Source organism: Battus philenor, unplaced genomic scaffold (assembly GCF_028537555.1).
Source record: "Battus philenor isolate CCGP_79_NKW_IND1 unplaced genomic scaffold, ilBatPhil1.0.hap1 SCAF_26, whole genome shotgun sequence".
Classification (NCBI taxonomy): domain Eukaryota; kingdom Metazoa; phylum Arthropoda; class Insecta; order Lepidoptera; family Papilionidae; genus Battus; species Battus philenor.
In genome coordinates, this window is record NW_027181689.1 from 7969442 (window position 1) to 8088139 (window position 118698).

General features: G+C 34.1%; 1 protein-coding gene across 3 annotated transcripts; it reads right to left on the reverse strand.

Annotated features, from left to right (window-relative positions):
* Nucleotides 1-519: 519 nt before the first annotated feature.
* On the reverse strand, nucleotides 520-71416 carry LOC137925300 (solute carrier family 41 member 1-like). 3 transcript variants are annotated; one of them, XM_068768740.1, is made up of 12 exons: nucleotides 71130-71416; nucleotides 37149-37235; nucleotides 23385-23515; nucleotides 18114-18215; nucleotides 17019-17085; nucleotides 9130-9242; nucleotides 8459-8603; nucleotides 7670-7816; nucleotides 7126-7273; nucleotides 4544-4749; nucleotides 3655-3803; nucleotides 520-3059 (listed from the first exon to the last, which is right to left on the reverse strand). In XM_068768740.1, the coding sequence occupies exons 2-12, from the start codon at nucleotides 37231-37233 to the stop codon at nucleotides 2868-2870; spliced, it is 1485 nt and encodes a 494-aa protein (XP_068624841.1). In that variant the 5' UTR covers nucleotides 37234-37235; nucleotides 71130-71416; the 3' UTR covers nucleotides 520-2867. The 3 variants fall into 3 exon arrangements, with proteins under 3 accessions (XP_068624841.1, XP_068624839.1, XP_068624840.1); XM_068768738.1 differs by having other exon boundaries at nucleotides 1617-3059; nucleotides 18114-18218; XM_068768739.1 differs by lacking the exons at nucleotides 37149-37235; nucleotides 71130-71416 and adding an exon at nucleotides 30848-31213 and having other exon boundaries at nucleotides 1617-3059; nucleotides 18114-18218.
* Between the last annotated feature and the right edge of the window lie 47282 nt (nucleotides 71417-118698).

The window sequence follows — 118698 nt, forward strand, 5'->3', positions numbered from 1 at the left end:
GAGAAAGTCTATAATTAGAAGAGACAGGTGCAATAAAAACATTCCAGAAAGAATTTTGTTCAAGCATTTCATTTTAATTAGAAAAATAAAGATTATAACACTTTTATTTCATAAATTCTATGCACATTGAACACGAAATTAAATGAAAATATAATCCAAGTACATCACACAAATCATTTATTTTTCATATTTACAGAAAATTAAAAAAAATATTTGTATTTACGTAAAAAATTATCATGATGATTGTACACGACAAGAATTTTTTTTTATTTAAATCATAATAATAAGTCATTATAATTTTCGAATTCACAATATATTTATGTCATATTTGTAAAATGTTTAATTGATTGTAAAACTAAACTTAAAACAGATAAGACTTTTTAATTTCAAAACGTGCATAAAGGATAGAAAAAATAAATCTTGTCTGCGTTTAGAACGTGTCACATATTAACTTTGACATGTACATATACAACACAAATTAATCATAATGTCTTTGTACACTTTTTTTTTAAAAAAAAAAACTAGTTTTTATAACCAGTATTAAGCTTTGGCTCGAGGATATTTGTATGGAATTATTGAGAAAATTTACATCATTTTCTCATATAGTTTGGTATAATGTTTAAACTTTGTGCAATTCATATACTTAGAGATTAAAGATATCATTTATTGTTATAAGGTTAATGTACTAACCAATTAGATCAAATATTTCATGAATTTAAATATTTTGAGATTAATCCTGAGGTCTTTTTATAAATTGCTGCATATCACATACTCTATAACAGTAAACAGGCATTAGTGTTAAAATAATCACAGACGCCGTAGGAATATAAACAATTGACATTAAGTATGAACGATATTACAGCTAAATTGACACTATTTTAACTAATCAACTAGTCAATAATACACACCTTCATATCACCTAAGATAAATATTTAACTGTTGTACGTTATGTCTGTCGAATTCAAGTAGAATTTCTCTTCGTAACAAAGTGTATGACCATAAAATCGAGCCGCAGCTTAAATTTGGCGATTTAAGCAAAAACCCACACAACGAATCAGTAATTGCCTACAAACTACATAACAATATATACATAAAAATCTCATTTATATCACATCATTCATTCAAAAATATTCCTTATATCTATTAATAATTAGTCACATTACAGGATATTTCAAATAACGCTTTAGTTTGTCGATTGATATACTTTATATTTTGGGGGAAATTTACTCAAATCTTCAGGAAGCATGCGAGTAACTTTTCTTTATTTAAATTTTATTTCTTTTTTTATTTAAAAATAGAATAGTTAATGTTGGCTGCCATTTTGTTAACCCCACTACTATACCCGCATTTTTATATTTTATATACTAAATTAATAGCGAGGAAACTTGATAAATTTGCAACGAATACGGATCTCTAATAATGTTATATAAATAATAAAACCGTTTTTTATTACATTATTATGTAATCTCCTTTTTTAAATGATGTAATTAAAAAAACTGCAGAGGAAATAATTTAATTAAAAAAAGTTTATTTAGGTTATCCTCAAACTTTGTTTTAGAAATCTTAATAATTTAAAAACTGTTAACTAATTACACAATTTGATTATTTATACAATATTTTTTATCTTTTTTTTTTCCGAAATTGATCGCATTTGAATTTAAAAAAAGACAATAACCGTGTAAGGCAAAAGCTTTTCTATATTTAATACAATTAAAACTTAATATTCAATAGTTTCATTACTTTCCATTCATGAATCATTCTTCTAAAATGGCTACATTTTTTTCTTCATATCATGTAACTAAAATTAATATTATAATAAATTATTTTAGGCCACTTAATACTAAACTGTTTTATTGTACTCTTCGCTAAACTATTCGCTATAAACTGAGCTTTCAGCAACAAAGCCTATATGAGCTTAGAACCGGTTTTCCAAGTATCGCACCAAAACCGGATCTTTATTATTAATTTGTAAACACCGATATCAATGTTTCAATGTACATTATTTTCGATTTCGACAAAATATTCTACACCGAAAATTCAATTGAATAGTCTATTTTTAATTATATACTTCAAAATGATATCGTCTTAAAACACCGCAAGCAACAATGCGATCGTTTCAACAATAATAATAAATATAGATATACAGATAATATTTACACAAGTGTCTACAAATTCTACGACAATTGGAGGTTTGCACATGGATATGCTTTCTGGCACGGACATAAGAGCATATCGTCTTTTTGCTTTCAGTCATTTCGAATGCGTGGAACGGAATGTTTTTGTCATTTAGAAAAAAAATTGCCTATGGACTGGTTAAGAAATTGAAAGAAAAGTGCAATTAAAAATTCACCGCCTCCATTCTTAATTCATCCAGTCGGCAAGAATCAGAGTCACGTTTAATCAACCATCCATTTATTGTCTACAAAAGACATACAAATGTCATAGATTAAAAAGTAATTTTCGTTAAATCACATTTTTTTTTGGAATATATATCACAGTTGGAACTGCACCCGTAGACGCAGCCCGTGGCTTTCGTAAAACTTATAAACAATTAAAACTAGGAATGCATCGAACTTCAGACCAAAATAGATCGTGTACTTGGCACTGAATAATTACAATTATCAATCGTATTTCTATACAATACTGCATGGGTAACAATTATTGATAAGCCATTTGAAAAATATTTCTTCCTTTATTAAACTTATACGAACTAAATATACAAAAATAAAGTTCATTCGTTGACATCGTTTACACATTGGTATGATCCAATTTTCATCCAGCGTATGCCGTTAATTTTAAAACGTTAAATAGAAGCTTAAAAGATTTAAGACTTTGAAATTCACATGCGATGCATTTTCCTTCAGTTTTTAAGTACCAGAAACATTATTACCGTATTCCAAACCGAACATAGAGAGAATGACGAAAGCAAGACCCAGGAACACTGAACCTAAGAGATCGCCTAACGCTGTCAAATATGGAATTGCAGCATTGTCTGGATCCTTCTGCTTCTTCCACATGAAGTGTATCAGCATGTAAGCCAGGTAGAGAAGCATCATCACCTGGAACATTAAATATTTAGTTGAAAATTTCAATTTTTACATGTTCTAATTAAATCTTTAGTTGAGAATTTCAATTTTTACATGTTCTATAAATATATGTATATATTGGCGCCAAATAGCTGATCATTGCAGCCTTAAAGTTCTGGAATGGAGACTGTATCGTCAAGACAGATCGTCAAGACATATGACCTTCTTAAGGTCGTCAGAAAAGGTCCCTATTGAAAATCTACGAAAGAGGCCATTACAACATTCATCTGATGATAATTTATCATTTCAGCTGTACAAAGTCAACTGACACATAGGCCGGTTGAAAACGTCTTGCAATAAACGTCTTTCGACCTTGTGTGTGGATGTTCTACTCTTGCGCATGCCCATCCGTGGTCTTCTCTCTAGAACCTTAAGACCACAGCGGCCAGCTTGCTAATCTGCTGGTCTACGTTGGTGACTTCCGTTTGTCTTCGGATCTCCTCAGTCTTGATTCAATCTCGAAGAGAAATTCCGTGCATATCTCCATAGCTCGTTGAGTGACTAGTCATCTGTAAATTTTGTGTCATAAAAGATAAGTAAAGAATAAAATAAAAGAACATTTTAATACCTGTAGCATAGAGCACATGACGTATGTGAGTCCAAAAGCAAACTGGATGCTGACGAAGCCTTGATAGATGAAATCGGCGACGATCATAAATATGACCTGCCCACACATTGCCAGGACTAACAGCATTCGCGCCACTTTAGCAGCGGTTGCTGAAATTAAATTATTAATTAATAAAGAAAACGTTAAATCATTACGTAAATGTATATTTGTACAATCCGTGTATAGAATAATCGATTTCTGAAGCAATAAATCAAGCATGTAATGACTTAGAAATTATATTGAATGATTAATAGATGATACATGCAACGACAGGTCTAAAGATCATGTTGAAAAAAGTACATTACGTCGAATGCTATACGGGATGATTGGTTATAGGTTAAAAGCTTTGAAAGGATTATTATATAGCACACTTGCTGACGAGCAATGTCAAATAATCCATGGTTTCGGAAATAGCATTTAAACATATTGAAATTAATTATTTACTATCTGTCTATGCAGACTTTGTACAGCCAGAAGTTATTGGCCTTTAGCTTTCCAATAGATAAAATAAACAGTGTAACATTACTGAGCTGATTAATTTGTTTAGGAGGTTTCGAAATAAGTACAAAACCTTAAAAGATTTTTGCTGACTAATGGACTATGTAAAGCCTTTTCAAGATTTTACAGCAATAAACTGACCTGTAATTTTTTACCTATTTGAAATTCTAATTATTATGAGTACATAACTTTATTAACTATACTTACATGTAATGTAAACAAATGTGCTTGTTTGTTTTAATGTTTTCTAAACATGGACGAAAATTCTAGCTCTTCTCTTTCCTGATAGTTCTTGTCTGTTTTACAAATCAAATTAGGAACTTTATAGTTGACTAGAAAATTAAATACTCACTTCCGAAGAACAGTGTCTTCCACGGCCATTCCACAATCCTGGTGTTCTCGGGCAAAATTCCAAGGATCGCCGTCTGATGCAGATGCGTGGTAAGACGAGATGACTGCACGCAAACAAGATTGCCACCAATGCCGTTCACAATTGGTTGGAACACTTCGTACCCTTGATACTTCTCCACCGCCTGATCCAGAACAATGCCACCAATACTGGAAAGAAAAGATAAACGATATTAAACTACTGCGTTTATATTGGAGCCAGCTTAATTGTTATTATAATGTCCAAAATTACAGTTGGAAGCGATCTGCATCCAACGTCTTCCGATGATAACAAAGTCTTCCATTCACCTTTTGAGAAAGACGTACTACTGACTTTGCTGATCCTTGGTCTACACTCCAAAAGTTCAAGGCCCACGCGGCCATCTGCTATGTAGCATGCTTATTGCCTCATACTAATACACTGGACTATGATCATTAATTTCGTTCATCTAGTGATCTTTTCACTAATGAGTCAATTTCGTAGAGAAATCTTGAGCGTAGCCTTCATGGGTTGTTGAGGAACTGTGGACTTGACTGAGTGAATAAGACTCATAGAGGAAGACCACGTTTCAGCGCCGTGGGTAATACACATCGATCGTGGACTTTCAACTTTAGGCACCGAGATACTGTAAGAGATGTTTCGTAGTTTAAAAGAACGGATATTCGAATGCACATTTATTTAGATAAACATCTCTCGTAATTATGGAATGGGATTGCGTGAATTACTTATTGATAAAAAAACAAATGGAAATTTAAATCTCTACTCGCTTACATCCGGTGTGTTTATTTATTTATCTATTTACTCTTTTCTCTCTTGATGGATTTGTAACGGCTGACTTAATGTCTTACAGGTACTTTCTACCAAAAACCTAAAGCGGTACAGACATCAGAATAAGGTCTAATCGGTGTAAAAATGTGGTGTAAAAATTGTACATAAAATACTATAAGCACTTATACTAAATATACCATGTGTGACATACATCTCACTCGGCCGTTAAAATCCAGTATTTTTTTGACACAAAAATGCTTTTCACAATTTGCTAACACTATTATTTTATTAAATAATATATTATGTACACTATGACATATTATATTCTACTAAAATAAAGGTAAGAAAAGGAAAGCAAGATATTGCGAAGAGAAAAAAAGAAATAAATGGGAGATATTAAGAAGGATAAGAGAGAAGACAACAATATTTAGTGAAAAATTATTAATTGTATAAACAGTTCCTGTCATAGTAGGTGAGAAAGAGAGGTCCCCAAAACGTGATATTCTTTATTCAAATTTAAAAATCAAATTTACGAATTTAATTTTATTTACTTTAGATTTATATGGAAAGCTAGCCATAAACCGATTAAATTTATATCCAACAATAGCGATATATCTTTGCTTATCGTATGCGTTGGAAAAATTCCAGATGTGTAAACCTGTCGATGTAATTCGTACAGTATTAGCAGTAATAAATTATTTAATAACTAGATTAAATAGTTTAAATTACTCATACTTAATCTACGATTACAATATGATATTACGCTTTAGAAAAATTCGACAAGGTGGGAATCAAGGAAAAAAGGGACCGCCGCAAGCCTAACCGGCGGACTGAGGGAACGGAGCAGCCAATACTTGCCCCGTCTCGCCTCGCGCATAACCACGGCGCGGTACAGCTGTTACAGTAGCATTTTAGTAACTCGTTATCCTTTCAGCCGTTGAACGTCCACTACTAGACATAGATTTCTCTTTTAGATTTACGATAGGACCGGCTGCAAGCGGCTTGCATTCAGCGTCTTTTGACGACCTTAAAGAAGTCTGTCCAATTTTTGGATGGACGTCATACCCTGTGATCCGTGGACTCTAACCCCAGCCAACTACGCCAGCTACCATCAGTTCTGCGTGCTATGTAGCCTGTCCATTGATACTTCAACGTGTCAACCGGTTAGATTTTTTCGTTAATTTTTTTTGTCTCCGAATCTCCTCATTTTTGTTTCGATCTCGTAAAGAAATTTGGAGAACAGCCCTCCCTATGGGTTATTGAGCGATTGTGAATTTCCCAATGTGCCGGAAACCACTTTATAGCGAAAATAATTATATTAAAAATATTTATTCCAACTGAGGGCGTCTTACTGCTGAAATTATGATAATAATGACTAAGTGGTCTATTACACGTAGTAGGGGACGTGGGTAAAACACTTGAGTCTACAGACATGCGCACGCGCAGATAACCGACACGCGACCGATACGATGTCGGCATTAACAGGTCGGAACTCACTGACTCAGTGTCATTGTCAATGCCCGCTTGTTAGTTCACGTGGCGTATCTGGTTGTTTAAACTTCTTCATAACGCTGGCATAGAAAACGAATTGAATCGATCAAAACAAAACATTAAATTGCACTCGTATAACGGGCATAATTCCTAAGAGATTTATTCCAACTCCTCTCCCAAAAAATAGTAAATATACATTTACAAAGATAACATAATTACAAAGTGACAGAAGTTGAGCAAAGCTGTCTATAATAATTAATATATAATAAAATATGAATTGTACATACCCGCTGATAAAGAGAGCAGAAATAACAGGCGTCCAGCCCGTGGTAAGAACCTTCTTTGTGTACTTGTTTCTCCACACAATGAACACCCAGAGAGGAAGAAGGCTGTAGTACACGCACATAAGCGCTATGGGTTGCCAGAGGGATATTTCTAGAAAGATGTCAAATAATTATTGGTATAGTAAGACATGACTATAATTTAACGAAAGAATTTATTTATTCAATAATGTATATCAAAAGGACATAAAAATAAATTTAAAGCATCATCCATAATCCAATTAGGTAGACTGATAGACTTTACCCGATTTTATTCTAAATATAAATTTAAACTACAAACAAATAAAATTTAATTTTAAGAAATTACATAGAAAATTTTAGTGTATAATTCTTGAACGTTTAAGTTATGGTAGCGTATTTTCGTTATTATTTATGTTATTATTGTTTTAAAATAAAATGAAAATGTACAAATAAATAATGGTTTAATGACCTATAAAATCTCTCAACCTGTCCCGATCACTGGTTTTATAGTGTTTTATTGATAACTTACTTATCTGATCGTACATATATTGGGCCGTCACAGCGAGCACGGAGTTGCTGACAATGTCGCCAATTGACGCCGCCAAAGGTGTCGCCACGTTGTCCGGATTCACTTTGAACTTCTGGGACCCGAAGATGACCAGAACCATCACGAAATCTAAGAACAAAATATCTCTTTATTACACCCCGCTAGATCCACATTTTAAGATATAGACTAGAAATTATAAAGTATCAAGAACCAACAAAATATTAAATCGGTTCTCAGAAGACTACACATTTTTATTGACAGCATTTATTTGAATTAGGTAAAAGTTTAGAACATTTCGTTTTCCCTAATACTGGTACAAGAGGAATATAAATGTATCTCTTAATATGGAGGAATATAAATATTAAATTTATCTAGGTGGGTCCATCGTATGGGTAGTAATCCTAGGCTGCCTTTGTAAATCTGGTTTCTCCACTCCAGAACCTAAAGCCCTTGCGGTCATCTATTTTGTGTTATGTGGGTTGATCACTCCCACAACGTGCCAATCCACTGGGCTATATCTACTATCTTAGTTGTTCTATGGACCTCTGCTCATTCCAGATTCGATAGCTTTCTCCGTGAGACTTGTGCGACTACGAGTAATAAATAATACAGATATGCCCAGCTGTGGACATCGTTCGTTTGAATTCATGTTGATGTATAACGATATTTCAACTATATCCTTCTACTACATAGTTATTCACGAAGAGGTCTCTAATATTTCTATTAATTCATCACCAACGAAGACGGTGAAGATTTGTTGGATAAACTCACCGAGCACGAAGCAAGTGGTGGTGGCAGTGAAGACGGCAGAGGCAATGAGCAGCAAAACAAAGCTGCCGTTAAACGCTCTGTCCGTGATGGCGTTCACTGTTATTGCGAACATCGAAACGACCGTCGCCGCCACAATCGCTTGCACCTGCAAACATAGTTTAATGTACCCTATGCTTTTTAGGCCTCCCTTTTATCATGTAATAAGATGAACTATATTATTAATTATTTCACACTTCATATCATAAGTGAACATAAGTGTCTAGTTGAGTTCTTTGTTACGTGCTACAATCATTTACTTTACTGTATATTGGTTTACATTTTTTATTATTGGACACATAATGTTGTAAATTGTATAGGAAAAAACTCTTAATGTATATTTTTCTTAGTTTAGGAGACAGAATTGTAAAAACAAAGACTTGTTCCTAATTTTTTGTCTGATAAAGTTGATTATTATTATTAAAATAATACAATGCTAACAAGTATGCTTCTAAAATCACAAATTTATGCCTCTATTGACTTTTGTAATATAAAGTACTATATAATTGCATACGACATCTTAACAGGCGACATGCTTCATTAGTCGTGTGATTAGACCAGATATTTTTCACAAGGAAAGGTATTGCCTATTGTTCATGAAACGAGATGTAGAAAATTGAAAACATATTATATACCTGAACCAGTGATATATTTCCGACGACCATGGATATGACCTCCCTAGGCGATTCCATGTTACCGAGGTTAGCTTGCGTTGATAAACGTGAGGCCAGACACATGTCTAAATTACCTGTAGACAAGGAAAATATCATTTCATAAAGTATTTTTAATAAATTTACAAAAGTAATGTACAATATAACAACAAAATAAATAAAATAGTTATCCTTAGTCATGTTTGTACGAGGGTCAAACTGAAAGTTCTTAGAAAATCAAAAACTAAGCATTCTAGCAAGTTATTAGTTTTATTATAACTTTTCAAAATAGCGTCCATTTACATCAATACATCGCTGCATTCGATGGAACCATTGAGAAAAGCACCTTGCCCACTCGGCCTTATGGGTCTCTTCGACGGCGTTTTGAAACGCAGCCACTGCTTCTTCGGCGTCCATAAAATGTTTTCCTCGAAGTTTTTCTTTTATTTTCGGGAATAAATAAAAATCGCAGGATGCGAGGTCGGGGCTATACGGCGGGTGACCCAGTAATTCCACGTCTGAGGTCGCCAAATAGTCGATCGTTTGCCTGGCGGTATGCGACGAGGCATTGTCGTGATGAAGGAGGATCCTGCTGCGAGGTCGTTTCTCTCGAACTTTTTCCAAGACAAGTGGCAAACAGTTGTTAGTGTACCACTCTGCATTAACCGTTTTCTGATCCTCTAAGACAACTGTCGCGTAATGACCTGTCTTTCCGAAGAACGAGGCCACCATCTTTTTTCCAACACTTCGACCTCTCTTCACTTTAGTTGGCAACTCTTCGGAAGGAAACACCCACTGAGCAGACTGTCTTTTAGTTTCCGGATCATAACAGTAAATCCAGCTTTCGTCACCCGTTAGTATGTCGAACACAGCATTTGAGTCACCTCCGTTAAATTCGCAAAACACTGGTATTGTCTTCAGTCGTCGCTGTAGAAGGCCGTCCCTCACGCAAATCATCGGTGAGATTAGTTCGACCACGTTTGAATTCATTAAACCAGTTGTAAACTGTGGCACGAGATGGGGCTTCATCGTGAAAAGCCAATCGAAGTCTATCATAACTTTCTTGTTGACAGTTTGGCCCTCGTACGATGATTGAAATTCATTTGATGTGGGCACAACTTGCTTACTTGATAGCTTCTACAAAAGGAACTCAAAAAAATTAGACAGGCTTATAGTTATTGGCAATGTACAAGATGAAAGGTCTAGAGTACGGACACCTACTTGCCACATTATTGCAGTTACAAAAGCATGAAACACAACCATGCATAGTTCCATAAATCTTTCTGAGAACAGAAAAGCTTGGAGAAAACTGATAGCGGAGACTGACATAATTGGCCACAACCCTCAGTCATGTATTATTAAGAAAAAGAAGAAGGAGGTAACTAAATATTACAAAATAAAAAATTAACTAACACTAAACATAAAGAGAAGTTAGCTTTTATTCACTCTAATGAGTGACTGCACATGGTCCCCGAGCAAAAACTTCGGCTTGGGCTGTAACTCTAGAAGCGCTAAGCATTCCCATTCAAGAATATCCTATGAACTATAATTTGTTTGATTCATCATTTCAACCATAGAACGTCCACCGACAGATATCCAATTAGACTGGTAGAAAGCGGCTCGCATACAACGTTTTCCGGCGACCTTAACAAGATCATCTGTCCACCTGTCCGTTATTTGTGGACACCCTACGCTAAGCTAACTGGTCGCTGGTCTCTATACCAGAACCATTCGGTTATTATCGAGTTAAGTACCAAGTGCATTCGATGCACCGATCCTAAAAGAGTTCAAGTGCCGCTTCCCAAGAGCAGTGGTATCATCATTATGAGTCACTACACGGACTGGGCATGCTCATGCAAAAGAGCCATCGGAAAGAAGAAACCTAAGAAAGAAGGAAACTTCAATAGCGTGAGCTAAAAGTAAGGCAACAGCTAAGGAACGGGGACTTTCCCTCGCTCTTCCCTCCCCATCACTTCACGGAGAGACAAAGCAACATTGTACCATAGACGAGTCACGCCACATAACATCCAAGCGATGCTTGATAACGAGCAAGACCAATAGTAGTAGGTAAAAATTAAATTTTAGCTCTCGGATCTCGCGTCTATAAGCATTGTGACCGTTGAAACGGCAACAAACCCATAAAGCTGAGAGCGCCGACATCTAACAAAAACTAGAGAGAGTATCGAGTGCGTATATGGTATAATGAAGCTATGAAACTTAAATTTTCCTAAAGTACATATACGCCGGCATATGTAACAAAAGCGTTTATCGGCTTTTATCGTTATATAAATGTTACTGTAATATATACCGTGGTGAGTTGGAATAGTGACGGAATTGCCTTAACACTTTCGCGGGCACGTGGAAAATATCGATGTCAAAACCATAATAAACGTGGATCGCATTGCACGTTTGTTTGAATGGTTATCATTTAGTCACGTGTTCAATCGTCAGGTACTAATGAACTTATTTCTATAACAAATCTTTGTCGACTGTTAAATAAAATAATTATTAATTGTCGAGTGATTATAGGATTAGGTGATGTCTGTTACCAATGATGATTTAGGACCCTGAAACGAGGACTTTAACTTTGGTCCTCTTTGGCATGGTTTCAGAGTTCAAAGAGCTTCGAAGAGCTATACCAGGGATCTCGAGTTCAAATCAGGGGTTAGAAAAAGAATGAAAATCACCGACATAGTCCAGTGGATTGGCAAGTTGAGGCGGCATCGGACTGGCCATACAGTGCAAAAGTAGCTAATGCCTTAATGTTCTGGAGTATTAAGACAAACGTAGCAAAGGATGTCCATCCACAAGAGACCGAGGGCAGGGAGGAGTCAATAGCTTCCCTGATAAGCGGAAAGGATACCAGGGAAGAATTCCTCTCTTATTGCAAAAGAATCACACAATATGCAATAGAAAGAAATAAAAGTTAGGCATAGACAACAAATAAAAACTAACAAGAAAAATTAAAAAATAAAATAATATAAAACTGTGATACAGAATAGATAAAAATGTGATACAATAAAAATAGAAATTAAGAAAATGTAAAATGAAAAGAGGATGAAACAAAGGTAAACAGAGCAAAAGGGAAAGAAAGCAGAATTGTGCCCGTAAAGTCCTTGTCCCACCAAAGGTAGGGGTACGAGAGGCCCCCAATAGCTGGAACCATAAAAAAAAAGAGAGACCGGTGGATGCAGACTACTTTCAACTGGACCTATTGATAATCTATGGAGAGGACTATGTCCAGCACTGGACATCTTACGACTGAAACAATGTTTATGGCGACACAGCATTCGTTAATAATAAAAAATAAATAAAATTGATAAAGAAGCATCGTGACCTTTTCTTGCAGCTCCTCCTAGAATCATGCATGATATACGTTAACTTAAGTACAATAAATGAGAAAAAAAAACGATACGATACAATATCTACTTTGTTGACGTAAAAAGTTTTGACTTCAACGCAAGTTTTGTAGGCAAAATAGGCTACGCTATCTCAAGATAATTGAAACGGAATAAGGAACACAATGGTGCAAAATATAACAGTAATGCTCTGCAATAACATGTATTGTTTACTTTCACACGAGTCGTGTATGATTCTGATTAGTTTAAACAACGAACATGGTTTACGTAATAAATAATAGGTTAGTTGACTTTTGATGCGTGTGCGCATCTCGGAAGATGATTTTACGTATATCAGAGGCGTATTCTCTTCGTCGTTACGACGGACGACGGACGTGTGACTAGGGTTAATTAAAAACAAAATTCGACCGCGGGCACACAAAATTATATCACCTTTAAAAAGCTATTTCTTTTGGTTAAACGTAAGCCAAAAAATATTCAGGTTAAGTTTTGCACCTATAAGAGCTAAAGTTAGAAAAAATATGCAATTATTTGTAATGAACACCGTCTTTACGGGTGGAATTTCTTAAATGATGATATTTGTTTATAGTTAATATCTATCGTTTCATAGGTATCGTGATGAGTTAGTATATGGGTGGAAATCTATTATATACGTAAAAAAACCGTTTTGATATCTCAAATATTAACTGATAAAAAAAATTAAATCCTTCGGGAGGATATACGCAATTACCTTATCTTTAATTGTATATGTGGTTTTTAAATCCATCGAGTATAGACAGAGACAGGAATATATATTTACATACATTATATATTTGCACATGTGATTATAATTTACTTAGTTTATTTTTAAATTTAACTATCAAGGTGACTCATATATAGTTGGTTTTCGATAAAGGTTTTTCTGAAAATAAATTAACGAAATAATGATGTCGAATTCAATTAACTTAAAGGTTTTAAATATTAATTAAAAGTCTAGTTGCGATAAGTTTCAGTACCGTGGTGTTAATGGTACAGACACATGCAGTTGATAGCCGTGACGTGAGTAATGACAAGAAAATAATTTTATCTACAAACTGGGACGTGTTGAATATTAACAACGAAGGCTTCTGTAGTGTAGTTAAGTGGATGTTAGTCCAATTCTCTCCTCAATTGGATTTTCCTTAGCCTAGTATATTGTGTGATTAGTATTTTAGGGAATTGCATAAAGGAGATACGTAAACAAATGAAAGTATAGCTAAGTATAGAAAGTAAAGCATAGCTTCATGGTTTGGCAGTAAGAAGGCCACATAGCGTTCCGAATACATTGCCTTAAGATTCTAGAGTGGAGAACATAAACCGGCGACTGGAGAGAGGAGGCCACTATCGCCTCCATTTTGATAGAGAAAGATAGCAGAAAAACCTTTCTCAACTTCTGCAGAACAATATCCAAAACAGTAATAAATAGGAATAAATGATAAAATAAATAGTGCAATACAAAACGTATATTAGAGCTAATTATAATAGAAATAAATTAAATAAGTAAATACTAGTATTGAAAATAAGAGAAATAAACAATGTGGTATATAGGTATAAGATGCAATATTAACTAAAAAAGCTGAGATATATAAATTGTATAAATTAACTAAGCTGCAGTAATTGAGGATAGATGAAAGGATGCTAGAGCGGAGGAAAAACAGACGGAATTATGCAATGAAGAACAGAATGATAGAGATTGTGTAGAATAGAAGAAGAGTATGAAAATAATAAATAGGAAGGGAAAATTGTAATAAAAAAAAGCAAATCTCTGTTCCCAACAAACTAGGGTGTGGAACTAATAAGAAAAAACCGGCAACTGGAGTAAGACATCCATAAGGTGAAATGATGAAATTGTTAAGGCCGTCTCTACTGTTGTAAATATATGGGAGGGGCCTATCTCCTGTAGACGTCTCTGTGGACAATGCTGGCTTGCCCACTATCACTTAAACTTGGCAATCCAATGGGCTATATAGGTTACTTTCTTTCATTTACGGATATCTGCTTAATAAGTTCTTTTTACTGTGTTATACAAAAATAAAAAATAAATGAAGAAACACCGCTTTGAATTAAATTTCCTTTATTTATATTTGCTAATGACTATGCCAATAACTTTTAACAGTGTTTAAAACAAAAGAAAGTTCTATATCTAGTAAATATCATGACGTTTTAAGCGGCTGATTAAAATCGAACCTTATTTACTTCAATAAGGTACTTGAGGAATATAAGTATGGTTAATAATCCTTTATCAATAAATATTGTTGCGTTAGCCAATACTCTTACAAGACTAAACAAATAAATATCGATTTAAACAGAATCAACACTCAATTCTAATGTTATTGGAATGTATTTTGCTGTACAATGATATCGATTTAAGTGCTTACTATCGGCCAAACATTTAGCAAACTTGGGATTTCTTACGCTGGTAATTTCCCGGCAAGAGTCATATTCGGATTTATACTTCACCAGTAACTTTTATCGCATGCAATAACTGACTTTAATTTCATACAATAGAAATGATTTTAAGTTAATACTAGTGATTTTCTTCACTTTGTTGCACCACTTGGGTGGTATTAACACAATGCATGATAATTTTTATTTAGATTAGTGTAAGAATAATAATCCAGTCTGTAAGCGTTAAAAGCAATGGATGTTTTTATTTCCGGGCACATAATACGACATGTTCAGGAAATAAAAAAAAATGTTCAAGTGTCCAATTACCACATACATTACATACATTATTTTACACTACAGTCCATAGATGGCGCTATACACAAAACTTCTTTTGACTAAAACAGATTTTCAAAACATAATAAAAATTATAATTTCGATCAATAAGTTAATACGCATACAGGTATTAATTCAAGATTCAAAAAATAAAGCCAGCAGTACTCGAGGTCGTGTATATTACATATATATAGAAACTATTTACAATAGTGTGATATTTACAATTTTAACTCAAACACAATGGCGACTATCTCATTAATGGCATCTAAAATCAAATCGGCGTTCCAATTTAAATTCGAATACGCAAGAATAATTTAACGTTAAAAAGTATTGCGGTCTTATTAGCCAATAATACGAAATGTTTTTACGTGAACACTGCAAGATTAATGTCATTCATTGTATATTTTGTATTTGACCCTTTTGGTTGATTATGTACTCTTGTGAATATTAAGTCAAGTAAGTTAAGAACAACACTGCTTACTAGAGCAAATGACCTTATTACAAGCAATGAAAACTCCTGCACACACATCTTGACAATGTGACATTAAAATCAATGTTTTCTTCAATGATTGCAAATCGTCATATGTACAACCGACAATAATGCTAAATAATTAAATAATTGTCTTTTTGTAAGAATTTGGTTTTAGAAAGATATAACGAAATATGGTTCAAATCTAAACTGTTATACAGCCACCAAGAAAATAAAATTGATTGCAAACTAAATCCCACGGCAAATATTTTAAAGAAATTCATCTGTGTTGGCCTCACTGATGATATCTCACAACACTGAAAAACTGTTTGGCTATATTAAAGACACTATATATGATTATGCATATAATTAATTGATTTTCAACTCAAAATATGTAATGCGTTTTATCATTGTTTTAAATACCAGTATCGTTTTGCACTTATACAGGATTATAAATATAAAGCCATTGAAAGGTTTGATAGGTGAAAGGTGAAATTAATAAACATGCTACTATGAAATAAATATGAATAAATAATGTAAGGATAATATAGTAACAAATAAGCGATTTAGAAATTCGGATTATTACATATATTATATATTAATTATTGATCCTAATTCCAACAGAAGAAGTCAATCAATGTAACATATTTGTGCGGTGATTGTAAATACGCGTAAAAGAGATTTACAGACTAATGAGCTACACCTACATATTTAAAACTTTAACAACTTTAAGCAATCATCTTGTGTAGACCAATGACAAATATCTCAAAAAAAATTGAAATAAGAATTCAATTTCTAACAAAATCAGAGTTTGTATCCATTAAATTCTTGTTTGAGAGAAAAGGATTCCATAGCGGTAAAATAGCAGCTCCGACAACAAGTTGAAACTCACTCGAACACCTGGTGTTTTGTAGAAAAATTGCAAACGCAAAAAGAGACAGACAAGAGCGGTTGTGCATACATCTGTATCTCTGTGAGCAAATTTTGAACGTTAAATTACGTTATTTTAATTTATATAGATCTTGTGTTATATTTTAAAATGTCGTAAGCCGTTTGATAGTTCAATATCAAGTTTATCTAAGTTGATATGTTATGATATGTTGTTATATATGTTGATGATAGAGGAAAATTATTTAGACTTATCAAGAGTTAAAAAACAGCAATATTTTTTTTTCTTAAAAACTAAACTTCTTCACTACAATCAAAATTGTCCTTATATCGAGTATAATTTTAATGTATGAAACAAATGCTGTAATTGAAATTTATAGCAATACTATATATGATTACTAATAATATATTAAACTCACCCTTTAAACCAGACAGAGAAGGTACTAGAACAAAGATGGCGGACACGTTCTGAAAAACTTCCCAGTTCTGAAATTAAAACAGTGATATTTACGTTTACAATACTAAAATATTAATACAAAAGTTTTACTTATTTTTCGATATTATTTTTTTAACTTAAACATACATCACTTGTAATTATTATGTGAAATTTTACACGAGTAGAATTTGTCAAAAAAAATCCACTTCTCAATTAATTTAAAAAATAATAAAGGCATGACCACACTTCTATATACAGCGTTTCCCCCCTATAACGAGGGCATATCCCTTACTATATACCTGTACTCTAAAATTTACTGTGGTTTGTGCATTTGTGATCTTATATTAAATAACCCAGCCGTACCACGCTCGCTTCGTTAACTTAATGAAGATATCCCCCCAAATCTCAAAAGAATTCAGGAAAATCCCTTCTTTACTGAGCCCTACTTGGCAAAAGGAACTATTCCTTCTAGATATCTATATGTAATGGGTCCTGAAATATTGTGAAGAGTCAGCACTTAGAAGGAAATCTATTATAAACAGAGTAAGGTCTCTTTTATATATAATATACATATATATAAGAGAAATATTTCTCATATATATATATATATATATATATATATATATATATATATATATATATATATATATATATATATATATATATATATAAAAGTCTCATATCTTTTACAGGTTCTACACATTTTACTGACCATCCCGTATAAAGTGACCACTGTGAAATGTGCTATTTTATTTTTTTTCTATGGAAATGCGATGGGTCAGTAACTTCCGGCAACATAAATTCTCAAGGGACAGATAGTATACAATAAATAATTCTAATATATAGTAGCCCGAATTTTTCTTACCATAATATCATTTCGTTGTTTATGAATGATTTTAAGTTACAGTGCGAAATAAATTAATTCACAGCACATGAGTTATACATTTATCCCTTTAAAACTTTTACATCTATAATTAATCATCCTGTATAAGCACCAAGCCTTTAATAAATGCATAAAGTTCTAGCTCCAATAAGCAATAAGGCTCTCCAACATTATTAAGTATCATTGTGTACTTACCCTTACGGTTCCAAGGACCAAGCCAGCGCCGATGGTACCGCAACCGGCAATGAAGAATGGGACAGCCACTTGCATCAACGTGTTCCACCATCTTTCTTCCTTCTTCTAGAAATAAATAATATTGCATATAGATGGATTATTTTTAAAATACCTCTTCGATAATAGAAAACGATTTATCTGCAGTTCTGTTTCCTCTGGCTCGAATAGTATAATGCTACCGAAATAATATACTGCGCCGTAGGATAGAGCGGCGAGGCTGGGAGAGACAGAGACGGTGATATTAAGTTTAGTAACAGTAAAGCAATCTAGCCCAATGGTATATGGTCTGAGACTTGCTATCGTATGTCCCTGGTTTGATACCCGATATACAATCTCATATAATACACTCTTTGTACATCAATTATTTAGGATTTCCACTGCTCATAAACAAGTTCCCGGAGGATAAGCAGCAGTGTCCGCTTCGCACCATAATACCACACAGCGATCGCCGGCCCACCTGCCAAGTGTGGCGATTGTGGTCCCCCCTCCCCCCTCTGGATGTCTTTGCGAGAGGCTTATGCCTTAGAGTCAGCGTTTAAAAAAAAGCGCTAAGCGCAAAAGCGCTGCGACGGACTGCCATCCAAAAGATCAGATCACATTGTTAAAAGTCGATCGAAAATCTGGCCACAGGCTCCTTAAGGCTGGTTAGCCTTATTGTAAATCTATGGGCTTAATAATATCATCTTTATACCTTGGAGGTGGACGTACGTACAATCTTAATGCACTTGGCTACCGTAACTTCATCTTGGCAATTTTGCTACGCGATGTCGACTCCTTTTTTTTACCTACGGATCTCTTAATTTTTCAAAGCCCACTTCATAGCTCATTGAGCGAATGTAAGTGGTTACTTATGTTAGAATTTCAAAAAAGGAAACCTTTGCATCTAAAAAGAGTACTATGGTCTAAATAGTAAAAACAGTTTATATGTCATGTGTTAAATATAGCATTTATTGCATGCTATACTTAACACAGCTCCCCCATACATATAATATAACTTGTTAATTCTAAATTAAATGTTGTTTTTTCCAACCTAAACTTGGTAAGCTATAACGATGGGACATTTGCTAAACAAAAAACACGTTTTATTATAAATTTTATATGTTATTATATCACCGCATGATTAGTTCACTTTGCATATTAAAACGTTCCTATTAAAAAGTCGTTACAAGAATTCTACAGGGTAATTAATTATAATATTATAAAATTAGCTTTAAAACAATAAAGCTCATTCAACATGAAGCTTTACAACCAGCCTGTATAAAGTTATCACCCCAAAAATGTTACAGTAATTTATTTTTTCTATTGGAATGAAACAGGAAAATAACTCTTGACAGCACAATGTCTGAAGGGGCAAAAAGTAAACAATTATTAATATCATCATCGTGGCGGACTTTGAGGAAGGCGTATTCATTGCAGTGGGCTTTTATCAGCTGATATGATGATGACAATGATGAACGCAAATTAAAAAAAAACGCTTTTTATGACTACATTATCATTACGTTACTTGATATTTTCGAAATCATTTATTTTTGGACAGAGTGTACCAAAATAATTGAGAGTAAATGGTCTATACTTTCACTTCAATAAAGTAACAAGTAAACGTTACGTTATTCGTTAGACAACTTAAAAAGTACTACGAATTGTTTTTAAATTTAGATCGAAAAAAAAAAACACATTGAACCGGTTTATAAAATGAAGATTATTTTGACGGCAATAATAATAAATTATGTAACGACTTTTTAACCACCTCTTAAGAGGCTATTCGGTATTTAAAATTGCTCATACATAAATTAGCTAATCTTTCCAGAATTAACCAAGGCCGTGTCCGTATATATACAGGTTTTAGTGATATTTTCTAGAAAACATAATGCCAGTTCGTTTACTCAACTGCCACTAACGAAATTTTCAAATATTTTACGCATTATTTCTTGTTGTACAAGTAAAAATATTTTTAAAGAAATTGTTTATATATTCATATATTAGCATATGCATTATTTAATCAACCATATCATGCGAATAGGTAAAAAGATACAAATGTATGTATGTAAGTACATACTTTTACCTGGTATATGCTCAGTGTTCATACATATGAACACTGAGCATATACCAGGAGTACATAAGTTTTATCCGGATTCTTTCGTAAAATAACCACGTAATTTTGAAGAAAAATTAGTCTATTTATTCACAATACTGTCCGTCTGCTTCTAGAATCTTCATCCATATTTCAGACAATTCATGAATACAATTCTAGAAAGTCTTTTGCAGCATGATGGACCATTTTCCAACTTTCTCTAATTTATTTATGTTAATAGGTGAAGCGACATGTTACATTCGAACGAACATGATTGTATTTATTTGTCGTATATTGTTCAACGAACTGAATGACGTCTGTGTCAAATTAAAAGGCTGCGTATTTTCTGCTCTCTTAGTTAAGCCGAAAATACCTATACACACACTTTATCCTTATACATAACATAAGACATACTTGTTACAGTACACGACTGTATTTATTATATAACCTCCTCCTGTATATATATTATGCACATATGTAAATATGTATACATTTTTTTATCCGGTGACCAGACGATCTCGAAGACTTCTACCACAACGCAAAAACTACATATTTGTTTTTGTCTTCACTCTCATTATAAATTACATTGAGAAAAAGCTTCCGTAAATTTAAATTTTTAACAAAGAAAAAAAAACTACAATGGAATCTCTGGTCGAAATAATTATCAGTTTCAAATTTATCTTACTACGTGATCTTTAAAACTATAAAAATAACATTTTAAGATGTTAAAATTATTTAACAAAAAATCTGCAGTGGTTGAGGCTAAATAAATAAGCATAACTTATCTCATTTATAAGTATTAACTAGTTAAAGGTGCGTTTAAGCAAGGTTTAAATTTCTGTCTACTTCTAACGTTGTGAAATTATTCTCATTTGATTACATTTTAATATTCCTGTTTAACCTTCAACGTGACGTAATATCTTATTAAATATCTTGTGGACGTCGTAGAACCAAATTTTACATTCATGGTCACTAACGCGGTAATACAGTAGAATGAAGCGACCCGAGTCGCGACTTAAATGAAAACCTCGTAATTTCTCCATCTGCAACCGGCTCTCATAAACTCGCGGAAATTACAAATGTCACTAAAGGAGAAGTGTAATATCTATCCAAAAAAATCACGGACCGTGACCAGGAAAACACGACTGAAAATTTTATAATTTATGTCCGGAACCCAAAAATGTCCCGAGAATAAAAAAAAATGTTGAGTTCCTAAACATATTAAAACAATTTGTGCGCCTTTAAAAAAATAGTTATATATAAATTTCTCTACAATTTCTGACGCCGACTACAATCATTTTGAAAAATTATTGTACTAATCAGAAGTATTACGCTGTTTCAAATTGAGTTTCACATTTATTATAGATAGATATGATCAATAAGTTTTAGAGAAAAAAAAACTGATGACCAATTTCTTGTGTTGCTAATACGCTACTCTCTTCTTTGCGTAGTCCTCTCTACTGAGGATCATGACCCTATTAAGAAAGTGCAGTTTGCCATCTATGCTGGTCTTCAGCTGTGTATGTTGCTTCGATAACTATCTTATTAAACGTCGTTCTGATCTGATCGAACCAGTGCGTAACAGCAGCCTCGTGGTCGGCGTTTCTGTATTCTGTATTCTGTATTCTTGTATATTATATGAAGGTTGTTACCTATTTATTCTCGATTAATGATCATGTTGTTAGCCCGGGTGCTGTTACAGCTCCATCGGAACTAAGTTAACAGAGCCGAAGGGTCCGTGAACTTAATAATAAAACAAAAGCTGGACAGACGAAATCCAGTTGCACGAAGTAGTTCGCACGTCCCGTGTGGAGTTGCCAGACTTTCCATCGGGCGCGTCCCCCGGGTGGCGGATAGGGGAACGCCACCCAGATATGGGTGGTATCGGACATGTTCCGGCGTAGTAAACCGCTCTACCCGAGTAGAGCAGTGTAGTGTTGATGTTGTGTAAATGCTTGAGACGATAGCGCGGACTACAGGCGAGCTAAGGCGCTGTTGGCGGTTAAGGAGCGGGCGGCCGCCACCTAAAAACGGGTGTTGTGGTGTGGTGTGGTGAGTAACGTTTTGTTCTGTTATGAATTACGCAACGTCCTGTGCAAAGTGTCGCAGGTGCAGTGATGTAGGTTGTTATGCTTTTTAATAAATGCAATGTAAATTAAAATACGTAATCAACAAGTAAACGTGAAATGAAACGTGCACGTAGTTTAACAAGTGTTCTTATAACTATTCCATTGGTATTGGTCCATTGTGCATTATCCATGTATAGACAATAGGAGTCACGAAGTTCTTTCGTGTTAACACGTTATAACTTTAAACGATGTTACTTCAATAGTTTTTATTACATTTTCTGTTGACGTCACTGATGTAAATGCTATTGATTGTGTAATAACTTACATATTTACAGATAAACGATTAAACTCAGTCACTTGTTTTCTTATTATCTTGTATTCGAAGAATGAAACTATTTCTAAAAACTCAACGTAAAATTATACAAAACCTATTACAAAATTCCGAAAAAAGTTTAATATTTCACATTAACATAATTGTTTACAGGGGACATAATCACCACGGATTATATATATACCTAATTCAAATGATAACTCATTAATCGGAAATTTGGAAATTATCGATGACGTAGCACGTCAATTTAAAATGCATGTCAAAATAACTCATTATCTCAATGAGGAAAAAACAATGGAAATATCCATGGATTTGTAAACATTTTATATCGTTTCTATTATTAACGATAAACTGCACGTATTATTATATAATTCTATTTAGGGTTGGAAAAAACAACATTCGAATCGTGATAAAATAATACAATGATCATATTTTGTCATAAGGATGTATCAATATAAGTATAAATAATTTTTATAGTAGTCTTTTAATGACCGGTCTTGCACTACCCACATACAGTAATTTTTCGTGATCTTGACTATAACGTCAGTCCACCTAAGGGGGGCCTAGCCACCCCGCGTCCACCGACTCGTATATGGCCTTTCTGGTATCTTGGGTCACAACGGCCATCGGTAGCACAAGCAATGTGACCTGCCCGCTGAAACCACTTCAGACAACCTATTTTTAGAGCTATATCGGCGAGCTTGGTTATTGGTGCTTCCATAGATAACACTTGAGTTGAAATTAAGTTGAAATATACTTACCCCGGAAAGCGGTTGTTTCTCGGCGTCGGATTCTGCAACCTTCTTGTCCGGGGGATCCCCCGGACTTTTCAAATCGCCGTTTGTGTTTATCGACGCCATGTTGAAAGCGGTGTCGGGACAACCAATCTCATCTGTAACAAAGCATTTGCTATTAAAACACATTTCATATTGTTTTTCTGGAAAGAAAATATGAAATCTAACTCTTTAGATAGACCATAATTTAATTAAACCTGAGTTAAGAATTGAATTGTTTTTTAATAAAATGTTAAATGTAATAATAAATATTATATTGTATTAAGAATTTAATGTAAAAAATATTGTTAATTTTTTTTTGTTTAAATCTATCACAGCCTTATTGGCATTTACAGATCCCATGGGCTTGAAGGGGCATAAAGCGGAAGGCGTTTACCCTAAACTTTTTTTAGGTAACTTTACCCAATGGTTCCCGTAGTTCTGAAACGTTCAGTTAGACTCTTAGACTCGACAGGAGACCACGGCTTGGACTGAGTGTCAAGGGCGCTCAAAAGGACAGAACCTCGATTAGGCCCGTTGCTATTATTACAAGCACTCTGGAAAGCGTTAATGCTGAGTGAAAAAGTGACGAAAGAAACTCCACCAAAGATTATCTGGGATGATCGGGGCTGCGCCTCCCTTATGTTCTCAACTGACCTCGCCGTTCAGAATGGCTTGTTTTAGGCACTGAGTATATTACGACAGTGTACCACAAACTTTTTTTTAAAGAAATTTGAGATTTCTCTAATATAAAATATCGAAAATGTTTATAATTGTGAATGAAGATGACTACAACGATAATACGATACACATATATATTCATATAGCCGAAAATTGTTACTTAAGACGGAGCCGATAGATGGCGCTCGTAGTGGATTGTCTTAAACTATGGTTTATAATGAGTAGTCGCATCTATAGGCATCAATCGTTTGCATCGATTAATAAAATTCAACCAAGACTCAGTATTTACGTAACGTTTTCAAACGTTTATTTCACCACCAGCTCACAATAAAAACCGTAATTTATTTTTCAATGTAACACATCCATGTATCCATCTGTGCAGTAAACTCCTTACAAACAAATTGATATTAAAAATGTATTGTTATGTATATAGTCGTATTTAATTGCATTCTTTATAGACCTTCATCGTTTAGGAAATACAGTGACGCTGTGTTCTATCTAGAAAGCCGTCAGGAAATAACCCAGTGCCATTGAGACAGACAATGAAAGATAACGTTTCTGCAATCGTACGATGCCGTGCGAAAGTGTAAGGCTTATCAATCCTTTTGACCTCATATTCCTTGCAATTTAAGAAGTATTAAGGATGTCCAAAAAGATGACAATGTCAGATTCAGTTTCTTAGCCCGGTTTCATTGAAAGATGTAGCAACTTAATTTAGTTAAAATGTTGTCATGTTGCACGCTAAGGTAACCATAATTTTATCAGTTTAACAGTAAAAAATAAATTGCCTAAAGACACTTAAGAATCTATATACAAAATTTAAAAAGACTTTTTAATGATATTTCAGTTAGGTCGGCAGATGACGCTGAATGCAGCCGATTCGATTAAGATATCCCAGGACTCTCTTAAAAAGCGACTAAAAAGGCGTAAGGTTCGCTGTGAGTGTGAAACTTCATCGTCCGAGAAGGTCAACAACGAGAAGTGGTCTCGGGTTGCTTCGGCACAGCGAAAATGGGAAGTTCCGCTTGCCCCGGGATGTGTTTGTCCACGGTACTGAGAGACATCTACGTGTTCTGTAGGGGATCCAGCAGTCTCACCAAAGGTTTAGAGAATGATCACTGTGGGAGAAGCGCTTTTAACTGGTCTAATTGAAAATCTACGAGAAAGGCTAGTGTCATTGGACACCTTACGATTGAAATTATAATCATGGTGATGAATGGAGATTACCCGGCTAGGTGTTCATGATATTGTATTTACAAAAACTGCATTAAATAATCTCTAATCACATACGTCTGTGTGGGTGTATAATCGAAACACAGTAATCAATTTTTGCGCCTCGAATTTGAACCAAAGAAATTGCAACAGTTTTCAATGAAAGCGTGTTGATAAATAAGACGTTTTACGAAATCAAACATTTAACTGTTTATTAAAATACAGTTTTAATGCGTATAACATAAAGTATAAAGTCCAAACGCATTAAATCAAGACGATAAGAAAGTGCAAGATCAAAGCCGAGGTTACATATTAAATTACAATTAATTAATTCAAATGACATGTGGGACTGTAAACTATTCTCCTTTTGTTTATACGCGTGTATGTTCGACTTAGATATTGACCGACCTAAATACGCAATGACCTTCTGTGATGTTTTTGTTATTGGAGAAAAGGTATTTTATAATTATCCTGGTGATACCGTTCTTCTTGAATAACGAAAAGTGAAATTATTTGTTATCGATCTAGGGTCATGTGCTGTTTATTCCTGACTTTCATCATATTAACCTGTACATTACTAAAAAGCGTAATCTCTTGGGTAGACCTATGTTCAGTATTGGACCTTCTATGGTTGAAATAATGTTAATAATGATGATATATTGAAAAACTGAAGTCAACGTTCATAGAAGAGAAGTGAAAATATTTAAAGTGGGCTTAGCGCGATATACCTCTCCTGTAGTCATCAATATAACCCTGATTGATTTTAATATTAAAATAAAAGTTGACGTAAAACAATAAATTTAAGAGATACTAATGCAACTAAAAACGTCATATCTGTGCGGAAGAAACTATATTTTGGAATATATACGTATATATATTCTAAATATGATATTTTTGTAAGATAAGCAAAACTCACGGAATTTGTTAATGCACTATTGCCTTATTAGGACAAGGATACATACCTTTTTTTTCACCCTATCTCCTTCTCATCTCACAATTTCTCTCTTTCTTTCCTCTTTCGTCCTACATATTTTTATCATTCTAACAACAATCACCCACATTAAATTCACGCATCGCCTCCTATCCCTCGCCACAATTCTTGCTACACGGTTTTGTTACGCTTACATCACCCACCACCAACACAAAACCGCAAAGTGTGGCGGCTCTCCTCTCCCCCAAAATGGAAGCGATGCTGCCGCAATAGATGCGTCACCTTAGCGACATTTACAGAATTCGCAGTCATGGGGAGGACAGAGCGCTGGAGGCGCTTAGTTCGTTAACGTAACTGACCAGAAAAGTTGCGGCCATCTCGACACAGGCCATTACATCATTTGTTAACGGATGTGGCCGCCCTGTAAATCTCTTAGATGGACGCTGCATGGAATAACTCGGTGCCGCTGAGAATAAACTGTTACTTAACAAATGCACGTTAAGTATTCCGTCTCAAGGGCGCCCGATAAAGCTAAACCTTGACTTGGGCGGTTACGACTGTCTATCATTACTAACATTTAGTATAGCTAGCAGAAGTTAGGGAAGAAATTGCAGCTACAATACCATCCATGATAATCGGGGATTTTCACCCCTTATAATCAAGTTGTGTCAATAATAAGAACCCATGTAATTGTGTTCTACATTACAGAGACACTATAGAACTATTATCAGTGTTTTGAGCATTACAGAACGGTCCTTTTACATAGAAAAATGATATGTAGTATATTTCAATAAAACATTTCTTCTTATTAAGGAGTTTCTATTTGTTTCAACGATTATAATAAGAAAGTGAAGATAAACTAAAGATTGCTAATATAAATATTGTTAACAAGTGTCAAAGTAATAATAGAACATATAATAAATTTCACAACTTGAATATTTAAGATTGCGTTTTATCGCCTGGAAAATGCGGTAGTTAATAGCCGATGATAGACCTGCCACGATTAACAAGTTAATTGGAACCGATTAGACATGCGTAATCGATTCTAATCCAAATAAAACGATCCTAACAACCAACTGCTTGAACACAGTTGTTAAACATCAAACAGTTTTGTTGTTGTTGGTAACAGTAACTGTTTACCTTAAGGTCATTAACAATTTCGGCCCTTAAAGCACGGTCTACAGCCTACACGGACGACGATGATGTTGCTATAAGATCTACTAAAACCGCAATATCCGTTCAAGACGGCAGTAGATCATGAGAACGCAGCGGTTATGATGACTTGAAAAGAAATGCTAACAACTGCTATATAGTTATTAAAAAAAGAGACAAGCAACCTTAGCTCTACAAGAGAGAGAAGTCTGGTCGGTGAAAATGAACGCTAATGCATTTGAAGGAGGTCTTAAATATGCTACGCGTCTGACCAGCGGCGGCCGCTTTCCTTATGATCCGATGGAGTCGGCACCCACACGGTCATTCCTAAGAATACTTATAAATTACGCTTTTTTCATATTTATAACCATGCACTCCTAGGCAGGAATTTGTAATGCAAAATTTTGTACAGCACTCATATCGCTTCGGTATTCACCGATATATTATGATTTGAATATATATATATATATATATATATATATATATATATATATATATATATATATATAATACCACTTGCGCACACCTCTTTAGTAGCAGATGTTTTCAAAGTGGTTGTGGTTTAGAATTTTAGGTTAAGGTTTCGTTCATCTCTGAAATCCCATGTCGTCTAAAAGTGAAAAACACAGAGTTAATATCAATAATTTATAACATGTTATTGCCACTTGAGTTTTAATTGATAATTACATAGCTTTACATTTACACAAAACTGATATATTATCTAATCAAGAACTCCAGAATAACGCCTGATTAATCGGTGATTTTGAGTCTAAATACGCACAGCTATTCAAGGACATATGAATCAAGATAAACACTGCCAGTCGGTAAGGGTTCTGTATGATGTTTTGCTACGTTTGTAGTATATGTTGTCACCTTGATCGTAGGTATTTTTTTATTTTAATGTCGTGTCAGAAAAAATACATTGTGTAAAAACATTGTATTTATTGCACCATGCAAACTAACAATTACTTGGAAAGTCTGGCGGTGAAGACTACAAAAGGGCATCAGGTAGTTGTGCAATACATCAAGAAATGGAAGGCATCTGAAAAGTAATGGTTGAGGAAGTCAAAAAGAACCACAGTTTTCAATAGAGAGGGAACTGATCAGGGAGATTAGTAGATGTCTTTAGGTATAGACCGTCTAATAAATTATCGAAGCGTCTATATCTGCCGCGAAAGGTGTGCATTCAAATTCGCTATGAATGGATGCATCAACTTGAGCGACCATCATACTTAAGCAGTGGTAGCTCAGTGGTAGAGGACTGTGGCTTGCGATCGTTAGTCGCGGATTGGATTCCCAGAATACAATCTTATATCTTTTACACTCGTTGCATTTATAATATAGGATTGCCACTGCTCACAAACAAGTTATCAGACAAAGGGGAGCTGAGTCCTCTGCACAACATACTGCGGTCCCCACCTGCCTGCCAAGCATGGCGATTATGGTATATCCCCTTTTATCTTCGGGGAGGCCTACGTCTTCCATTGGGCGTCTATGGGCTAAAACGACGACTTCATCGATCAAAGAGCATGAAACTATTTAAATTTCTCCTAGCGTGTACAATAAATAATATTAAATAAAGATGATAAACCGGTACTATATATAATATAAAACTTCAAACAAAGAACCCTTTGAGAGTTCCCTTATGAAATTAAGTCTAATCTAAGAGTCTTCAGCGGTTAGCATCAAACTCGATGAATTTATTTATAAAATGGCAAATACACAATATAATATTAACCAATTACGCTTGAATACACAAAACAAATATCGAAGCTAACAAAACATGATATTACATATCGACAAAAGAAGGTTTAATTTTTTTAATAAAAATTAAAAGCAATAAAAACTCCTTAATAAAAAGTTAAAATTGAATCGAATATGATTTGGAATGAAAGAAACAATAATAACTGAATTGAGACATGTATGTCTGATGAAATAAATTCTTTATTACTTTAAGAAGTAAGATATCGTTGGGACCGGAAGGTTCTCGAGTGACAACCGCAAGACGGATGTACACGCAGCTTGAGTAAGTCTCCCACCGACTCCACCTGTGACATATTCATCGCCGCAGAAAGTCCCTGGATTCGGGCAGCGTTAAACCGTTCGTTATGGCGAAGTTTAGATCAGGCCTTTGCCATGAAGTAGGCGTTTATCGGTTGACATGATGATGAGAATGTGACTTCAGTACTATTGGTGATAATCCTATGTTAAATGCTTTTATAACTCTCATTATCTCCTGTGAACTGAAGTCAATATTGTTGCTATTTTTTAAACAATATTATCTTTCACGTCGACCTCCATGGTAATAGTAAAAATTTTATAACAAAATGTGAAAAGAAGGGCACGGCTATCACAAAACAGTATAGCTTCGGATTTTTTGATTAAAAATCAATCAACCATATTAGTGCCCTTTTTCATGATACAATGTTGTATGATTAAGGAGAAGTAAGATGTCTGCCCTGATATGAAGGCCTAGCCTAGCGTCTTTGTGATAACGGATAGGTGCTTTAGCTCTACCCCAAGACGTTGAGTCACTAGGCCAACGCCGTTGAAACTGGAAGTGTAAAAGACATTATAGAAGACATAGGGTTTTAGCTGCTAGTAATCCGGAATAATCCCTTCAGTGCAGAAAGAAAGATCCCTTCAGAAAGGTATCCCTTGTAAAATTTACCTACGAAACCAATAACTAGAGATAATATTTATATTTTCACCAAGCTAGAGATACACGAAGCTCTAAAAACCTCGAACCCAAATCGCTTTAACTGTTCATCCCTATAACTATTACACAGAGTTTGATTATCCGTGTAAATGCTTTCTAGGTGTGAATAAATAGCTTCTTTGTCAGCAAGACTTTCAAGGTAATACACCTAATTCCAATTACCCTGTGTAATGTGATCACTCTGAAATAAGTTACAATAAATTATTTCTTCTATTTGAATGTTACATAAGAACTTCTATCAGTACTGTGCGAAGGCACAGATAGTAAACAATAATTAATTCTAATACGTTTTATATATATATATATATATATATATATATATGTATATATATATATATATATATTTATATTTATTTATTTTATATATATATATATATATATATATATATATACAATCAAAACATTATGTACTATTCCTGAAACCATTGATTTGGGATTTTGGCTTTGCCATACATTAATTTGACAGCAAATGAGCAATAGAAGAGTACGTTACAATTAGCAGAGTAATATTATTATCTACGGCGCCATTAAACCTATATTCAAATTGTGATCCTCTTTACAGAATAGTTAGTAATCGTTAATTGCAAATAAAACGGGTTTTTATTGTTGAGTCATGGATATTTAATTTATCCAATATTGTTAACTTTAATTTATTAGCAACGCTTCAGTAAAAGATAGCAAACTATTAGCATTGTAGAAAGTGAAATTCGGCACAACCCAAGGTCGCACAATGGTGATATAAAAGAATATAGTTACCTAGAATTATGTATCCATCCATTCTCCTCCAGTATTTTTGGATAGCTAACTCGAATTGGGTGCCCATGTTCACAAGAGTCATATTTACACAACGACCAAAGAACGATCACGGCACAACAACAAAGCGCGACTACCGATCCATTGCAACGGTTCGAACGTCAATCGATTGCGGAATTAAAATTTCCTGAATAAAAACTGTGTAAAACTTCGCATTTCTGGTATCCGACAGCGCCACAGATAACTCGACCTCTAATGTCAAATTAACAGTATAAAACCTTTTCGGTAAACGAAAAAGTTTTAATCACATTTTTGGTTGGCAGTGTTAACAGTCTGCGAGTACACGCTTAAATGAATAATAAAATGCGTTCACTTCGAGGATGGAGAATGAATAATGATCTCGAGTGAGGGTCAAATGATAATAGTGAGTTAACCGCTTTACTTTTGATAAGTTTTGTTTGCATGTGCAGGCATTTGATAGGAAATCCCGCAGATATGGTAATTATTAACAAACATATTGAGCGCCGTGAGACTCTAGGGTCATTACCAACTTAGTAAGTATTTAAATTGATATCATTACAGCTTTTATATACGAACATTAAATGTAGGTGGTAGCCAATAGAGATTAAAAAGAAGACAATGTTTGCATTGTGTAGTCGAAGCACTGTTACCTTTGCCAGTATGGCTTCCCCTCAGGAACCTTCAGGCAACTGTGGCCATCTGTTCTACGAACTACAAGGCCTGACTACTACCATTTCAACTTTACTTTTATTACTTTAGTTACTAAATACTAGTTACCTAATTACAATTAATAATTTTATTTATTCTTTAAATCAGCACGTATGAACATAGATAACGTTTTGTCACGCACCATTACCTTAGTTGTTACATTATATGTTACCTAATCCGTTAATATCAAAATTATGATATTTTATTTAATTATAAAAACTTAAATATGAGAACTACTTATTAGCTTTAGCTAAAAATCTGACATTAAGTACGTTAATAAAATGTGTCTAACTAATTTGCAGATATCATCGGCTTACACCAGCTTCAACAGCTTTTAGTATTTGCCGTTATAATCATGCTATAACCAATAGCATTAATTATAACATATCAATAGCAGATTGCAGCATCACGCATTGAATAATACACGAATAGCGTTATCGTTTTCGTTGCATTACAAAACAATTGATCCACACAGTTCAAATATTTTTACACAGATTATTTACAAATTATCTTACATATATTTGAATTCTTTGTACCCATTTATTGATCAGATGCGCCGTAAGGTTCAAGAGTGGATACCGCGGACTGGTATGGCAGCGAAGGACACCCACCAACAAGACTGGCAGATAATTTTATTTAGGTCATCGGAAGATGCTGAATGCAGTTTGCTTCCAACCAGCTTTGTTCGAAATCTGTAGGCCTATGCGCAGCAATGGATGTCGTACGGCAGAAATAATGATCATTATTTATAGATCTTTCCGTAGGTATCTCAGTACGTTCATTCATAGTTTTTATCTATTCAATATAGCTTTCTTCTGTTTTTATTACTGACGCGTTATCACATAGTCGGTTGTCTAAAACACTAAGAGATTCCCTTTTTATTGTTTTTATTTAATTAATTCACCGTTATAAAAATAATATTTAATTAATTTAGTGCCATAATTAATACAAATTTCCGAACATAACCTTAATGACAACGGTTATTCACCTTAGTGTAAGTTCAGCTGTTTCTTACAAAGAACAAACATATAAAATGATCTCCAATCTTTCAGCTAGTTTAATTTTTTTATAATAACACCATTTTCCTTGCATTTAACTCATAAATACCACAATTTACTACATTTAAATGGTTCTATAATAACTCCGTAGAATCTTTTAGATCTATATCTGTAATTTCTTGCGGTTGGAAAAAAAAATACGGAAATCATTTGACTAAGCGTAGAACAATTTATATGAATACAGTTTTTTAAGGTCTTAGACATTAACAAAAAATATAAAATTTGTTTGTATCATAACTGAAGAAGAATTGTGACTTCCGGCCTAGGTGGTTTGGTGCCGTTGGCATCAATTTTTTAAAAATAAACAAAGGAGAAAAACTGTGAAAAGCGGTATAACTAAGGAACATAAACTAAAAAGATATGTACCATCAACAAATGTTATATATGAACAATAACATAATGTTAAATACTTGGTGGATCTTTTTGAAAGTTACGGAATTGCTAGCTTACAGTATTAAAGCGTAATAAAAAGAACATTGCCTTTTACCAAAAAAAAGTTACATTAGAAATAATGTAACGACAATAACAGTAAAGATCTTTATTTGGAGCGTGAAGTCGGTACATCGACGACATAGTTTAAGGTCACGGGAAGTAGCTGAACTCGAACAGCGCTGGACTAGTATTCGTGACAATGTTTGAGGGAGGCCTTGGCAGTGTGTGCCTATCGGCTGATATAATGTGATGATGAAAGTCGTTTCTGTTATACCGGAGCGTGATATATATGATGATAAGTAACGAAATAAATCAAGCGACGGAACTAGCTTTTCGCTAACCGGTGCCGTTGTAATATTAGTGTTTTATCATGATAAAATGTCCAACATCGACCTCCTTGAAAAGGGTCAGGAATATATGATTCAATATATTGACAAGAAATTCCAAAATTGAACTTGTTTGCGATGAACGCGAAAGCGAGAGGTATAATAACTGCATAATCGCTCTATAACTTGCTGAAATATTTGGACTTATCAGATACGAACGGACGTTCAAAGATGCTTTGGTAGGATCGTTTAAAATTTGATGAAGTAGGGTGAAGAGTCTGATTGATAATTGTAAATTTTTTGCAAGAAGGCTTTTTAAAAATAGCTGTTAGGATCGTCACCCTAGAGCACCGTGTCCAGCTCCTCTCCCCCGTACAGCGCGATTGACCCAGAACCCGTATGATGAATGTATGAAATGCTAAAGTTACGTATCCTGCGACTCTAGTGAAAATAGATTGATCACACGCTATATAAGGCGAATGACAATAAAATAAATCAAGCCTTGGTTTTAGTCTTTAAATAAACTGTAAATACAGCCGTCCCATGCAAACTTAGCGATCTACCATAAAAGTGGAACTCATTGGCAAAACATAAATTAAGGAGTTAAACAAAACTCATAGGAGAAGTGACTGGAAAAACATTGTTGTCACCTTTTGTACCAGGATCCATAAACAGTGACATTTACGTCAATATTTATAATATGATTGATCTTAGATGGATCTATATAATGTTTATAATTAATTGTCACTGGAAATACCAAGCGCAATGTCAACAGAAGGACAAATATTAAATGATATTTATAAATATATGGCGACATGAAATCGATAAACAATCACTCAGTCAATTGCCAGGTAATTAAGATTTTTAATCTTAATGTACATGGTACAATCGATAGATTGCTATCAACTTAGAAACTTATTGAATATTGCTTTCTGCGTCTTTGCTTGTAAATGTAAATTAGACAGTAAAATACACCGACCTTAGAAAATTGATATCATAATTTTCGATTTCAATCAGATGAGTCATCAAACATGAAATCAGAAGTATTTATATAGTTCATTAAGCACACTAATTAAAGTTTGCAAGTTGGCGAACAGCATTCGACAATAGACGAGAGCAAAATTTTAGAAACTTTAAGCTGGAGTGAATTCGACAATCTTAGTAATCTTCTTCGAATTCAAAGTAATGATGAATAATTTTATTATTTATGTTAAATATATAAATAAGCACAAAAGATATTCCTTTAAACGTATAGATAATTATTTTGAAAACAAATCAATTATATTTGGTGCGTGGTCAGATAACTATCGATTATTTGGCGAAAAATTTTCATTTTTTATTCCGAAAAATTTGCTTAACTAGGCTTAACTTAAACCTAGTTTAAGTAACAAATGTAAATATCCTTCGAGTTAATCGAAGGATCCCTCGGAATCCTCGGCACAAGTCGTTACATGACAAATATTATTATCAGATTAGAAGGCCGGATGCGGATGTCAATTTCTCTGTAATTGTATTAATCAGTAATAGTTCTGGTAGCAATAGTATTGGTTAAAACTGTATTTCTCGACCGTAATTTACGGGTAAGCGTACCGGAAGGCATGAACTATTTAACATATATGACTTATATAAAATGCTTAATTTTATGATATGTGCTAGATATAAATAAAATGGCATTTAAGATCACAGCTCACAGCCGGTAAAAGAGAATTTCACGAGGAAGGAACATTAACTGCTACTGCTTATCTGAAATATATGTTATATCGACTAATCAGAACTAGTTTTGTAGATTCAGGACTTAAAATAACGGCTTGTTTTCCCAGAGCAGAAACATTACAAGTATACCGCAAAGGACCTGGTATAGTTACGACAAAATCTTTATTACTTGTCTAAATAGCGCATACAATTTTAGAGAATTTGTGATTAAATCAAACAAATAAACAGTATCGCATTTAATCTATTTTACACCGTAATAGATACTAATAATTGATTAAGTTATAAAATTGACATTTCATTTAATTTTGTTTTTATTTTAGGAAAACATGACTTACATTAAATTTTCTAGTATCTTAATCTATGATAATGTTTACATTATTGTTGCTACAATTATAGACAATAACACATCAATAACATTGTGTCAAGATAGTAATTTATTAAAGCAAGTATTTAGACTCGTTTCAGGAAGACCGTAGCAAGACTTTGTAGCAAAGCAAATTAATGTGAAGTAAATAACACAACTGACTGAATCAGAAATGAAACAAGATAATGACAACAAATCAAAAGTTGAAACAGACAAGAAATCTCGTGAACCCGATGTAAAGGAGAAGCACCCCATTCCAAGAAGCAACTAAAGTATGATTTTTGTAATTATAAGCTCTATAGAGATTACATTAATTCAATTTGTCAATGTCAAAATAAAAGAGACGAATTTATCTATACATGCAAGAAATTTCCACCTATTTATATTATCTATTAATTTATTCTACAGAAAAATATACAACGATAAAAATAAAGTAAAAAGTAAAGATAAATAATTATACGCTAAATACTTACTCATAGCGATATCTATGGAATAAAATGGCTTTGAGACTTTAAATTTCGTAGGAATATTCGTTTCGCCGAGTAAAAATTAGTATTTACTTTATTATAGATTAATATCCTTTAATTCATTTGTTTTATTTCTCACATATATTTAGATAATAATATATTTATGTGTGTATATATATATATATATATTCATATCTATATATATATATAACTCATACCGTAATTTGTGTTTTACTTTATTTACTATATGTTATTTACACGTGTATGTATGTTTTGTACACGTTAACTACCCATTACATTACACAAATTTTCTCGTGTGATAAGACCGCCCATTGTAATTTTTGTTTATTATTATAAAACTATTTATATGTTTTCTAGTGTGTACTTAAAAGAATATTAAATTAAATTAAAATTGCATATTTTCAAGCTATATTTCTGCTAGTATAACATTTATCTAAATAACTCTGACTGCTAGTATAATATAAAAGAATAGATTTAATTAATCAAATTTATCTCACTTTAATTGAAATGGTTCCGCCTGTCTAGCAGTTCGCTATCTTCAGTTTATATTTGCTAGTTATGAAGTTGACAATACACAATGTTTACTGAAGGATAGAAAATGATAACATTTACTTTAATTTCATTGATAACTGTGCCAAAGTTGCAACGTTCGTTTGAAATGAGAATGATTTTCTAAGACGGTTTTAGATTTTAGATAATAATACCAAAAAAATTTATGATTCATGCATATAATTTCAATAATATAAGAAATTATTTTATCTGTATGTCGCATTTGAAGATTAAAATAAGAAATAATAATCAGTATGACATTTACCTATAAATCAGATTCATTCGCGTTTACCGTCGGCCTTCCACAAGGAGGATCATCATGGTTAAGGCCGTCGATATGACGTAAAAGATTGATGATCGGAATCGAGTTTCTTGAGTCTTTGAGATTCAAACCCGCTAAAGCCGTTAATGCCAATGGGTAAGCAGTGAAAATCACTACACACGACCAACAAGACTACATAGTAATAGAGGAATGTAGTATTCGAGGAAGGGTCACTGTATACACCTCCAACATCCAGGTCTCAACTTACGAAGGCATAGTTTCGTTATTCTTATATTCTAATGTTCTGAATAGTAATCCTGTAGATAATTCACTGTTTATGGAATATTATAAGGTGTACAAAAGTACTGAGGTGTGAAACTCACCGCTGATAGTAAAGACTGGGTTTCCGTTAACGTGAGGAGAGTACTCTTCGATTGACGGCTTGACGACATCGGGCGCTCCAACCATGCCTGGACAAAAATAAAAGAACCTTAACATCAAAGCCATTTAAATTAAAACAACCTTTGCCTAACCTCCAAGTTCAGGTACACTTGCACAAAAAAGTTTTAATAAATCTAAAGTAGTAAGTACACGTACGCTAACTACTGTTGATTTAATATACAAAACAGAGCCTTACTTATTGACCTACTTGCAATGGCAGTGAAATTTAAGAAAGAAGCCATACAGTGTTGATAGGCTAACCGTATTTGGGTCAAAAGTTCGTATAAGTAGTCGATTTTGTTAACATATTTTTTTCATTCTACTAGGCGTGTTTTATGGTTAAAAGAAGAAAAATATATCGTATAAATTTATTAAAAGGAGAGAATCTCGTCAATTTATTTCTAATGACGGTTTTGAGATTATTTTTACTGTTTTTTTTTTAATATTACTATCATCATCATCATCATCATTATTTAAGCCGTAAGAAGGTTACCACTTGACATGAGCCTCTCCTGTAGATGTCAAATAAGAGCAGTTGAAAGTGGCTAACATACAGCATTTTCCGATGAATGATGATGATAGGTACATTTAATACTCTGGCAAAAAAGTAATACAAACTTCTTGACATAAACTTTTTTGGTTCTGGAACCATCTATCTATGCGCATAACGTTTAATAAATAATATATATTTTTTTAATTACAACACCAAGTACTCGTCAGTTTCGTAGGAAAAGGTTCATTAAATCGTACCGTTTTGGGCCAATAAGTACAGTCCAATTCATGATTTTATTTTCAGATTCCTTCACCTTTCACAAAAGCTGAAATTTATTTGGTTATTTTTAAACTCAAGAATCTACAAGACTGTAATATTTTTTAGTTTTTTTACACCTCACACCGATGGCATTCACGCCATCAGAATGTGGTGCCCAGGTTAATGAGATATAAGTTGATTGGAAAGAAGTGTAAAACCTTGAAAATATAATGTATAGGTATATAATAAAATATGAAATAAAGCTCATTTGCAGTCAATTAATATATGGTACACCCTTTCCAAAAAAAACAACGTTTTCAGAAATTAAAAATAAGGTAATGATAACATAGTATCAGAAAGTGTTTTTAAAATTCGATTTACTATATATCAAAATTAATGATTGTTTTCTTTTCTGTCCCTGCAGACTTTGTACTGTCTATTGGCCGGTCATTTTGCAAAAGTTTTTTTTTTTTAATTATGCCTCGTATATTCCCTTGTCTTGGATGCACAGAAACATACACGCAACAGAGTTTTTATTGGACCTCTATCTTTGGGAAAAACTGGATCGTTTTGGTCTTATAAATTTTTTATTGTTGTCTTTTTATATACTTTCATTCTCTATTCCGCACATAGACTATTGTCCCATTCTTTCTTTCCACAATTCATTCTATTACTATCTCTCGTTCTAATTCTCGTTCATATATCGCTTTCTAATTTCTCTATTTTACTATTTTGTTTACATTATTTAACATTTTTATTTACAGTTTTATGCTTACTCTATTACATTGTTTTAGTTGTTTATTATTGTAACATGTTTTATTATTATTAGTATATTAAATTTCATTGCTATTACTTTACAATAATCGAGAAACGATTCCCTACTTTTGGCATCTCCTAACATAGAGGTGATGTTTCGTTCATTTATTTTTACGCCAAATCGGCATTCGGTGTCAACTCGGAGTTCCCCGAAAGCGGGACAGTCCTAATAGAGTTTGGAAGTGAATACTTTATACGCCTATATTCAATCACCTTATATTTACAATATTTTGGGCAGCACTCTAGCTACCTGAGGAAATAAACCGGTGCTGTCATTGTAAATGCAACAGCTATAAAAATTTCAAAGAATTTTAATAGCAAAAGCGCCTTTCTAACCGTTAGGGAGATCTGCGGACAACATATTTCCATTTTTTTCTTTTAATAACGTTGTAATTAAAAATTACTCTTTTAGATCCATAAGTTCGATTTTCATTCAAAATTTTATATATGGAAAACCACGCCAAAAATCCACAAGATAAGTACAGTTGTAAAATTTTGATTAAAAGGTGTTAGATAAGGTTTTAAAAATGATTGATATTACGCCTGGATTAACGTATCCGTTGCTACTTAGTGTTAATTGTATTCCTTGCGATAATTAAAACGAAAAAGTTGAAACCTTACGTTTATAATGCAGCGTACAGATGGTACTACTGCTCACTTCGCGATAAAACGCAGAGAATCTTTACTGTCCGTATGCACATTATGGCAATGTAACCATTTAAATTGTTCTTAATTTAAACCTCATGTTCACGGTGACAAGTTTAAGGCGTACCGTTGAACGTTGTGGATAACAACTCTTATCTCCCAGAGAAAACCTAAATGGTTTGTTGGCCTCTTCTTTGTGATTTGCCTTTCCTTTGTGCACCTCTATTTTATTATATGCCTTAATTTGTGCTATGTTTGTGCTTATCGTGGTCTATTATCATCATACATTTCACCCGAAGTCCACTGCAGGACAAAGATCTTCGCCCAAAAGTCCAAATGGATGGGCCCTACGCCTACCGTCTTATAACGACTATGTTAGGTCATCTATGAATTTTAATGGGGGGGGGGTCCTACTCAGCCCTTGTTGGTCAGTGATCTCAACTCCAGAACTCTAAGGTCCCAGCCGCCGTCTATTCTTTCTGCTTGCACTTTAACTTGACAATCAGCTGGACTATGTTAGGCGCTAAAATAACGCACAGTTAATAATATTAAGCTTACTAAACTAATTTTGTTTTGATTTGTATGATTAGACATCTTATCTTTTAGAACCGTGTACCATCCGTGAACTATCTGCTGTGAGCCACACTCGTCTCTTAACTGTTTTGATTAAAAAAAACTGATTTATGAAAAAGAAATCTCGTCACTTAAAACGGATGTAATAATAATAATATTATAAGTTGATTATACAGACTAATGTTCGGAAATAGTGTACACAGTAAGAACAAAGTAACTGCTTCAGCCTTATGTAAACATAAGAACGAGAACTTATGATCAGTAATACAAGGAAAAGTTGAAGCAGAAATAACTTGTAAGCAATGTTTTTTGGTTAAAGAACTTTCGAGAAAGGTATAGTATTCGGAAAAGATCTCTGTTCCATACTGCAGCTCTCAAAATAAATATTACCGCAATAAATAATTTCAAGGAAAAGAAGCATAATTATTATGAGAATAAATAAATGCATTAACTGTCCGTCAAGTGTTTTATAGTTTCACATTGAGTGACTTCAATTAATCGTCACTGTGCGAATATCAAATTTGCTTGTTCCATTCTGATAGTACATAATTTGTGGATACATTCTGCTAATTAATTACATTTTTATCGTTATTTTAATACCATACAATTTAAATTGAAGTCACATATTTAGCAACTCTTAATTGCTAGGCAAATTTTTAATCTACTTTTTGCTCATTTATCGTCCAGTGATATAAAATATATCAGTTTAACGTAACTTATCACCGTTTATTGAAAGGTATTATTATCGTGACAATATAAATCCCATCCGTTTTTGGATTAAGGTAAGTATTTTTTTATTACTTTATCTGCCTACCTCTTAATTCTTTTATTTAAAATAATACTTAGTGGACAAATCCGCATAAAATTTGTCAGTGTGATTGCCAGTTATTGAAGAAGACTTGAATAAGGAAAACAAGATGGGTACATTATATATATATATATAAAAGAAGGATAAGTGAATCTCGCCGCAATGTTTCTATTGTATAACTGAAGTCAAATTTGCAACTATCTCTCAAATTATCTTTATTCAAATACGCATTACCGTCCACTTTTGAATCGTCTATTTTTTTAATATCATAAGTAGTAAGCAACCACCGGCTTTGAATACTGAACTGCTGAAAAGAGCTGCCAGACACTCAACAGTTGCTTAAATGCCAATCGTGGCTCCTGACCGCTTGAACACGGTTTTTATCGATTGTGTTCCGTTTCTTGAAATATTGTGGCAGTAACTGGTATATCCTCTTCTTGTGATATCTGATCTGACCATTGCTTGAAATTGACCTCTCAATCTGTCTTTTCATTTTCTGGGTTACCATCGGGCGTTTCTAGCTATTGGAATCTCTGGGTCTCTCGATGTAATGTCTCAAAATTTTGATACAAAAAAATAAAATGGTTAATATTTAGAGCATTTAACATCCAAATCAAAACATGACATTATAATGGAAGCGTCGTATTACGTATCATTACATGCCGTACTCGTCGGCGTAATATTAATAAAAAAAATAAAATACGCTATGCAACTGGCGACCTTAAAGTACATCGCATTGAAAGAAAAAGAACACCTTGAAACATAGTTTGCAGAACGGATGTACGTGAAGGACGTATTTATTTTCAGCTAACATTAGGCATTTCCGGACGTGTAAAGATGTCCGGTTCTCATATACCGAAAGACGGACGACTAACCTCCGTCGCGATTATTCAGTGCTAAGGCCGGTGCGGCGGTTCGTAAGGCGATACCGACGCTCTCGGGTGACCACCGCAGAGAACAAATTGCGCCGCGTCAGAAATAGTCGCAGAGAATTATTTTTTCATATTTATTTTTACGGTGTCCCATAAATCAACGTCAAGACAAAATCAGGTAATAGAGAGAAAGGATATAAATATATTATTTATGGATATGAATATATAATAAAAAGAATAAAAACAAATTTTATATAAAATTAACTAAGAGATTTTCTTGTTAATAAGAATAATACACAGCTTCTTACAGAATAGTTAAACATGTATGTTAACAAGTTATTAATCATAATTTTAAAACATGCAATTAAATTGAATTCGATTGATTGACGTTTTTTAACTAATTATCACTGACACGTGCGGACTGTTATCACTGAATTTGTTATATTTGCATTGTAATGTTTCTATGGCTTCCAAGCATAATGTAAATTTATTTCATTAAAAAAAACTGGTAGATTTTATGCGCTATGTAGAAAAAAATACTGCGATAAATAAGTTATTACTGTGATGTATTATTATTGAGAACTATATTTATACCTAAATTTTAACGAATTAATGACAATTATCATTACAAAAAGGCAAGACAAATAGACCTATTGCTTTATTGTGTGATATGACGTTACCTCTTACAATGACAAATCGACCTTTACAGAAAATATTTTATTTATTACTGGTACGGTTATTGTTTCTTTTCATAAGAAAATAAAATTTAAAGTAATATATGTAAATAAGTTCTCTAACAAAATGTGCAGATCTCATTTAAGCTGCTACTAAAAACCCAATAAATAAAAGCTTTCTTTCTGCCGAGCCTCATGTCGACGCATAACGGGAGCAGCAGGGGCACCACAACTTACCAGGGCATGAACGCGACCACTCTGACAAGAGTGCACACGAATGAGGAGGAAAAGAAATATGTAAATATTGGTATCCGTATCTATTAGAATCACTAATCATTTTCATTTTCTCTTTCTAGTGCGTTTTTCTCACACGCCTTTGGTAAAGTAGTCTTTAGTCATGTGGTTTGTACGATCTCTTTTCGTCTCCCGCAATTTCTTTCTTATAGATCCAATTCACACTCATCGATTTAGGTGTAATTCAATGGGGAGCAATTTTTATATGGTAGGTGTACAATGCAAACGTTATACTAATCAGAGACAAAGAGATACAAAATTAATATCTTTTCGTGCCTGTAAATCTATCAAAATTGATTGAAACCATTTAGTCGTATCATCATTCACTTTTGATCAATTATAACGTAGTAATTCCTTGTGTACGTTAGGAGAAGAATGCCAGAAAACAGTTTGATAGAAACTACACTCATATTAAGCTCCTTATGATTTCACCGTGTAATAGTGTTGACAATCGGCTCCGAGAAGTGATTACTTACGACGAGATAAGAAGGTTTCGCTGCGAGCTCGAATTTAGAAACGAGAAGATCCGCAGAAGAACCAAGATCACCGACGTAGTTAAAAGAATTATTAATGCCTACGGAAGTTCCACACGCATCGAGATCTGAGAAGGAAAAACTCACTGCGGTTTTGTATATCCTTTACAGTAGATAGAACAATTAATACCTAAGATTTACTCTAACATAATATCCTTATGTTTTACGTGGCAACTGAATAAACAGTTGTTTTTGTACAAGCGTATAGAATATTTAAATAAGATGGTTACTTTAGCACTCTCCACATATTTACATTTATGATTAGGTAAAGAATACACATCTCAAGCGCAATCGATGAAAAGCAATGTTAATTACCCGCAAGGTCAGCTATGGCATCATAGCAATCTGTACGCAATAAATAAATGGAAATTGTAAACTAAACGAATGGTGAGAGTTAAATCGATTACGGTAATCACGAATCGATTCGCCACTCGATACAGCGATCGAATCCATTCGGACACGCTTAATACAATCGCCTTTTTGACTCGATTCTATATTCTCGTTTTGAATATGTAAATCGAAGAAATAGCCTTTGTAGACTTTTTTTATGAGAGTGATATCAGCAACTCTGCCATCAGTTACCGTAATTTAGTTATTACAACACACTTCCGATAAAACACTGTTTTCATAAATATTCTTTCATTCAAATAACAGCGTAACATCGTCTTGAGAGATCTAAATGCTCCAGGAGTTATAGCGAAGAGAGAGTTTCTCTTGTGTCAAAATGCAATTCATACATATTTCTGTATTCTCAATAACTAATTTTTAACAGTCTGTTGTCTTGTCATGTCTCATCGAGCTGGATCGCGCAACCATTTCACATTTTCTAACCCAACCTTTTAATAAATCCTAGTAGGCCCGTGATGTCCAGTGATGAAACGAAATATCCTATTTTGTTTCATCAATGGACGTCATGGCTCTGTAGGATACTTACCTCGTACCTTGGATTAGTTCGTTACAGCAGTCCCATTCTCTTCAAGGCATGCTCTCATTCAGGTATTCATAATCTAGGTACCTATATTTCCCTTCATCAACCAATTTTCAGGAATCATGCATCTAGTTCACACTCAGTACCGACGAAGCTGTAAAAGCCTTAGGGCTAACAGTACTAACATGACCAGAGAAAAGGCAAAAAAAGGAACCATGCGATTTTACAATGCGGTGTTGCCGACAAATGTTCTTTGTTTGAATTAGAACAGCAACTCATTAAACTAATAAAACGAATAAAATGTAAAAGTGAATCTAATGAAGATTCTAAAATATATGGCGACGGACATCTTTAACAAAAAGCAAATAATAAAAGAATTTCCTTGTCATTCAAGGAATCCAAAGTCTAGAATGTTCTTCAACATTGGAATCCATTTGGACTGTTTATACCATCCCGTGTATGACAATATAAAAAGGTATTACATATTTTTTATTTATTTAAATGAAATTTTGAATTAACAACGAACCTACTAAATAGGTCACAATAAATCCGAATAAACTAGCGAAAAAATCTCATACTAAGTATACAAACTGTCAAAAGTCAATGAAAGGAAACTTTCCTGTTCGAAGGCTCTAGAATGTTCTATTTATATAAAGAAATGCGAATGATGAGAGACTTTTCCTTCTATGATTATGATTAAACGCCACTGCATTCCGACAGAAAAGTCACATTTACAAAAGTTACCTACTAAGGCAGTATGATACACCATTCGATTTGTAATTTCGGAAGTATTATTTGGCGGGAAATATAATCTTTAATAAATAAAGACGATTTAATGTAATAACACTACAGCTAAACTTCTACACGGATACATAAATAAACATGCTTATGAGGTATATAATGTAAAGCTTAAGACCAAAATGGACGTCGACATTAACAATGAAATATAGATTATTTTAGTATACTGTGTTTACTATTGGCCTACAAATTTATTAAAGAATTGCATTAGAGTGGAACAAAAGCAAAATGCCAAAAGGTTTCATAAGAATAACTCTCGTATTAAACCAGAGTTCGGAAGGTACAGTTAAGTAAAGAAGTGCTACTGAGATAATTTCCATTTTCACATAAATACAAGGTCTCCTATCTGAGATTATTCGAAATAAGCAAGTGTTAATTAAATCGTCTTTCGGTTATTATTATATATATACTGGATTATGAACATACACGAAAAAAAAATACATTCAAAAATAGCGCAGAAACTTAAAATATATATTTTTGAAACTGCATATTTAAGTTCGCGATATTGTATTAATTACAAAATTAATAAATTAATCCCACATTTAATAAATAAATAAATTTATCAACCTGAAATAAGTTGCATAAATTATTTTTTTCTGTTGGCATACGAGAGGACATTAACTCCTAGTTCTACAGACTGTTGGGACAGCTAACAGCTAATACTAGATATAAATATCTCCAATAGAATTTCAATAAGACTGGTTGGAAGCGGTCATCAAGCACTAGATTCAACGATTTTAACAAGGTCATCTGTCTACCTACATTATGCTTTTCGGTCTAGAACCTGAAGGCCCCATCGGTAACCAATTCTGCAGTATGTGACCTACACACTGCTACTTCAACGTGCCTAGCCCGCTAGACTATATAAGTTACTTTCGGTTGTCTACGAATCTCCTTATTCGACATCGTGGAGACATCCCGAGAATAGCTCTTTTCTTGGGCTGTTGAGCGATTGTAAGCTTATCTATAAGACCGGAAATGAAAGACCTTGTTTCAGTGTAATGCGTACTTAAGTTTAATAACGGAAATATAAAACACACATAGAATTTAATAACTTTTGTACGCGACTATACTGTGATTCGAAAACAAAATGTAATAACGAAAAAATTAAGCGCGTTGTGGCGCAAGGGCAACGCTCCACTGCCCCCGTGTCGCAACCAGATTTGCTTTCACAACTCATTTTGCTCTAAACGATATTATAAAGCTACCTCTATACTTTTTTTGGATGTTTTGTACATAATTTTAGATTAAACTTTGTTATTTTTCAAAGTAATTTCACAAACTGCGAGATTTTTCACATTTATCTTCATAAAAGGCTTTCCGGAAGCGCTTAAATGACCTATGTTAATCATTACAGATTAAAAATTTATACGAATAATCAAAGATATTTTTAATTACTGAAATATGAACTCATTCTTCTATAAGATCGAATTAGAAATAAGTAGATCCTTAGATGAAAGAAAGTAAACAAGATAGTTTAACGGATAGGCAAGCTAGAGTAGAAGTAGACAGGCCATATAGTACATAGAACAGATAGACAGATTACAGAAATATTGTGATGATTGTATGCACTGACATAGATGAAAGGCTCTTATATAAATGCCTCTTATATAAAAAGGCATTCTACAACTTAAAGCTTCCACGAGGGTTCCAAACGTGTCCTCATCTCACAGATCTTCAGAGCTCACAACATACCCAGACGTCTTTTAAACAGTTATTAGATAATTTCCCAAACAATAAAAAAATCTAGAACATTCTTTGCTTAAAACAACGTAATGAAAATGCAACTTAATTTCCGGTAATTAATACTTCAGTGTTAATACACGGACATTATTTTCAGTGCTACGACTTAAGTGACTTCAATAACGGAAGTTGACGCGCAAGTAGGCTCACGCGATAGCGATCCGCATGCCGCTTCACCTTGACCGAGGCTATGTTGTATATGCACCACGCGACATCGCAGAATAAAACGAAATATTGATTTTCAAAACTAACCCTCTCCTATAAAACGTACCATTAATTTAAGTTGATGAGAAATAAAGCCTTAAAGAAGTGAAATGATATGTATGACCCTTTTAAAGCTGTTACACCAATTTTCAATAAACCTGTATATAAAGTAATCACTCAGTAATATTTTTCCATTGGAATGTATGGCCAGTAACATATGGCAGTACAGGAACATACAGTAAACAATAAATACATTAAAAATGCAGTAACACGAATTATGAAAATGCTTTTCCTTACTGTGTTATTATTACGTTATTTCTGATACTATTAATTTTTTTTTGATATCACACATTAATTGTCAGCGTATGAGCAATACGTTTAGACTTTTAAAGTTTAAAAATTTACTTGGAGACGCAGGATACAGGCCGCTTGCAATCGGTCCAATTGGACATTTATGAGGGAGGCTTGTGTCAGTGATTTAAATGATCATTATTTAAAATTGGAATAAAAAGTCTTCATAATTCAAATAAAAATTAATATCTTCGAAAAACCATATTCTATGTATCTCTTTGGAACATTTCTGTTTATTTATAACAACTATCACCTTGTTATTATCATAACAAAGCCAAGGTGTCTGTTTTTTTAAGGTCATATTAAACAAATACGTTTGTTTTATACGGTAAAAACATTTTCGAGCTACACATAAAACTAAGTAATATTTTATAGCTCTTTCAAAGATGCATAGAGATGTCAACGCGGTCACGTCGACACATGTCGACGTGACCGCGTTGCAATTACGCTTTGAATGTAAAAAATCAAATGTATTATAAAATGTTAACAAATATTGTTACACTAATTTATAGTTACTAATTTGTAGTTACAATAATTAAAACCTTATTGTAAATTGTAAAAAAAGTGTGTGTAAATAATATATCGTTTGATCAGGTGGTATGAATTTGAAACAGTGCAACATAGCTGTCCCTTAAATTAGCTTATCATTTTTAATTTGTTACTGTCAATAATAATCGTGTTTCATAGTCAACATACAAAAATCATTTATCGCGATACGTAAACATATTTACACTAACTGATCAAACGATAATCTTCCATATGATTTATCTTTGTTTTTTGTGAATTATGCCTTTAATCATATCTTTTCTCTTTTAAATTACAAACATGTCGAATCATGTCATGTACATGGCTTATGTAAACGACAGATATATACAGACTGATTGGCTATAGGTTTAGTGGAACATCACATCAAAAATAAACACTTTCAAAAATAGTAATAAGCGTACTTATAATAAAGCGAGTAAAAAAGTTTTCAAAACTCGGATAACTACATATTAAATTTAGTAATTGTTTACTATCTATCCCTGCAGGTTTAGTGTTGCCAGAAGTTATTTGTCTGTCGCAACTAAATTAATGTAATAAATTTCAGAATGATTATATTATACAGAGCAATTGGAAATAGGTGTAAAACTTGAAAGATTTTTGCTGGCAAATGAGCTATGTCTTCTCACATTTTTAATGCATTTACACCTGTAATAAATCATCTTGTAAGACATAACAACGTGATATCAATAGTTTTTAGAAGACAAAAATAAGTAACGACGAAATTTTAAACATAGATAGATATACGTTAGCCCATTATTCTTCAAGGCTCTTTATGCAGTATTTTCGAAGCAATCATCACCGCTTCTTCTTCATCTAAAAACCTGTGTACTATGATGTTTTCCCCTAATTTTTGAAACATCGCCACTGAAATTAAAGCGACGACGACGAATGTTTATAAATGCCAAATTTTTAATCTGTTACTCTTTATATATATATGATATATGATATATATGAAGTGTTTTTACGTGATTATTTTCCCTGTCAATTTGATTTTGTATAGATTATTTTTCGTTTCGTTTTATGATATTAATTTGTTTCACCAACTAAATGCCTTCGGTATTAATTTCGGCGTTATACATAAAATGTGTGTATAATATGTTTACAATACATATTTTGTACGGGAATGTATGTTGTCCAAAACTAGCAAGTGATCTATGCAAAATCTAGATGCATTTCTTTATCACACATCACTCTGGACAGCGAATGGAGATGCCATCGTGTTTACATAGGCCGCTAACGTTGATATGTACACATGAAATAAACAGCGATATCATAAGACTTATAGCAATAACTTGATAACAATTAATATCACAACCAATTCAGATTTCATTGGATAACTTTCTAAGAATGATATGCTCTTCAAGGACATGATTCTAGTTTTTCCTATTACGTGTTTATAAGACTACGTAGTGGTTAAATACCGTGACATACGATCGCGATGTCGATAATCAAGAAGCGTTCAATTTATGTATATTACGTAACCAACGTCGAACGTGCATATGCGTATCTGTTCATAAGTTAAGCTAAGAGTAAATCTGAAATCATAACGAATTTGGAAATGAACATAGAAAAAATATTTACTAAATTATTAGGGGGACCGGAATGTAATGTCGTTTCTATCGACATATTTTACAGAAAAACCGATTGACTTTTATCGCTTTGTGTACTAGATGGCAAAAGGTTATTGATAACGAAGGTGAATATATTGTTGATTAGAAATAAAAACTTTTTATAAGTGTAGTCGTGTGAATTTGATTTAAGAAAGCGACATTACCGGTCGCCCTAATATAATACAGTTTAAGAATTATCGTCATCATCATGTCAAACAATAGATGATCAAAAGATCACCTTATGACCGGTTATGCGCTGCTCGCTCATATCTTTGACCCGCGACTTTCATTATATAGTTTAGGAATAAATTGCAAATTGATTATCAAAAAACAATACAAAAATACAACAGTACGCTTTACCACGTTAGCCTAGAGCAAATAAGTGGATGGCTTTCATCATCATCGTTGTCCACTGCTTGGTGCACGTCTTCCCACAAATTTCCAACAGCACAAGTTGGAAGCGGCCTGCTTCCATCGTCTTTCCTTATCAAGGTCGTCTGTTCAGCACGTGAGCAGACGTCATACGCCGCGCTTATCGTTCCACGAGGTACAGTCCAAAACCCTAAGTTCTCAGAGGTTTTTATTGCTTGACTGACCCTATCGATAATGCCTTTTAAGCTTAGCTATGAATAATCAAATGACACCCTCATAAATAACAGTTTAATTGAAACATTTTATTTTAAAAAAACAGCGCGTAATGTAATGTATTTTAAGACACAAAATTGTTAGTTCTATTTTAGGTTATATCAATAAAAATATGTAAAATACTGAATTTTTAAAATTCATGCCAGAAATATTCAACGAATACCCTTGTGAATTATTTATCGACATTGCAAAAACGTGACGTATTGGATATTGTATGTTTTTTTTAAAAAATATCAGTATCAGAAACCGAAAAAAATGAGATGGAATCGGTGTAGTCTTTTCCATGTTACAGCGTGACAAAGGGAAAGAGAGATTCGTGTTCAAATGTAGAGATTTGTGTAAATATGGCTAATAAAACGCAACTTTAATAAAATCCTATTTGCGCCGTGACCTGAACTTAAGAAATGTTTTTTTTTTTTCGCAGTAGCAGGTCGTTTGAATGTTAAACATAACAAATACTTCTTTCGACTAAAATATATATATCTATTATATATACGTTGCAAATAGACGATTGTTTTCGATATACGACAAACATGAGAATTTATGATTTTATTGTAAAGATTGTAAACGATAGTAAACATGTTAAATATACGAGTAAAAAAAACGTTTACCGTTTAGTAAAACAAAGATTGCAGAGTTCTCACGTAATAAAAAGACTTATGTAGATAATCAAGACACCTAATTAAAACAGAAATAGACTGTAAAAGTTACGGAATGGAAATACTTGGGGAAGATTAATGTAATTAAAAATCCGAAAATGGAATGCTATCGTTTTTGTGATTGTTCTATACTTTTATTTTTAGTGATGTTAATAGTTTAAGTAACCAGGAGGATAAATATTTGACAATTTTGTATCAAAAAGTAGTGAAACAATTAACAGCAGTTTAAATAACTGTTTCAGGTGACTTACAGGTTAATAAAAATATATGGACGATATTTTGTCTACATTTTTAAAGTAAAAATATTATAGCCACAATCTAATACTAAGTTTGAGAACAAGAAGGCAACTTTATGATAATCTAGGATTAAGAAATATGAAAAGTTTCAAAAAACCGCATTGCGTTAGACGCCTTGAAGCAAAATATGGTTAGTACGTGTCATTAGTCTGGTAATTTAACTTTAGCAGCGCCCTTGAACTGGTCTAGCAATGTTTGCACGCTAATATTCAGAAAAAAAAACGACACCATGATATTCACCAAGGCTATCTTCTGCAAGGAGACATACTGCTTTGTAAAAACTTTTTTTATATTAAAATACATAAATTACACAAGATAGGAAAGGTAGAGAAATATCAGTCTATCCGTTCTTTAATATCTCGTGTGTGTCTTGTCAATCGCGCCCTAATTGGTCTCAGACGCTGGCTAGAACTATTACACACTCTCTAGTCTATTGCTTGAAGTTTATACTATATTCGCCAGACAATGCACAACTGATTTGTTACTCATAATAACAGGGATGTGTTTACATTGGAATCAAAATATCATTCTGAATGTCGTGTAAAAAAGCCGCTTGTAGTTGGTTCACGGTCTAAAAATAACACCGATGAATATATTAGGCTGACTTACAAATGTTTTGAGTTTTGTTTTGAGTGAAAAATAAAATCTTTATTTTAAAACATAAACAATGATCAATACGAAAGATACATTGAAGGATATTTTTTAAATTAGCCATATTGTATCTAGTTATAAAATTCAGTAATCCTAGATTATGGAATAACGTAATAAATCTAAAATTTTACCTACTAATGTATTACCTTACTTTGCAATGTTTATAAAGAGAATTGATTGCAATATAATAAGAAAGAATTGAATTACGTAAAAATACAATTACAGTAGGTCATCGTGACGCTGCCGAATTACATAAGAAGTGACATGTGATGACTTATCATTGAGAATGTATCAAAAGACATGAGTCGTTGCGGAATAAATACCTTTTCACATTACACGGTTGCGTTGCGTCTAGGGCAAAATAAATTAGCCATTATTTTGTGATATCAATCTATACCTACCTCAAAGATCACCACAATGACGGGTCAGTTTCTCTCCTTGACTTCGTTTTTCGTCGGTCCACTTATGGCAGACCTTCACATACTGTATCTACCGGGTCATTATATACCTTCACAGATATACTGAAGCCTTATTCATGAATTCATACTTCTATAATTTTGATACAATCCATTCGTTATTTATCTCTTTACAAATTAATGGTAAGTAAGAAAAGGACCAATATATAGCTACTTCCACACATGCAGTCAGTATAAAGTGCACCGCCCGCCAGCCCGCTGATAAATGCGCATGCGGCAAACAATGAGAATTATACAACTACCACCGCTAAATCACTCAACACGTGTTTCACCCCATCCACGGGACATCTTCAGGAGTAATGTTACACCGAGTTACACTCTGTGTTTGGCACTAATCGGTGTAACATTACTCCTGAAGACTTTCAACTAATCTCATTACATCTGTCACCTTGCTGTAGCAATGTAAATATTGTATTTATAGATTTAATGAGAAGATCCCTAGATAAACAAAAGCATGTGTAATAACCCAGTGGATTAAGTTGACCACGTTGAGCGCAAAACTGAGAAGTCCCAAGGTCAGTGATAACCACAGATCAACAAGCACAACGTAGACGTTATCCGCACTCATGGTGGGCAGAAGGAACGGATGCGAGCAAATGCATTTGGTGTTATTAAAAATCTATAAAGAAGGCAATTTATGTCCAGCATTAGACGTCTTAGTGTTTAAGCCGAAACGTGATTATTCTCGGAGAGCATTAATTGTTCTAATCTGCCAAAAATAATACCATGCTATAAAAGTAAGCGTTAAATGTAACCTTTGTTGGATCCGATGAAATACAGATTTTTATACATAAAGTTACGCAGTACGTTCTTCAAATCAAGACGCATTAGCTTGCGCAATGTCTTCCAGCAAACTCTTTCACTTACGAACGTTCATTGTACGGTGTTTTATCGCATAGCTTCACAATGTTTTCAAAGCATCGAATGTGAAATCTAAACAAGCCACGCTTGATTAATTGATTTTATGTAACTGTTTCTTAATGGTTGTTCGCCATCGATGACTTTTGGTTAGTGAGATTACTTAAACTTTGTTAACGAAAGTTGGCGTATTTATTACGGACAAGTAACGTTTGTTATGATTTAGTTTTATATAATTTATACTAGATGGCGCTGTTCTCGCTTTCAATTTGGTATAATCATTGAAGTATTAATATTCAGTAAATATGTTTAAACTAAACTAGGATATTTTATTTACTTCCCAATCAACTCGCATCCAGTATATACATATGTAAAATATATAGAATATGCATCACAAGTGTCTTAACTTCCAGAAATATACTAATAAACGTAATGGAAAAAGGATCTTTTGTTGTCATTTAGCGTTGTTTATATTTTAAATTCCTTAAAATCAATAAAAGTAAAATTATGTAATTTTGTTACACTAATATATTCTAAATTTGTTTTATTATCGTCTGAATCTCAGGTTCGCCAATAAATCTTTCTACCTTTTAAGGGTGGACATAAGATAGGTTTTCCTTTGACTCAATTCCATTGTTTCAATTCCCAATAGGAAGCAAAGGTAGAACCTTTTTATACGTTGTACGCATATCGATGACAGACCGGCACTATGTCGCTTCCGCAATAATAATTAAAAACAATGATTTCGTCTAATCTATATTTGTCATTGTTAATGACAGCCTAGTACCTCAATACGGTAACAGTTAAATTATAAATGAATTCTATAAATTTTAACGCAATGTAAAAATTATTAAAACATACGTCCTGTCGATTTACAATTTGTTTAAACCATAAACATTGAACCAAGATACAACGTTAATCTAAAACTTAGATTGCTCTGTTCATATAAATAAAGGTATAAAAATATGAAAAAAGGATTTAATCTAATATCTTATTGTAAATTTAGTTGATATCTATGTCCTGCATTGGACTACATTCGTCTCTCTAGGCCACCTTGTAATCGGAATGTGTGATAATGATGATGACAGCCTACTGTTTGTTCACTTCGGGCCCCTGAACTATGGTAACATATAGATTAAATAATTACGAAAATAAATTCTAAATTTTAATTTTATATGTTTATAATTATTCTGTAATGTGTTTATGTTATGTTTTGAATGCACGGTTAACTTGTTTACATATCTATCATCTAAGTGAAGTAAGTCATAAAAACACTGTCGTGTTGTTTTTATGCATGAGAGATAATTTCTATGGCGTACCACTTTCTCACGTAACGTTTTATCATTGGCAGCGTACAATCCCTGTCACCCATCGCCTGTAATATCTTGCCATTGTTAATTTTTTTATTAAACTCTCATCAACGTGCACTGATACACTTAAATGAATTCTCATCGTTCGTAATTTATCTATGCTGTCATTAAACAGTAGGTTTGTAAATTGAAAAACCGAACTTCCTGGGGAAAATTCGTAGATTATCTTCTTTTAAGCTTTTTCTAATATCAAACTCTCTGAATTTTTGATAATCAAATATTTCTCATTGAGAAAAAACATTTTATAATACATAATATATATATATATATATATATATATATATATATATATCACATATATACATTTATATATATATATATATATATATATATGTGTGTGTGTGTGTGTGTTTATATATATATCTTAGCACATCAGCGACATCGGTTGAACGTCCTACTCGTCTCGACACTAGTATAAAAAATATTGGTACGACACTGCGTCCAATGGAACTCCTAACTCAATTCGTAAATAAAGTAATAAAATATAGAAACTTTTTAGTTAAACGAACTGCCAATCAAGAGTGAGAGGTCAACGGCTTCTCGTTTCATTGTGGGAGACAAAGAAGCGAAAGGCCGTTCTATGAATACCAAATATAAAGTTCGATAAGACGTGACGGATCAAAACTAATTAAATAACATCAACAACTTTACATTTTTAATGGATTCTTTGTATCTATGAACGTCATTAAAATCGAAGGTGCACGCAACAGAGTTTGAAAGTCGCTTTTGCAAAAATTTGATATAGTAGAGTTTTATGTATCATCACAATGAATTTCAAAATGCTAATGCTATTTTAGTAATATGATATTGTAGCTATCAATACGTTAAAGCAAAATGTGTGGTTTAATATGGAAAGCGCTATTATATGTAAATAACTACAAGGTGGAATAGATGCCCTCTGGGGTCAAAGGCTCTGGAGAGACCTTAGCAAGAAATTAAAGTAGTCGAAAAACACAGGATGCAGGTCGGTCTTTGGATATCTAATGGAGAAGCCTATACGCAGTGGACGTCCTATCGCTGAAATGATGATGATAATAAATTTCGAGATGAGAATCAGTGTATCCCAGGGGTGTAGCACTAAGACTGTTGATCATAGGTCACGGGTTCGATTCCCAAGATACAATCTTAAAAAATTCAACTTTGTGCCTTAATTATTCAGGATTGCCACAGCTCACAAGCAAGTTTCCAATAGAGTGGGAGCGTCGTCCTATGTGCACCAAAATACCAAACTGCGATCGCCAACCCGCCTGTCAAACGTGGCGTTTGTAGTACATATCCTTCCAAGATGTTATTGGAATATGTCTATGTCTAATTTAATAGTTTTACAGCAACATTGAACCTTTTTCATCCACCGTTCCTTCGGCAAACTTTGGCGATATTGTTGCATCTCCTTATTTGAATATTTGTAACTGTCTAGAGATCTTCATTATAAGTGAAGACATAATAGCACGTAGTTTGTCTACACCATTGCTATATACAAGCATTTAAAGATGCTAGTCTTTCGCATAAATAAATGATTTATATCAAATCATTTATTTATGGATCGATACTACAAAAAGTCAAGAAAATACAAAGAATGTATCTTTATTTATATATGTATATTATGGTTATATTGGCACCTTATTCTAAAGTCTTAATTCGATACATTTATTCGTCAGTATAAAGTGATTGTATAAGGTTGTATAACTTTATTTTAAAACGTGTAATAAAACGATACATAATGAAAAATTGAAAGAAGCAATGTTTGGAAAATTTTGAAAAGTGTAACAATTATTTACACAAATGTGCAAGAAATATACATATGTTTAAATAAAAAAAGATACAGCATAGTAGTCTTGCCTTCATCTCTATACCATATTTACTGGGGATGACGTAAATAAAAAAATAAAAGAAAGAAATACATAAAAGATCTAAAAACTATTGTCAAATACCTATCACAACATTCATCAGGACTTATACCATTGTTTCTCTGAACAATTAACAATTTAATCTACGCACAGATTATATATCATAAAAATATACGCTACTGGAGTCATTGTTAACCATGCAAGTGGCTTTAAACAAGTGCTTATTGACATATATCTCAATGACTACTCCGTTATTATCTCGCGGATTCACCGCAAGGTTTTCATCTTGCACAATCGGCGTTAGATAACATAAAAATACACTGCTTATTAAATCTGCGAATACTGCTATTTCCTCTTTTCTAATCTAGCGATAATCCTCTTTAAGGTTATAGGCATAGAGGTTATTTCATATATAACATCAATATAGCAAGTCGCGTGACAACATCCGAACCGAACGTCACGCTTTCGAGCGGCTCCGCGTACGAAAAATCGTAGTTGCGAAAAAAAGTGCTCCGATCCCGATGCATTATACATCAAAAGACGCGCAAAAATATTAGCAGTGCCATTGTGAACTAACTAGTAAAATCAGTGCATAATTGAACCTGTTATAGTCGAAAAACTGCCTAACACGGACATTGTTCATTTAAACTGAAGTTACAAGTGTTTTGTTATATATTTCGTCGGGACTCTGCGGACGACGGCGCCCGCTTGGCGACAGTGTGGATTGTATTTGTCAAGTGGTTTGCGTCGCGACCCAAAATTTTTTTTTATTATTTTTTTTTCCTTTTCTGTAATTGCCTCATCTGTTCAATATGAAAACGTAAGGTAGCTACTATAGCCGAAACCCCGGTGGATATTAAAAATTCACCAGGCCATTTATATAGTGCGACATGAGCCAGGCAAGCCCGGCCGCCGGTGCGCCAGCGGCATCGCCCGCAGAGCGCACCGCTCCGGAGACGCCAACCACTGCGTGTGCGCCTCCAACGGCGCACGTGCTGCAGGCTACAGCGGATCAAGTCTCCGACTTAGCTTCCCTGACCGCGGTAATAAACACGCTGTCTACAACTATCGTAGTAGCCGTCAGCGAGGGAAAACATGTAACGGCAGCGAACAAAAGGCTCATTGTTCGCGCCGCTGAGGAGAGTCGCCGAGCTATGGCCGCCTACGGCCGCGTGGCTGAGGCGTCCGGGAGCCGCGCCGCCTCTGCTGATATGCACTCAGGCAACGGAGGCGATAGTTTGCGCCAGGAGCTTCTCGCCTGCGTGCGGGAAGAAATGGCGAAAATAAAAAAAGACCTTACTCGCGCCGTGCACACAACCTCGACCTCAGCCGCGGTCATTGCCCCGGTTTCTACCGCGCCATCCTACGCGGCAATGGCCAGGCTTCCGGCGAATACAGGTATGACGCCCGCATCCAACAAAACCGCACCTCCACCGACACCGCGCCCAGCCATCATCGTGGCTTCGAAGACGCCAGCCAGCACCAAGCAGGCGGCAGTCGAGGCTTTCCGAAAAAGTATTTCTTTTCGACAATCGAACTATGCTCCTACTAAGGTTGTTCCACTATCGAACAACAAACTGCGTGTAGAGTTCGACACTGCCCGAGACTGCGAAGACGCCTTACAGCGTCTTACAAAATCTGGCGCGTCGCAAGTGACAGCGGAGAAGGCACAGAAACTCAGACCCATGTGCATCCTTAAAGGCATATCTATAGACACTCCAAGTGGTGAATTAACGTCCATATTGTTGCACCAAAACCCAGAAATGAAGGCTTATACGGATGCCGACATTAGTTTTAAATTTAAGCGCAACAACCGTAACTGTAAACTGTATAACGCAGTATTCGTTCTCAGTCCCGGGCTGTGGCGTATTTTTAAGGCAATGGGGAGAGTCCGAGTGGATCACCAGAGGGTCCACTGCGACGACTTCTCTCCATTTATCCAGTGCCACGCGTGCTTACAGTTCGGGCACCTTAAGGCTCAATGTACAGGTGGAGCAAAGCGCTGTGCGCATTGCTCGGACTGCTCGCATATTGAGACAGAGTGTCCGCATAAGGAAAGCGCACCCAAGTGTTACAACTGTGCCGCTCGTAAAATTAAGTTTAACACCGCGGACTGCATTGCACATAAGGCCACTTCCCCATCCTGTCCAATAGTTACTATCGTGAAGAGACGAGTGACTTCCAGGATCGATTATGGATAAACGCACCTCTATCAAAGTAATCCAATGCAACTTAGACCGCTGTAAAGGAGCGCTCCTGGAATTCACTCGCTACTTTGTGGCCGGCGAGTATTCCATTGCTTTAGTGTCCGAGCCATATGTAGGCTCAGCTAACTTTGTTAATAACATTCCAGGCATAAAAATCTTCCAATTCCCTACTCCTACAGGCAGAGTCAAAGCATGCATATTCATAAAGGACGGAACGCGGTGTCCTAATCCTTTAGGACTGACACAGTACTCGACAGGCAACTTAGCGGTCGTGAGACTCGATTGCGGACCAACAAAACTCTACGTCGCGTCAGCTTACGTCGAACCAGGCCAAGACGACTTAGGGACACTGGACCGCTTAGACTTCTTTCTCGGCAGTATCGGAGAATCTCGTTGCGTCATTGGGGGCGACTTTAATGGATGGCATCCCATATGGGGCAGCGCGAGAGCGAACGCTCGCGGACACATGATTACTGACATTGCACACGGACACGACTTCTTCTTTTGCAACGTAAACGATATCCCAACGTTTGAAAGCACCGCTCACGGACGACCGCGGTCCTCTATAATCGACTTAACATTGGCTTCGGCATCGACCATAGACGATATTAGTGACTGGAGAGTCAATCTAGAAGCATGCCCAATCTCACAACATAACGCTATAGACTTCTCGATTAGTACACGCCACGACATAACCTCCCAAACGGGAAACATCACGTCCACATTCAAATATAAAAGCGAAAAAGCTAACTGGGCAAGTTTCAAGACTGAACTCCACACTATCATGACGAACTCTAACTTACTAGACACAAAAATAGCCGATTTGAACGCGGGCGACTTAGACGTCTTTATAGACCAAATCACTGACACCATACACGCGGCGTGTAAAGTTTCTATGCCATCCAGGGGTGCTGGGACGCGCTCCAAACCTCCTTGGTGGACAACAGACCTGGAGCGACTTAAATCTGAAGTAGTTCATCTACACCGCCGATTACATGCCGCTAAACGACACCACGCGCCTTCAGACACGATATTCGACCGATTATGCGAGGATCTAATCTTTAAGCGCACTGAATACGCTCGAAAGCTTAGAGAGACTTCGACGGCCGATTTCCGCACATTCTGCAACCGACAAGATAAGGAGAATGTATGGTCAGTGACTAATCGCCTCCTTAAACACTCGACTCGGCGACAACCTCCTACCACTTTAAAGATAGACACAGGGCACACACATGACGCCCAACAAAGCGCTACAGCTCTCTTAAATCATTTCTATCCCGACGATTCTCCAGACTTTTCAGCCCGACACAGGCATCTTCGTCGTCACAGACAGGATACCTCTGAGGCCCCTGACGAACCTCCTTTCGCAGTGGAAGAGGTACTGGAGCTACTAAAACTTATGAATGCAAAAAAGGCACCAGGTATGGATGGCCTCACTTCAGACATATGCACACAATTTACACAGGCTTACCCACAGCTAATAACAGATTTATTAAATAGATGTTTAAAATTGCATCACTTTCCCCGACAGTGGAAGCAGGCATATGTCAAGATCATACCGAAGCCTGGTAAATCTGATTACAGTACCCTCGATTCTCACAGACCAATTGGCCTCATCCCTGTTTTCGGGAAGCTGTTAGAAAAGCTCCTGATCAAAAGGGTGACTTTTGTAGCCACGGTCGCAGGCAAGCTCAACGGTCACCAATTTGGTTTCAAGGAGCAAACCAACACAACCATGGCGATCTCCTCGGCTCTCGATGTCGTTCGCTCGGCCAAACGAGCTAGAGAGGCCGTCATCGCCGTCTCCCTTGACATCAAGGCAGCATTTAACAACGCCTGGTGGCCAGCTCTATTCGAGGGCCTCAGGCGGATCGGTTGCCCTCGAAACATTTTTTCAATTTTTGAAAACTATGTTCAAGACAGAGAAGTGGTTTTAGATTACGCCGGAGAACGAGTCACTAAGAAGCTAACTAAGGGCTGCGTTCAGGGTTCGGCATGTGGCCCAATTATGTGGAACATTATCCTAGACGAGCTTCTCGAAATAGACCTGCCTGATGGGTGCCATTTACAAGCGTTTGCCGACGACGTCTTGCTCATTACACACCACATTCGCGCTGAAGATCTCCAAGATTTAACCAACTCCGCGCTTGGTAAAATTATTGAGTGGGGTGAAAGTGTTAAACTGACCTTCGGCCCCGAAAAAACACAAGTTATTGCATTCACACCCACAGCCAAAAAATGCTCAATAAGAATGGGCCAATACTGCCTTCCGTTTATACACGAGTTCAAACTTCTGGGAGTCATCATTGACGAGAAATTACTCTTTAATAAACATGTTCAGCACACTATCAAAAAAGCCTCGCGCATATTTAATAGACTTAGTCTTTTCTGTAGACCAACATGGGGGGCACATCCCGAGAACATCCGGACAATCTACATCAGTATCATTGAGCCAATTATGACATATGCTGCTGGTATATGGGGGCAAGCGGCTCTAAAAAAAGGGATAATAAGGCGGTTGTTAAGTATGCAACGAGGCTTTGCCATCAGGATCACACGGGCGTTCAAGACCATATCCACCACAGCCGCTCTAGCACTTGCAGAACTCACCCCACTCGACCTCAAAGTTCGGGAGGTACAGGCACTGGAACTCACAAAACTCACCGGCGCCTCTCATCTTTTACCTTCTGATACAGCTCTAGAACGCCCTACACCACCACACAAATTATTGCACCCCGCTACCAGAGTATCCATTTCTGTCCTTTCTCCCTCTAGAGGTCGTAATTACACAGCACCCTATCCCCATGCTTTGAATATTTACACTGATGGGAGCAAGCTGGAGGACTCCTCCGTAGGAGCGGCATTCGTTGCTTTCATGGAAGGCCGCCAGACTGCTTCCAAAAAATACAAACTTCACTCGTTTTGCTCGGTCTTTCAAGCTGAGCTTCTCGCCATTTCGAAAGCCTGCTCGTGGGCCTGTTCAACATACCCGAACACATACACAATTATTCACACGGACTCACAATCTTCCATCGCCGCGCTGCAGAATAGAAGCAACACCCACCCCATCGTCACACAAATTCACAATCAGATACACGCACGCGCGCCAGCTACATTACACTTTACATGGGTCAAAAGCCACACAGGCGTTGTCGGTAACGAGGAAGCCGACTTGGCAGCAAAGAGTGCTGCCGCAATGCACTCTCCACCGGCTTATGTCTACTTCCCAATGAGTTTCGTGAAGAGCGCAATCCGCGCGGAACACAACCGCATTTGGCAGGCTAGATACGAGAGCTCGGCACAGGGTCGACATACCATAGGACTCCTTTCGAAACTCACCGACATAAACAAACTGCGAAAACTCATCAAGACATCCTTCCATCTGACACAACTACTAAGCGGGCACGGGTACTGCAAGCAGTACCTGCACCGTTTTAAAATAATCGATAATGAGACTTGCCCATGTGACGACTCCACAGTACAGACTTTTGATCACTTACTCAGACACTGCTCCCGATTCGCATCCAAAAGACATATCCACGTGACCTTATGTGAAAACCTTAATATATCTCCGTTCAGCTTACCGGACCTTCTCAAGAAAAAATCTACAGCAGAATCTTTTGATGAGTTGGCCCGGCACATTGTCCTAAATCTCAAGGCATTTAACGGTCTGTAGCGCTTGGGCAGCGACTTAAATAAAATAATGTAGCAACTAATATATAATTGTGTATTCCAAATTGTATTGTTAATATGTATAAATTTTAGCTGTATTTACCCATAAGTGAAAATTGTGTAAAAAAAAAAAATTGTAATAATAATATAAAACGCTGTCGTGCCTCGCAGCTGGGAGAAGAAAGATCCGTATCAAATAGCGGCAACCCTCTCCCAACTGTCTGCGTTTAGTTAAAGCGAAAGATAAATACTGTAAAAAAAAAAAAAAACACCAGCGATACAAATTAGAATTAATAAAAAAAAAAAAAAAAAAAAAAAAAAAAAACATCAATATAGCAAGTCAATGTGTTTCGCATTCGACATCTTGATGGTAATTGTTATGTAATTCAAAATTTTAATTTAAGACAAGCATTCTATTAGAAATTTTCCTTCTTTTATTAACATGCAACTTAGAACGCAATTCAATTTAAAGATGGAATTGTATGTAACACATCATATTATCAACATTTAAGCCGTAGAACATGCTTGGTATTAATCTCCCCATATAATCCCTATAAGATCGGAGTCTTAAATGACTTTAACAAGGTTCTCTGTGAACCTTGTAGGTGGACATCCTACGTTTCACCTGCTGACCTTTGGTTTTAACTCCATAACCTTAAGGCCCTCTGGGGCTCTCATCCGTATATCTGATTCAATCTCGTAGAGAAATCGACAAGATATCTAGGAGGACCTTACGTTCTAGATGTTATATATATATATATATATATATATATATATATATATATATATATATATATATTTATGACATCTAGAACGCGTATTTAAATAAAGATAATTTGAAAGATAGTTGCAAATTTGACTTCAGTTATATATTGTGCGAATCGCATAACATCACAGCTATTCTCAGATGAGAAAGAAGAGAAACATTGCGGCGAGATTCACTTATCCTTCAATTATTTATATATATATATATATATATATACACTCACATATATATATGTGTGCATATACACGCGCACACATACACACGTATATATGAGTGAATATGTGTGTGTTTGTGTGCATGCGTGCGTACATGCGTACGCGCTTGTATGTGTGCGTGTGTGCGCGTGTAAGTGTGCGTGTGCGTGTGTGCGCATGTGTGTTAAAAAGCGCGTTCAACATTCTGCTCTCTCAAACCAGGTAAGATAATGTGGATTTCCCCTTTCCCCCTTCCAAACGGTCCTATTGGAAATCAGAAAGGGAAGCATGCATACGTCCAGCTGCGGACGTCTTGTGGCTGAAATCCAAAGTACCATAATTGACAAATAGAAAGGTTAGGTAGAATTGTAATAATTAGTTAAACCAGCGTTAGTAAACGTTGCACGGTCTTCGATTAGTGATATCCATTGATTAGATATAGAAAGAATGGCACGTGAAGTAACAACACTAAGCTATGTACACGTTTGATAAGAACACTTGAGCGCAATTAACATTGAAATATAAATTATGAACCATTCCGTAACTCGTATATATTAGTTTTTTCTGGACAAGTATTAATCGTTTTTGTAATTCTATCGGAAAATTATTGTATATAACACACTACCGAGCAAAAACTAAGATAATTATATTTCGTTTAATGTCTACGATATCGACAATAAAAATATTAAAAGCAAAATTAAAAAAAAAATTTCATTCTTTTTTGTCTGAATTATTTGCTCTCTCATATTATTTGTGTTCTCGTCTTTGTTTTCTCAATGTCATTTTTTCATTCTTGACAGATTCTTTCGTTTCGACCATTTTTTTTCTAATCCTTTCCGGCCCGAATCGTAACTTCACATGCAATATTACCGGAATGGAAGGCTGCCGAGCACTTAGATCGCTTAAGCAAATGCTCTTATGAAGGCTTCAGCTGTCACCCTACACACCATTAGTCTAGTCTTAGTCGAGATCCAACTCAATGTCACCCGAAAGCGCTGAACCTCGACTTGGTCGGTTACTATTTTCTGATGCTAAGAGAAGTCGCAAAAGAAACTCCACCTATACGCTTCAAACAAATCGTTCGGACTCAAAGAAATGCTAATACTTTTTCAAAATTTCGGAGGTCATTATGACCTTAGATCGTTTAGGTGGGCGTTCCTGCTGTAAGGGTCAAGAGGGGTCCGCGGCGCAAGCTCTCATTCAATACACGTTTAGAATTCCAACTCAAGGGCGCCTGAGAGGATCGAGCTGCGACTTGATCGGTCGCGTTTGAAAGAAGTTTATAATAGGTCTTTGGACGACCAAAATACAATAGAAAAGTCAAACCTTTTTAATAAATACAAGATTTTAACTATGATGTATACTTCCATTATATTATTACATGATTTAAATTTTCTTTTAATTTTATTTCGATCAATTTTAGCAAGATAGGCAGCTAATATTCATAAGATATATTCTTCCAACTCTATTGGATATGTTGTATTCAATTATTATAATAGACTTTATTTCATGTCCGGACAAAATAACGCAAGACCGATAAACAATTAAGACTGACATTTTGACGAAGGACAATAGAACCGAAACTATTTATTAAGATTATGTTTGACTTTACAATAATAATTACCTTATTAAATCAAATATTATAATTCAATGATTAAATTTAACTTCAAAAAAATTATACGTGTTCAAAATATTGTGGATGTGATCACAAGAAAACCCGTCTAAGTTTGAAATCAATTCTTAGATCAAGTCGCGTTTGGAACGCAGTTTTAGATTGAATGATGCCATTATAAGAGAGCTCAATGTGATTTTAGTTTGTATCAAATTGAATCCTCTGGCTTTCTTCTTCTTCACGACGTACACAAAAGGTTATTGTAAATGATCTTGTGTGAGTTATAATATGAATAAATAAATAAAAAATATTGTGAGTCACCAAAATTTCACTTATGTCTGTACCGAAATATCATGATATATTTAGGGGACCGGAAAGTAATGTCGCTCTCGTTGAGTTAAGCGATAACATTTTTAAAAGTTTTTATTTCTTATCAACAATATATTCCATACCTTCTTTACCTATTATATACCTTCGTTATCAACAACCTTTTGCCATCTAGTAACGTCTTTCAAGTAACTGAGCTACCAAATGACAATCAACTATCGACATACGCAGAAACGAAATTACTTTCCGGTTCCCATAATACTCGTATATATGGAATGGAGCTATGTGGAAACACTGGAGGTGGACTGTTCCCAACCGATTCTATTGAAAAACTTTGGGGAGGTTTATGTCCAGCAGTGGAGGTTCTATGGCTGAAACGATTATGATGAAATACTACAAAATTTGTCCCTTATTTTTCACAGTGATGAATTCCAAATTTTGAAACGTTGGTTTCATCATCGTAATTTTAGCCTGTAAATGTCCACTGCAAGGCTTATGCCTCGAATAGGTGGTATTATTCAACCTCCAAACATCTATGGGAGGATATAACATGATTACCACGCTTGGCAGGCAGGTTGTCAATCGCAGTGTGATATTATGGAGGTACGCAGTGCAATTCCATATAATTAATGCACAGTGTGAATTATATAAAATAGTTTAAAATTATACAAAATTAAAAAAATAAATGAAATTATATAAGGTCATCACAGAGTAAATGAGAAATGTATATGGCTACTTGTACAGATGTGTGCGTAAACTAATATATGTACTACGTGAGCGCGTGTGCGCAACACAGCGGGTATAAATCGCAGAATTCGAGAAACAATGTATCACTAATGAAAAAATTGATCGATTCTTGTTGTGTCTCCGGATCCTGGTTCTTGGAATTTTTAAATCGTAAACATATCTTGTTATAAAATATATTAGCAATAAATAATAAATTATACAATGTGAAATAGATATACGTATAATTCCATAGAATCGATAAAAGTTGTTTAAGAAGACACAAAATCGAATACATATTTAACAATGACAAAATACGACATTAAAAAAAAGGCATTACTCATATACCATTTTTGAATCAATTAAAAAAATCAAGTTCGAAAATCAAAACTTCGATTTGTTGAATCATTGTGCTATTCCGTAGTTAACAATTATCTATTCATTTTTTTTAATTTGCTAACACGTACTGAATGTATTACTAATTCACGCGCATTTTTGTACAAAAAGGTTGTAAGGTAATCGATTCCGTGAAAAAATTTTTAGTTCTCATTTTAAAAAATATTGAGTTTAAAATTTATTTTGTTTTACATGATTAACTTTTTGAAGTTTAAGTTAAAAGTGTTTTCGTTGTTCTATGGAATGCATTTTGGAGAGTTTGTGTCGGAGTTACATTAATTTATTCCCCATCATATTTCTTATGTATGCAACAACCGGCCGGCGTTTTTGTTTCTAGCTAACTATAACTTCAACTCCTTTGGGAATCTTCAAATCAAGAGTAAATAGGCTTCTAAATATATTTATACGCTTCTATACTAAATAGGCTCTAGGCAAGCATGTAGCATAGTACACAGAAGTGAAATACTTTGCCAATAGTCGGTAAAAAAAATCTTCGAGACAATTCGTAAAATATTGTCTTATATTTACGTAATCCGATAATGAAGCAAGTTGTTTTTCTTAAATAAATACGAGATTTGATAAAATATACTATTTTCTTTTAAAAACAAAACATTGCTATATGCGGTATTTCGTTTATAAAGGATCACTCACGGTAGTATAAAAAAAGAAAAGAATCAAATGTAAACAACCGCTGTCATAGAATATCACAAGGAGCTTAAAATTCATTCACCTTTATAAAGGCAACAATTTTAAATATTTATTTCTCGAGGATAGGTTAGCCTCTAACTGATATCGACTTGGCGTTGATTAATGGATCGATAGCAAACATTCTGTTAGTAAACATATTTTTATAAGTGAGCCAATTCGACCGCTAAATAATACCCGAGGTCCTGGCGTCTAGGCCATCGCCATTCTCAGCATATTATCTTATTAGATAATCTTCAAAATATAAAGGAACATAATCAGTTCTATTGACATTGTTACCATGATAACAGTTGACTTTGAAAGAGTTTTTGGCGAGGATTATTTATCACTTCGTTACGTTTAACAGACTGGTATAATGCTATCTAAAACATCCTGTTTCTAAAGACGTAAATATATACCTACTGCGTATAGATATATGTATATAAATTTCATCAACATTTCTTATGCATAAAAATATATTCAAACCAGTTTATATAGACTTTGACTAAATTTTTAGGCATTTTTATTTTTTAATCAACACATAACTGAGATCCGATTATCATGATGTTTATTAAATTAAAATTTAAGCGTTGGCTTGTAATGGAAAAACACAAAATAAAATTAACAAAACAAAAATGAAAAATGTAGTTTTTCAGATTGGGTCTGTACTGTTGTTATTGACATTTACGGACTGAAATGAGCAATACGGTGAAAGAGCTTAGAATAAGCTACATTACAGTGCCCCTGAGCTATAAAGCTAGATTATATACCGTAGCTCAGGTGTTTCATATGTATCTCACCTCATGCCGTTATGTAATATGTATCATTACTGCATAAGAAGGCCACCGAGCTCTCATATGGTTTAGGCGGGCGCTCCTAAGAGACCTGGTGCAAAGGCTTCTGAGGGGACCTCGTCTTGGAATGTCACTCAATACGCAGCATTCCGAGTCAAGGGCGCACGAGAGTGCTGAACCTTGTCTTGGTCGGCTACCATTGCCTGGTCTACATTACTACTACTTCGGAAACTGTTAATGCGTGGAAGTAGAAGTGGCAGAAGAAATTCTAGCTAGTAGAAGCGTCTATGTAGATCAGTACGCCTTTAGCAAATGTGCGAGTGAGACAGATAACTAAACCTGTTTGTTAGGGTGTGACAACAAACTACATTTTATAGATAAAGAGTTGTATGTTTCTTTTGTTAATATACTTAGTAGATCATTGAAGCCACCTCCATAAATTCTCAAAAAAAATTTAAATTGCGGTAATCGAATTATTCCAAATACCACAGCGAATTTGAAGGTCAAAGTGATAGTAAGCAGACCATATAGAGAACTTATATCACAGAACTGATAGCTCAGGGTCTTAAAAAAATGGACAGGTAATCCAGTTGAAGTCATTAAAACACTGGATGCAGGCCAATTACAAGCAGTCCTATTGCAAATCTATGATAATCATATCATCATCATTATTTTATAAAACGTCAATGCCCAGACGTGGATCTCATAGCTCATAGACGACATACGACTTCTTTCACAGATTTCCAATAAGACCGGTTGGAAGGAGACAACGCTCGGCATCTTTCGATAACTATAAAAAAATAGTAGCAATTATGATGAACTCTTCGATTTTTGAAAAATTATCTGATAAAAAAGCAAACACAAGTCAAGTCTAAAAAGTTTCTATATTCATATAATGGTCATTAATTTTTTTAAACTCTAGCATATTTGTATTGTTCCAATCGTAATTTAAAAAGGTAATAATAAAGTAGATTACGCGGTTTTTGTTACCTGGCTTACACGTGGAAAGTATTTTTCCATTGTGTGAAAAATGTAAATTAGGCTTACCGCTTGATTAGGGTACAAAGAGAACGACGTATCTGGCGGTAACAGAAACGTTAGATATACCGCAAAATATGTACATAAAGAGACCATGTAAAATGTTAATGTAATAGGTAATTTAAATATATACAGGACGATTGGGTTTAAACGGGTGAACGGGATGCTCATTTATCAGCAATAATCTTTAAAGGTTTTATTCATTTTTCCAAAACACTCTTTATAAAGTGATCAGTTTGAAATATGTTACCGTATTTAATTTATCTATAGGAATGCTTTAGCCGAATGACTTTTGTCCCTATATTCTACAGAAACAGGTAGTAGACAATTAAAATTATTATTTAATAAATAATCCGAATTTTAAAAACGATTTTTCTTACTACATTAACATTACCTTATTTATTATTTCTAAAAATAGTTATTTTTGATAGACGCTCTAGACGAACTACAACTCTATCAGTAATTGTTATGGGATCATTTTCAACTTCTAAGGCTAATTATATACTGGCATTTGATATGACACATAGTTCAGAAGAATAATACCTTCGGCAAAGATCGGCTGGGTTAGGTTTTGTAGAGCGTTGTCTTTATCGGACAGCGCTCCGACTGCTTACACTTAGAGTAATTAAAAATCATTGTGTTTATAAAGGATTAATATTTTCATTGAAGTCGTGCCAAATTAAATGCCGGCTATTGTATTATTTCGAAAAGTGTTATCGCTGAAACAACAAGTAGAGGATGAAAAAACGCTTCTGTTATTTATAGACGAACCGATTCATCGTGTAATTAAAATAATAAATTAATTTAATAAGAGCCATATACAAAAAGGAAATAAAACTAAAACTTGTATAACAAGTGTAATAAATTAATTACGGGATATATATTTTTGAAGATGCTTATTTTTAAAATTCTATCTTGTTTTATCCTTAAATATCCAATGACTGGCGTAAAAGATCAAAAAGGAAAAGAATTTATATGTATTGAATCCCCACGTTATAAATTGTTATTAAATTAGTTTACAACAGAAACCTAAGATTTTGGTGCAAACTGTATAATTGTTTTTTGTTTATATTAATCATTTCAAGCAGATTTTGGATGTTAATTAATATAACATTGGTGTACCGAAATTCTTCAAAATGTAAGATAATACATAACTTAATTACTTAATGTCACTTATAATAAAAGATTAACAGTATAATGCTAACTTACAAACTTTTAAAACATTTACAGGTTGTCCCATTAATCAACGTCAAACTAGAAATTTTCATAAAAAAGTCTATCATATAAGACTTATTTATAAAATAAAAGAATTTTCTGTCTTATGTTACTAAAAGCATAAACTATTGTGTTTCGTTTTATTACACTGAATTTACCTAGCAGCAATAAACTGTTCAAATCAAAAATACTACGTGTTTATACTTGTTTAAAAAAAAAACATCGGGGTATATCCACTACACATATCACTCGATTTTAAATTAATCTTGATTAATGGGAATGCTTATGAGTATACTTCATTTCTTGTATTGTAATTTTTAGTGTGCAAAAATAAATAAATTAAAACATCATTAACTTCGTTACGCAAATATGGTTTCAAAAATAAAAACAGTGTATAATCATCATTATATCAATTTGACTTCATTCACGAAATGACGTTAAAATTGCAATGAAATGTGTGTAATAATTATTTACGCTAAACACGTTTACGAAAGCATTTAATGTAAATATAATTATATGCTGTGTGAGTAATATATTCACTCTGACAATCACGCTGGAAAACATGCTTGACATTGAAAAAATCTTTTTTTGTTCTATTTCGCAGTATTCTAGACAAAAAATATAACAAATGTAAAAAAAAAACTTTACATTCATGTCATAATTAATTTTTTTTATGTTATTACATTTTAATTTGAATAAGATCGAAAGTAAGTTGCGAAGTTGTTAAAGCAAAATTAGGTATTTGTAATGTTTTTCTGATCGTTGATAATTTTTAAATTTAATTTTAAGTTAGTCACTAAGTTAGTTTGCGATAAAATTACACCAAAAATTCATAATAAATCAACTGTAACCTTTTTAATTTCACCCTTACTGTTAGAAATAATTGTTCAGATAGAACTGGCGCATAATAAATTTCAACGGCATTAAAAATAAAAAAGAACATTTAAAAGTAAACAGACTAAAAATAAATCCACAGACCCACCCAGATCGGTAGATTCTAAATTTGTGTTCTTTTTATAACCGAATTCTATAGACCGTATTTATTTTTGAAAGATGAAGATTTATTAAAGGTATAAGCATCCATTGTACAAAAATTTACCTGCGCTCACCGAGTATCCGTATCGAATTAAAACATACAATGATCACGTCCGGTTACATCCAAATTTAAAATTAAATATTTTAAATTTAGAATAAGGATTTTTTTTAATTTCTAATACACGCGAATATTTAAAGTCAGTATTTAAACCATAAAATAAGACAAACACGTTTACAGAAAGCACTTAATTGTATGTTATATTACACCATGCATAATTAAAACTGCAAAAAAAAAATTAAAATATACTTACTTGCAGCTGTATGTTCACTGGTTACCTTAATTACTAATATCACAGGATTTTAAGAATAATAAAAAAATATTTTTATGCACACACTTAAATAAAAGGAAAACACTTTCCAAAAGAAAATTTTAAAAATATATTTACACAGATTATTTACACTGTCGAGTTTATTTTCTCTTTCTCCTTGCCATGCAGTTGAAGAGTTCTATTTTCAAAATGCAATTACATTTCGGCGTCATACGCGAGTGGATCGTGAATTTTGAATTTCGAACGCGCAGGTGCGTTCCGTGCGGCGGCTACGGGCAGACTGTCTTCAAGGTGGCCGTCCTTTGCCTTAATATCAGGTGGAGAACTCAAATGATAACACTTAACTCAGACAATCGAAAAATCTAAGGTGTAATAAATACTGATATAAAAAGTATATATATGTGTGTGTGTTCTATCCAGACATTACGCAAAGTAATTTACGTTACATTTGATGATATTTAATAGTTAAATTCATATGACGCACAAAAATGTGAATTATTTTTTAAAAATGAATTCCACAAAGGTATTCTCTACATTTTCAAATCGTGGTATGATTCAGAAAAGGATTGACGTTTTTAAATGTGGTGTTGCAAAAAAATGTTACGAATGCCATAGACAACAAGATGCACCAACAAGTCTTTTTTCGCCCGACTAAAGATGAATTCTAGGCTTTATAATATGCTTCCTAAAGTCTTAAATTATTGCGTCATCGCTCAGAGACACCGAAAAACTTCGAAAAACTACTGGTTAGTATATAGTAAAAGACTAGATGAATGTACACCTATTTGCAGGTCTGATCAGGTAGAGTCAATAACTGGACTCTCTGTTACTCCCTCGAGGAAAGAAGTCAGTATGATCATGGATGAAGGTCGAGTCCTTCAAGACGATTTAAAATGAACACGGCCTTCATCAATAAACCGATTAAATAGAAGATATAATTATCAAAATTAATTTCTTTTATTCATTGAATAATGAGAGTAATTACTTTAATTGAGATAAAGATTGAGAAAAGCACACGAATGGTCAGTAAAGATATTGTATATTTGATTGAACATTATTGATAGCCAATAGCATAAGATTTGCATTTTATTTAATTGACTTTGTTACTTAATTGCGGTTTTAATAAAGAAATGTGTATACAAAATGTTGAAAAATTTGCTGTATTTTACACCTCTAATATATATATATATATATATATATATATATATATATATATATATATATATATATATATATATATATATTATTGCGAATATGACTGTCACGTGTTAATATGGGAAAATATAATTTTAAACGTGTCTCTACTCTCTACACGAAATCTTCTATCTTAATCTTATAATCTTTAGATTTATAATTATAAAATGCGGATTATATTATAGAATTATAATTATAAATTATCTTTACGTGTGGTAGGGACTTTAGATATAAAAAAAATGACTAAAATATTTTCTCCATATTTTTTTCTTTATTTGGTTAACAGCTCGCAGTATACATCAATCATACTTAATTATTGAATAACATAAAAAACTTGCGTAATTTCTAAAATATAAACATAAATCGTATTATTAAATTTGAGCACCTGACATTTTTAAAATCTGACACATTTCAAATTTTAATAACATTAAATTAAACAGAGATAGGCAAGAGGCAGTGTATGAATTAGAAAATCAAATACTACAATCAATAGACTTTTCACTATGTTAAAATGTTATCCTACTGACGCTTTCATCATCATCATGATTACACTGTGGCTATAGGACTAGGATGATGACGTTGAATAGACTTCCCCCACGGATTTTGAATCTGTATAATATTCTTAATATTCTTCTGTGTAAACACATTTCAAATGCATTTACTTGCAGGTTGTGTGTCAATAACTTGATGCGATCGCTTGTTTGTTAAAAAAAATGTAAATATTAGTTTGTTTTTGTAAATATGAATTTTTATATGAACGCAATAAAATATTACCGCACCATATTTTTATTTAAACAGGTAACTTAAATTACCGTTTTACTTATACAATAACTAAATGTTTTCTTAACAATGCTTTTCATTGCATGTAATTTCACACTGTTTAGTATAAAAATACAAAATATTTAATACAAATGACCTTTCTAAAAATATGACCTTCTAAAAGAAGATTTACGTGTATTACAGATACATATGTATTAAGATTTCGCAACTTCATTACCATAGACGGAATAATCCATCGCTATTCGAATTAAATACGCGATTTAAATTATTTATGACGGAAACGGGTCGTGTGAGTTCGGCCTGTGATAAGACACAATGCGACGACTGGACGGCTACAGACGAGGGTTTCGGACGGCGTGCTACTGCCAGACCGGTTCCGGGCCCCGGTCATTGCTCGAGGTACAATATGCGTTTTTTTTTTACGCAAACCAATATGCGCTATCTGGCGTTTTCATTCAGGGTTGCTGCGGTATAGAAAAGTTTCGCGTTTTAAATGACTTCTTCGACCAAGCATATCAAAAAAGGTTTTATTTTTGAATAAGTAAGCCATTACTCAGGTATATATAGGTAACTGGTTATAGCTATAACAGATTTAAAGGGGTGAATATATTGCTCATTTATCTGCAAAAAAATTTAAAGCTTTTGTATCTATTTCCAATCATCTTGGATCGTTTCGAAGTACGTTATTTTATTTTTTCATTATATTAATTTATTTTTTATCTTTAAATACTTTTGGGAGAAAAAATTCTGTAAACGGACGTGAACATTAATTAATTTTTATATAGAGTAATACGAAATTTGAAAACGCTTTTTATTATCATTTTTTGTAAGTGCTGTCTCACACATTATTTGACGGCATTCATTCAACCCTTTAAACTTTTGCACCTACAGCCAATCACATATATTTATATCCTTTCTAAGAACTTAAATTCACCTTACTGCTACTTATATTTATACAAATATTACTAATAAATATAACTAATTTTAAATTCATAACATTTTGGTACATTCACCCGCTCCGTTAACACCATCATTTCAACTATCGGACGTCCACAGCTTAATATAGGCCTGCCCATAGTTTCGCAATAGGACCAATTAAAAGCGCCCCTATGCAATGTTTCCGACGACCTTCATGCAAGCCGCTTGAAATCCACGGGGGTGACCTATGTCTGGTACGTAAACGAATTCAATTGACCTATGAAAAGAGCCATATCTAATTTACCTTGATCTATGTTTTATTTTGGGCTCTCGTTATCCCTTTGCTTTGGGCAGATATTACAATATAGTGTTAAGTAATTTTTGTCGTATTTGTAATTTTTATTTATCTTTCTCCTTTCATTCTTCACATTTCAATCTACTTTTACACATAACCTTATTTCCCTCATCTAAATTCCTTGTTAAATTTGATTTTTATTTAAGAATATTTATTTTGTATATGTTATAATAACAGTCGTTGTACACTTAACAAAAATAAATTCTATTCAAAAATGTATGTAAACAGACATGGCCTAACTAATGAAGATAGATCCATGACGAATCATTTAATGTTCCGCAATGTATACAACATACCTATCTGCATAAGAATGGTGACAAATATAAGAATAATAGCGATAAAGACAAGGTTAGCAATAGAAATGAATACATTTAGTTATACGTTCTTCTAGGTCTCATAGATAAGTAACTATTTTGTAGGCAAATATTTGATGATGAACAGTGGCAGTAGTAGTCTTTCATAGCTATTCATTTTCAAGCTCTGTTATTGTGCCGCCATACTTTCTTGCGGTTTCGTTGCAGGGTGGTGGGTGATGTAATTAGGCATAATAAAACAGGAAGTGTAACAGGAAGTGTGGCGGATGTAATGTGATGGATGGCAGGCGATGCGTAAATGTAATGTGGATGAATGCTGTTTCTTGAATGTGTGCTGAATGATAGAAAATGTGAAGGATGGAAGAGGAAATGAAGAAAGAAATGGTGAATTATGAGAAAAGGAGGGTGAAAGTAGTGTATGTCCCTGCCCAACAAGTTGGGGAAAAGAGTATATTTAAAATAAAAAAGCTCTATTATTAAAAATAATCCTTTACATAGTAATGTTGTCTTTTTACTATTATATATGTAATGTAATTCTTAAACTTTACAAGTAGTTTTTTGTGAATGTATACACAGTTGCCTCTACGTTACAGCCCACAGATGTCCACTGCAAGGTCTCCCCTGAAGATATGTACGGGAGGATATCACACAATCGCCATGCTTGGCAAGCGGGTTGGCGATCGCAGTGTAATATTATGTTAAGCAGAGGACGTTGCTGCCCATCATCTGGAAATTTATTTGTTAGCAGTGACAATCCTTGATAACTAAAGCACAAAGTGTGAATTATGAAGGATTGTATCCAGAAAATCGAACCCGCGACCTACGATCGTAAGTCTCCGTCCTCTACCGTTGGGTTTACAGTGCTCCTAATAATTTATTAATAGCTTCTATGAAATTAATCTTTTGTTATTCTTTTATCGTTGTATACAAGTCAGAGTCTGTAAAGTGCACAATAAAATGATTAAACAAAACTAAATAAAAAATTAGACTTTAACATATTGTTAAAAAAAAATAATTTTTGTTGTAATTGGTGTGATGAACAAAAAACATTAAAAAAGTACTTTAAATATTTTGAGACAAGCCGTGAATGCAATATCCTGTTGCAAACGAAATTTTAAAGCCTTGCAATTTGTCTGATAGAATCCACAAGGTCTTATAAAAATATTATTTCTATATACGTACAGAACCTATTGCGTTAGGTGAATATGGAACAAGGCAATATTATTATTCATTAATTAAGTTGGTATATGACCTTTGAATTAAACATTCAGTAATATATCTTAATTACAAAAACTTTTCACTGTCTTCTTTTTTCACAATTTTTTACATGAAGATATTGTTTCTTTTATTTAGAATTTCTTGTTAGGTTTAAGATAAATTATGAAAAATTAAATGATATATGCAATACCTTAATGCAGTAAATATAACGAAACATGTATCACTCAGCCGTAGAATGTCTTCGGATATGTCCAGCCGTGGGCACCTGTGACCTCTCCGATGGATTTGTAATAAGAGCCGTTGAAAGCGGCCTGTATTCAGGTCTTGGGACAAATTTAAAACAAAGTCGTCTGTCGTTCTTGTGGGTGACCGTTCTTCGCTGAGCTTGCCAATCCGCAATCTTCTCTCCAGAGAATTTTAAGGTCCCAGCGGCCATCAGTACAATAACAAGGTATAACAAATTCAAAATTATTGAATGGAATCAGGCGTTACCTTACGGAATCTCTCCGATGCAAATTAAAACCAAATTCAAAATTGTTATTCGTTCAAAAATCGTAAATATCCCTAAATTTATAATAAAAGTGATTTTTTTATACCAACTTTAAGTAATGTACATGCTAACATCCTAACTAGCATCCTTAATGCCATATATTTTTAAAAAAATTAACACAATTTATATAGTATATCTCGATAATATATCGTGACAAGGTCCTATGTATTTTCGTGGAATATGCCTACCACGAAAATACATAGGGATTGATTCTCTCACACAAAGAAAGTATGACCAAACGTCTAGAGGTATTCGAAATGTATAATAGCTCTAAGTCAAGAGAAAGATCTTGGACACAATAATAATCTGGAATACGCAGTATTTTATTCATGTAATGTGAAATATAATTTTCTAAAATTAATAATGTGGGGTAAAATCTTAGAAGATCACCGAATTGAAGACGCAGGTTATGGCTGGAAGCGCTATGACTTGGATAAAGATAAGTACGAAAGGGCTGTTCAAGATAACCGCAATAATAGCCCATCTAAAGTAGTAAACGGTACCTTAGTTGTTGAAGAAGGGGACTACAGAGAGGCAAAGAGAAAGAACAACAGAGCTCCTCACAAACAGCCGGAGACATGGACGGCTTTTTTTTATTAGGATCGATGTCCCACAAACATTAGCGTCCGTGCCTTTGTTGTACATTCACGTTTATTATTTCCGATTTTTTTTTGCTCACGTTTTTGCATGTTAGTGTTTAGGTAAAAAAAGGTATGTCTCTTGATCTGTCTTAACGACGCCCTAACAATGTCCAGTTTTTAAGATTACCTTTCGTGCAACCACTTCTTTATCCCTACTCTACATTGCATCCTCAGGATGTACGTCAGTATCTCTGCGGCGGTTGCCGTATTCAACACATCGATGAGAGATCGCATTTTGAGTCTCATCCGTGTAGTACATGCACGAGTTCATGCGACGTGATATCGCTACCACCGCATGATTGACAATGTTATACAGACACAGACGTCGAAGGAGGTTTTATCACGCTCTCTTCCAACCCCTATAACAATACCTTGACGACCATTCACTTTGATTCGACGCACGTATATATTGGCCCCTCGGAGGCGGGTTAAGACGTTGAGGCACTAGGCCGTATACCATTGAAACTACGGTAGTACGCGAAAACATTTTACCGGGAAGGTACGAAAGGTAGGAAGTGTATGATTTCCCTAAGAAAGAAAAAAGACTACCGTAACATAAAGTATACATTATATAAAACATAAAACAGTAAAAAAAAATATATTCGTTTAACAACAATTTTAAAATTTTCTCTCGTAACTTTACTATCAATAATGAAGAAAATTGATTTGCGCGGGAAATTACTGAGCCGCCATTGTTTTAAAAAATGGCGCGCTCAATCAGTGAGACATTGTATTGCTACATTCGACGATATGTTTAAACATTTGTTTAGTTTTTAAGCACACAGTTTAATATACGTTTATTAAAAAATCACTTTGTATATTTAAGTTTTTTATAGTCTTCTTCATGACTCGTTGAGCAACTGTGACCATGCAAAGGAGACATGAAGTGAGATACCACGTTGATGTATGGGATACCTCTAAAGTATTCAATAATGCTGCTGACCGTAGTTCTGTTTACGGACAAATGAAGATTACGAGGCCAACGATCTGTCTTATTGGTGTGATTTTGAATTTAAAAAATTACATTGATGCCTAACAATACCTTTGTATGGCGTATCATTTATCAGAGTGACGTTTTGCTTATATTGTCATAAAAACCCTGTAAAAGGATACGTTTCTTTATTCTAAAACAACTTCATGTGGGGGCGGAGTAGATCGAATTTATATATTTTTTTAAATTTCTAAGCCTGTTAAAACAAGTTTTTTGTTAAAACGTGTTTTACAAAACAAATTTTTGCTAAATGCCTTTAGTTAAAACTGGAAACGCCTGGTCAAAACTAGAAATGACTGCTAGTATTTTTAATTGTAAGATAAGACTACTAGTCGTTTCGAGCTTTATTTGAAAACAAGATATGAAATTAAAATTATCTAAGAAAAAGAGTCAATGTATCTAGTCGTCTATCTAAATATAATAATTTTACGTTTAAATAACATTGTTAAGGACACCCTTAAAATTGTGGTATATATTATAGATTTCATTTCTTAATGCACGACAAACGATCGTGACATTTACAGTAACAACGGAAACCATTTATATGATACATTTTTTTTCACATACACTTTCTTGCGTACGTAATGCGTTGGCCTGTTCCTATGACATTCAAAAGTTTTCAAATGTAAATTTGTGTCCGGAACAACTTTATGCAAAAAAAATGTCGAATTCTGACCTGAAAAGCACGTTTAAATAGGTAGCTTTTACTACTGGAATGTGTAATGCATCTGAATCATCATATTTTCTTAAGTTTTAATGGAATGATTCTCTTGATACCCTCATTAGTCGATTTATATTTGTCACAACATTAAGATTTTTGTCATTTTGTGGTATTATAGGAAGCTCTACGAAAGAAGATGTTTTTGCTTTAAAGTCATATTCACTTCTTACTTTGTCTCTTTGTTTGGTTCCGGTTGTAATCCGATGCCGTCAACTGCAACTGGACACAATCGCAGTTTCTGAATTATCTGGACTATCCGTTATACATATTTTATTTATCGCATTTTCGTAATCATCTTCGTCTCGTGTATTTTCAATTACACGAAAGCAAAGTCGAAGTCGAAGACTTTCAGTTTAATATCAAACATTTCGTTGTAAGGTGAATGTTTAATAAGTAATAAAATAAGATAAAAGTGCCTGAATTTTCATAAACTGTACAAATTAAATACCATTTAACTACATTATATTTTGATTATCAAAAACAGTTTTAACTAGAGCCAATGCGTTCCAACTAAAAACTGATTATGACTATAATATAAAAAATCTCCGAATTACTTTACACAAACCTGAAATCTTCTTGTTAGAGATTTGTTAAAATAATACATTTTCTTACAATACTATAACGATAAAATACAGGTTTTACAATAATTTTATTGTAGATGATCATTGTCGTTTTATCAGATACAGAAGGTTCACCGCTAGATGCCTCTCAGCGGTTTCCTGCGTCCTTAACAAGGTCATTGCGCCTTGTGGTTGAACATCCTTTACGCTTGCTATTCAATGGTTTCTATTCCAGAACCTAAGGATTCCATCATAAAGATTTAATGGAATCAGGCGTTACCTTGCGGAAGTCCATCCTAAGTAAGAAAAGGACCAATATTTAGCCACTTCCGCACACCACCGATTAGTGTTTGTCACTCTATGTTTGGCACTAATCAGTGTATCATAACTTCTGAAGATGCCCCGTGGAGGGGTGAAACACGTGTTGAGTGATTTGGCGGTGGCAGTTGTGTGATTCGCATTGGTTGCCGCAAACGCATTTATCAGCGGACTGGCGGGCGGTGCACCATGTTGCACGACTACTACTGCATGTGCGAAACTGGCTAAATATTGGTCCTTTTCTTACCCATCATAAGGAACATCTCTTATAGGCGCTACATAGCCTGGTCACTGCTACTTCAAGTGGCCAATTTGCTGTGAGCTTGCCAATTTGGTCCGAAGTGAAAAACCACGTTCCAGTGCCGTCATCACCGTCACATAAGTCGTAGACCTTAGTCTTATAGTACTGGACGATAGTGGATAAGAAAAAGATTACAGTTGATAGATTTGAAATATATGCCTTAAACTACAATATTGGTACTTTAAAAAGCAAATTAGATTAGATTTTAATTCTACACCTATATAATATAGTATGATGTATGAAATAATATCAGATGTTTCATTCATCAGGCTGTATACATAGGGTAGTATTCTGAATTAATGATTAATTTATTATGTAAAAAAGTAACTGTTTCATATTGTACTTTGGCTGTATCTTATTATATGTACCCTTTACAGAACTAAATAAATCTATTTAACTTAGCCTGCGAGATTTTTTTCACACAGAAATTAGTCAAAGAAAAACCTTCAAAGTTTTAAATTGTGTCAATTAAAGAAATAGATTTTTTTTTCATCATCGATAATAAGACAATGGAATTCTTGTTTCTCTAAATAAATGTGATAGCCTCAGTCAATACCTTGAGTTAGTTATTTGAGATGACATAATTAATAAAAACATCGCTTCTTTTAAATCAATTCTTGATGGTCGTACTGACCGGCTCGCAAAGTGGATTGATAGCTCCGATAATGATAACTTCCAACAATTAAGTTGTGTATTTTTTAAGTGTATTAAAATACGAATGTTTAAAACTTGCTTTTGAAGAGATTGTTAGACTTGTTGTGTTCCTTACGTTACAAAAATTTGCATTATAGAAGAACAAGGAATTGTAACCTAGGACTATCTCTCAATAATCGAGGTTCATTCACTCGACACAAGACATGCGCGGGTGGTGTCTCTGTGACTGCGGGACGGGGACAGTCTGCAGTCCCGTGATCTCCTAGGCACTTGACGCACCGACCGGAGACGAGGAAAGCAGTTGCGGGCTGCGTGGCCGTACAGCTGGTATTTGTGGCACTGGCGGACAATGCCTCTGCGGTGAGGGGCCTCGAAAGAGACCCCTGAAAGAGAGCAGACCTCTTTAAAAGCAAAGATTTAATTTTCCTCGGAGGAAAACTCTGTGGTTGCTATAATGAGTGGCATGGGGAGCTTGATGCGCAGAGATGTCACGTGCTTCACGTCGATTACGGGGATGACCGCTTTCTTGAGGTCATCGATTACGTCGACGATCTCTATTTCGAGCAGGAGGCCGCGGAGATCGACTCGAAGTCGCTTGTCCTCGGGGAGGGCGTACGTGTGGAAGGAGATGCCTTCCTCACGCAGGTGGCGGGTGAAGCGACGGAAGTCGTCGGCAGTGAGCGTGCTGATTATAATACCTTGAGTGGTATTTTTAGCTCTTGATTTGTCCCTTTCGTTGGCGAGAAGCCACGAGTGGACAGATTTCCATGCTTGTTTGTCGTGGAGAAAGACGGTCGGGAGAGGTTTAGTCCCGTTTTCGGGAGGGCCTTGGGAGGCCACTAGTTGGGGGGACGGTTGCTTGGGAGCAACTTTGCGTACGGCATTTTTGGCCGGGCTAGCCAGTGGAAGGCAGTTTTAGAGGTACTGCCGCGGTGAGTAGGGGAAGGAGCAGCACGAAGTGGCCTCTTCTTCTTGCCGGTGATGAGGGTGAAGTCGTTGGTTCAGGGGACAGGCTTCGATCCGTCAATCTCCATCTCTGAGTCCAAGCCTAGATACCCGGACCCGGAGGTGTAGTCCAACGAGCCAGCGCTCGGGTGGGGGAGGGATTTTCACTCTTCATAGCTGACAGGGGTGTCAGGTGACTGCGGGGAGTCACTCAGAAAGCGGGTGGGACGGTCCTTGGTATCTGCCTTGTACTCGTCTCCTCAACAGAAGCACCGCTGTAGTTTATTTAGCCAATTTTCTCACAGAACTAATGCTTTCCGAAATAATAGCAATGTTAGCCAGACAAAAGACCACGTCGAGGTGCTGAACTTTGGGGGTGCCATTAAATTTAAATGTTATCGCCTATTGACTGACTGCCCTAGCCGAGGCCGCCTTTGGAGGGCCAAACTGCCCGCTTAAATTAACGTACAGTTAAGAAGCCTCCCTAATCCGGTAATATTGAATGTGATGTACAGGCTTTTGCCGATGTTGACGAAGGAACCCTCGAGCTAAGTTACCGAAACTAAGTTTAGGCTAGGTGTCTTCCGCACTCTTACTCAAAACCTGCGGAATCTGTAAATTTTCATAAGGCTACAATATAGACGAAACCAAAAAAAATAGTTCTTGACAATCACACAATCCTCCTTAAATGATTCACATTTAACATTACTTCATTTTTGGTTTACTTTGCGAGTGATTTATATAAACAAAATATAGAAACATAATAATTAATAAAATAGTTTTTAACCGTCCGATACCAAATGACTGTAGTCTCATTTTTTTAATTGCTCGCAATTAAGTTTATTTTCAATCGTGATTAGTATGTATATAATAGGTCGTTGACCTAATTTGCAATACAATTCAAACTTGATTGTTTATTTTATTCTAAATCTGTTGCATAAACTATTTTTAAATCCGAATTTATGAAACACATCTCAATAGAGATATAATAAATTATTAAACTAAATATTAGTTCGTCTAAATACTACGAAAATGCAAACATCTCCATAGATTTTTGTTAAGAGATCTAGGTTAACAAAACGAAAAAAAAACTTTGAAAGATTTTTTTCCGATCTAAATAATAAATCTTAATCTTTATAATATCCGTTTTACTAAGGCTGTAGAACGTCACTTCCCTATAGAAGAGCCTTCTTAAAACTTCAACAAGTATGTCTTATTTTCTGTGATGCACAGAAAAGTATAGACAAAAATTAAGAAAGCAGGACACTCTTATGACCTATGTACGCGATGTACCTATCTCGACGAGACGCTTTGCTGGCGGAACTGCGTGACGGACCAGTCCCTCGTTGGTTTTTAAGGCTTTTAAAACATGATTTGATAGAGATTGTTAGTAAAAAGCTGGGCCTAGATTCCATACGTTATTATGTCGCGCTTTAATGCTGTGTTTTGCACTCTGATGTGACTAACGGTTCGTTCAAGTTTCTACACTGTTACTCTTATCACCTTCTCTCTCTCAATGGAACACGGCATCTCCATCCACGTGGAGGCACTTATTCGATCCTCTTTGTAACCAAGTGGCTATAAAACATTTATAACACCTTGTATTAAAAATTGATCGCTCTGAAATAGATTACATTAAATATAAAAAAGGTATTAACATTTATTAATTTTCATGTATAGATATTAGAATTTTTAATATTAACACTCAGAATTATAGATCTTTTGTATCATACATTTATTGGCAGCAAATGTGCTATACATTCACACGTTTAAAGCTTTCACACTAACTAATCAACCTGTATATCTGAAAGAGACAATCATATAGGATATAACGCATTAAGTATTTCTAAATGTAGGATATCATATCACAAACAGATCTGCTTTTTTTTGTAAAAGATAAAACAGCTTAATTATAAACTGACAAATTTATGTACATAGATAAAACGATTTTATGTCACTAACATTGTAATACTGCAGACAAATATTATAAGTTGATAACATTTAACATAACGATTATTATTTCATTTTTGAACGTAATAATCTTCTAATGCCAATAGTCGAAAAATAGTAACTTCCGAAAATCTTATGTTTAATTTCGTTTAATATTATTGATTGAACACCTAGAAAACATATAATTATATAATAATAAACAAAAGAAAACGTACAATGGTCGGTCTTATCACACTAGGCAATTTCTTCCAACCATAATATGGAAACAGTGGAAGTATAAATAATCTGTAGCTAACGTGTACAAAACATACATATATAATTATACACACATACATATAGAGCATATGTACTTATATAAAATAAGGTATAATACGTATTACGGCATAATACATTTTATAAATATAATATGATAATATATAAAAACCATCACACTGACTTCATGAACTTTTTATTTATTTATTCATATTATTAACAACAAAGGAGCTTTTACAGTGATCACTTGTATAAAAATGCCAGAAGAGCCTATTTGACAGTAACTTAAATAAGATTGAACTGTAAAATTATCCTTCACCTTAAATTTAAGAGCCTGATCAGAGAAGAGACCACAAAATAGACGGTTTTTTTATCGTCACTTTTACAACATCCTCACAGTAGTAGAGAAATTTATTTCTAAGCTTTATTATTACTTAAAATGAAAAAAAAATTACACTACAATAGAACGCATGTACCTTTTTTTAAGAGTTTTTTTTTTGTTTATTACAAGATAATTTAGAGACATTACATGGAAATGACCGTTGGGGACAAAAGGTATATAAGAGGCGACGAGCGGGTAGACGCGGCGTGGGCAGGCCCATCACTAGGTAGACAGAAGACATAGTTATGGTCGCGAGAAGTCGCTGAATGTGGGCAGCGAAAGACTGGTCAATGTGGCGATCTTTGGAGAAGACCTGAGCCTTGTAGTGAGCGATGATAATATGGGAGATTATAATATATATATGCAATATCATAGACAGTTGCCCACAAAATATTTACTAATTTAATGACATCCAGAAGCCGCGATATCTACTTGATTGTTAAATTATTTTGTATTAAACATATACACGTACATAGATATCGCATCTGATGAACAACGATTTGCCCTCATAATGCAACTAAGCGAGAATATATCAATATTAAATAAAGTACCCATATTTTCCCTTTCTTCGTTTGTATACCGCTCTTATAGACGCAATATTAAAAGAATTAAAAAATAAAAAATAAAGAAATGATGCTATGCTTCTCAATACGTATATTTCTTGTTTCTGTTATATGTCGGTGCTGTTAGCCTTATGGGGCTGTTACAGCTTCGTCGGTCACGTGGCTCATGGATTGGAGATTCTCGAGCTAAATTTAAATTTCTCCTACTACTAGTTTTGTTCGTATCTGTGTGACTCGAGAATTTTGTTTCTTCATTCATCCGGGTCGTGATGGGGAGAGCAATCCTCGTTCCGTTCTCGTTCGTGCCATCGTTTTGCTGCTTCTATAGCTCTCGGGTTGAAGTTTCTTTCTTTCTTATGTTTCTATTTTCTGGCAGACCTTTTACATGGGACTCAATACGTGTATGAAAATGTATATCAACAAAAATATAACCGATTTATCGAGAAAGTGTGTTATCGTCATCACCACCAAGAAAGATTTCCAATAAAATCAGAAGAAACCTTCTTATAAATAAAATAAATCATTTCATATTCTTTTTTAAAACATATATACTCCAACGGAGTTTTTGTTCTTGTTCTTCTCAGGTTTTAAGCATTTGTCGGGTCACTAGGAGAGGAGTTTCAGGTATATCTAATCGCCAGCATTAATCCACGTTTTCTCCTTCTATACGATGCGCTGTCAATGTTAAACGGCTTTCTTTTTATGGCTTCACAATAAATGCTGCTACACATTTAATATCCGAACATATGGTTGACTCATATTGACGTCCATAAGAGATGTAATTATTGCCATTTTGTAAAATGATTTTTTTTGCACTAATAAGAGATTTGGTTATGTAATTTTGACAGACACATTACTAAAGTTTCATTTTAGTAACGGAGAACAAAAAGAATAGCGTTTTTTCCTAATATAATATATATATATATATAGGTTGCATTGTATTTATAAAGATTTATTTTAACAATAATAAATAAACATTATTTAATCAAATATTGTAATTTATAAGCTTCATTAATGTAACAAAAGTAAATCATTATTTATATAATGATATACGTTTACGATGATATTACAATGATTACATTTTGACGATGTTATTATCTTCAAAACGTTACTTCGACTTTATCTTTGTCGGCAAACGTTATATGTCTGGCAAATTTCCTTCGGTATAGGTAATGTCATGGTACCGTATACCGCTCTATTGTTTGTTGACAAGTAATTATCTATGTGTCTACAACATAGATGTAAGAACGCTGACATTTAATGCCATTTGCAAAAATAAAGCCTCATTCACACTATAATTGACCATTTCTAAAGTAATTATTTCACTTCATGTGCTAGTGGCGATTTTGTTCGTCATAAATCTTCAGTAGTTCATAAGGCTTCTAGGGTTTCCCCGTTTATACCACATTACAAAGCGGGCCGTCCGTGCGGTAATTTTTTTTAATTTTCCTCATACAAAAGACAAAGAGACTTACGTGCTCCACATATCAATATTATATTGTCTTGGTTACATATATCATTAATAAATCTGCCTAAAACCGGTAGGGAATTATTAGTGACCTATGCAAGTTAACTGGTTCTAAGTGTAAAATGACTAATGCGGCAAATATATATCTGATTTGACTGAGAAATAGCTTTAATATTTTTAGACCTATTTCAAATCACCCCGAAAATTAGTTTATTATTACTTTCTAGAAGTAAAAGTTACAGGCTTGTCGCCTTTCAATAGAAAAAAATAAATGAATAAATAATTAATTTCAGAGTGATAACTTTATAAATTGCGATTCGTTCCTTAAATCCAAAGCTCATTTAATAATCAAAATGCTGGGTATCCTGTTGAAGGTTCGGTAGTGTTTTACATCAAAACAGCTACTGAATCTCTATGCAGCATAAGTCCGGTCAAGTGTATAATATAGTTCGAAACTTTAGACTCCATACAAAGACTAGACAAGAGGCTTATAGGTATCAATCCTTAGGTGAGCACTAAACTTCAGAACTTGGAGTATCGGCGAAAAGTTGCCGGTTTTTGGGTGTTCGATGTACGTACAGCATTTTGGAGAGGATATTTCGAAGTTACACGAATCAATTCCGCCATCTGCTTTCTTCCGTCAAACCTTCAAAATCACTTTAAAATGCACTAAGCGTTTTCTATTACTTTTATAATACAAACAGCTAAGGAATGTAACAACCTACCAATGTCGTTGTTTCCAATTAGCTATAACTCGGAATGTCTTTATGTCAAGAGTGAATAAGTATCTTCTAGGTAAGAATGTACGATTTCAAACCTCGTCATTGATTAACAGCAGGCGAGACAGAGCTTTGGCTATAACCAATAAAAAAGAGATATGTCTAAAAGCTCTGAAGCTTTTTACTGATAAATATGCTTCGTATTCATCCTTTTAAAGTTTTTACACCAATCACCCTGTAGATTAGAGATGTGTTTGGGATTAGAAATTATACAATAAATTATCATTGGCAAACTAGTCGTATAAATTATTACAATATTGGCCAAACGTCACAAGTTTGATTTTAACCATATTTTACACTTAACGTCTGCGAAATTGTTAATAAATATGAATATATTATACTTGTATGTTTTATGATACACTTTAGATCAATAATAGTGACCACTTGTATACGTCACGAAGTACAGAAGATACCAATTTGACAGATACTATAATCAAATTGAGCTCCCGTATAATCGCAACTTACAACTTAAAATACGATTCCACGATCGCATTCTATTTTGAGAAGAGCCTTCAACAGTCATATCCAAATCTTTTATTTAACCTTTACGATATAATATAAAAGAGTTTTAGATTAGTTTCTTTTTTAATTCATTGCACGATAATTAAAAAATACTACACGGGAGTTTATTATAAGCCTATACGGTCACGTAAAACAATTACAAATTTTATAAAGGAAAAGGTATAATTGGTAATGAAAAGGTATAATAATTATTATCTATTTAATCAAATATTGTACTTCTTAACCTTTACCAAAGTTACAAATGTATATCATCATTTATATAATAATTTCGCTGAGATTATTATAATGATTATATATGATAATAATATCGCAAGAAAGTTGCTACGACTTTATTTTTAAACTGTTTCCTCATGTCTTTCACTATTCCTACTTAGGTTTATTAATGTTTTAGTTATATTTATTATTGAATATGAGATGGAGTAGTCAGTCAATTCTCCATCTCCTTTATTTGATCAGGCAGCAAAACGCACGGATTCACGACAGCCCTACACTACTAAAATCTCTTCAACCCACATCAGTGCACACAGCCTGTTTCCTGTTAGCCATAACTGTAATTCAAGAGTAAATAGGTTTTAAAGTGAAATACTTTGCCTACAGACAACAAAAAAATGTTTGTTATTATAATTATGACAAGGTTATAATTACTTATGTCGTTACAATAATTAACTATCCCCAAAGAGAATTTGATGCTCCCATGTTTTAGATTGCACTGACAATCACTATTATGATTCAAAAATTGAATATATATCAGCAACATTAATTTTTAATAGTAACCCGTAGTATATGATGGTATGAAAATAACTAAAACCGTATAATCGTCCTATTCTAACGCCGTTCAATTCACGTAACATATACATTTTAATCATATATGTTATGGTACAAAACATGGTATTGGTACAACAATAAAAAAATAAAGTCTATGTATATCGTCGTTTGACCCCACAGACGCCCACTGCAAGGCAAAAGTCTCCTTTCAAGATGTCTATGGGGAATATATCTTAATCGCCACGCTTGGCAGGCGAGTTGGCGATTGCATTGTGGTATTATGGTACGCAAAAGTCGCGGCTGCCTATCCTCCGGAAACTTTTTCGTCAGCTGTGGCAATTCTAAATAATTAATGCAAATAGTATGAATTATATAAGATAGTATCCCGGGAAATCGAACACGTAACGTACGATCGCAAATTTCACTCCTCTGACGCTGGGCTACCAAGGTTCGGTCTATCTATATAATTATAAAAAATCTAGGTCTACTCTAATCCAATGGGTTGGTTGTTGTTGTGGAACCTAACTTAGCATCTCGTGGATTTACCATGCCGGTGCTGGGGGTAACGCGTTGTAGGGAGATGGTTCAGATACGGTGCTTGGGGCTGGGAGCCCAGGTAGCAGGATGAGAGAGGTTTCTTACAATGCATCGGTGGTCAGCATCGCAACCTGACTACTCTCCCAACCTAAAGAAATTTTAAATTATAATTCTTCTAATGTAGTTTTGAAAAACTATTTGAAAAATAGTCTGATGTTCGCCCTTTAGTCCCAAATCCTTCAGAAGATTATAGAGAAATTTCGCTTACACGGTTTACTCCCACCTCCACCACATTTCACAATTCATTATGAATTTATTCCTAGGCATTTTATAGGTCGTAATTGTTCTTTAGTAGTGTGACCTTAGGCATATTATTTTCCTAGAGAGCAATATGTTCCTATTGTACTATACGTTTCAATGTCTTAAAAATAGGAATAAGTCTACTCTAGAAGAAGTCACCGCCATATCCTCTAATCCTTTCCTTTATATAAAAGTCACCAACAATATTTAAATTTTAAATTCCTACAGACGTTCCAAATTCCAAGAAAGCGGAAGTCATTGAAGTTAATTTTAAAAATAAAAGTGCGAAAGACGCCACAGAGTAAATATTTCTTTCACATCTGTGTTTACTCTGTGATTGTTATATTCTTTAAACGAAAGATTTATCTTTTTGAAATTCAATCAATGTACCGGGGATTTACTTACAATTGCATTTCGAAATACAAAAATAAATCAGTTCAGTTGTAGTTATTTAAAGATACAGATCTCATTGAGATTATGATAATTATTATCAATAATAAACGCCTTTCTTACAGTGATAACAGACAAAAGACTTGACTTTTATCGTGTGACGTCAAATGTGTCGATAAAATCATAGTGTCGTGCGAATTCAGTGGTGTCAGCATATCTCAAATGCACTTTTGACAAAACTGTTGTCTTACCATTGCACATATATTGATAAATACATAAATCATAAGTTTTCTACATGTGCTAGATACATATAATCACATTTTATTGAAATATTGCCGATGTCTAAGGAAATAATGACATACATTTTATTTCTTTGCCAATTCAATACTTCATGTTTATTCTGTTATAAAATTCGTTATATATACTTTATTAATTTTCAAATAAAAATAAGTGAATTTTAATATGAATGTTTAATACTATCTTAACAGTATTATACTATCTGTTAGGCTTTAAAAGAATAAGTTTAAATCTTATACTTTATGATATATTAATAATTTTTTTCTAGGGATATACGACTAGCCAATAACTTCTGGCAGTACAGCCTACATGGAACAGATTGTTAAAGATAATTAAAATCTATATGTAATAGTCAGAATTTTGAAAACGCTTTTTTTATTCTGTTATCATTACGTCATTTATTATTTCTAATAATCTAAACTTTTTACACCTATAACTAATCATCCTGTATAAAGTGCTGGGGTGGTCTTAATTTTTAACTGACAGTAAGTATCCAGCTTTTTATAGCTCATTCCCGAACTATTGATTTACCTTATCTTATGACCTTATTTTTAAAAAAAATTTAATCCTCTAATAATATATATTCCTAGCGACAAAACGATTTTAAAGCTCATTATTCAAATTACTACGATTCAAATTAATTGCTATGATTCGCAAGGAATAAAATTGCACTTTTTAATTGCTTTATTAGCTCTTTGTCGAAGGTTTTATAATTTATGGATAATTATGTAGAACCTTTAATAGAATAGCATAAATTTAATCCACTAATTTTCCCAGCGCTAAGGCTAAGTGGTTTTAATATGATCTTTATAATTCCACTTATTAATCCGTTAACAGCATTCGGATCCTTGGTTAGCCAAACTGTTATTTATCTCGTGGATGCGGGAACAACGAAAGGGTCATGCCGGAATCTTACAAGCAAAATTCCACAGTCTTTTTTAACGCCAATTATCAAAACTATGCCGTAGTTTCAATGGTATTGTCCCAATGCTTCCCAACGTCTTTAGGTAGAACTGGAACTTCCTACCCGTTTTCGTAAAGACGCGACCAGAACTAGCTCGAGCTAAATGGCATGGCCAGGAGATATGTGCGGTGAGTCACCGCGAATCCGCTGCTAAGGCCTTGTTATGGGTAAGGGGTCGTAGTATAACCTCCTTTAATGTTCATATCTCTGATAGATCAACCCCTGGGACAATATCTGTACGCAACAATAAACAAGTATTAAGTACCACAAATCTCCTTTTGAAATGCTGTACCAGTCATACCATGTAAATCACGACTAAGTGATTATAAATCTTGGCATACTCCTAATATGTATCTCCTATAGAATAAATGTAAAATAAAAAAAAAAGAAAAAACAGAAATAAGGAATTTTAAATTGTAAACTAAGTGATAACAAACTGCGAAGGAAGAGAGACGATGCGTAAGTAAGAAAAGGACTAATATATAGCTACTTCCGCTATGTAGCAGTAGTCGTGCAATGAAGTGCACCGCCCAACTACCCGCTGATAAATGCGCATGCGGCAAACAATGCGAATCACACAACTACCACCGTTAATTCACTCAACACGTGTTTCACCCCTCCACGGGGCATCCTCAGGAGTAATGTTACATCGATTAGTGCCAAACACCGAGTCCTCGAGACGAGGTTATATATTAGTCCTTTTCTTACTTAGGATGGACTTCCGCAAAGTAACGCCTGAATCTATTAGATATTTAAGAGACGATGAGTGTTAGATTTTTGAATGAAAGAAAGAGAACAAAACAATGTGATGAACGAAAGAGGATATAACAATAGAAACTGTGAGGAACGAGATAGGAGATGAAAATAAAATAGTAACAATGAAATTATTGCTAAATAAAGTTTCTGTCCCAAATACGATACGAGGAACGTGACGCTCCCAATAACGGGGGTATTTACGCAAAATATATGTATACGGTGGGCCATAAGTTTTTGCACTTTTGAAACATGTGTAGAAATAAAAGTACAAATGCTATTTTTTTTATGATTTATTTATCGTAATTATCATTTATTAAAATTTATTTTTTAAAAATTACATCGACGAGATGTGCTCCGTCTCGCCGTTGGCACTCCTGTAATCGACTATTGTTTGTGTGTCGTGTTGCTATTTGCAAAAATTTTTGGCCCACCCTATATATTTCGTATCATTTGCTGGGTAAATATTATAATTTTTACAAAAAACATTGTCCAATTTCATTTAAAAGAACAGTTTGTTGAAATTCTCGTCGACTGTTCTCAAAAGATCAGCATTTCAAGTCGGTGGTAGTTTTTAAGCACACAGATTACACTGCCATTTTTGTAACGTTAGAAATATATGATTCAAAAGAGCGTATAAATTATTATATTCTAATTATATAATAACCTTTGCTAAAGCATCAGTGAAAACCCACGAGTCTAGTTACTGTAAAGAGACTAAGCGAGTAAGTAAGTAAGCTAAGCGACTTTAGCGCACTATCAACTCATACAAGATAAAGCTATCAATGCGATAATTTTAACAGAAATCCGTAAATTAAAATCGTAGCAAGCTTGCAATCAAACCATGTCGAAATATTTAAATTTACTTATACGTACATGTTACTGATAAAAAAAATCTGAAGAACGTGTTGAACCTAGTTTGGACAATTTTTTAAATGCCTTTGTTAAAAGTAGAATTAACTTTTGCTCAACAATCGTTGTTAGACGAAACACGTTTTCCCGAAGACAGTGTGAATGAGTAACATTCTTTGATAACATCTCACTAGTGTAAGATTATTATTTTTACTAGGAACATAACTCTGTGTCCTATATCTTCTTATTGAATATTATTATATATACCGTGTTTTCAATTAAAAATTAGTTTCTCTAGAGCTAGATTTAACAGAAGTTCAGAGCGACAATTAGTTGAATCTGAAAACGAAGTAGATTATTGGTAAATTCTAGTTTAGTCGGATAGAGTTTTAACAAAGGCTTTTTGTAAAATAATAGTTCTAACTAGAAAAAGCAATCCGGTAGACGCCACGTAAGAAGACTCTCGTATAGGCAGACCAACGACATAATCAAGGTCGCGAGGAGCCGCTGGATGCAGGCAGCAAAAGACGGGTCATTATAGTGATTTTTGAGGAAGATCTATACCTTGTATTAGACGTTTAACAGCTGACACGATGGAGAACTTGTTCTGACGAAAACCTGGTGTGTGGACCTCCCACTATGTAAACCATCGACACAATAAAAATCGTGGAAAGTGATTGGGTGCAGGCACAAAGAACGACCGTTGTGGTGATGATGATGAAAAACAGGCCTTGACCGTAACATATGTATTACATTAATATAAATATGCTATGCAGCATTTAAACACGTACCTTCCGGCACTGGAATGACCAACGCTACAGTTAAGACAGATAGATTCTATTATTGTTTTTTTATTTTCTTACCGTTAATTGTAAGTTTTTAAAATTCCCCGTCGATATATAGTTTATTAAATGTAAACCTGTTCTATTTAAAAATACGTAGCATATATTTACGTAACACAACATTGAAATTAAAATTTTTGTTAATTTTTTGGGTATTCAAGTTTTCTTTATGTACTACAAACCATGGTTTCAAATTATCGACTTTTAAAAACGCTAAAAATAAATTAAGGGATTTTAAATGTATTGTCAAATGAAAAAATTGTATTGTAAAATCAAAATTGCTTGTGTATTTTTAAGAGATCGAATCAGAAATGCCTCAATCCGCAGACGAACGAAAGTCACAGACATACCGCAGCAGATTGGCTACTTAAAGTGGCAGTTCGCAAAACACGTAGAGAGGGAATGAACGGCCGCTGGAACCTTAGAGGTTTAAACGTCTTCTAATCTAGAAAGATTAGAGTCGTCCACCTACAAGTTCAGACGTCCTTGTTCAAGTTGTTTGAAGACACTATGCAGGTCTAGTTTAATCAGAAATCTGTGAGGGACGCTGCTATAAATCTTCGATGGAGGTCTATGTTTAGCTGTATACGTTCACCGGCTGAAATTTTTATGATCATGATGGAATAAATGAAAGATTAAAGTTATTTGTAGGATATAAAATAAAAAAATGGAGGCGCTTCAGTAGTGGTAAAAGTACTTTTTTTAGAAGCTTTTACCTCCGAACAAACTGGTGTTATGTTTCGTCGCACAAGCAGGTACTGATCTTTCCACAAAACCCAAACATATAACGAATCCAAAGAATTGTGTTTTGCCCAAATAAACTTGTAGCAACAAAAATCACTTTACGCAAATAAATCGTTTTTTAACAACCTTACCAATCAATTTAATATTAAATTAATGTGATCTATAATGCTCTCGGGAAAAAATGGTAACACTTAAAAACCCACTAAAAAATCAGTTTAGTCTAATTTTAGAGTATCTTATTTATAAATTGAGAAGAATAAAAGTAAAAATCATATAAAAATAGTGATTACAACTAATAAATATTTAAGAAAAGATGCAAATAAACAATTTGCATCTTTCCTTATAGGACCACACTGTCTTCAAATGACAATTAATTATAATAAATTACAAGTAACTACCTCATTTCCAATGTCACTATTAATAATGGGTCAATTTGCATTTCCTAGTTATATATCCGTTTTCCCTGTTGAATCTTTAAACTGAAGGATTGGAAAGAAACAGTAGAAATACAAACCATGTTTAATTTTCGTATTCATTATATAGCATTATTGGCTAAAGGTGGAACTTGGTTTGTTGAGAGTTTCTAGTCGAATCTTCTCGGCAGATCAGCATTGTGAGCTGGTGGTAATTCACTACTTATAACGTTAAAGTAATCAACAATTTAAAAGCTCAAGTACACGCGTGTCAAACATTCACCTACACTTACTTCTAAGTCTTACTAAGATATTTTTAAAATGTATATAGTGTATAAAGTTTTAGTTGGTTGAATGCATAGCTCATTTGTCAGCAATAAGCTTTAAAACTTTTTGCACTATTTCCAATTACCTATAATAATGCGATTACTCTGAAATATGTAAAATGAATTTATATTTCTATTAGATTGATACTGGCTTATAATTTACCTTAATACAAAGCCTTCAGGCACATATATTAAATAACAGTTCATTTTAATGTGTAGCAAGGAATTTTGAAAACGCTTTTTTTTTATTACATCTTTATAACATTATTTATTATTTCTGAAACCATTGATATTAAAATAGCGTGAAATATATCTCAGATCAAATCTTTAAAGTTTTTATATATCTAACTAAAACATAGTATATGAACATTATTTTACACTATCTACATTATTAATTATAAAACATAAATTAGTAATTATAATTTATACCAATTATTAATATTGAAGAAATAACATTAAAATAACGAACTAATTATAATCTGATATCATAACAAGTAATTAATTTATTTAGTATTAACATCAAATAATATTTTATTTAATTTTTACCTGCAACATTAATTATATTTCGGTAACATCGATCATTTAATTTGTTAACAAACGTATACGATAAGATTGAATTTCAAAGTAACCTTTAGGAAAATCGAGGAGATATCTTTTTTTGTTACATACGTGTGTAAAATTTGAATACATATTAATTGATAAACATTCCAAAGACGCTTGATCATTAATAATTTATAAATGTAGATAAATACTAAACCAATTTAAATATAGAACTACCTAACGAACTATTTTATGCTAAAGAAATATTTTAGGCATTAAGTGAACTAAAAGTATTTTTCTTAAAATGAGTTATATATCGTCGGCGTCGTTTCAGTTCAAAGACGCCCTCTGCAAGACAGGTCTCCCGTAAAGATATATATGGGGGATATACTGTTATTTGCACACTTGGTAGGCATACTGACGGTCGCAGTATAGTATTATGATACGCATAGGACACTGCTGCTCAACCTTTGGAACCTTGTTTATGGACCGTGGCAATTCCATATAATTAATGCACAAAGTCTGAATTATATAACTCTCAGTTCTTTACCGCTGACTTATTACATACATGATGATTATTTAAAGATATAAAAACTAAAAACGGGTGAATGTATAGCTTATTTGCTGACAATTAAAGTACTGTACACATTATTAAAAAAAAAACGGTTTCAAAAATTATAAAAAAGAAATAAAGAATTATTGATTGCCATCTGTCTTCTACAGACTACTTATCAAATGTATTTTGATATTAATAATAAATAATTTAATTACTTGTTATGATATCACGTTATAATTTATAATTAGAATAATGTTTTATGTTATTTATTCAATACTAATAATTACCATCAATCATAATTACTAATTTATATTTAAAATTGATTAGATAAATATTGCACAGATAATGTATGAACATGGTGATTGGTTAAAGGTGTAAAAGCTTTAAAGGTATAAATGTCTTGCTGTTTCAGCCCATAGACGCCTACTTCAAGGTATAGGCCTCCTTCAAAGATATTTATGGAAGATATACTATAAACACCACGCTTGGCAGGCGGGTTAGCTGTTTAATTAATAGCTCATTTGCTGTCAATTAAAATATAGTACAGCTTATTCAAAAATCAATGGTTTAAAAAATAATACATCACGTAATGATAATATGGTAAGAGAAAGCAAAGAAAGCAAAATTCGGATTACTACATATTAAAATTCAATATTGTTTACCATCTGTCCTTGCAAATTTATACTTCCAGAAGTTATTGGCTTGAAATATCCCAATAGAAAAAATCAAATTAATACAACTCATTTCAGAGAGATCATTTTATATATGAAGCTTAGAAATATGTGTAAAATCTTGAAAGCAATAAATATTTATAACATAAAATCTTTTCAAATCATTCTTTAAAAAATATATTCTCGATTAAAATAAATAAACAAAAATATTAATTATTCTTAATGCAATTAATCCTTTATAGAATTAGACTGTTTTAAGTAATAATTTGTAACAATAAATTATAATCCTGCAGAGACATCTTGCGTATGATTGAATTTTTTTTCCAACAAATGGACAGTGTATTCGTCTCTTTAAAGCCTTTATACTTATAATCATTCACGCTATATGTATAAAAAAGAAGCGAACTAAAGCAAGATTATAAACATCAGGTGTGCGCTAAAACTTGTTTATAAACTGAATATTTATAAATTTATTTTAGAATTTGGCAAATTAAAACAAGTCTTTTACACTCTGTTTATGTTTAACGTCTTTCATTCAAGTTTTGTTTAAAAAAATTACCGAACTTTTTTTTAATAATATTCGAAAACGTATTTTTAAATGTTAGACGTGTTTTTGAATTTTTTTAAATCACTTCCGAGTATCGCGAAAGTTGATTGGTGGCACGAATCAAAAAACCAAATTGCAACTACCTGAGCCGACTAATTTTTCCTTATCCATCCTGGGACTTCACCGGGTTATTAAGAATACGGTTTAGAATGTTGCAGCCGATACTGGTTTCAAAGTTTTTTTTTTTTCTCAACGATCATGTTAGACGTGATCCGCAGTTCCTTATATCAAACACTAAAATTAAGTTATTATCGTATTTTTATTTAAATCGATTGATACTTCAAGTTCGCAAGTTCATTTCTCATAATATACACATAATAATTCACACTTTGTGTATTAATTATATAGTATTGCCTCTGCTTACAAAAAATCTGCGTATACTACTCTGAGATCACCAAGCAGCATGCCAAGCGCGGAGATTATTTTATATACCCCATAGATTTTTTTGAGGAAGTTCTAGGCCTTGTTGTACGCATCTATGTGTTGAAACTATGATACTTCAAGTGTGTATTCATCATCATTTCAGCTCCAGGGTGTCCATTGCTGGACATAGACTTCCCCCATAGATTTCCTACTGGGCCGGATAGGAACGGCCTGAACCCTTCGTGTTCCGACGAGCTTAACAAGGTTTGTTCACCTTGTGAGTGGACGACCTTCGCTAGCTTGTCGGTCCGATATCTCCAATCCAAATACTTAGAACCCCATCGGCCATATTTTCTAACATGCTTGCTGTGGGTTACAATAATTTATTTTTAGATCTCCTCGTTCCTTATTAAATTTCTTAGATAAATCTCGACCATGGCACTCTCCATCTTTCCGCTCTGAGCGAGTATCATGCATTCATATTAGTCAATTTACTAGAAATATCCGCGACCACTACTACTAGCGGGATTACATTATGAAATAATTATCATCTAAAAATACTACGTTAATTTTCCGATCAAAAAATAATTATCTTATTTCTTGGTGTAAGTAAAAAGGTCAATGAAATATAACTTGCCTAATAGTTAGTTCCACAGTAATTACATTTACTGTGCCGCCGTGGTTATTCCCCGAATCAAACTAGTTTAATATCTGAATTTCGTCATATGTTAGATTGTACAAAACTAACTTTTTTTATGATCCAGTATTTATTTATCATTGGTTATTGAAAGAACCAAGTATTGAAATTGTAACGTAATACTTAGTCTTGCCATAAATATTGTTATAAAGAAAAGCACGATTTTTTTTTTATACGTAACATTTATTCCTTTCATAGTGAGTTAGTTTAATACATCAATATATAACTATTAAAAATATACAATGTTTATTCGAAGTGGTCTCCATTGGCTGCAATACAGTCTTTTAAACGTTGAGGCCAGTTATCAATAGCAGCACGAACTCTTTCTAGAGGAAAATTCTTCACTGCCAACCGAATGGATCGTTTTAGGGACTCCAAATTATCATGGCGTTTAGAGCAAGCCTTACTCTCTAAAACTGACCATAAATCATAATCCAATGGATTTAGGTCAGGACTTGACGACGGCCAGTTTTCAGTGCTGATAAAGTCCGGAACGTTAGTTTTCAACCAAGATTGGGTGGATCGAGCTCTATGACCCGGTGCCGAGTCTTGTTGAAAGCACCATTCTTTGTTATTGAACATGGTGTTAGTTAAAGGCTTAACTACCGTCTCAAGAATGGTATTTTGATAAACTTGTGCCGACGTTTTAATACCTTTTTCACAAAAATATGGCTCAGTCACCCCTTCATAGCTAACACCCCACCAAACCATCACTGAAGTGGGATAATGCCCACGTTGTACTCTGTTTACTAATTGCGAAGCTTCTTTAGAGCTTCCAGCATAAATACGGTCATTTTGTTTATTAAAATACTGCTCAATTGTAAAAATTTTCTCATCCGTAAACAAAATTTTTTTGTGACCTCCCTTTGCGTACCGCTTAAGTAGTTGTTTGGATTTTACCACCCTATTCTTCTTTAAATTATCAGTTAAGAAGTGACCAGTACGTCTCTTATAGGCTGCAAGTCCTAAGTCATCTTTTAATATACGCGACATGGTTCTAGGAGCTATCTTCATCTCCCGAGATAAAATCTTTTGCTTACGGACAGGATTTCTTCGAATTCTTTCCCTAACTGCTTTAATCACCTTTTTCACACGAACGGTACGTGGACGGCCAGATCTTTTTCTGTCACAAACAGAGGAGGTATCATTGTACCTATCAATAGCCCGGTAAACAAACATTTGACTAATACCAAGCGGGTGGAGGGTTTTAAAAATTGCACTTTTCTCCATACCTACTTTATGTAAGGCAATCACAGCGATTCGGTTCTCTTTATCACCCCACTCCATTTTAATATAACAAAATATTTAACAATATAATGGCGCGAAAATAAGAAAACACATCAAGCAATCATATAAAAATGACAGATTCCAAATTCAAACGTAATATTTTCTTTTTTTGAATAGTAACAGTATTTATGGCCAGACTAAGTACATATTATATTTTTCATTTATTACATTATATCTATCTTTGTAACATATAATGTATTTTTCTGTGCAGTTTATTTTTTTTATAATATGTAGTCATTTTTATGAGAAATGTAACTTATAGGAAGGGCAGCAGCGCCCGCTGCGTTCATAATAGCGCATCTCAATCGCCTATCAGCCTGCCAAGCGTGGGGATTATAACATATCCCCCATAGATATCATTAGGGGAGGGTCATGTCTTACAATACGTATATATATATTTGTAACTAACGTACAAATGATGTGTCTAATAAAAAACATAAATAATAGATCTTTTTGTTAGTTAGAGCACGTTGTAGTCATTAAAAATATGCCAGTTGTAATTGTGGACATTTTGAAATTTATCGTAGAGCTAGAGCTATGGGGACTACACTAGTCATTGTAAAAAAAAATAGTTGATATTAACAGTGTTAAAAAAGCAATTCGACTAAGAGTGTTGCAATGTGTGTACAAAACAGAAATATCCACACTAAATGACAAAGAATAAAAGTAATAAAAAACATTATCCTGCAAACGTGACAAAAGTCAACAGGTTATCAAGTCCTGCCTTGATTTAGAACGTTTTCCTCACAAACCAAGAATTAGAGTTAGCCTTGGACCACAAGACTAGATGAGTTTATTTATTACCCTAATGTTTATCAGACGAGGATATAAAAGTATACATTAAAATTCATGACGAGTTCTCAACGAGTTTAATATAGTTGTATAATTTAACGTATGCATTAAATTTGAATTAATTTCTATGTTATCGTTGCAGAAGTTTGATAAAACGTGAAACTATTTTTGAGGACGTTAAAAAAGGTGTCTCTTTAAAGAACTTACTCGTTTCTTATAATATCTCTATAAATGCAAAAGAATGGTCCATCTATCACTACATTTTTCTTGAACCAACGCACTGTAATGAACGGATCGTACAAATTACCATTGCCAGATGGCAAGTGGCCCGCAACCAGCGAGTTCCCGCGACCCTGACTATACCTACTTATTGGCGGGGCTTGCCCTCGGATTTGTCGGCTTCGTGGTCACCACTCGAGAATCTTTCGACCCCAACTCGCCCACTGCCACTTTAGACTAATGATTCTTCAAAAAAAATATTTCCAAAAAATAGCTTTTTTGGTGGAAATCTTTGCCTACTTGAAATAATATTTACGTAAAATAAAGAATACAAAGTAATCTATATTACGTAAGCACGTCTTCGTATTGTCTATAAAATAAAATGGCATTGGTTTTTACAGCTGTAATTTACATGTGCGACATATTACACACGTGGCATCCATTGACATACAGTATTGCAGTACACGTGAGAAAGTCATTCTTTATTACAATTTTATGAAAAACATGTTTATACTGATATTGAAAAAAAATTTTTTGTCCGCTATCTTGGGTTTTCCTTAAATTTAAATGCCGTAAATCTTGGAAGTGTCTGCTTCATCTATTCTAATCTTAATATACTTTACCTCTTTTCCCATTTTTATAAAATAAAAACATGAGGGAAATCTTAGGCACTTAACTTCATCATTATCTCAGCTGATAGACGCCCACTGTAAGGTAGAGGCATTGTCAGATCTTCACGATGATCTATATTGCGCTGCCCAGCGACTTCTTGCTACCTCGACTATGTCGTCGACTCATTTAGTGGGGGACTTACCCACGTCGCATGTATCGACTCATGGTCGCTCCTTGAGAATCTTTCAGTTCCAACGGCCGCCGCTGTCACTAGCGATGCCACTTTTTGCGCTAACAAATTGCCACAGCAATTTTTCGAACTACGTCGGCTTCGAGCATAGCCCTCTCTATTTTTCTCTGGGCGACCTTGAGCCTCCACAGGCTCCTAAGTATCACCGGCAACGCACACGCTTTTCAAATGTTATAGTAAGTCCTATCAACAGAGGATTACTTGATTTTTGATTGGAAAATTACCTGCCTACTTAATGCGCGGGAGCTTTATACGACAATTTTACCTTAATTTTTGGTCAGAGTACATTGTGATTGGTCATAGATGTAAAACTTTTAAAGTGGTGAATATTTGACTCATCTGTCAGCAAAAATCCTGAAACTCCTGATTTCAATCACTCTGTATAACATTATATCACTTTGAAAATAGTTACATTAATTTTTTTCTATGGAATGCGATATGCCCAATGCTTATTTCTGGCTACTTTAACTTCTGGCAACTTAAAATCTTCAGGGACAAATGAGAGGAATTTTGAAAACGCTTTTTACGCATAAGGTTAAAGTTTTATCTTAGAGTAACATTATCTTACGGGGATTCCCTTCTAGGCTGCATCAATTATTATCAAACTACAGTTACGTGTTACAATGTTCTATGTTAGCCTAATATATAATCTAGGGTTGGGGATAGGTAGTAAGAGCTTCAAAGAAGGAATGTATAGCATATTAGCCAATAAAGGAGCTTTAACATTCATCCTTTTAAAACTTTAACACGTATTTCCAATCATCATTTTTAAAGTGATCACTCTGAAATATGTTACATTCATTTATTTTAATAGGAATGCGGCGGGACAGTAACTTTTGGCAGTACAAATCCTGCAGGGACATATAGTAAACAATAATCAATTTGAATATGTAGTAATACCAATTTTTTCTCCTCCTTACGTATTTTTCGCTTCAAGTAGAAAGATTTTTGGATAAGCATCATACATTAATTGACATAAAATCACCTATATATTCAACCTTTTATTTATTTATTATAAATAACATATTTATTTTAAAAAAATTGCAGCTTAGAATTTCCTCCATTTTACTTATTCGTGTCAGATACGAGCGCCGGTGAAGTGATTAAGGAAAACATGCATTAGATCCATGACGTGTGCGCATGTCTAGGGGGGATTTACCCCGAGATTGCGATTATGTAAATCTATGTCACAAAATTAATATTCAATTAATTTAAATCTGCGTTTAAATGTATCCATTATTAATAGTCAGTTAACGTGATCCGTTAAACTGGGGGTGGAAACCGTTTAGATTTGCTGAAGATCCATACCTCAACAATCCTAAACAGTTTTGATATTTAAACTAATATTAACTTAAAAAGTTTGATAAGGCTCAAAATGTGAAATATACACCAGGTCCTAAATACTTCATAAATTAAAAAAAAAAACGAATTATATTTTTTTCTTTCTTTTACAATGCAAATACAATAGATATTTCTATAAATTGCTTATTATCGTTTTTGTAGCTGATAATAAACGACTGTTTTATTTATTTTCGTAACACTGTAACCGACAAGGAAAGACGCGACAGCGAAACATTTTTATTACTGTTGGAAATTTAAAACACTTTAAACGACACACTTGTTTTTTATAGACGTAAACAACAATGTGTATTAACATTATCTTGCTTAGGTTTTATTAACCGGAACAATGGCGTAAGCAGCAAGGTATACAATAGCAAAGAAAACATTTTTTTTTTCAAAGAGCTTACCGTGTAAATGATTTTCTATTGTCCTAAACATTTACGACTTCGGCCAATTGACTGATTATTTACCTATAATAATCATAGAGATGTATAATGTAGTTGTAGCCAAGCGGTAGAGGGATGAGACTTGCTATCACAGGTCGCAGTTTCGATTCTCGGGATACAATTATTGCAGCATAGTGCATAAATTGTATGTATTGCCTATTAATTGTATGTATATGCCATAAATTGTATGTATATGGATGGCCAACAGCGTCATCTGCGTATCACAATGTCACACTGCGATCGCCAAATTGTCTGCAACGCGTGGCTATTACGGTATATCTCCGCAATAGATGTTTTTGAAGAAAGCCTATATAGAAGGCTTCGCGGGAAGCCCCTGGATACGGGTTCAAGATCAGTGATCGTAGTGATTTTTGGGGAAGACCTATGCCTTGCAGTGACAGTCTATCGACTGATATGATGATTATATAGATAGACTTACAGAGTCAAATATATTTTCGTACGTTATTATCAAAGACACTAATCAACTGTCAGAAACAGCGGAAATCTATCTCTACAAAAAAAACAACACATAATTTGTATGGATATCACACCTACTCGATGTACTTAATTCATGTCATACTGAACAGAGTGCATTTGTGTTATTTACACGTGTATTATGATCGGCATACTAAGCAACATTGCTCCGATAACCTGACATCTAAAGGGCGCCCCACCCAAAAGATGGTTTAGGAACAACTGGAATTAGTCCAATAATTCCAGTTATGCAATACAGACCAAAGAACTCTTAAGTATAGATTTAACAGAAACTTTTGACGTGCAGAATATTATTCTGTAGTGTAAACTTTTATATCTATTAGAGTCAGGCGTTAGGTCGTCAGGCACTCGGTTTTTGGCACTAATTGTTGTAACGTCACTCCTGAGAATGCCCCGTGGAGGGGTGAAACACGTGTTGATTTAACGGTGGAAGTTGTGTAATTCGCATTGTTTGCCGCATGCACATTTATCAGCGGGCTGGCGGGCGGTGCACTTTATTGCACGACTACTGCTACATAGCGGAAGTGGCTATATATTAGTCCTTTTCTTACGTGTAATCTTTTATTTATGGTATAACTTACTTACTTACGGCTTTGATTATTTATTACATTAATGTAATGTTATTCATAATTAAAGTTACGGGAAATCACTGGATACGGGCAACGCAAGACTGGTCATAGCAGCGATGGCGACTGAGGAAAACGTATTTCTTGCAGTGGACGACTTTCGGTTTATTAAATGGTAATGATAATAATCTAACTATCCATACGTATGGTTTAATAATAATAGTTAAAAAAGAGCCCCTTTTAGCCAAAAAACTATGTAGAGTTTAAAGATTTTACACGTATTTATTTTGTTAATTATATATTTGAAATCAAAGAAAAAGGTGACTTGATGGTAGTCTTTTAAAAATGTACGCAGAATATATATTCTTTAATATTCATAGCACATCTCTGTACTTTATTTATTACACTATCCTCTAGAGGTTAAATGTGGTCAGGCAGGTCATACCAAAGTGACTACACTACATGATAATAAGCCAAAAAGATCTAAAGAAAATTTTTAGAAATTTAAAGGATCAAAAATTATTCCGCATGGAATGTATTACATCTCTTATTGACCTGAAAATGAGTTTATCACCTGTGCGGGTGTTAAATTCCTCAGGTATGAGAAGAATAAGAACCCATACAGACCTCCTACAAGCCCCAATTTAAGAAATTCTGCAAATTTAAGTAATCAAAATTTATTTATGATGGGATAGGATGAGTCTGCTATGTGTTTTGATGACAAATGCCTCAGACCAGAGAACAACAGGCGAAAGAAATTCAGCTGGGTATCGCTTAGTATATTTAAAAAACATAAAATATTATTGAATCAAATACGTCTCTACCAAAGCATATCTATGAAATCATTTAACATGTAGTACCCCTCGTTTTCTGAAATATTCTTTTAAATCTAGCAAAGGGAGCTTTCTGTACATTTTTTTTAATCCTATTGTAATAAGCCTATACATTGTCCATAGATGAAGTTGAGTTCTAGGTATTTAAATTTTCTTTTTCCTTCTGGATTCTTATCTTGCTGCTACAAAACTCCTTTTTTGTTTAAAAACATGCTTGGAACTCGGCGGATTCTCAATCAATAGGAAAAGGTAGTGGAAGAGTCTCAGCTAATGCTCTCGAAGGAAACTTCGAGCTTTGTAACTATGAAAAGGATTTTGACAAAACGCATTCATCCCTTAGCCTTTTTCGACAGAACTGTAAAATATAATGATAATAGGAAATGGAGTAAGACTCGAGTGAGTCAACAGAATATTAGTTAATAACAATTTTTACTTTTGTACTGTGTTAGTGTATATTATTAAGGATACAAATGTCAAAAAAGCAAAAGAAATATTTTATTTTCTGTAAAAAGTTTTTACATAAAAATTAAAAATTGTCGATGTTGTGTGAACAATAAGCTTCGGTATAGTATGTACGTGGTTAAATAGTTACGTGATCACGACCAAAGTTTGAGTGTATAAAATGAACTGTTATGAATTTTCAGAAAACAGAGAATCTAATTTTTAAACTAACATTTCTAATCGAATACATAAACACTACAAAATATTAAACTAAAAACATAACGCGCAATATAATCGAGGAAAACTCATGTACGTCGCATTAAGAATTTCAAGCACGATTCTCTTTATATGAAACCACAGAGTTAGAATTCCCCGTCTTCATTTCCATTTGCGTTTAGACCTAAAAATAGAATCACCTTGTAGAACACGTATGAAAAGAAAATTAAAATGAAAGGAAATTTTAAAAGAAGTTCTTTAATTACGAGTAAATTTATTCAATGCATAAGAACAAACTCTTTTATCAACTAAAGCGAAATGTTTCGTTCGAAGGAACGTGCTCAACATTTAAAGTGACATTTACTGCAATATTTCTTTATCTTCATACTTAATTGCAATGATCATAGAAGCATTACTACAACAGAAGCGTACGTTTGATAACAAAAGCTAATACCGAGGGGGGACATTATTTTTTACTATAGAAAGAATATGATTCCTGTGCGGGAAAAACCTTTGCAGGTGTGCAATTAACTGTTCAAAAAGAGGTTCTTCTCCCACGAGTACCCTTTAAGAAGAAAGCTAAAGACTTTTTGACTGACATCACAAACCGAGGTAAATATCTCTTACAATTTATTTTTTTAACTAGTATTGAATTAATTAGGAAAGCAGAGTAAGACAAGTAAGGAATAATTAGTAGTTAAGGCGTGCAAATTTCTCGGCGTGGGTACGAGCAACCATTTGAAATCGGATCGACGAGCTGAGATATAGTCGTACATATGAAGGTTACGAACGAATTGAATGCAATTAATAAGACGGTAGAGTTCGATAAGATCTGCGTTCAGAAGGGAGTTAGTAAGGGACTACACGAGCATTATTTTGATATTAATCGGATGTAAATTCTTCATAGGATAAATAAAACGCATGTTTATCTTTTCGAAGACGTAATTCACTTGAGGACTCTAGCTGAAGTTGATATCAGAGCTGGAACTATATTTAGTTTACTTAAAGTTATTGGATTTACAATTATGGCAAGACATGTAGTGAACTTTAAAAGAAAAGATTGTTAAGGAGAAAAAGTTGACGAAACAATTTTTGTATATGCTTTAAATTACTAAAAATCTATATGAACAAATTACTAGTCATGTAATAACAGAGATAGGTAAAATGTATAGAAATGTAACCAGTAAAAACAAATAGTTAAAGACACAAATTTTAAATAACAAGTTCGATAATAATTATAAGCCATCTGCTCCGATTGTCTACTTATTGGAAGAAATTATTCTCTTGCACTCCAATAGATAAATTAATTAATATAACTATTTCAGAGTGATCACTTTATTTATTGATTTTAATTGAAAAAAATATGTGATCGTTAAATTCTCACTTATGCAGCTGTCAAATGCTTATTAATCTGTAGCACATAGGTTGTTAAATGCGCAAATTCAATTGTCATTATATAAAGTATAAGATAAAATAAATGGATAGTCCAAAGTTACGCCATGACCAATAAATAATTCTACTAATTTTATACATACTCATACATTGTATATTCGATTGACTAACTGGTAATATATCTGCACATTATTAAGGTTCTTAAATCAAACCAAATGTAATAGCCGCGACAACAAAACAGACAGCGTCCGATTTCAAATAGGAATCCGAATTTGATTTTAATACAATAAATTAACACAAAAGTATTGTGGTCGTCGTAGTCAGCAAAAACCATAGATAAAGGTGCTAAATAATAGCTTCGACAGAGCATTTGGTTTGTAGACAAGTTAAAGAAAAACGACCGATATAAGATGGATAAAGTCAGGCGTAAACTCAAGTATAGATCATTTTACGTAGCTCATTCTATATCTAAATTTATACTAATATAAACACAAAGAAAATGACGTAAGCTTTACAAGGAAAATTGTCAATAAATTAAAAAGAGTATAATAAAATTTCATCATTAATTAAAATAAAAGATAACATTATCGCCTATAAATTAAAGCAAGCTCATAAGGCTTTATGTTTACGAGAAAATCACAATGTGTTATTGATTATCTATGCATAAGTATAATTTTCGTCGTATATTAAAATTAGAATTTTTCCTCTGTTTAAAATTCAAACAAAAAAATCGCAGTTAAGATTTCGAGTACATATAACAATAAAAAAATTATGTTCACATATCATTAGCCGAACATTTCAACATCCCCACCAAAAACCCTCAGTTTCTAAATGCGAAAGTCTACAACTAATGTCTGTTACCAGTGCTGACTTATGGTTCAGAAAGGTACTTTCTTTAGGCTTTAGTTTCTCAAGGACCCATGTAGGGTATGCTCAGGATTTCTTCAGGAGATCGAATCAGGACTTAGGAAATCTGTAGACGAACTAAAATAACTGACATAGCCCAGCAGATTGTCAAGTTGAAGTGGTAGTGACCAGGCCAAATAGCGCTTAGAACAATTGACCGCTGGACCAGCAATCTCTTTTGGTGGAACTCGGCACCCAGTCACTCAATGAAGCGACATAAGGCCTTTCGATTTAGTGAAATAACTAAAGCTCTGACCCGCGGTTTCTGATGCCTTCATAACTGATAACCGGTCAAGGTCAGACGCCTTTCAAAAATATAAACAAATTTTCTTTTCTTTTCTTTTGTTTTACGCGACGAAGACATAAAATATTTCGATTTTAAATTATCTATTATCAGAGCTAGATTACGCGATACCAACGCCATCTAGTATTAAATTTTCTTTCCTATTAATTCTTAATGTGCTGAATATTTCTTTCTTTCTATAACCGCAAAGTTAACCTGGTTATGTCGTTACTAAATAAATATGTGGAAATGACTAATTTCCGGAATTAGTCATTTTCAGGCAATATACATTTTATCAATCGTTCACACCTTTATCGCTTCATGCTTATGTGCACATGTATTTACTAAAGAATTTTATTTCATGACTAACAATGAAGTCACATCAACTTACCTTTTTCGTTTGCAAAATGCATTAATTAGCTCGTATTCCGACATAGTACATTTGACAATTGATGGACTAAAACTAATGTACGCAAGTACTAAACGTAGTTAACTAAATATTAGGAGAACCGGAAAGTAATATCGCCACTAATCCCACTCACACATTTCACTTCACCACTCACACTAATCGATGTAACATAACTCCTGAAGATGCCCCGTGGAAACACGTGTTGAGTAATTTTGCGGTGGCGGTTGTGTGATTCGCATTGTTTGCCGCATACGCATTTATCAGCGGGCTGGCGGGCGGTGCACTTTATTGCACGACTACCACTGCATGTGCGAAAGTGGCTAAATATTGGTCCTTTTTATACAACTACATCTTTAACAGGTTTTTATTTCTGATCAAGAAAATATTCGCCTTCTTTGTCAGTAACCTTTTGCCAACCAATATACAAATTTTCAATGTCGGAATGGTAAAAATCATACGGCTTTTCTGTAAAATATGTCGACAGAAACGACATTACTTTTTGATTCCCCTATATATAATAACTAAGAATAATTTTATAGTGAATTTTTATGCTATGGATGTAGGAGCGAGAGGTAAAATAACTAAGAGACAGATATTCTGAATAAACTAGACCATATTCTCAAAATCATTCGATTCGTTTTTTACCTATAGAAATGTTCACCACGTCTCTGCTCGTAGATTAAACTTTAAATCCTTGCCCGACCGCAAGCGGAGAAATTTGCGTTCTTTAAGTTCTCTCTATTGCTTAATTATGTCTAACACTTTGCCTTCCTACTTAACTCCATGCAGAGTTGTAAACTCCTTGACTTTATGACAGAAATTTGTGGTCGTCAAATAACGTTTTGTTGCTTTGTCGTTTGCACAAATCTGACTTGGTTCATTTTTCCTTTTTCGTCCAAAGCGTTCCACTTTTAAATGAACTTTTCATTAGCATTTGAGTGTAAGCAAACCGGTATTTGTTTAAAAAAGAAGTTCGGGACCTGTTGGCGAAAGCTTTCTCGTAACTATCTAATAACTTATAGACTGATACGCCGACGCCCCATAATTGGGCAATTTAATTGTTAAGGGGTTAAACTCAACAGTGGGCTCGACATGAGTTTACCCGTTCCAAAATAAACCTAGACTGTATGGCTCTATCGAGGATAAAATTTATAGATCCAGAAAAAGAAAGTACTTATGCAAACAGGAATACACAAATTACAAAACAACTAACCGCTATTTGAACTAGATTTAAAGTTAAAATATTAAAACCACTAATACACATTTCAAAGATAAATAGTTTTTAAAAATGTAAGGCTTTTATTCCAGTTTAAAGGCGCTAATGATTATTGCAGTAGCTCACTTATATTATGCACTAACTATCCCTATAAACTCTATCTCAATTTCTCTAGAAGCTAGAAATCCAAAAATTAGTTTTTAGCTGATATTCTGAACCACAGGAAATAAGAATGATCCAACTACATTTCAAGCCTTCATTCATTCGTGAAGCAAAAAATCGTCGCTGTAAGTCATAGATAGATCTTCCCCAAAGATCGTCGCAATGACTGCGCTTGCGCTGATGCATCCTGCGATTTCCTTGTCTTTGATTGTCGTCGGTCCACCTAGTGGTGGCCTGCCGTGTCTGCCAGCTCGTGGTCACCACTGGAGAACCTTTCGGCCTCAATGGTCATCAGCTACATGAGCGAAGTGTAAGCTTTATAGTCCCAGAAATATCGTATGTTACATAGTGGATACCTCTTATATATACAGATAAGTGTTTGTCAGTTGAACGCCCTAGTTTTCTTTACATATAATAGTATGACCAGCTATCTTTTTAATACAAACTCATGTTCTTAATTCAAAAAAAAAAATACATTCATTTAACTCTACACTTCTACATTTTTAGTGTGTTTATGTTTTTCCTGTTATTTTTCGAAAATGCAATGAATATGATTATTTTGAAGCGATACCATTAAATCAATAACAAATAAGATAATAAATATTAAAAGCTATTGATTACTATTTGCGGCTAGTGTTTATTTAATTTCGCAATGAACTTTGTGTGGAGTGTTTATTTAAAGCCCTGACATATATTTATTGCACTTGCTTTTGTTTACGGATACTTAAGGGTATATAATTACCAGTACGATAGTATATCAAACATTCTTTCCAGTAAATAAATATGATTTTTTTCTCACTGTCAACCGTGAGATGCCCCGGGGATGCCCCATCCTGATAGACTTTCAGTTAGCAGAGATTAAACAATTTTAGGCAAATAATTCAAAGGGTTAAGGTTTAAATTTGCATACACAAGTTTTTCTTTAATATCTATTTACAGCCTATCCTGAAAATGGTTATTATTATCGCTTTTTTCAACTTATTGTGATTAGCACTGTAAAAGTAAAAAAGCCTATCGTAAGTGAAATTAAACACTATTGGTGAAAATTAAGGTTGCACAGACTTTTTAAGACTAGGGGCCACTCGGGCAAATGATGAACTGATGGCGGGCCGGCCGCCAGAAGTATAGGTAATTAAATTTTTTTTGGTTTTATTCTGGAATAGAATTCAATATTTTTCGAATGTACAAGAGTATTATTTTTGCTATCGGCGGGCCACCAGTATTCGACCGGCGGGTCACCAGTATTCGACCGGCGGGCCGCGGTCTGTACATCCATGGTGTAAATTCAATGTTGTTCCATACGGAATGATTCCAATGTTTTTTTGCCAAAATTACATAGCTGGCATGCACCTTCCGAAATAGAATTATGAAGAGTTCGGATAATCGCTGCGTGTAAATGGCGCTTTGTGGTGACGATTGTCAATGCATTGTCTTATTTCGACGGCGTTCTAGAAGAAGAGAGCATATTAAGAAGAAAAAAAATTAAGACGCAGCAACACGATTGCACAATTATAATAATAAATATAATGAATGTCATTTCAATAATATAATCCGTCTCCGAAAAAAAATTCGAAAGATAAATTTTACCTGATCGCAAAAGGCAAGGTATGGACAAGCCCCCACCACATCACCGTTATCAACAGAGTATATAATCCGTTGAATAATTTACAGTACCACTGGTTCACCGTCCAATTAATCCTACGCTAGCGAACGATAAAGGCATTGATAATAAGGCATAATTATAGTATTAGTTTACTAAAAATATGAATGGAAATGACTGAAGTAAAAAACAAAGCAAATCTTTTTTTATATATCATAAAAAAAACTCTAGGAGTCCTGAGAGGTTGTTTATCCTAAAAGAAATATATTCATACTATCATCCACTTAGAATTCAATACATTGACCAATTGTGCATGTCATGAAAAGAATGATAGCCTACTTTAATAGAAAACAAAATGAACTTGCCTATAATGCTATCGCCCAATTTAAAGCTACGAGGTTTCCAACGCCCGGATCCAAGGCCTGCCTCGGGATTCTCAGAGTACCTGTACAGGTTTAAGTTCAATAGGAGACCCTCGTGCATCTGTGATCTAGCGGTGGACAAGACCGTGTTGCACGCAATTATTGCTGTCCCGTGTATAGAGGGCCTAGAGTGACTTGCGAAAGACTATCGACCTTTTAAACTCCATCTATCACTCGATTACCGCTCCCTCTCTTTTTATCTTATAAGTCCATCCACTGTTTGGAAGAAATTGCTGTTGTGCGATCAGACCAAAGTTTGTACAATACTTCTTCTTTTACGTACTTAATTTTATGTATTTTCCTGTCTTTTGTATACTACAGTACAGGGTGCTTTTGACTTATGTTTCTAATAGCATCAACAATGAATACAATGTAATAATTAGATGCCAGGAAACATGGATAGGATCACAGTAATTCCCAGATATAATTGCGATTCGAAATATACTATATCATGATATAACGGCCATTGCTAAACATAGACCTCAATTGAAAGCTTCCAATTGGACCACGCCTGCTCGCCCGTGGTCTTCCCTTCACAATTTTAAGACGCCAGCGGTCATCTGTTCTAAGCGCTATGTAGCCATAAACTATATTTAAAGAAGTTAATTTTTTCATCGTGTATCGACACCCACGAATTGTTGGACACTTCTTCTATTATGATGCTATCCATACATAGAAATAGGAACAAGTATATCTCAATTTCTTATATACTGTCCTTCGGTCCTCCACAATCTCCTTCTTCCCTTCTCTTTCATATCTTCTTTCAAACATCGCTTTCCTTCTCTCATTATCATTACTAGTTGATAGATAATTGCAGTATCACATTTTATTTTAATATTTATTTTTAATAATAGCTTTCTTTTCAAAAACTCTTTTTATATTTAACCTTAATAATCTTATTTATATACCTGTTTTTGCTTGCAGGCACAACTTACCGTTGATCTTATTTGAACCTTTTGTTTTATTCTTGAGTTTTATTTTTGTTATAACTATAATGTATCAAGCTGTAGCTGCCTTTTATTACCGCTATAATATTACTTTTGTTGACAAACGATAGACATCGAATTAAAACCAAAGTACAACCTGACTATTCATGCGGTACGCAACTGTGGTAACAGGAACATTATTTCATTTCGTATAGAAAACTTTTCTTTAGACTTAAGGTTTTCTACATCTGAAAAGCAATACAGTTTGCATATAGCACTTTATCGCGATTTTATAATTATTTTTACTTGATACTTACTACTATAATAGATTTTATTTGTAATATTATTACTAAACTTCAATAAGCGCCAAGAAAAGTCATGATACTTTCACACCATGAGTCAATCTTGTTTATTACATAAGTGTTTTCTTCCATCGGCTATAGAATGATAAAAAAAATACTCTGCCCAATAAGAACATAGGCGATAAGCAACAAAAAATGTCGCAGAAAGCAAACGATAACAATCACCTTTCAACATCGTCGCGAATTAAAATTGATTGCCGATAGTGATACCCTTTAATCCTCGCGATTACATCTAAATTGAAAGATTTGTGTTTTAAAAAAAATAATCATATCAATTAATTACATAGAAACTGTAAAGAGAAGTGTAACTAAGTGATTAAAAAATAAAATTCAACTGGAGAACGAATGAATAATTTGATCCTTTGATATTATATCTTTAGCGTTTTGTTTCTCCTACATATGTATAACTTCTCTGTCTGATAATTAGAAAATTTACAGTTAGGAAGTAGATATTGAGGATCTGACAAGAGAGAAAACCTAAGGGTCTGTTACGTTCTCTTCGTATACGGCTCTGAATCATAGTCAATATACGCAGCAAATCTAAAAATTACTGCGGCTTTTATAATGGTATTGGAGGAAAATATTTCGCATACCATAACTCTCAAGATGGTCCTCGACTAACTGAAGATTAAGACGTGAGATTACTAAGAAAATAAAATCGGTAAAAAAACTGTTAAGTTAAACGGTTTTATTTCATACCTATATTGTGGTGGTTGTGGAAAAATATGTTCCTAGTCCGCCATATCGGAACGACATCCATCTTGAATTTTAAATTTTGACATAATCATCGTGTTTTACTAGTGTAGCTCTTTCATTTGATACTCATATTGAGGGGGTTAAGGAAAAATATGTAATCCGCCATTTTGTATCGGCGGCCATCTTAGATTTATAATGTTATTGATTTTATTATATTGTATTGTCATCTAAATTAAATGTGTGTAACAAATTTCAGATCAATCTGACAACGGGAAGGTGCTTAAATTTCAATTTCTAATTTTGACCCAAATAAATTCCGTACGGGTCGAACAAATTAAACCGTTTAATAAAACTTCATTATTCTCTATTCGAAAACAATATTTTTTAAAATATGTACGTATGTCTATGTACTTTTATGTATGTATGTTTTGTGCAAGTTAACTACCTATTTTTTATACTTCTACTATTTCCATACTATGGTTCTCTGTAAGAGATTGCCTCGTGTGATAAGACCGCCCATTGTACTTTCTTGTCTATTATTATGTAACTATTTAAGTGTATCCTAATCCTGTACAATAAAGTATATTTAAAAAAATATTGGACTTTGTAATATAGTTTATTCCTCTATACCTCTTTATTTCGACAATTTTATTTATTTTTTAATTTAGCCTTCATTGCAGAGTTTCATAACAAATTAATTTTATATAGTACAATGGCAAATTGCAGTGACGTAAACCGGCCCAAATTGCTTCTATCTGGCCCTCTCACGAGCCAAGCGTGTCCTAGTGACCATGTGACTCTTTTAAGGTTATTAGACCACCATCTGTAGCGTTTGCCTCTTTTTCTAATTATGTTGCCTCTATGTGTCTACACAGTGGTGGACTGTGTCCACACACTGATGGACTGCATCCATGCACTAGTGGACTGGGTCCACACACTCGTGTCCATACAGTGGTAAACTGTGTACTCTTATGATTTGACCGGCCGATGCCAATTTTGTAAGTTTCTCTTACTCCTGTGCTCTCTTCTTGACCAATTTTAAGTATCCAAGCATTGTTTGATTTATTTAAAAATAAAACTCTATTTTTAAGTTAATGTGCAATTCAATAGGGCAAAAAATATTGTATAATTTTCAAGCTTATTCATCTTTCAAGCGTACGTTATGTATGCATGACGCATTAATTTTTTATTGAACTTGTATAATTGCGCCATAGGCTGTAATGTACGCTTAACAAAAAAGAAAAACATCGAGCATTATTTTTTTTTCTGGTTCCCAACCGCTTTCAACCGGGAATTGGAAATCTACAGGCGATGCCTTTGTCGTATAATGAACGATCTACGGCTGAAATTATGATAATATTGATTTTTTATTACGTAAATATTAATTTCCGCAAGAAAAACAAAGCCTCGTTTCCAATGCCCAAATATTCAAGAACTTAATAAATATATAAAAAATAAAGTAATAGATAATCGAAAAAGGTATGGATTATTAAAAAAGAAATCTATTTACTAGTGTGTGTTGAAATGATTATAAAAAGTACAATACTATAGGTAAAAAGTATTTTATGGTAGTGACGTAACAATTTGAATAAATCCGATTGTTCTTTTTTTAAATAATCAATCTAATAGCTGTCACCTTGATAATTGTCAGCACAATAAACTTGGATAATGATATACAAAGGTTCATCGAAACTCTTCCAAGTTGTATATGTTATAGAAATTGTGTAGATACAATGTTATATTCTTAGATTATATACAATGATCACTAAATTTATCACTGGATGCAGGCATCGCAGGGCCGGTCACCATAGCGATATTCGGTGAAGACCTATCCCTTGTAGTGGGTGTTTATCGGCTGAATCGATCATGATGATAATATTTTTTTCTCTCTTGTGTGGAATTTCAAATAATAAAAAATATTTTGCAGTATTCTCTGTTCTCCTTAAAGCTATACTTTTGCATGCTAATACAATTTAAATGTTGCCAGCCTTGTGCCTCGACGTCTTAAGTTAGATCTGAAGCTAATCAACTAGCAAGCCACATATGGGTTGGTACATATGTGCCACTAGGACCATACAATTAAGGTTGTAAGAGTGTGTAATATAACATTCATGTCCAAGAATCCGGCTGCGAATGATATGCCCTGATGTTCTTTACCATTCGGCAATTTCCTTCTAAAATGTTACTTTTCATTGCAGATTACATCTATGATCTCCCATTCTGAAATATTGCCTTAGCATTGTTATTTGTCGAACAACAGACACCCACGGGCGATATAACAATGTCCATCATGCAGTTGTAGCAATATCACGTCACACGAACTCCTAAGTGCATTACACGGACGAGACTCAAGATGCATTCATAAGATTCATTATTGTGGCAAATGCGGCAACCGTTACACATATACTGGCGTACAATATGAGGATGACAATATGGAGAAGGGATGTGGAAGTAGTCGCACGAATAGAAATTTTAAAAATTGCACATTGTCAGGAAGTTGTTAAAAACAAACAAGACCTAATGATTTAAAAAAAATCATAATAATTAGTTGACTTCAACTTAGTTTTAAATAGTTTACAATTTAAGTAAGAAAATGGATTAAGAGATTTAGTGACACTGTAACATGCAAAAAGGTGAGCAAAAAAATTTTTCAGAAATATTTGACATAAATACAAAAACTGGTACGGACGCTGGTGTCTGAGGAATACTAACTCTAATATAAAAAAAATTTTGCTGTAGCAATAACTGGCAATGAGGGGCCGTTTCCCATACAGACTGGTTTTGTGCACAATTCGAGCGTGTGCTATGCTGTCTTCGTTATCTTCACTATGGTTACAAAGGTATAGTATAGTACTACCATAACCGATTTACCGCAAGATACCTAGAACATAGTACTAGGCGAGGATAAAGGAGTATCAGCGGCACCGTTCATGACGACAGCGCTCATGTTATTTTTTTGTCGACCCCTCCTCACCGCACTTCCCTAAGGCGCGGTACAGCTGTTTCAGTCCCATTAAAATTGCAGCAAAATTCATGAATCAACTAAAGTTACCACAAGCCTCAAAAAACCCACATCAATTCGACACAAAAGAGTGAATAGAAGATGAACATTTTTTTTATTTATTGTACTGTATATAAACTAAACATTAATTATTTACTTAATATTTAAGATTGTAAGTTTATGTCAAGTTCCTTTGAAGGATAGATTTTGAAAGTCAAAAGACTAAATATGTATCTTTTTATAATTATCATTACACACCTTCAGGGCTTAGGTCTCCCCTAAAGGTATCTATGAGGGATACACAATAATCGCCGCGCTTGGCAGGCGGGTTGGCGTCCGTCACGTGGTATTATGGTAGACAAAAAACGCAGCTATCCATCCTCTGGAAACTTTTTTATTACCAATGACAATTCTGTATAGTTAATGCACAAAGTGTGAATTAGATAAGATTGTAACCTTGGGAACCGAACCCGCGACCTACAATCGCATGTCTCACTCCTCTACGACTGCTCTTAAAAATAAATATAATTAAAATTTCTTTATACACATTAAATATTATATGTGTAAAGAAACAAATAATAATAAATTATATAACTACGCAATAAAACTAGCCTAGTAATATATTTCGCAAACATTAACAAATAGAAATAAATTATTTATAAAGTGCTTAATTATCACCTTTTTATAATCTATGACGTGCGCACTACTACGCGAACTGTGGTAGCGCAGCGGTAGAGGACTGAGACTTGCGATCGTAGGTCGCGGCTTCGATTCCCGGCATACAATTTATAGACTTCAAACTTTGTGTATTAACTATAGAGCATGATCGCTGGTCACATACAAGTTTCTTAAGGATGGGCAGCTGCCAAGCGCATTAATATATACATATGTGTATATATAAATTTACATATATATATATATATATATATCCCTCCGTAGATACCTTTGGGGGAGGCCTAAGCCTTGAAGTGGACGTTTATGGGCTGAATCGACACAACCACGCGCATATAAATCGACACAGTACCACGATACCATAATAATCAGGGGCTTAACCTATAATGCAGGGTGTCCAATGCACACGGGTGCCTCCTGAGACAGCTAAGAGCATCGTCTTGGAATCTATCGCAGTTCGCCGCTTAGTTTCGCAACAGAGATCTGCTACAGGCATTAAAACAATGAGTGATATTCTGCCGTCATAAGAAAAAAGGCCGTAACTAATACCATACTGTAAACTATACCTACTTATAAAATAGCTTGTTGGAATATAAAAAAACTCTCTTGTTACGACGGCAAAGTTAATAATTATAGCCGCGGGGACGTCAGGCCTTGGGGGCGCCAGGGTTTTATTGCACATGCTGCACGCGCTAGAGCGGCCCCTATTAATAATAATACAACTCTTTAATAATTTATCGGATTCTTTCACAAATTAATTTCGTCATATCGCTAACTTGTGATTACTTGCGGAATGTAATCAGTTCTGAATGCGAATGCTTAATTCTCGTATCGTTAAGATTAACTAGAATTAGGTTGTCTTGTTTCCTTTGGTTATTAACGTCAGTACACTTGGTGTTGCAGTACGCAAGGGTCGGCGAACTGTGGCTCGGATTAAATGTAGCTCTTTAAGTACTGTACTGTGTATTGTACAATCGAAAAAAAACTAAGAACTGGTTAGAGAAATTATTTTG

Excerpts from the sequence above, each read along its gene's own strand:
- LOC137925300 (XM_068768738.1), bottom strand. The coding sequence starts at position 37,233 with ATGGTTGGAGCGCCCGATGTCGTCAAGCCGTCAATCGAAGAGTACTCT. Across the intron at positions 23,516-37,148 it reads CCCAGTCTTTACTATCAGCG|ATGAGATTGGTTGTCCCGAC; the intron begins GTGAGTTTCACA and ends GCTTTGTTACAG. Across the intron at positions 3,804-4,543 it reads GAAGACACTGTTCTTCGGAA|CAACCGCTGCTAAAGTGGCG; the intron begins GTGAGTATTTAA and ends ATTTAATTTCAG.